Source organism: Notamacropus eugenii, chromosome 6, assembly GCF_028372415.1.
Source record: "Notamacropus eugenii isolate mMacEug1 chromosome 6, mMacEug1.pri_v2, whole genome shotgun sequence".
Classification (NCBI taxonomy): Eukaryota; Metazoa; Chordata; class Mammalia; order Diprotodontia; family Macropodidae; genus Notamacropus; species Notamacropus eugenii.
In genome coordinates this window covers 164,349,273-164,493,451 of record NC_092877.1, presented here as the reverse complement: position 1 = coordinate 164,493,451, position 144,179 = coordinate 164,349,273, and the positions used below count along the sequence as shown (strand labels likewise).

The 144,179-nt window shown below is 37.2% G+C and overlaps 1 protein-coding gene and 1 long non-coding RNA gene across 12 annotated transcripts; one reads left to right on the top strand and one right to left on the bottom strand.

The window, feature by feature from the left end:
- Positions 1–27,051: 27,051 nt before the first annotated feature.
- Positions 27,052–107,512, bottom strand: LOC140512227 (uncharacterized). 4 transcript variants are annotated; one of them, XR_011969755.1, is made up of 10 exons: positions 106,666–107,002; positions 101,824–101,893; positions 98,671–98,769; positions 96,988–97,048; positions 94,460–94,485; positions 75,479–75,536; positions 46,234–46,364; positions 35,015–35,090; positions 27,893–27,970; positions 27,052–27,206 (listed from the first exon to the last, which is right to left on the bottom strand). It is a non-coding gene; the product is annotated as an uncharacterized lncRNA (long non-coding RNA). The 4 variants fall into 4 exon arrangements; XR_011969754.1 differs by lacking the exons at positions 94,460–94,485; positions 96,988–97,048 and adding an exon at positions 107,422–107,512 and having other exon boundaries at positions 106,666–106,890; XR_011969753.1 differs by lacking the exons at positions 94,460–94,485; positions 96,988–97,048.
- Positions 69,984–128,239, top strand: NAF1 (nuclear assembly factor 1 ribonucleoprotein). Of its 8 annotated transcripts, none has more exons than XM_072621465.1 (10): positions 107,165–107,360; positions 107,736–108,642; positions 111,582–111,729; positions 116,802–116,895; positions 118,405–118,487; positions 118,812–118,969; positions 119,132–119,183; positions 119,498–120,398; positions 120,688–120,862; positions 121,434–121,598. In XM_072621465.1, exons 2-10 carry the CDS (start codon positions 108,194–108,196, stop codon positions 121,477–121,479), a joined length of 2,106 nt encoding a protein of 701 aa, XP_072477566.1. In that variant the 5' UTR covers positions 107,165–107,360; positions 107,736–108,193; the 3' UTR covers positions 121,480–121,598. The 8 variants fall into 8 exon arrangements, with proteins under 8 accessions (XP_072477568.1, XP_072477566.1, XP_072477564.1 ...); XM_072621466.1 differs by lacking the exons at positions 107,165–107,360; positions 121,434–121,598 and adding exons at positions 107,459–107,568; positions 126,735–128,239; XM_072621464.1 differs by lacking the exon at positions 107,165–107,360 and adding an exon at positions 107,459–107,568.
- The last annotated feature ends 15,940 nt before the right edge of the window (positions 128,240–144,179 follow it).

Here is a 144,179-nt window from a genome sequence, read left to right as displayed (position 1 = left end):
AGAAGTTATGGATAGCATTATCTCATTAAACTGAGGACAGCAGTAGAACCAAAAACAAGACTATAGAAAGTTTGGTACATGTCAGAATGAGATATATTGACCTAAAAGCATTTATAGATGAATCAATCAATCAATATATATTTATTAAGCACCTGCTATTGTGCCAGACACTGTGCTAAGTGCTGGGGATATAAAAAGATGCAAAAGATAGTCCTTACCCTCAAAGTGTTCATATTCTAATGGAGAAGACAACTAATAAATATATACAAACAAGATATAGACAAGATAAATAGGAAATAATTAACAAAGGGAAGGAAGTAGAATTAAGAGGGATTGTGAAAGAGTTCCTATGGAAGATGAGATTTTAATTGGGACTTAAAGGAAGCCAGAGAAAGTAATACATGGAGATGTGAAGGGAGAGCATTCCAGGCAAGGGGAATAGTCAGAGAAAATGCCCAAAGCTGAGAGATGGAGTGTCCTGTTTGTGGAATAGCAAAGAGTCACTGCATCAAAGTTTATGTAGCAAGGAATAAAGTGCAAGAAGACTGGAAATGTGGGAGGGAACTAGATTATGAAAGACTTTGAAGATAAAACAGAGAATTTTATATTTGACTGTAGAGGTAATAGGGAACCACTCAAGTTCATGGAGTTGGGGAGGTGACATGATCAGACCTGCACTTTAGGAAAAAACCTGCCACTTCAGTGGCAGAACAGAGGATGGACTGGAGTGGGGAGAGACTTGAGGCAGGCAGACACACCAGCAATCTATTGTAATAGGTTAGGCACAAAGTAAGGCATAACAGCCTACTCCAGAGTAGTGGCAGTCAGAAGAGGGAAGGGGACATATTGGAGAGAAATTGCAAAAGTGAAATCAACAGGCACTGCAAGAGATTGAATATGGGGGTAGGGAAGTGAAAGACAGTGAGGGAGTCAAGAATGTCTCCTAGACTGCAAGCCTGAGAAATTGGAAGGATGGTGTTGCTCTCTACAGTAATAGGGAAGGCGTACAACAAACAGGTATAAAAATGGATTCAATTTCTATAATGTTTTATTTCTATGATGATTTTTGTCATCAGTGTCAGAGGAATCATGACATTTTGGCCCTAATACTTCAGATGCTCTACAAGGAAATGTTTGAGGAATATGATACAATTTTGAAACCCCTGTGAGGTTATTTTACAAAATATCACAGGCAGAGGAAGATACCAAAAAATTGAGGGAAAACAACAAATGTTATTTTAAAAAAACCAAAAACTCACACAATAAAGGGAACATCAGTATCTACCAACTCATATACCTACTGTCATATTGATAACATCTCTGTTAAGCTGGTCTACATGTGTACTGGGGGAATTTTAAATTAAAATACAAGATGGGAATAGGCAGAATTTCAGAAAAGATTCTCTACAGCAGATCTCATCTTTGTAATTACACAATTAACTGAAAGGTCCTAAGAATACATTACTTTTTTGTAGATTACAAAAAATTTAAATTGATTCTATAGGCTAAAACTTAACCTTTAAAGACTCTCCTCCAAAAAGGAATATCTTGTGTATATATGAAGATTATAAAAGATTGTTTGATAAATGCAAGCATAGAGACAGCTCTCTTTAATGACTCCAATTATTGCAAAGCATAAAACAGGAAGATATATACTCAACAAAGGTGTTTGCTATTGTCATGGAATATGTCCTAAGCAAGATTCAAATAGAAGAGAGATTTCTCATAAGTGGTTAAGATTCTCCAGATACTCTCCTTTGTGGATAATATTACATTGATTGTATCATACCTCAACCATTATAGGGTTTCCTCAATGAGATCCATCATTAATTAGAAGAGATCAGCCTAACAATCCACAAAGGTAAACTAAATGAATAAAAAATGTCTGTAGTTCAGATTATGACATGCATTGGATGGCCAGTCTACTAAATATTATCTGGGATAAGAACTGCAGATGGACAATCATTTGGCCTCCAGAATTGAGCAGGAGCAAGCTAGGTTCCATTTCAGAAATTGAACAGATATTTTAATGATCTCAGATCGTTCCCTGCTCACAGACCCATTTTTTCCCCTACAAATATTATCTTGAGGATGCTATGTGGTAAGAATCTTAGATTCATCATAACCTCAGAAGAATCAAAATAATTAATGACCTGAAAGGACAATTACATTATGGGTAGTAGTAGACTGAAGTATATTTACAATGCCAAACTAAACTCAAGAAGTGGTGTAATGGATAATGTTAAGGAAATGTGAGATCAAAAAAGGATGTAGAAGAGCAACATGATGACAGAAAAAAAAAAAAGACAGATGGACAGGCTGAATGTTGCCTTGGCAGATATCATCCATCTCCTCTCCATTTATACATACAGTACCTTCATTCAAATCCTTATCTCCTCTCACCTGGACTATTGTAATAACCTTCTATTTATTCTCCTTGCCTTCAGCATCTTTTCTTCCCAATCCATACCTCATGTAGCTGACAAAATATTTTCCTAAAGTTCAGGTCCAGTCAAATCATTCAATTGCTCAAAAGTATCCATTGACTCCCCTCCGCCTCTAGGGTAAAATACAAATTCTTCATCTTAGCATTCAAAAGACCTTTACCATACAACTTCAGTCTACTTTTCCAGGATCATTACACACTATTCTTCTTTAAACATTTTACAATCCAACCAAAGTGCCAAACTTGGTGAGGCTCATACCCAACATTCCATCTCCCATGAAACATTCCTGTCTCCCATAGAGTGAATTCACTCTTTCCTCACCTCACCCTTTTAGAATCCCTACACTTTCTTCAAGGTTCAGCTTGTGATCTACCTCTTTTTTTTACCTTCTAAGTTGCAAACTATCTCCCTCCTTCCCTCACCACCCTGCACTAGAGAAGTCCACCATTTGACGATCTACCACCTACACGAAATTTGAGAAATTAGTGCTATCCCTTTTTTCAAATGATCTTATTTTTACTTATTTGTTTATATGTTGTAACCTCAACCACAGAAGCTCCTTGAAGGCAGAGATAATTTTTTTTATTTTTGCCTTTGTAGCTCTTGCACTTAACATGGTGCATTGAACAAGGTAGGTTCTAATTCTTGTTGAATTAAATTAAACAAGCTATTCAAGGACCTCTTTCTAATTTCTTTTTTGCCCGTTTCAGTTCCCTTTTCACATTTTAGTTACTTCTTGAAGACTGATAATTATCTCAGTACATTTCATATAGCGAGGGCTTAGTATAAATTAAATATGAATGTAAAATGATGGCAAGAATATTCACACCATTGAAATCATGGGTCCTTGATCTGAGAAGTATTAATTAGAAAAACTGATTCCATTTGGGAAGGAATGTAGTCCTCATTGCTCCTTGTCTCCTAGACATGCAACAAATCCTGAACACCAAGAATGTCCTAGGTATAACATAGAATCAAGATTTATGCTAATGAGTGATGAAATACATTAATCCAGATTTTCCTAGGTCCCAATTTATTTCTTTTTGTAAGCTACACATCTTTAGAAGTCACAACAACTGTGCATGAGAATTAATTGGCTCTGTACATATGTGTTTCTGGAAGGTAGCTAGTGATTTATTGAGAGGAGAATGATTAAATGTCTACTACCTAAAATTATGGCATAGTAATCCTCAGTTTATTCTTCTTCTGTGATGAGAGCCTGAATCACAAGGGTAGAGGTAGTTCTCTAGTGTGGAAGTTAACCAGTCTTTTTGTTCTATATTTCCCAAAGATTCTCAGAGAGAATACCCCTAAGAACACCATGATAACTACTATATTCTACTGTACTCTGTTCTATTCCACTTTATTTTATTCTTTTTGCTTCTATGAGCACTTAATAAGAGTCTAAAATCTTGTGTCTGGCTTTTAAAGCCCTTCCTAATCTTACCCCTTCCTATCTTTTCAGTCTTCTTACAATTTACTCTGCACATACTTTGTGATCCAATGACACTGGCCTCCTTGATGTTCCTCTCACTAGATACTTCATTGTCTGACTCTAGGAATTTTTATTGGCTGTTTTTCATGTCTGGAACTCTCTTTCTCTCTCTTCTCATATCTGCCTCTTAACTTCCCTGACTTCCTTTAGGCCTCAGGTTAAAGTCCCACCTTCTGCAGAAAGTCCTCCTTCATCTTGGTGCCTTCACTGAGATTATATCCAATTTTTCCTGTAGATATCTTGTTTATATATAATTGCATGATGTTGCTTTCTCCATAAGACTGTGAGCTGCTTGGGAGGAGGTATCTTGTCTTTCTTTTTATCCCCAGTTCTTAGCACAGTGCCTGCCACATAGCTGGCACTTAACAAATGCTGTTTGACTAACTACCAGGTACTCAGGTAATATCAATAAAAAGACAAAAATGACACTAGACCTGACTCCAAAGGGGTTTAAATACTACTGGAAGGATAACAAAGGAAAAAAAGGATTAAGCAAGCAGAAAGAGGCAATAAATGCCTATTCAGCATGTAATGGAGTATTATACTTTTCACATTTATTTTGAGTTTTTACCACCAAATGATTAGCTTGTTTAATTTCCCAAGTTCTGGTCACCTCACTCTTAATCCAGAATGACTCAATTTATCTCTGCTAGATGCCTACAATAGAAAGACTGCTTTCTTGGCTCCTTACGCATGTCCCAAGACGACTTTGGCTCTGGCTCACAATAACAGAGAAGGACCAGAAGCTGAACAGTAGGAATAAAAGCTTATAGTAACAGCCAAGTTCCCAGGTCTCAAGCCACAAGCTCAGAACCAGTTGCTCTGATGATGGACTTGTTAAATGGAATTGGTATGGATGGATGGATGCTTGGAATCCCTGAGTTCTGTGTTCCCTGTCAGTCAAAATCTTCTTTAAATCATAGATTATGATCCCCAACAGATGTGTTTCATTCTTTATTAGTGTGCTAGATGACATACTCAGCTCATAACAAAGACAGTTTTTAATTAAATAGCAATGCAAATAAATAAGAATAGCAATGTTGCTCCCAATTAGAGAATCTAAAATAATTCTCCCACAAATATATACATACTCAGTAGGAGGAATGGATCTCTATAGGAATTCTATATGGAGATCCACACAGGTTCATCAAATGGGTATACATGCAGAAAATACTTGTAATGCTGTTCCAAATTCTTCAAGAGATGATCTTTAAAGGACCCATGAAATAACAGTATCTATCCCTACTTTTTTCCCTTTACAGGCAAAATTCATGAACTATGGTTCTTGAATTAATTTTCATAAAATACTAGATATAGTCTTGAAATGTTTACAATTTTTGAAGTTAAATGCTTGTACACACAAAATAATCCACCAAGGAACACAGAATACATTTGCTATAAATGTTAGGTTAGAACATAATATTCCTCCTTAAGAAGCACTCTGAATTTTGCATCTAGAGAGTCACTATTCATAGGATAAGGGAAGAGTTAATATACAGACCAAGTCTTCAAGGGGAAATACGTATCCCAAGACATGCTCATGTTCATATTGGAAAAGGGCAACAAGTGTCAAGTTTGAGAAATGAGCCAGAGGAAAATATCTGGGAATAGTTTGTCATTTCTCCAAATGTAGTGCAGATCACCTAACCAGTCTAAAAATGTCGCACTAGGAAAAGGAATAAGTGCTTTAGGGAACTAAATCTATAGTTCTTTAATTATGTGTGGTGAATCATTGGTATTGCTCACAAAATTGCTGACTTAAAACCGCTGCAAATAATACTGACTCTTCTTATATGAAAAACTACAGGAAAATTCTAGGGTTCCTGGTCCTCCTTGTACTGGCTTATCAGCTTCTACTTGTCAACTCACTCTCTGAGAATGACTCTCTAATGAGAATTTGGAGTTAGGAATTACAGAATTTTAGAGTTGAAAGAGACCTCAGAGGCCATCTAGTTCAACTCATACCTGAAAAAGAATGACCACAACAACACACCTCATAAGCAGTCATCCAACCTCCCCTGAAGACTTCTAATGAGGAGAAATTCACTGACTTCCAAGACAATCCATTTCACTTTTAAGAGCTCTAATTATTAAGACATTTTTCCTTACTTCAAACCTAAATTTGTCTCCTTTGCTTCTGGTTCTTCATTCTGGGACAAATTTTTCTTCTATATAACATCCATTCAAATACTTGAACACAGCTATCATGTCTCCTTTGAGTCTTCTTCAGTAAAATAGATTCCAAGTTTCTTGACCCAGTCATGGTGTTCTATAGGTCATGAACTCAAGGATAATCATTATTCTGTCCCCTGAATGTGCTTGAGCTTAACAATGGCTTTCTTAAATTGTGATGCTTAGAACTAAACACAACACTCTAGATGTGGGCTGACCAGAACAAGAGATCAATAAGGTTATGTTCTCCTTATTCCAGGATTATGCCTTTCCCTTTATTCCAAGATTGCATTAGAGAGCTCAGGTTGCTATAGTAAGCTACCTTCTTTTAAAAGTACAGTAACTGCTTGGCATAGCATTCAAGCCGTTAGACATATAGGTAAATGAATAAGTGAACCCCCAAAGCAGGCTTATTCTTAATTATTTCAGAGTGATGGGGAATGGGAATGCAATGTTATCATAATTTCTGAATGTTAATGATGCCTGGAAATATTCCATTCAGTATGTCAAACATTGTGGCCAGAGCACAAATAAGAAAAGCTACAAGTAATCACTCATCACCAAATGCCAGTTTAGTTACTGAAGCTCTCAGATCTAGAATTGCACAGGTATTGCATCTCCAGAAGATAGTAATTATAGTCTGGATTTATAGTGTGGTCAGATGATGATGATGATGGGAGTGATGATGATGAGGATAATGACAGCCTGCATTCATAAGGAGAAGGGGAAGGAGAGAGGGTGGACAATAGTAACTGTATTCCTATAGCTTTTTCTTGGTTTTTCAAAGCTCTTTACATATATTACCTTATTTGATTCTCATAATCACCCTGCGAGGTAGGAGAGCTAGGTGGCACAGTAGGTAGAGTGCTGGACCTGGAATCAGGAAGACTCATCTTCCTGACCTAAAATCTGGCCTCAGATACTTACTAGCTGTGTGACTCTAAGCAAATCACTTAACTCTGTTTGCCTCAATTCCCATATCTGTAAAAGGAACTGGAAATGCCAAACCACTCTAATATCTTTCCTAAGAAAACCTGAAATGGGGTCACAGAGTCACACACAACTGAAATGACAGAACAACAATGAGGTATGTACCATTAATTGATTACTTTTAAAGATGAGAAAAATCAGACTCTGACAGCTACTTGTTGAGGGACATGTAGCTCATCAGTATTTGAGAAAGGATTCTAAATCATACCTTCCTATCAAGTCAAATGCCTTACCTATTATGCCAGGCTACCTGCTGATCAGAGACCACGGTTTACTTAAAAGGATAAAGATTTCATTTCTTTCAATTGCTTGGCAGTTCATTTGTAAAGATCATAATACATATTACATGGTTGTCATCTTCTAATTTATCCAAATATAAAATAGAGCCGATGATATTTATGTATCTCTCAAAAGGCCACAGAGCAACATGTCTATGCTACTGGGGTGCCAGGTGAAGTTCCATTCAATTTGACAAACATTTATTAAGCAACTACTGAGTGAAAGACACTGTTCTTAGTACTAAGAATACAATGATAGAAATCGAAATAATATTTGCTCAGAAGGAGCTTCCATTCCACTGCGGCCCACTGAAATGTAAGTAATTTAGAAGGGATTTGCGGGGAGATGTTCTCATCTGTGATCCAAAGGGCACAATGGTCCCAGAAGTCCAGGAACATTATGATCTTGTCCCTTACCCAGAGGGCTATGTAGTTTTCAAATTATAAGACATTTGGCTAAAAAAGGTTGGTTAAGTAAAAGACATTCTGGTTTCCTCAAATCATAATGCAACTTTTGGTAGTGCCCACTTATTAACAATAACAGTTTGACAGAAAAGTGCCATTGAAAATAGAGCAGCCATGGGCATCTGATTCTTCCTAGTGTGTTGATATACTCAGTGGCAAAGGAGAAGATATAGGAAAAAGCTACAATTGAAACTTATTTCACAACATGCACTCAGCAAAGCACTGCTAAATTTAGCAAATGCTTTGGAGAAACTGTCATTTTTTTCCCCCATCTTAAATGGGAGAGGGTCTTCTACTGAAACATTGATCACCAATGGTCTATCATCACTTTGGCCTGACCAGAGAGAGCTAGCTAGTTCATGGTTGAGATGAATTATCAATGCATGAATATGAAAGCATTTATTAAGCACCTACTCTGTACCAAACCCTGTACTAAATACTAGAGTTACCAATATCAAAGAAGAATAAGTCCCTGCCCTCAAAGAGCTTCTGTGTTAATGGCAGAGAGAACACAGGGTGAAATATAAGGTTAGTGAGTGGAGCCACTGGGAGAGTGGATTGATATATTCTTTCCAGTAGTGATGACAGAACCTTGTGATGACACTGACATTTGAGCTTATGAAGGTATGGTGCCACAACTAAGACTGTTACTGTTGTGTTCATCCTTCATTTTCGAAGAAGATTGTGATATCAGAGAAATGATATGACTTGCACTGGACTTTGTTTTGAGTGAGGGAAGGCTGTGCAAGTCACCAGCCTCACTTCTCCCCCAGAGCCATCTGGATCCGGTGACCAGAGATGTTCATCAGGATGACTGGAGATGACCCAGGATGCAATAGGAGACCTTGGCCTTTTAGGCTAAGGCCTTTTCAGGTGCTCACTTAAAGTGAGGTAATGCCCATTCAATGAATAGGCCTCTTTAAAAGTATTCATGGGGATAGCCCTTTTAATAAAAAAGAAAAAAAAATAGACAAAACACACTGGGAGGGGTGAGACCAAGTGGGATAGCATCCAAATTCTTAGAGAAGAAGTTAGGGGACTTACTGGAAGAATAGAAAGCAAAACTGTACTACTGGGAAACCTCAACCGCTCTCTCTCAAAACTGGATAAATCTAGCCACTAAATAAACAAGAAAGAAGTTAAGGAAGTGAATTAAACCTTAGAAAAGTTAGATATGATAGACCTCTATAGAAAAACTGAATGGGGGCAGAAAGGATTAAACCTTTTTCTCAGTGGCACATGACACTATGCAAAAACTGACCATGTACTGGGGCATAAAAACCCCAGAATCCAATGCATTGAGGCAGAAATATTAAATGTATCCTTTTCAGAACATGATGTAATAAAAATTACATGTAATAATGGGCCATGGAAAATCAAACCAAAATTTAATTGGAAGCCAAATGATCTATCCTAAAGAATGTGTCACCCACAAGGCACCACTTAACAAACCTGAGGCCAGTTGAATACAAGTCAACCTCAATTAAAGGGAGGAGAGGAAAAGTTCATAGAATAGTGGGTAGAAGCCATCAAAGTGTTAGTGGATGGAGGACCAGATACCATGTTAAGACAAGAAAACAGACCCTTCCTTGGATAGTAGGATAAGAGTGATAGGAAGGTCATAGGGATGAGGAAGAAATAGGGTATAGTGGAGAAGTTCACTCCAGTGGTCATCCTGTAGTTTCCTGCTTTAACTATTCTTTTTAAGTAGATATTAAGCTCTGTGATTTCTAATTCCTAAACAACAGTAATCTCTGTTGGTGCCTTCTAAATTTAGCCTCTTAGGGCAAAATCCTGATGAACTTACCCTAGTTATACTTATATGAAGATCCTTATGAATTTTCTTCTTTTGAAGTGCCAAAGGATTCCATGATACTCACATTGGTATAACACAGTGCCTTGAATGCAGAAGGTGTTCAAACAATGTTCATTTATGTTTACTGATGGCACTTCTTTAGAAAGCTCTTTTTTCTCATTTTGAAAGAATCCTTCTCAATTCAGTTCAACTAAACATCTATTAAATACATCTTATACATAAGGCAATAGAATCTAAGCCCTTCCCCCTAATTATCTCTCTACCCAGTTATTATTGTTGTTGGCATAGCACACCAGATCTTTCGGCTAAAGGATTCTAGATGTGTCTATGAGCCAGTTCCAGACATCCACCAATCTTTTTAAACCCTAGAAAAGAACCAAGGAATTACATAGATTCTGCATGAAATTGCTATTAGATGCTAGAACTTGTACTATTGGATGTTAGAACAGATTCCCCTTAATTCTAGTGCCTTCCCTCTTTTGATTATCTCCTATTTGTCCTAAATATAGCTTGTTTGGGCATAGTTCTTTGTATGTTGTCTCTCCCATTAGAGAGAGAGCTTCTTAAGATCAGGGACTGTCTTTTACCTTTCTTTGTCTTTCCAGCTTTACCTAGTAGGTGCTTGATAAATGTTTATTGATTGGCTGGTGATTCTGTATTCTACTCTCCTTCCAATTACCAAGGGGTCACCAGCTGTTTATGAGATGTGGCTTAGTTACTTAGGTTTATCACTCTTATTCTTGAAAGGTGGAAAGAAATGGAAGTCCTATGGAGGGAGGGACCAGAGAAATCACTTCTGCCCTTTGGCCCTTCTTGACAGTCAGAGATTGACTACAAAAATATGCCTATGACAGAAGAATCTAGTTAGTTGAACATAGCCTAGATTGTGGTGTGACCCAAGAACAGTTTCTGACTCAGGAGTAAGGTAGCCAAATGGGTAGGATAGAGTAAGGAACACTGAATTTGGAATTGGATGACTCGGTTTCAAATCTCAGTTTTGGTTACTTGCTAACCACATGACTATAGGAAAATGAAGCTTCTGTGTCTCATTCTTCTCATCTGTAATCTAATGATGACTGATATTTAATCTAATGACTGATAATCCCTTAATATTTGCAAGTTACTTTCCATGTACTAACTCATTTGATTCTCACAATCCTGTATGGGAGGAAGTACAGGGATTATTATAGATGAAGAAACTAAGGTTCACACTTGTCCAGTCACTCAGTTGTGAGGCTAGATTCAAATCTGTGCCTCATCTGACACTACGTCCAGTCTCTTTCCATTAAACTATCAGGAGGTAATACAAAATGATCTCTCAATTCCCAGAAGATATATGTTCCTAAGAGTGAAACATACAGGTAACAATTTCCTTCTTAAAATGAATACATATTGTATGTATGTGTTTATATATTTTATTATATATGTTTATACATATAAAAATGTATACATATATATGTACAAAATACTTTAAAATTTAATCTGCATTGTTGAGTGTTTTTCCATTTGTTTCTTAAATCTAGACTCAGCAAAACAATAAATCAAGGCCTGATTTATGGCATTTGCTGATTTCAGAGATATAAATGCCTACATTGAAATTTTAACATTTTAAAAATTAAATTGTAAATTTAATTTATAGTGAGCTGTTTGGAACTATTTCCAGCATACCCATGTCAGTGTACAGTTCCCACAAGCAAGAATTCTACCAAGCAGAGCTTCCCAAGTTACCTACATATGCTATAGAAAATTCCATAGTACAGAATTTAAGGTTTGTCTCAAAGCAAAGCAAATCAATTTTTAAAGATCAGTTAAGAACATTTAGTGCCTAAGATATTCAAGGCACTATGTTACCAGAGGCAGTTAGGTTGTGATAGACTTGGAGTCAGAAAGACTCCAAGGTTTGAATCCTGCTTCAGTCTCTTACTAGTTGTATAACTCTAAGGAAGTCATTTAACCTCTTAATGTCACCAGGTAATTTACTAAGACTGTAAGCTGCAGTGCAGGTGCTGATCTGTGAGGGTAGAGGAAGTTTCCTTACTGGAAGATCCCTACAATGATGAAATCACAGGTCTGGTCGGGGGAAAAGTGAAATATGATAGAAAGTTAGGTAGAAGTCAGATTGTGGAAGTCTTGGTTTTTATCCCATAGGCAATAGGAATCCATGAAAGATTTTGGAGTAGAGAAACAATAAGGTCAAAGTTTGGAAAAATCAGTTTGTCAAATGTGAAAGATAGACTGGAGAAGGGAGTCTGGAAGCAGAGAGATTGATTAGAGATTGTAATAGTCCATGGGAGAGGTCATGTGGACTTGAACTGGGACAGTGACTATGTAAAGAGGGAAAAGGGGACTGAACCAAGGGACATAGAGGCAAAAATCAACATGATTTGGCTACTGATCAGACAGAGAGAATGAAGAAGAGGGAAGAATGAGGGATGACATGGCTACAAAGCTGGGTGACTAGAAAGATGGAAACATTCTCCAAAGAAAGGGAAATTTGGGGGAAGGGCAGGCTTGGGAGGAGTATAGTTAGAGTATCTCTTTCTTTACCTTTCTGTTTCTTTGTTAATTCCCCTACCTCTCATTGGCAGCTTTTTTTTTTTTTTAAAGTATGTTCATTTCTTTGAGGAAGACCAGGACTGATTCCAGTCTTTTATGTATGCAGGAAAGTGAAGTCAGTACAAGTATGGGTATCTTTGAAAACACGTACCACTTGTTGGTATCTGTTACAAGAACTCCACAATGTGGCAGAGAAGAAAGTATTCCATTAAAGTTATAACAATGATCCCAAGAAAGTTAAGAAAAAGGCCATTTATTATAATGTGTGAATTGAATTGATCTCATAGCAGTAGTAGGTACTGCTTCTCAAATTCTCTCCCATTATACATGCCTTGGAGAATTTTCTTGGTTATTTCCCTTCTTTCTGTAAGCTTTTGAATTTGCTCTTTCATTTCTCAAACTTTAATTTTCTGATTCTCTCCCCCCCCCACTTTCTTCCCTACAACCTCCACCTACTTTCTCACCTACACATAGTAAAATTGCTTCTCAAGCTAATTGCCTGAATATGTCACAAGAAGACTCAGGAAACAAATGTCAACCTCATCATTGCGCAATGAAGCTTTAGTTTATGTATTTCTTTTAGATTCCCCTCACCCTTTCATCTTCTCTACTCCTGATTTCTACCCCTCCCCAAGCTTTTCTGGTTTATCTCCCCTCAGCATATTTGATCAAGGCCTCTTCATCTAGTTATTATACTTCTTTCTACCTTGGAGCCTTCTTATAATTCCCAGAATCCACCTCTAACAATACTTTTCTCCACCCAACTAGTTCTAAAATTTTCTTTAAAAAAGCCTTCACTGACTAGGACAGAGAAAATATAGTCTTCTTTGCCCCGTCCTGAATAAACAAGCAAATATTTATTTATTTTAGGTGCAAGATCAATGTTTAATTATCTTTTTTTGGTTGTTGGTTGATCCATGTCAGCATTGGCCATCTAAATTTGTCACCTCTTGAAAGTCAAAAACATGTTCATTTAGAATGGTTTATACATAAGTAATTTTAGAGATCATCTGATCCAACCCCTTAGAAATCTTGAGTGACTTCCCCAAATGCCCTGAATTCTGGAAATTAGCAGTTATGATACATACATATGTCCTTTAATTTAAAATCAAATGTTCTTTTTACTACATAATGTTGTACCTCAATACTAGCATCAGGTAAGATGTAAAGACATTTAAATCCTTTTTGGTGTTGCTGGTGGCAGTGGCGATGTTGACCATAGGATGATGATGACAACGATGATGGTGACGATGATGATGATGGTGATGATGGTGATGATGATGAGGATGATAGAGTGAGTCAGTCTTTGAACCAAAGAGCTTTTACATTTCTTCACTCATTCACTGACTTATTCATTCATCCATTCACTCACTCAATACTTCATTTATTCATTCGTATGATCATAGGATTTTGGGACCTTAGAGGTCATGTAGTCTAAATGCTTCATTTTGCAAATGACGAATGAGAGAAGAAGTGGCTTACATAGCATCACACATGTAGTAGGTGGCAGATTTGGGATTGGAACACAGGTCTCTTGACTCTGATTTGACTCCAGGACACTGTCCATTGTGCCCTGTAGTCACTCAAACTTTGCTTACCTGCATTTTTTTATTACAAGATAGATTTCTGTTGGTGGGAAGGGAGAGAGGGAATTGGGAAGTGACAGCATTTTTAAAAAAGCATCAAAGCATCATTTTCAAAGAAAAAGAAGTGATATTTGAATATTAGATCAGGCGGTTGGGAGTGAGGGTTTTGGCAAAGGAGTTGGAACAGCAGGAACAAAATATTTAAAAAGAGTACCTTCAAAGGAGATTGAACTGACTTGGACCAGAAGGTAAATGCTGAGAAATAATGGGAGAAGTTGGAGAGGTAGTGTGAGATCAGGTTCTGGGTGAGGGAATTAAAGGAAAAACAACAAGTTGGATTGCCAGGTTTTTGAAACAAAGATGCTTGGCTCTTAAGACTGAAATGTTCTCCAAGTAATTCACCCGTACAGACTGTATTAGCTTTTGACTTAAACTCTCTCTTCAACATGAAACCCAAAGTTACAGGTTTAGCAGCTCAAGAGTTATTGACCACCAAGAAGTTGCCTTGCTTGGCCCCTATGTTGCTAACCTCATCACAGGTCATGTATTTTTTCCCTGACATCTTTGGAAGACCAAAACCCCCTATTCAGGTGGCAGCCTCAGCTTGGATGATGCTAGTGTTCTTTCATTTTTTTCTTTCTCTATCTTTGAGGTTGAAAGAAACTCATGGTTCCCTCATGGGAAAAACCAAGAATAACCTCTCAAAGACACCTCGAAAACTTTTGGTCAACTGGCACCAAAATGATTTTTTAAAAAATCTTTTTGTTAAATGAACATGATTCCAATTCAGCTCATGCAAGAACTTTCCGTTCATTTGATGCAGATGTTAATGGAACTTTCAATGTCAGACCTCCCTCCTTCTCCCCACCATCCTCCTCCCAGGGCTGTTTAGGAGAAAAAAAAATAGAAGTAGCTGTCCATTTCAGATGAGTAGAGTAAAAAGAATTATTTAAAAAGAAAACCCTGCCTCCAGGAAATGTTTTATTTGTTTGGATAGTGGAAGACCTTTTTCAGTCACTGACTTTCTAATGTATGACCCCTCTAGTTTGTTTATCAAAGCATCATATGATAATGTTTAGTCTGTTCTGAATTATTTAAAGTGACATGTTAAAAGTAACTGAGAAGTGATCTGTTTCTTGGGGAGGGTATTTTATTTGAATGACTCAAAGTCTTTCAATGGCTCATGTCCTTTGGTATTGTTCTAAAATATTATTTATTCATCAAAAAATGTTTGGATCATGATGGAAATATTTGAGAATACACAGTCTATCTCTATAAAATGAAGAAGGTAGTGAGGAGGGTTAGCATTTTGGCATCCGATGATCCACATTGCAGAACAGATGATATGGAAAAAGGTGTCAAATGGTCCAGATACAGGGACAACTGACATTTATATGGTACTTTAAGGTTTGCAAAGTCATTTACATCATTAGATTGTCAGCTCCTTGAGAGCAGCAACTGTCTTCTGCCTTTATTCGTACCCCCAGGGTTTAGCACAGTGCTGGCACATGGTAGGTGCTCAATAAATGTTTATTGACTGACAACACTGAATCACTTGAGACTCACAACAATCTGATAATCAGGAACTGCCAGGATAATTATCACTATTTTACAAGTGAGGAAACTGAGGAACAAGTATACTGAGGAATGCTAATAAGCAAGTGTTGGAGGGAAAATGGAACCAGATTTTCCTGAATCTTAAGTCTTTCATTTTTATGGATCACATCATGCTGCTTTTATAGAGAGCTTGCAACGTACTATACCAGCTCTGAAGGGTTAAAAAAATATGAAGATAAAGTCACTGTCCTCAAGGAGCTAACCATTTAGGACAGGAGTTAAGACAGATACATATGTAATTATAAGTCAATGTAGAATTTACAATTATATCCAACGAGGGGGTTGGGGAATAGAGGAAAAGTGGATAGGGAAAAATTTTGTGAAGAAGAGAGCATTCAAAATAGGCCTTGAAAAATGGAAAGTATTTTGACAGAAATAGAGGAGAAAGGGAAGGGAGAATAGAGGCAGGACATTTCATTTGAATGAAATAATATCAACAAAGATGTGAGGTAGGATAGGGTAAGGAAAAGGTGGGGAACCTGAGGCCTCCAGGCAACACGTGACCTTTTCGCCTTTTGATGGAGGCCAAGTTTTACAGAACAAATCCTTTCATTAAGGTCACAGGTTCCCCACTCTTGGGGTACAGTACCTTCAGAGAATAGGCAATCCAGTTGGTCTGAATTGTAGGGTATTTAATACATAGAATCTACAACCGAAGAATTCAAATAAGTGATTTTTGTGGATTCATTTTGTATTTTACTTTAATGAAACCATTGCCTTGATTGGTATCTGCTGATTTTTCAGGTTTTTCTAAGTAAATCTACATTTTTCTAAGTTTTTCATCAAGTCATCAGCAAAAAGGAATAGTTTTGTCTCCTCTTTCTCTATCATTATGCCTTTAAATTCTTTCTCTTGTTTAATTGATATTGCTAGCATTACTAGAACTATGTCAAATAGTAGCAGGGAAAGAAAGTATTTTTGTTTTAATTCCGTATTTCCTGAAAAGTTTTTAATGTTTTTTCTTTGTATATAATGCTAGATTTTGCTTTTAGATTTAAATTATTCATCACTTGTAACTCTTATACCTCCTATGCTTATACTTTGTAGAATCAAGAATATAAGAACATAACTACACTAATATAAATGAATATAGCTGAATTCACAGCTGTCAAACATTTATCAAGTGTCTTCTATATGTCAGGCACTACCTCCTCGATGCTGGGGATACATCTGCAAAGAATGAAGTCATCCCTACCCTCAAATCACAGAACAAATGGTGAGGCTTATTTCCCCCCTTTTGATAGAGAGGTAGAAGACTGTGGGTATGGAATATTCCATATGCTGTCAGATGTGGGTGCCTGGTTGGTTAGTTTTTCTTAACTATTTTTCTTGGTTATATGGTATGAATCAATGTGAAGGGAGGGGGGGTATAACTGGGAAATTACTATTGTGCAGAAAATGCATCTAGCTAGCTGACTAGCTATCATCTAATTATCACTTATTGTTGTCCATATATCTGTATATCTATCTAACTAGCTAGCTGTTTTATTTGAAACCTAAATATAAAATGGTAGTTCCCAACCTGTGAACCTAGAAAGCCTAAGGAGCCTCAAGGTCCACAAATCCATGTACCACACATTAAAATATCATCTTTATTTAGCCACAACAAAAAGTGAACTATAAATCAGTAAGCTAAACAAGTAAATATACAAAATGAAATGTCTAACACATATTCATAATACTATTTTTCAAATATATGTAGGCCAGGGGTTCTTTTTTGCATCATGGACCCCTTTGGAATTCTGTTGAAGTCTATGTACCTCTTTTCAGAATAAAAAAGAAGGAAATGCTGAATTTCTGTTAGAGTCTAGTGAATATAAAGATATAATTCCTTTCATCTATTTCATATCTTTCATCTCTTCTATTTCACAGTCCCTCTAAATTCCATCTATGGACTCCATTTGCGAAAAGTTAAGAACCTTCAAAGTAGATAGACATTAAAAAAAAACCATATCATAGTGGAAAGAGTGCTACATTTGGAATCAGAGAGGTTGTATTCAGACTCAGGTTCAACACTGCATGCAAACCATTTGGGCCTCAGTTTCCCGATCTGCAAAATGAGAGAATGATGTACTACATTACTTCTAAGATCCCTTCTAGCTCTAAAGCTGCGATCCAGAGATGAATGAAACACAAGTTGTTTTTTTCTAAACTAGATTCAGAGTAGATTTTAGCCATTATATTTTCCCTCCTAATCAACTGATACTTACAGTACAACTACCATTATGCTGAGGTCCAAGAAGTCTTTAGATATTAATAAAAGTGCATTCATCTTCATCTTGTCATCCCACTGGCATCTCAAGTCAACAACCTGTCTCAAACTAAGCTCATTATCTTTCACCCTTAACCTCCCTCTCCTTCTGACTTCACTATTTCTGCCTGCGGCACCACTATTCAAACGGGAATGTATGTGTGTATGTATATATGTATGTGTTTACACACACATATATAGACACATATACACACAAACACACACATTAGTGCTTTTTTACCTTAAAACAGCATAGGAATGATAGTTATTATTATTAATAATTACCCAATCTCAGGTTTGAAACCTTGGTGATACATTTAAATCTCTTTCCCCTCCTCATTCACTCTCTCTCTCTCTCTCTTTCTCCCTCTGTCTCTGTCTCTCTCTCCCTTTCTTTCTCTCTCTCTCCCTCTATGTCTCTCCCTCTCTCCGTCTCTCTCTTTCCCTCTCTCTGCCACGCACACACACACACACACACACACACTTTCTTATCTAAACAGTTTCCAAGTTCGTTCAGTCCTACCTTTGTGATCTCTTGTCTGTCCCCTTATTTATTCTTATTGCCAATAACCCAAGTTACCATGTGCTCAGGCTATTAAAATGGGTTCCATTTAAGTTTGTCCACTTCCACTTATTGCTTCCTTTAATCATCTCTTCATAAAGTATTCAAATCAATCTTCCTTACATACAGGTTTAATTGTATCACTCCTCTACCAAAACACTGGGAATGGCTCCCTATTGCTTTCTGAATAAACTTCAAGCTTCTTTGAAACACTACATAATCAAGAACCATCCTTCCCTTCAGTCTACCAGACCACTACTTTCTTCCAGGGCAACATGGTACACTTAATGCTTTTGCTCACTGTTTCTTGTGCTCATAACTTTTTCCCTCCTTCTCCTCTCCTCTTAAATTTCTAACCATAATGTGAATGTCTAACTCAAAAGACAACTCTTCCCTGATTTCCCCTTGAGTGACACTCTTATACCTCCCTGGTGCATTTGATATATGTGTATGCTAGTTCTCTGTTTTTGAAAAAAGATTGTAAGCTCCAGGAGAGCAGGAATCTCTCCCCAAAACTGAAATATGTATCTCCCCCACATCACAGTGTTCTGTACACAGTGGGTTATATTACATGAAAATACATTAAATATTTGTTAAATAAAGAAAATTTGTTAAATAGTTAGATATATGAATTAATGAATGGAAATTGAATGATAAATTTTAGTGGGTGTTATAGAGGAGATTCTTATTTCAGGTACTATGATTCCTTATAATTTTGACAACCTATAATTTTGTATATGGGAACAGTGAGTGATAAGGTGGAGACATATTCTGGAGAGCCTTACACGGTAAAATTTCATTCAGTCGATGGTAAAGAACAACTAAAGTTCTATTGTTTGTTTTTTTTTGCTCTTGTTTTTAGCAGGGGATCGCTATGCTTAGAGCCATGATTCAGGAAGAGTATAATGGCAGCAGATAATATAGAGTTTATTGGAAAGCAATAGGCTAGTTATGATTCCATCATTGGCTTATTTCTTTAATCAAGTATTTTAAACTGATATCTAAATAAATTCTGCTGAACTTTGTGTATTTGGGCCTCTTCAATGATCTAAAAGGCTTGTATTACTACATTTTAAGGAGAAAGAGGAGAAATGAAGGAAAATTGCTCTAATAAGAGGGGACATTTTTTCATATTATGTCCTAGGGTTCATAGGTATTTAGTACAACTTGACTCAACAAAGATATCTTTATGTAGAGTGTGCAACATTATACATACTCTATGACAACTGGTATTCAGAATGTAGGGCTGAGGAAACTTCAACATCTTTAACATTTAAGAAAGATTCAGTTATATTCAGAATTCTCTGTTTTCTCTATCACATAGCCTGGGTGTGATAACCCTTGGTGCTTAAAGGTCTACGTCAATGGAGCATACACTTTAGCAAGTCATACCAAACAGAAAAAGACTGGAGTACAAGTCCAGCAACAGACTGTGTGTCTGTTACCTCAGAACCAACCTAGCTTAATTCACAGAGACAATGTGGTTCAGGGGAAAGAGCACTGACTCTGGAGTCCAAGGATCTTTGTGTTTCTCACTTATGTGACCTTGAGCAAACTATGTCATGTGGGCCTCAGTTTCCTCATCTATAAAATGAAGGGGTTGGATTAAATAGCCCCTATGACCTCTTCCATCTCTAGAACTATTATCTTTGAAGAGAAGCTAAGCATCCGAGGGGCTAGGTTTTGATCTGCACTGATTAAGGGAATACTTCATTGAAGGCATCACATCTTTCAGAGAATACCTTATATATAGCATAGCAGAAAAGTACACTAATTTATTTTTGAAAGATTTTTAAGAAGGGTTTTTTTTTTAAATTGTCTGATTTGTAAACTCAGACCAGAACCTCCAAAATGTCTGGCACTTTGGTTGAGATTTTACTGTGGTTCTCTCTAGCTCCTGAGTCCTACCCTGATGGCAAGGGCATGACACAAGATTCTCAAAGGTCATGATATGCTGCCATATAAGCACAATGTAAGTTCTATGAGATTCCGTCATGCTGGAAAGCTTTCAAGCATGATCCTGGTGGTGGACTATGTCCATTGGCAGAGAACCAGCTAACAGCTAAGTATAAGCTGGTTCATCACCAGGAGAATGAATCTTTTCCCCATTGTAACACATGAGAACAGAGATCAAATATGAAATAGCTCTGAATTGTAAGCAGACTTCTTCTGCTTCCATTTGGATCATGATGGGTTAGCAGTCAGGGGTCCGAAGAATGTCACAATTCTTAGACTGCTTATAAATGTTTATTTAATGATTCATATTGTAAATGTGAGATTCTTGTCCAGTGAACAATTAGTTGAGTAACTAAACATTACCAATACTGCCATCTTTGCTAAATGGAAGCTTTTAGCCTCACAGGTTCTCCTTAGAGAAGCAAAGGAAGGGAGTTCTTTGATTTGGAGTCAGAAGTATCCTTAGAGATTATCTAGTCTGGTCCATGCGTTTTTATATATGAGAAGAATGAAGTCCAGGGAGGTTCAATAAGTTATTGAAAGCCAATATTCTTTTTCGCTACATTCTACAGCCTCCCTCCATGGGGGAAACTGGTGTGACTGGAATCATTCTGGGTCCCAAAGCAACAAAAAACAATATTTAAGGGGATGATTGGTGAACTCACCTGGTAGTCTTGCAGCTTGGAGCAGAGAAGGAGAAGGGGGGGTGGGGAGAAGGAAACCATCAGTTCTTCGTCAATTCAGTTTATAATCTACCAGCAGTGAATAGCATCTGTCATCCATTAGAATATAAACTTCTTAGGACAAGGACTGTTTAATTAATGTTTTTATATTTCCAGTGCTTAGTATGGTGCCTGGCACATATAGGCACTTAATAAATATTTATATATTCATTGATTCATCAACTGACTAGTGAAAAAAAACCCCACAAGATTCTACTTTCCCGAAGATGGAGTTGCCAGTTTGTTCTTAAAGTCAATTTAAAATTTAAATAAAGTGTAAAACCAGAAAATCGTAAGTACCATCTAAATAACAAAAGTTGGGGCAGCCCTGAATAGACGAAAGGCTCGACTTGGAATCTAGAAATCTGAGTTGGAAGCTGGCTGTGATGCATACCGAGCTTCAGCTGCCCTTTCTGGAAAATCAGGCTGATAATACTTAAAAGATACCAATCACATCGGAGTGGTTGCAGGAAAAGAGCTTGGTAATCTTTTAAAAACTATGCCAATGTAAATTCTTCTTTCAGATACACAGTTTTAGGATGAAGAGGCATAAATGCAAGTAGTTATGTCTGCTCTGCTTTGCCACCCCTACGGCTAGTCCATTTTGTCAAACAAGTGAAAAAACAAAAAACCAAACTGGTTTACCAATTGGGAAAAACAAAATCCCAGCCACACCTAGAGCACAAGTGTATAAACTCTTGGTATGTCAAGGCTAAAAAAGGGTCTGAAGATCATTCCACATGAGGATTAGTTGAAGGAACTAGGGAAGTTTAGAGCAGAGAAACAAAGTGTTAATAGGGGAAATGACAGCTATCTTTAAGTATTCGAAGGGCTTTAACATTTAAGAGGGATTATACATCTTCTCCTTGGCCCCAAAGGGAAGAATGAGGAAAAATTAAGGAAGTTTCAGAGGTGCAGATTTGGGCTTGGCTTAAAGAAACACTTCCTAAGAATTAGGACTATTACAAAAAGAAATGAGTTGCCTCAAAAGGAAGTGGGGGGAGGGTTCCCTCTTGCTGGAGATCTTCAATCAAAGACTGGATAATTATTTGTCAGTAATATAGAGGAAATGCCTCTTTAGGTATGGGCTGGACCAAATTGTCTCTGAGATCACTTCCATCACAGAAAACTTGAAATATTGATGAAGATACAGAAACTGTATTACTTACTACTCAGTTGTAAATAGGAGCTGTCCAAAAGTTTCTTTAGCTATGCTTTTCTGAAAGATGTGATCCAGAGAGAAAATAAACTGCCTTGCTACTGTGGAGGAAACCTCCAAGGCCATGTGATCCTCTTCACTGGAATTATCCCAGAACATTGAATGTTTACTCTATTTCAAAAGGTCTAATAGGAAAAAGACTCTATAGTCAATCTTAGCAAACCCTCAAAATCTAGAGAGGTCCTACCCATTAGGTTTTTTGGGGGAGTTGATGATGGTACAGAAAGCCTTTATGACCTAATGTCAAAGAAACCTTACATTAATAATGGATCCTCATATTACTTTATATAAAACTTCAATATAAATTATATTTTTATTTTTACTTTTACAAGTATAAGGATTTGAATATCTTTTGGCCTCTAGGATTAAAGATAAAAATCCTTTTGCATGGCATTTAATGTTCTTTCCCTCCTGGCCTTTTCCTGCCCCTCCAGTTTCTTTGCCCACCAAACGGTGCAGACCAGCTACATCAGCCTGCTTGCTCTCCCTCACACATCAAACTTCATCTCTAGTTCCTATATGCCATTCGACTGGCCCCTCTTCTCCTCCACTTCCTGAGTTCCTGACTTCCTTTAATGCAGAAGAAGCTATGTCTGGGTTCCCTTCACTCTTAGTCACTTCCTGTTTAAGGGTACCTTGTCTCTGCTTTGTATGTGCTATGCTTGTGTTGTCTTATCTGATAGAATATAAAAATACTTGAGGACAGGAACTATTTTATTTTTTGTCTCTGTGTCCCCCTCACTAGCACAATGACTTATACATAGTAGGTGTTTAGAAAATGCTTAATGATCAGATGAATAAAATAACAAGAAAATAATATATGAAAAAATTTAATGAAAAAGGCAGACCTTAAATGTCTGATATGAATCCATCAGCCTCTGTTATTTGCAAATGGTTAACCCCCAACCAAAAGATGAAATTTTACATAGTAATGGCCAAACTGTCCTGCTTTAGTCTTTAACTCCCACAAAACTTAAAAAAAAAAAACAACCCTGTACTAACCCAAAGTAAATATATGCACTGAGCAGCATGTAAATGATCAAAATAAGAAAGTTGACATCAAACAGTTTAGATCTGATTTAGACCAGTTAACCATGAAAAGGTTAGGCTTAGTCCTACAATCTATCTACAGATTATATTTTCTCATCTGTAAAATGGGAAAATTATCTGAACTGATGATGCTTAAAAATCATCACCAGAAACTGTATTACTTACTACTCAGTTGTAAATAGGAGCTGTCCAAAAGTTTCTTTAGCTATGCTTTTCTGAAAGATGTGATCCAGAGAGAAAATAAACTGCCTTGCTACTGTGGAGGAAACCTCCAAGGCCATGTGATCCTCTTCACTGGAATTATCCCAGAACATTGAATGTTTACTCTATTTCAAAAGGTCTAATAGGAAAAAGACTCTATAGTCAATCTTAGCAAACCCTCAAAATCTAGAGAGGTTAAGATCTCATCTTTCTAATCAGGAGAAACCCAAGTTCAAAATCTGCCTCTCACCTTTGCTATGTGACCCTAGGTAAATCACTTAATTTTCATAACCTTAGTTTCTTCATCTGTAAAATGGTGCTAATACACTTGCCAAACCTACATCATAGAATTGTTATAAGATCAGAGATCAGGTATCTAAAGCACTTTTAAAAACTTCTTGTTAATATTATCATCACCTTTCCTCCTGTTCTTGTATGAACACTTGCTTGGATTCTATCAAGGAAAATGAGGATGATCTGGTTTTTAATTTTGGTTTTATAATTATTGATATGCAACTGGAGTATATACATGTATATATATATATATATGTGTGTGTAAGTGTAAATATACATGTATGTATGTATTCTAAAGGAACAACCAAGAAACATTCAATATAGTCTGTCTTATTTTTCCAAACTGAACTCTCAAGTACTTTCTTAATGTTGGGTCCCACACAGTGCCTGAAAAATAGTAGGAACTTAATCAATGCTTGTTGAATTAAATATATATTTTCAGTCTTTTGTAACCTTCCTCAGTTTTTCTTTGGTTATTTGGTTTATTTAAAAAAAGATATCTCATTTACTTATTATATCTTCCATTACAGTTATGAAATTGCAGTGTTTTTTTACCACTGTATCTTACCTTTTTTTTTTTTTTTAAAACCAACGACATGTTTCTTTCTGTATGTGTTATAGTGAGAAATAACCTAGACTTGAAGTCTGGAGACCTTAGGCTAAAGTCCCAGTTCTTGGTTATGTGACGGTCAAGTCACTTAAAGATTCTAATCTTCAGTTTCCTTATCTAGAAAATGGAGATAATAAATGACACTGCCTACCTCTCAACGGTCACCATAGAGAAAGCATTTTGTAACCCACAAAGTGCTATATGAATGTGGGCTACTGTTTTAAGTTTCAATTTCAGTGCCACAGGCAAAATTTTACAAAATTTACATTCCACCTCCCCCTTAATTTGTTGCCCCAAATGACTTCTGCATAAATACATAGGAAGAGGAAATAGACATATGTTGATAAATCCCCACATACTAAGTCAATTACATTAAATTAAGTCAACTAAATTCAGCAAATGAGTTTAGCAGCAAGTCACTGCCTCATTTGGGAAGAAATTTTAAATATGCTTATGTTGCTTCATATTGTTTTTTTCCTGATAATCTCACCTTGCTCCCACCCAACTAAACTGGTAAAAAATGAGCTGTGCTATCTATCGTACTTCCTCAGACTTACTAAGATTCTGAGTGCATCTCTCCTCCAGTACTCTTCAGTCTTTTATGTTCTTCCCACCTTTGTCTTGAGGTGCATAACATTTATTCTTTAGGGGAATAAAGTAACCTCATTTTAACTGAAGGGAAACTAAAACTCCAAAGAGATGGTCTCAAGACTGTTACTTGTGCCCATAAAACTCATTGGATTTCTCAGATAAAAATGGCTTGCTCCAGAAGTATCCCCATGTTTTACTCATTAAGATGATTTCAAGCACAGTTGCAGTTAGACAACACCAATTAGAAAGCTGGAATTTAGGGAAAAGTTAGAAAAGCTATGGCAAGATATTGAAAAAGAAAATTTAAGGGAATTGAGCCAAATTTCAATTACCTGTGCAAAGTAGGCTCTCCTCCCCATTGTCCTCATCTTTTCTCACCCTTCATTTTTGCCTTGAGTTTTAATTTCCTTTTCCAAATCAATCACCAAATGTTTATGAAGTACCTACCATGTATGGGCACTGTGCTAGTTAGTGAAGAAACAAACAATAGCAGCAGCTATTTCTATGTCTCGATAAGGTTTGGAAAGTCTTTAATATATTAGAAGAAGAAAATTTCTCCTTTTGAAGCATTTATGTTCTATCGCCCAAAAGGGAGACTGAAAGTAGAATCAAAATTAATAATGTGAATTTCAACTTCATTCCCCTGTCTTTGGAATGAAAAAGAGAAGAGTGTAAAATGAAAAGGTAGAATTCAGGGAAACAAAAGCTTTCAGTAATCCAACAAGAATAAACTATTTTGTGGCTGTTCTAAGGAATTTAAGCATTTACTCCAAAGCTGATATTAATTATCCATGGGGTGGGGGTCTGGGGGGTGCAGTTTGACAGCCCCCATACTTTCTGATGCCTTTCTTTCAACACTAAATAAGAGGGTGAAAGAGGAGTGGGGGAGAACAGGAGACTGGCTGGCAGTGCACTACAAAGAAGGAAGAGTAAACACCAAACTGGGATCAAGTCACTTCTCTATCATTTTTTTCTGGCTCAGATTATTCCAGAATAATCAACAGAGGAAACCTTGAGGCAGCATATTTCAGAAGGAAAAGAAATGTGCTAGGAATCAGAGGTCCTGAGTTCAAACTCCAGCTCTGTCACTTACTACCTGTGTGACCATGAGCCTGTAGCTTAAACACACTAATTCTATTTCATCTGGAGAAAGAAGAGATTAACATCTATACTAACTACCTCAAAGATTGTTCTGAGGAAAGAGCTTTGTAAAATTTGAAAGTTTGCAGATATGAGCCATTATTATTGACTCTGAAGGAGAAGGAAAGGAAGAAAAGACAGGAAGAGAAAGGATGGAAGCCAGCTTGCCAAGTTCATGGATGCACCATCTCTGGCCTTTTCCTCCAAAGGCTCATAACTTCCTCAAAGTCTGCCTGGAGGAGTCTTTTACTGCTTTGCTGGGCAAAGGTAGCACAACCCTATCTCTCTCCTTCTAACAAGTTTACCTGGCCAGAAGTCAAGAGGAGGGAATTAGGGTTTAGGTTATAGTCATAACCTCTGATTATCTATCTAATACAATTATTATTTTTAAACACATCTTTTTAACCCTTATCCTCAGGACTAGTGCCTAGTTAATGAATAAGGATTCATTACACAATGAATTTTGTCACATGGAAATTTCTTGGCATCTTATAGGTATTTCTGAATACTGTGTTTAAAAATGGAACACAAGTTTCTCTATCATTCACTGTTATTGGGTGAATGTGACTTTTAATATAAATTATGCAGTAAGAGGAAGTAAAACAGTATGTTGGGGTTGAGTGTGGATGGGAAGGTGGTTGTGTCAGGGGTGATGGAGATGGAGAGAAGTCACAAGCTGCCTGGTTCTTGCATGCTGTAGGAAGGCACAGTTTATGTGCTGTGTGACAAGACAGGCTCATGCACGTCCAATCATGCAGTGAAATTCTTAATGTGTAGCAGATTGTTCAGTCAGTGCCAAGTGTCACTTCGTAAACATCATTTTTTTCTAATCCCATTTTCTAAGATATTTTACACTTTGAAGATGCTGATACACATTCCTTAAATTCTCACAAATATATGCCTCACAAATGCATCAATCACCTGAATCATCTTTGTTTTATATATACATACATGTTTATATACACATATGTATTGTACACATATACATATATGTATATTATAATAAGCTAACTTTTAACTCCAGAGATGAAACTTTATTTGTCTAGTTAAGAAAGCATATGAACTTTATTTAGATTATAAAATAGGTGCTCAGGACAAAGGCTTGGACCCCTCACTTGTTCTGTATCTCTTGGGTTAGATTACTAACTGGCTGGATACATGGATCTTGTCACATGCCGTTTGCAGTTCCTATGATTTGGAGAGAACAGAAAGACCATTCAACAGATTGCTATATTTGCTTCACAAATATATCAGGAATTTCCTCCAAATCTAAACATACTATAAAAATCTAAATCTACCATGAGCAATAAGATCTCTATTTTACACAGTAAAGAACTACCTGTATTGAAACCACCAGAAACCTGGAACATGGATGAAGATAAAACTGATGATTTAGATTATACTGATGAGGCTCAGTATGACAAGGTAGGAGACCAGCAACATGGTGATTCCTTCCTTTGAAGTTACCTTTTCATCCTCAGATCCTCATTTAATAAACTTGAGTAGACCTAAGTGACCTTACTCATATTTTTAACCTGTTTTAAAAAAAAACAAAACACTAAACCTTTAGCTTTTAAGAAAAAGGATGGAATCTTCTGAAAGAAGGCACCAAAATATGTTCAAAACATGAAACTTCTCTCAAGGAGAATTAAATTTAAAAAGTATTCTTGGAATATCAGTGGAGAGCTGAAAGTGAGTGCTATTTTACTAGGATTACAATCTGGTTATATGCTTGGTGAATGGGAGCGCAGTGATAGAAGTAATCACTACATTAAAAAAAAGGGAAATATACTGGCCTCAGAAGAAAGAACCAATTCCCAGAAAGGAAAATGTGGTAAGTTAACCACTGGTTAGTTCTGAAAAAGTTTTCTTACCACTGTTGCACATTAAACTTGGTTTTAATGAAAAATTTTGTCAAGACGATGGATCGAAATGGTGCAGGTTTTCTTTATCTGAAAAATAAATTTCCAAGAATCAGTGAAACTAAAAACAAAGTGGGGAGATTTGTGGGTCCTCAAATAAGGGAAGTGATAGAAAGCAATCATTTTGAAAGAACAGCTGAATAAAATTGAAGGCGATGCATAGAAATAATTTTTAAAAACAAACCAAAACTTTTTTTGCGGGAAAATATAAGACAGAAAATTAGCAGGAAACTATAAATGATCTTCAAACTATAAAGTTATGGACTAAAACATGTTCCTCAAGGCCCATTTCTTGGATTTATGTTTGTATTTCTTCTCAGAAAACCTAGGTGTTAAGAGGGACGGACAAGGGGAAGCTTCAGTCAAGAAATCTCCATAATGGGTAAGCAAAACCAGGGCATGGTGGCTAAATACTACTACTTGATGAAGCAGGACATTCCATAGGTGAAATATCAGTAGAAATCTTCAATAATTACATTTTAGATAAATTAAATGACTATACTTTCTAAACTGGAAAGATACAAAATAAGATTGCTATGAAAACTCTGGGAGAGAAGACAAAATATAAAGTCATATTTTCAATAGAAAAAAGTTTCACCTATTTTGATGGGTATGACCAAAAAACCCATCCTAAAACACCTTTTATTGTTGTTTTTCCATGTAATCTACTCCCTCCCCAGTAGGCTAGGCCAGAGAACTCTGGGAGATGTGAACCTTTACTGGCATAGACCTCCCAGGGTTTGTGCACTGGCAGTTTTTAGTTATTGTCCCATAACTGCTGAGTGATATTGTTTTCTCAACTTGATCAATACTGTTAGTCTTACAGAAGCCACAGGTAGTCCTGCTCACCTTACTGAGAATTATACTTAAGTATGTCCTTACATATGAATGGTGGAGTGATGGACACTGACTTCCTTTTTTTTGTTTTAAACCCAGAGATCCACCATTAAGCCTTTGGCCTTCTTAAAGAGTATAAGTGAGCAAAGATAGCTAGGAGAAAAGAGATGGGGAAACCTTCTCATGGTCACAACATTTTTATCAGTTGGCTGTGAGCTATACAAAGACAGGCTAGAGTTCATAAGATCCAAGATTTAAAGCTACATATTTCTATTCCTTTGAAATGGGCAGCAGTTATATTCTGGATCCCTGGCTTGAGATTTTGGGGATTAAAAAGGCTGTGGGCTACTGTAGCCAGATGATCAAATAATCATGCACCTGACTTGGGGTCTGTTGGGAACTGTTCTGCAACTGAACCTGCTCAGGGAGGGCTGCCTGGGTACAGAACTTGAGACTTGTATCAGAGGATCTTGGTTCAAATCCCAGCTCCACTATCTACTACTAGCTGTGGAATACTGGGTAAGTCACTTTATTTCTCTGGGTCAGTTTCCTCATCTGTTAAATGAAGGGGTCAGACACAATGAGCTTGTGAATAATTTTAGGTGCCTTCCAGACTTGAATCTATGAGCTCATATTAGGGGGAGAAATACTTCAGACATTTTGTAGCCTCTTCATATTTTTATACAGGTAAGTATTATTTTGGAGATATGAAAACTATACCCTTCTATCCACAGAATTGAAAATATTGAGGAAAATCAAGAGAGGTATCCTGGCATAGTGGATCAGGGAGCTGGCCTTGGAATCTAGAAGACATTGGTTCAACTCCTGACTAAAAATGGCCCTGTGCAAGTCACTAATCTCTTAGTACCCTTCAGGAAACTTGAGAGGCAATGAAGAAAATTGCAAAATAGATTCCACCCACAGAATTTCTCATTGGCCACGCTTTGTTGGGGGGATGGAACTTGAGGAAAAACAGAAATGGCTCAGACTGTGAATATTTGCCCCAAATGAATGGTATAGGAGGAAATGTATGCTGAACTTGGAGCCAGAACACTGGATATGAGTTCCAGCTTCTATACTCACAAGCTATGTATATACTATACTATGTAAGCCACTCAAAATTTCAGCACCAATTTGTTTATTTGAAAAATAGAGATGAGAATCTTTGCACCAACCAATTCTAAAGATTTGGTTGTGAATCTTAAGAAATAATTTCAAAAATGAACAATATATATATACATATATAATATATATGTACATAAGATCTAGAACAGACCTTATTCCACAGCTATAGGTGGGGTCAAATTCCTGAGCAGTATGAGTAAGTCATTTTTATGGTATTTTCTTTTACATAAACTTGGTTTGTTTATTCTCTTGGAAATGATTAAGACACAAAATCTACCTGCTGAAAATAAGTTCTATTAGTGTATGATTAGGCAGCATTTCGTATTGAAGGAGTTCTCAAACTTTTGGGGCTCAGGACCCCTTTGCAATCTTAAAAAATATGGGACTTAAAGAGTACAAAAACCTAGGGCTAAGTTCCAATTCTGCTACATACCTGCCGTGTGACCTTTTACAAGTCAGTTAACCTCTCTGAGTCTCAGTTTCTCAATTTGTAAAGTGGGAGTAAGAAGTCATATTTACAGTATCATACCTCATAATATTATTTTGAGAATCAAATGAACTGCAAAGGGCTTTGTAAACCCTAAAGCAATATATAAATGTATGTTATCCTGTATTTATATTTTCCTGATAAATATAAAGAATGCAAAAATAATGGATGGCCGCATGTAACAAGTAAGCCACATCTTAGAAGCATTGAGGCAAAAAGGGACTACAGCTCCCATCATCTTAATTTTCTTTTTATCATTTTTTCCTATTTCCCAAATAGTCTCCTCCTCTTCTGGTAAGCTGAATATCCTTCATTTTTCTTTTAAATCAAAGGGTGTTTGTTCATTCTGGTTTCAGTTTTGTTTCCATAAAATAGTCTATGTCTATTAGGCCCATACATTCTACTAACTTTTCCCCCCAGGGTCACAGATAGGAGACTGTGACTTTTAGGCTCACAAAGATTGACTCAAGATTCAAGATTCAAGACTCAAATTCAAGCAATTTTCAAGCTAACCTTTTATTTACAGACCTCAGCCACCTTGTCTGTTTTGTTTTTTCCCTCTTTGTTTTTTTTTTATTCACTCACCCACTCTCACTGCCCCAGATTCCCTTAGTAAGTCTGGAATCAGAGGAAGAGTGGGGTGAGGGAGTTCAGTGGGAGGGAAAGGGAAGGGTAGAGAGAGATGTAAGTAAGCAAGAGACAGAAACAAGGACTCAGACATATAGAAGGATAGTGACAGTTTAAGTGACAGGACAAGAAGGTGAGTCTAACCTTGTGGGTTTAGACTGAAATAATGCTGACCATTTAGCTAGCCTGAATGAATCCCCATCCAGAGGGTTGGGTCTTGGCTCTTCATTGCTTAAGGCAGCACAAGGACAATTATTTAGAAAAAGAGGAAGGAAGGAAGGAAGGAAGGAAGGAAGGAAGGAAGGAAGGAAGGAAGGAAGGAAGGAAGGAAGGAAGGAAGGAAGGAAGGAAGGAAGGCTGATGATATAATTGTTCAGTCCCTATTAGCCCTCCTAGGGAGCTCTGGTGGAGGTAGTGTGGTGCATGGGAAAGATGACTGGACTGAGAATCAGGAAGTAAGAGTTTTTGTTCTAGAACAAGTTCCGTCAATAACTCAACTTGGGCTTCACTTCCTTTTATTTTCTCATCTATAAAATGACCATTTTCTTAAACTATATGTAGAAGGTTGATCAGGAGAGCCCCATGAACTAAGTGAGGCCAAAGTGAGGCTATTGTTTGGAACTTCTCTTAAGTTGGAAGAACGCTTGGCTGTGCTTTCTACATAGGTCAAACATGCCGACAAAGAGATTAAGCATAAAATAAGCCAAACTCTAAAGGTATGTGCTTGCTCATAGGTAGGGTAATGGGAAAAGAAAAATAAAAGAATGTGGAGGTTGCTTGACAGGCAACCCACTTCCCATAAAACCTATGAATAGTTCTGTATTAGTAGATTTCAAAGTCTATATTTGCTCCTCCTCGTAGACCGCCTCAGGCTTCAGGGCCACTAATTACTTTTCTTTTCCCTAAGAAAAAGGCCTCAGCTTTTTATTTTGCTCTGCTAGTGCCTTTGGTTAAGAGATTCTTTCTTTGTTTTCTCAAAACTGGATCCAGGCACTTCCCTATTCTCCTTTGAAGGTGGATTTAGGTTTTTTCTTCACTTTATCACTGTCTCTCCAGTCCCTGTCATCTTTCAGGACTTCAGCTACATAGCTGAGGTCATGTTTAACTGCAAAGTTGCCTCTTCTACATCTTGGAGCATGGACTCAATCTTCTCCTAATGAAGAGGCTTTGATGTCACTGCTTCTCCATGATCGTCATTAGTAGCAATCTGAAGGAAGATAATGCTGATGCCTATGAAACCCTAATCCAGGGGCCTCAGTCTATTCTTTGTTCTAGTTTACTTCTGGCAGGTCTGTCTACCCCTCATTTAGAAGAACAGTAGCTCTGATCTGAGCTGAGCCTGAGCCAGAGCCCATCAAATGATCCTTGATACAGAAAGAATTTTTAAATGAGGCTCTTCCTCCCCATCAAAGAGGCATCATCAAAATCCTTTGCCCCTCCTTTGCCTTTCCATGGGAAAGTGGGGGCAAAATCAGTCTCGTACATTGAGATAAGAACCTTATCAAGTTGAACAGTTTCTCCTGATCAAGCCTATATATTTAAAATGCAAAAAACCATGATCTTTGATGTGTCTCCACCTCCCTATTTTTATGTCACATTACCACAAGATCACGAGGGTGATGAATTTTACTCTTGGACATCTGATTTATAAAATCAAATATATTATTTTGTGTTTCTTGAACATATGATTGCCATTTCCCACGTTTGGGGCAGATAGAAAGACCTGCCTCTCCCAGGTCAATATTACCCATTTAGTGCCTTATTCCATTGCTTTAGAGAAGTTTGCTTTAGAGTTATTTCTACAATGACTGAATTTTCCAAAACAACAACAAGAACAACAAAAGAACAAAACAGCCACCACCACCACCACCACCACCATCACTACCACCACCACCACCACCACCACCACTACTACTACCACCAAACAGGGACACACAGTCTGACAAAGGACATTCCTTTACAAAACAAGTTAAAAGGATGCTTTTTTTTGAAATTGGGACTATTCTAGAAAATCCAGGATGTATAGTCACTATAGATTACTTTAATAAGAGTCAATTTGGCAATAATGAAAGAAAGCCTAGTCATGGATAATCTTTAAAAAAATACGTAATAGACATAACCATTTCTTCCTGAACTAAAATCAGGATACACAATCCAACAAAGTATATTCTATTTTTAAAAACACTTTTCTTTTCTTGAGTTCAGGATGGTCTTTAAAAATCCAGAATATATGGTCACCAGAAATATGAATGATTTTGGAATAAATTAAATGTTTTTAAAATTGCAGATCTACTTTTCTAACTATGTTTTGCTTAAGCTAATGTTAAAATTCATTTTCATTCCTTGAGCACACACTGCCTGGTAAGAGGCCAGGCAAACAACTGGGTGTATGCTGGGGAGCAAACGAAGCTGTCTGGGAAAGAGGCAGTGCAGTTTGGTTACCATGCCATATGTCCCAGATTTCCTGGGACAGTCCCAATTTCAAAGAAAGAATGGGCACTTTTAACTAGGGCTTACCAAGTAATTTCCTTTGTCAGACCACAAATTCTGATTTTGGGATGGGAAAATGTGTTTCCAGTAGGTATAGAAGAAGAAGCAACAAAGAAAGAGCACATAGACCTGAGTTCTAGTCCCCATTCAGCATTTTATTGCTCAACACATAATTTGCTACATGGAAATTTATTGGGGATTTAGAGTTCTCTTCATGTTAAAATTTTAAATTGCATCTGAAATTTCTCTATCACCCATTGTCAAATGACACATGAATCTTAACATAAATCATGCAATAGGAGGCAGTAGTAAAACAGTGTGGCTTTTTGAAGGGGATGAGGAAGTGGAAGATGAGAGAAGTCACAGGTTGGCTTGTTCTTGCATGTTGTAGGAAGGCCCAGCTTATGTGCTGTGTGGTGAGACAGGCTCATGCACATCCAATCATGCAGTGAAATTCTCAATATGTAGCAGATTTTTCAGTCAGGTGTGTGCCAGGTGTCTTTTGGTAAACATTATTATTTTTTCTAATTTCATTTTCTAAGATGTTTTGTAGTTTGAAGATACTGATATATAATCCTTAAATTCTCACAAATGTATGCCTCACAAATGTATTAATCACCTGAGTCATTATGTAACTAACATTTAATTCCAGAAATTAAACTTTATTCACCTAGTCAAGAAAACATATGAATTTTATTTGTATTATAAAATAGGTGCTCGGGATAAGGCTTGGACCCTCACTTGTTCTGTATCTCTTGTGTTAAATTACTAACTGACTGGATACATGATTCTTGTCACATAACATTTGCAGTTCCTATGATCTGGAGAAAACAGAAAGACCATTCAACAGATTGCTATATTTGCTTAAAAAATATATCAGGAATTTTCTCCAAATCTAAACATACTATAAAAATCCACATCTACCATAAGCTATACGATCTCTATTTCACACAGTGAAGAACTACCTGTATCAAAACAACGAGAAATTTGGAACCTGTATGAAGATAAAACTGATGATTCAGACTGTAAAAATGAGGCTCAGCATGACAAGGTAGGAGACCAGAAACATGGTGATGCCCCCACTGGAAGTCACTTTTCCACCCTCAGATCCTCATTTAATAACTCAAGTAGTCCTAATGACCTTACTCATGATTTTACCCAAAAGAACATCAAGCTAAACCTTTAGCTTCTATAGAAAAAGGATGGAATATCCTGTAAGAGGGCACCAAAATATGTTCCAAGCATGACATTTCTGTCAAGAAGGACAAAACAGGAGAACATTCTTGATATGTCTATGGGGATCTAAAAGTGATTGCTCTTTACTAATATTATAACTAGGGTGTACCAAATACTGCTGCATTATTTGTGAATGGAAGAGCAGTGACAGGAATAACCACTACGTTAAAAAACAAAACAAAACAAACCACTAGCCTCAAAAGAAAGAACCAAATCCCCAAATAAAAAATGTGGTAAGTCAACCACTAGTAGTCCTGAACAAATTTTCTTACCACCGTTGCACATTAAACTTGATTTAATGAAAAATTTTGTCAAGGCGATGGATCAAATGGTGCAGGTTTTCTTTATCTGAAAAATAAATTTCCAAGAATCAGTGAGGCTAAAAACAAAGTTGGGGTATTTGTGGGTCCTCAAGTAAGGGAAGTGATGAAAGACAAACATTTTGAAGAACAGTTGAATAAAGTTGAAGGAGCTATATAGAAATCATTTCAAAAGGGAAACCAAAACTTTTTGGGGGAAACTACAAGGCAGAAAATTACCAAGAAGTTATCAATGAATCTTCTCAAATCCTATAAAGTTATGGGATGCAACATGTCACTCAAGATCCATTTCTTCGATTCACACTTGGATTTATTCCCAGAAAACCTACATGCTATTAGTGATAAGCACAGGTAAGGCTTCTATCAGGAAATCTCCACAGTGGAAAAGTAATACCAGGAAAGTATATTGACTGACTACTGCTGGATAGCTGAGCAGAAATATTCCACAGGTGAGAGGAAGCAGAACAGAAAATCATCAGTAATTACATTTTAGGTAAATTAAATAGTACAGTTGTTTAATAAAAACTATTTTCAAAAATATCAAACTGATTCCTATAAAAACTCTAGGTGGTAGATAAAATCTGAAGGCATGCTTTAAATAAACACTAATGGTACTATATAAAGTTCTCATGATTTTATGAGTATGACAGAAAACAAAGGCTTATTGATTTATTTTGTCCACTTTTGTGTGGTCCCAGGTTGACCACTTCACCCATTCTGAGGCAATACTTTCTATGAAGGTGTTGAGTGAGATGATCTCTAGACTTTACAGTCTTTTGTCCAATATTTTATCACAGATGATTTGTGTGTCACTAAGAGTTGCCTGTAGTTAACATGTGCAATCTGAATTACAAGCCCTAGGGCTTTTCAGAAAACCATGAAGCAAACAAAACTGTGAAATTACATTCAAAACAACATGTCAGGGCTCCCTTTAACTCTTTCAGTCTTCACAACAACTCCATGGGCAGGTACTGTAAGTATGACTACTCTAATGTTTATTTGATTTAGAGGTCATCTGGAAGAACCTCTCACATTTTACAGAACAGAAAGCTGAACATTGAGGATGTTAAGTGTCTTGCCCCAAGGTCTCATGGGTAGCAAGAAGCTGAGCTGAAATTCAAATCTCCTCAACTGCAAAATGAGGTTAATAACAGCACATACCTCACTGTATTTTTGTGAGGATCAAATGATCCTTTGTAAAAAGTTCAGCACAGTGCCTGGCACATAGTAGGTGTTTCTATAAATGCTCATTCCTATTCTTCCTTCTCCTCTATTCTCTTGACTCCTCCTCTCTCCCATCACTTCTTAAACTGTGGGTAACAACCCCATGGGGTCTCAATTCACAGTTTAAGAAATGCTGAAGAGGTCTCCAGTGGAAAAAGTTTAAGAAGCCCTGAGTGTAGACCATCTTTTTCACAGCTAGTAGGAAACCTTAAGGTAACACCTGATAAACTAAAAAAGGTCAAAGTACTCATCTTCCTAGTTTTATCTTTGTTTTAATCAGGAACTCAAAAAGGAAAACTTTCTAAAACCCAAAGTAAGACTATCTTAAGACAAATGTTAAGGCTGACAGTTGCTTTTGAGAAGGAAGCTCTTCTTGGCCCTCCTCAAATCCTACCATAGAGACAATAATCCCCTTATCTATTTGAGATAATTGTGCTGCCATACTCGAATCAGAGAGGTGGGTTTGATTTCTGGCTCTGTCGTTGACAACTTGTATAACCTTAGGCAAGTCACTATGAAGTGAAAGGCTGACACTAGTTGATATCTAAAACCTCTTCCCATTTTGTGTATCTGACATTTTCACTGGCTATTCTTTGGCTGAACTGTTTAGCTGAAGAAAAAAAGGAAGGCTGAATGGAGATGGTGGGGAAAGTATGGGATGTAGATCTGGAAATTTATGTAATCCCAGGCCTCATTTCACAGATGATGAGCCTGAAGTCTGAAGGGATTACCTTTATGTTTATATTAAGTTTATGACTTAACCAAGGTCATAGGTTAAGTTTGACTGAACCTAGATCCTTTGACTCCAAAACTCCATGCCTGGAATTTTATGCCCATTCTGCCACTGTCCCAGACTCCCATCACTTCAACCCTACTCCTATGCGCTCCTATTCCATTACTTTAGTTGCTAGTACTTCCCCATCCTGAGTACTTTGTCTATATTTGGCATTTACTTATCTGTGTACCTGTTCTTTCCCCTCAATTGAATGTATGCTCCTTGAGGCCAGAAATTGTTTCATTTTCCTCTTTGCCTGCCACACAAAGTTGCTTAACACATGTTTATTGAGTCAATAGTAAATGAATACTTCTATCTTCTAACAACAACTGTCTTTTTGAAACTGGCCAAAGTGCCAGGGCTATAAAAGGAAGCTCCTTACACCTAATCAATCTGCCTCTGAAGGCCTAGTCTCCACTTACCCATCCTGAGATCAGAATGGCAGCACAGCAGATTCCTGATTGTATGTTCAGGGATAAACAGAAATAATGAAGACCCAAGGCCTTATTCTAGCACCTGTTACTTTTTATTATTATTGTTATTTTCAGTTAACTGATTTCCTTATACATTTTTCTTTTGCTTTCATCATTTTTTCCACACAGATATGTATTTAAAATAATTTATTTACAAAACTGTATCTTAGCAACAGTGCCACAGTATTATCTAAAGCAAACCAAAACACTTGGTCATAAACTATATAAGCAAAGCCATGTAATGTGATCAGCTTAGTTTTCCTGAGACACTAGAAGTCCCAGGTATTGCTGAAGATTAAAGACAAATTTTTCCGAAATAAAATGTTTCATCATTGAACTAGACATTCAATAGATGGTATGCAGGGAACTACTGTCCTTCGTAATCATAAATTCACCAACTTTAGAGTGAGGCAAGACCTTAGGGATAATCTGATGAGATGAGAAAACTCTGGCCAGGAAGGATTGATCTGACTTGCCCAAGGTCACACGGCTAATTAAAGGCAGAACTGGAAGTGGAAAACTGTACTCCTTACTTGTCAGCCCGGTTACCACAGCCACCAGGCTACTTTATATGAAGACATACATCCCTTATTTCACAAGGTGGAAAATATGACTTTAAAAGAAGGCTTTTAAGAATAAGTGCTCATTAGAGTGTCCTTCGTAAGGGCTTTATTGAATGTGTTGTTAAGTCATGAAGCCATCTTCTTTTCTTCCTGAGAACTTGTATTGAGAGGCCCAGACCGCTATCCCTCTGTCCCCATTCTACTGGTGGGGCCTGACCCACCTCACTGCAGAGTGACCCACTATGAAGCAGTAGCAATGGATTTTCCCTGATCTAAGCCATTTTCTCAGGCTTAATTCCCCTTGTGACCAAGGACACGCATTTTTCCAGTTTAAGTTCCAACCCATATATACTGAACAGAGTGAGATTAATTGTCCCAGGTGCTGATCGATCCCATGCCCTCAGCCTCATTAGCATGACGTCCTAACAAACTCAGCTAACCACTTTAAACAAGGGGCTCAATGATTATTTCATTACAAGTACAAAGGAGGCGAAACCCAGGTCCTAAGATGGAAACCACTTGCTCAAAGTCATAGAACATCAGACAACAATCTCACACTCACTAAAGCAGATTAGTCTCTGAGTCTGAATTTTCAATTCATTATTCTGACCAGTCACGCCACCTTGCTCATGTTTTTATAAATATATACTGCAGGCAAGGGCCGAAATCAAGCATTTAGTCTGTTAAGGTTGTTAGGCAATCTATATAATGACTGAAAGCAGCAGATAATGTGAGAAATATTGATGATGTGGTTAAAGTACTCCATGCAAAGAATACTTAGTTATTTTATACACAATTGACAAATGATTAGGGAGGCTGCACTATAACTATAGGAACTGTGAATTTTTAAGAAAAATAAATTCATATGAAATCATGAGTAACATTAAGTACTAAATAGAAAAAAGGCAATACAAGTGATTGTAAGGCAAAAGCAACTATATCAGTTTCAGTGTCATAGTTATGAAGAAACTAAAAAAAAAAAAAAGTGAGTTGTTACAAAAGGATAAACTCAGGTAACAGCTAGCACCAACCACCACTTTATACTCTTGCCTTTTGGCATATTCTGACCATGTTGCATTCCTGTTAATGAAACCTCTGTAGCTCCCTAGTGCTTTCTTATCATTTCTCTAGGATAAGATACAAAGTCTTCTGCCAGGAATTTGGCTTTAAACCCTTCTGAAATGGGTCCAAACTGCCTTTCCAGAATGATAGCCTATTTTTCCCTTCACAAACAACATTCCAACCAAACTGATGTACTGACTAGGACATTTCTTCTGTGTCCTTGACTTCTGCACAAGCTGCCCTAGACCTAAACTGATTTCTTCCACATCACCTTCACTTTCAGGAATCCTTCAAGGCTCTGCTCAAGTTAATTATCCTACATCTTTCCTGAGCCCCTGGTTGGTAGATCTCTCCCCCAATACTTTGTATTTTGTATTTCCTTGTCCATATACATGTTGTTCTTCCCCTCACTAACAAGCCAATCAAATATAAACTCTTTGAGGAGAGGGACTGTTCAGTTTCTAATTTTATATCCCCAACTCCAAGAAATGTCTTACATATATTGGTGACTAATAAATGCTTACTGAATTGAATTTTTTAGCACAAATTCTTAACTTGACCCTATTGTTATATGATAATAATATGCCCTATAATTATATGTATTGCACTAGAAAACATGCTTTCTAAAGCATGTGTGATTATCTTTACAATGCCTTCACCACACTCCTCCTAAGCCTCATCATGGTGTAGTGATGGCTTAGGGTTTTTGAAAACTATGCCAGAGAAGCCCCAGCTTCTAGAGGGTCTCTCAGTCTGGAAAGACATCAAGAATGACCTTTTGGTGGACTCTCAGTCCATGGAGACCCAGTCTGGCTATGTTTGGAGAGGTTCAACAATGGAAAGCTAGATAGCACATAGTTTGGGTCACTGAAGCTTATTATACCAGTCTATATCAGTACATAATCTAACTCAGGCCTGTTCCCTGGTAGTTTAGGTCTAATACTGGAACAAAATGAGACACTCATAGGTCATTCAAATGTTAACATAAGCCAGAACATAGAAAGGATACAGCACTCAGCCTGGGTAGATGGTCTCCTTCATTTCCATACAGAAAATCAGGAGGGCAGGATATGATGATTGATGTGGTCTTGGTATATGTGCCAAGTCAGAAACACCTTGATCCCATACAGATGCAACTTTTGCCTTTAGATAACCAAGAAGTCATAATATCATGGCCTGAAGTCATTAGAAAGCTGTCAAAAGCCCTGTGGTTTGAGTCTTGGCCCTGTGAGCCATAAAGTCTTGAGGATCATTTCCTTGCCTTTTATAGCAAGAACTAGCTTAACCTACATACATGGCTAGGTGGGGAGAAATTTCTATCACAGGAGGAAATACCCACATGAATTGAGATAATGGATCTTTTACCGTATTTAAATATATTTTCTTATAATAACCTTCTGAGGTAGGGCAGTTATTACCCTGGTAATAAAAACTCTGGTCCAGACACAGTGGCCTATTTGCTTTTCTTCAAACAAGACTTTTTCTTGCTTTTGCAATTTGTGCATCCTAGGCCTGGAATTCACTTCTTTGCATTAACCTCTTGGAATTCTGGTTTCCTTCAAAATTCAGCTCAAATTCTACCTTCTACATGAAACCTTTTGAACTCCTCCTCCTCACAACTATCAGTGTCCTCCCTCTCCAAACTCCTTTATCCTCCTTTTGTATATGTTCTCTATGTGATTTTTCTAGTGAAAGGCCTATTTGTTTCACTTTTGTCTTCTGAATGCTAAGTGTTGTACCAGCCTGGCATATAGTAGGTGCTTAGTAAACGCTTGGTGACTGATTGGCAAGCCTAGGTATTCAAAGGTGTGACAAGAACAAATCTCTTCACCTTTGTATGCCTTCCAGCACAAAGTCTAGAATTTCTTTTATCATGGAGGAGAAATTGAGAGCCCTAGAGGGAAGGTGACTTGTTCCAGGTCACACAGCCCACTAGTGGAAGTGTTTAGACAAAAACTTAGGTGTTCTCACTCCTGGCCCAAGCTGCTTTCCACCAGACTATGTTGTCATAGGATCATAAGTATCTGCAAACATCAGGCTCTTCCATGGATTGTAAGGACGCACTTGCAGTCATTGACTTTGATCACATGCAATATCACTCTTTAACAATGACAACCTTAACATGAAAATATGCAATCCATTACCAATTAGTCACACTTAAACACACATTTCAGAATTTATGTTGACTTCAAGATTAGAAAATAGCAGTTTGATCCACAACTGCCAATATATGAAAAGTATCAGATCACAGATGTTTTTCTTCATTTCCCCATCCCCCATCTTTTAGGAGATAATTCTGAATTTCACAGTTAGATAATAATAACAGCTTACATGTAAATAGTATATTGCAGTACAAAGTGCTTTACCTCACCCAATCCTCACAATAATCAAATGAGGTAGCTTCATACTACAAAATTTAGAATTGGAAGAGACCTTATATATTTCCTTCTCATTTTACTAAAGAGGTAACTGAGACCTAGAGAGGTTAAAAGAATTTCTCAGAGTTCAATGTTCTATTAATTGTATCACATTCAAGTATTATTATTTCCCTGTTTTACAGATGGGAAAAATGAATCTCAGGTGAAGTGACTTATCTAATGTGGCAAAGTTGAAAGATTGTAAAGACAGAATTCAAATTCAGTTGTTTTGGCTACAAATCTAGTACTCTTTCCATGCTACTTCTCAAAAAATTGTCATAGCTTCAGACCTCAATGGCATTTGAGCTCACAGATCCTTGTTTGTAGTCATTGGCTTTAACCCTGAGCTACCAATTAAAGATATGCAACTTTAATTATTTTGCTTAATCTCATCGCTAGATGAATGAGTCTGAGTATTCACTTTCATTGTGGGTAATTTTTTCTATTCTTTTCTCTTATGACCAGCATTATTATTTGGTGATTTCTGCTATGTGAGTTTCTCAAAAAACTTAAAATTTAGAAGGTCATTTTAGACATTGCTTGTTTTTTTTAGTGGGGAGTCTAGAAAATGCTCGTTACCAATTCAATATTTTATTTTCAATATGTATTGCCTGCCACTTTTCAAAAAATGTGTATCTCTCCCAATAATGGTCATTTTCATTTTCTATACAATGTCCATGTTGGGAATGACAGCTTGTATAACCTCACATCTGTCCTTTTCTGTGTTGGGAACCAAGGGAAGGTGGGATTGCATGGGGAGCAAGAAGAGGACATAAAAATTAGGAAGAAAGAGTTCTAAACGTGATCAAATCTTGAGGAAAGACTGGCGAGGATAAGAAAGGTCTGAGCCATGTCTTTGTGAAGACAGATTTGGCGTATTCCAATGGAAATTAAAGGAGACAAGAAGAAAAAGGCAGGGAAGTAGGTGTAGAAACAGTAGGAATATACGATTGTAAAGTTTAGATATGAATGAGGAAGGGGATAAAGTAAACCAGGATCTGATTTATTTACTATTTAACTTTAAAAGAATACACAGACTTCTCAGAATGTTATCTCATAACTATGTATGTCACTCCTATTGAACACTACCCAACACTTCCACTGTGCCCCCTGGAGCTCCCATTCTATTAGACCTGTGTCCTCCCTTGAGAAATTAACTTACATTTAATTGTCTCTGTACCTGTTTTCTCCTAATAGACTTTTAGAAAGTTCTGTGGTATTTTGTCTTTGCAAGCCCAGTAGCTAACACAAAATACGCATGTTTTTCAATAGAAATGTTTGTTCAAGTGAATTGAATGAGAGGACAGATATAGTTTTAAGATGACAAGAATAGACTAGGTAGAACTTTTTGAGTTGGAGAAAGATTATGCAGAGAAAATTTTATTAATATAATTTTTATTTGTTAATAGAACAAAGGTGGCTATGGGGCTAGGGCTAATAATAGCTAAAAAGGATTTTGGGGGAAGGGGGTGATATAGAAGACAGAGAAGATGATATTTCAAGAAGGACCATTTTTGATCTCATGTGGCAACCTCTAATGGTCATCTTTTCCATGTTCAACCCAAGGAACAAGGAATTTATTACTATACCATCCTCACTGGCACTTTCACCATAGTGACCATATCAACTTTCAACCATAAAGAATTTAATATTTTGATTATTTTTCTTCTTCATGTGAATTCTCAAACATCTTAGGAGGAAATAAGGAGGCAAAGAGCCTAGCATGTAGTAGATGCTTAATACTTGCTAAATGATTCATTGAAAACACAGAACATAGGCCTTTTTGGCTCTAAAATTAATGGAACCATTACATAAAAAGCAGGTTGATGTTATATAAAAATGAGAGGGCCTCTGTGTGACCTGCAGTCAGTGTTTCCTCTACAGATAGCTTCTTCCATATTGCCATATCATTGTATTACTACTTTCCTTATTCTGGATGACTAGCACTAGGCATAATGTTTCAAGGTGCGCTTTGCAGTGTTCTTATGATAAAACTCAACTATACAAATAAACTAGTTGGGAAATGAGGAACAACACTTTGCCAAGTGAATGGAAGAACTAAAATTTTTAAGTTTACAAAAGATAATACTTTCCAGATTTTTAGCAAATTCTGGGATCTAGAACAAGAAGGGTTATTTGAAATAACTTCATTCAACCTCTAAATTTTGACAATGAACAAACTGAAACCCAGAAAAATTAAGTGACTTCATAGGATTACAAATTTAGAGTGGAAATGGACTTGAAAGATCATTTAGCTAAATCCTTTCATTCAAGAGACCAGGAGAGATTAGTCAAGTGACTTGACCAAGGCCCCAGAAGAACTAGGGTGGGGCCTGAACCTCCAGGTCTCCTTCTACTGCACAGTGGTTTCCATAAGGTGAATGAACTTCAGTCATATTCTTGCTTTCGAGATTCTAGAAACTTAATGTCACTGAATGAGATGAAAAAATAAGAATGCTTGCTATTGTACATAACAATTCACTTCTTAAAAACAAGGGTATATAAGCCATTGTATTGGTGAAGATTGTTAAAACAACGTCATCAAACTGCAGGCACAAAATAAAGATAGAAAGAAGGTGCCATGTCTCTTGCCTCTCTATCCTGTTGTGTTTATTTTGATACTCAGCAAATGTCTGATTGGATTAGTCACAATACCACCAGGGGGCACATCTCTTGCAGAGAGTCCTCTTGCAGAGGTCAGTAACACACTTCAAGTCAATAACAGTGTTGAAGCCATTGAGTTGACGTTTAGCTCAAATTGAATTTCTAATCCATGCAACTTTGCTGAGAGTGTTCTCTGCAGTCTCATTCACAATTTTCTCCGTGTTTTTCATGGTCAGTGCTTGGATTGTTCATTCACAGACAAACATCATTGTGAATGATTTAATAAAAAAGATCAGAAGCTGTGATTTGTCCTCCTCTAATTAATTCTTAAACTTTAATAGAATGAAACAGAATTGAATTAACTCGCCTGAGCAAAGTGCAATGCAAGTCCAAGACTCCTGCCCACTAGAATTACAATGGGAATTTCCAGTTTGATGCTCTTTAAAAATTGCACTAAGTAAATGTATTATGTTGAGTTCCATATGCAGCCATCAATTATGCTACCCTGAAAATGCACTTTTTAAAAAGACTGTGTTATAGAAATACAAAACATCTACCATGTGCAACATTTGCCAAGCCTAATTATTAGGAGACTATATTCCATTTAGTGTTTTCAAATTCAGTGCTAAGCGAAAATCAAGGGGATAATGAGGAAGCAAAACCCTCCTTTGTGGATATACTTACTCTATGGAGGCAGAGTTATGTGAATCACTTTTCAAATATATGAAAATGGTATATTTTAAGACGGTGTTGACATTTTCCTTTATTTCCAGAGACTGAAGAAAAAAAAAAGGCTTCTCAATTTAGGGTACAGCAGGAAGGGGTGAACTAAATTTTAGGAAGAATTTTCAGACCTTAAAGATTACAAGACACTGAAATGCATTGTCAAGAAATGAATTGATCATAGATTTAGAGCTAAAAAGAACATTAGAATTCCTATAGTTCAACTCGGACATTGCAGACTCTGCATCTTTGGTTTGTACAATTCAAAAATAAATTTGTTGCCCATTATATACAGACCCCTGTGCTAGGTCTAGGGGGAGGAGCAGAGTAGAGGTAAGAAGAGGCAGGCAGTAGGAAGTAGCGGCTTAGATATAAAATTTGGTTCAAATGCCATTTTAAATGCAGCGTGACCCTTGAAGATAAGGGGGTTCTTGGGAAGATTAAAGAGGTCATGAGTGAGATAAAAGAATTAGGGGCGACCCTACTAGCAGCTGCTACTTTTGATCACATGATTCATTTGATCAAGACCTAACCTTGATCCAAGGTAACTGATCTCTGATCTAGTAGGCCCTTTTGATATTTTACATTTGGGACAATGTCTTTAAAAAATTTATTGTTGGTTTTTCTTTCTATACCACAGTAACTTCTCTTAATCACTGCCCTTTTTTGTCATAGAGAAAAACAGTTAAAGTCAAATGACACCGTGACTGTAGCTAACCATATTTTCACCTTGTTCCATACCCAGAGTCCTCTGCCCTATCTGCTAAAAGGAAGAAGTGTGTTTCATGTTAAGTTCTATCTAAAAACAAGACTGTTCATTGTCTTTTATAAAGTACTTTATGGAACTAAATGGTCTTTTAGTTCAAAAGCGTATTGGAAAGAGACATGGATAAGGAACCAGAAGAACTAAGTGAAATTTCAGGTGCTCTTTACAACCTTGTGACCTTGGATAAATCTCTTCACTTCATAAGCTTCCATTGTTTAATACGTAAAATGGATATAATAATACTAACTTTACAGGGGTATCATGAGGAAAGTGCTTTGTGAACTGCAACCTGTTGTATAAAATGAATTATTATTATTATTATTATTATTATTATCATCATAGTCCTGCTTCATCTTTGATTTGGTTAGAGTTGATGCTTGGTTGATTTCTGTGTAAGCCAATTAGTTATTAGCCTTAATCCCAAACCAGTTGTGGGTCAAATATGTGCCACTGGTTGTGAGTGTTGATCAATCAGTCTAAATCCAAAACCACTAGTAGAAATGCATGCCCTAATAATCATAGCTCATGTGATTAATCTGTACACAAAAGCCAACATATTCTTACCTCACCTCCCACTCAAGGTCAGTCTAGTTCTAATCCAGCTCTGGAGATGCAGGGCCTGATCCTAGAAGGTGGTGGTGATGGCTGTCCTCCAGGAGGTCCAGCAGCACAGGCCACGTGTGGCTGACCCAAGCCTGAGGTACAGAATCAAAATTTCATAGACTTTAGGGTTTGAAGGGACCTTAATGATCATTTAGTACATTCCATGAACAAAAATTAATTCTCCCTATGACAACTAATGATCATCAATGGTAGTCTCTGTTTGAAGACATTCCCCGCCCCAAACCTCTAGTGAGAGGTGAGAGGAACCCTCCTGCCTCTCAAGACAGTCTCTTACATTTATGCAGAACTCTTATAGAAACTTCCTCCTCACATCAAGCCTTAAGTGGTTGCATTTTGACTTCGTTTTCTTGCTCTACCACCCAGGACCAAACAATTAATCAAATCCCTTTTCCAACATGACTGCCTTTCAGAAACTTGAGGATAGTAATCCTATCACCCTTATGGTTTAAACATCTTCTCTGGTTCCTTTAAGGGAGCCTCCTATGGGACTGGTTCATCCTGGTTGACACCATTCTGGTTGTTCTCTTCTGGAGGTTCGTTAGTTTACGGATGTCATTCAGGATGCTCCAGGTATGATCATATCAGGGCAGACTACATGGTGATTATCACCTGTATTCCTGGAAGCCATGCTCACATCCACATGTGAGGTCACATTGATGAATCAGTTGTTAAACAGTCAATCCACTAAAACCCCATATCTTTTTCAGATAAATTAAATAATTTATACATAAATTTAAATATATTAACAATGCTTCTCTTGTCATATACTTGAGGATGACTTGGGGAACCTACATGTTGGGTTTTGCACTTATTCTAATGTAGACTTTTCTCTGGGTTGATTTCCTTCAAAGTTCTAGCCTGTGGATGTTTTGGAATCTTGATGTCAGATTGAGGGTCATCTGAAAATTTCATAAGCACATTATCTTTGCCTTTATAACTGTGCCAATGATAGAGATGAATATTGGGCCTGTCATGAACTTTTGGGTGAAGAAACTCTTCTTTCCCCCTACAGGTCTATACCTTCTCTGCAACCTTGACTCTTACAGAGTAGGAGGCTGACTTGCTGAATATCACACAGCCAGTGTGTGTCAGAGGCAAGACTTGAATCCAAGTTTTCCCAGCATTAAAGTCAGCTCCCTATCCACTCCACTAATGCTGATCCTTTTACTGCCAACTATTAATTAGAATACTGAATAGTAAAGGGCTAAGCACAGATCCCTGGGACTCTTTACTGGAGCTCTCCTGAAACTCCTTGGGATCCCTAGCTTTAAAGCCTGAAGGGACCTTGAGTCATCCAGTACAATTTTCTCATTTTACAGATGAGGAAAATGAGTTCCTGAAAGGCTAAGAGAATTGCCTGAAATCACACAAGTAGTAAGTGACAACCAGGTTCTCCAATGAAACCCAGTACTCTAAGGCTAAAAAAGACCTTAGATGGCCTCTAGTTCAATAAACTAATTTTACAAATGAGGAAACTGAGACTTAAGGTAGGTTAAGTGACTTGCCAAGATTACAAAAGTCATGGCATAGGTGGTATTTGACTTCAGGTCATCTGACTCCAGAACTGTTTCTTTGACTTGATGTTGAATCATGAAAGTCTATTGAGTCTAGTCATTCAACCAGTTTCAAATCCATCTATTTCTACTATCATCCAATCCATGTCTCTCACCTTTTCCAGAAGAAGTACTGAGAGGTTCAATCAGTTAGTTACTTAGATGGGTATATTATAAAAGACTAAGAGAAATGATTATTAATAATATTTGATTTGGGGAGATCTAGAATTCCCCTTTTTTCTATAGTCCTCATTCAAAGTTCAGCTTCATGAAGGACATTAAATTAACTCTCCTCTATCTTGGTTAGATCCCCTTCAAACCTTACAAGGAATGTCTGATATAAGGTGAATTCCATTCAATCAAGCTTTGGTAAATATAGATCCTTTTTTCAAGACTGCCCCAAACTGGGGGTGGTCTGGGTATAGAGATAGTCTCTTTGTCAAAGAATGATATGATGTCACTTTCAGCCCCTCATTGTAATATTTATTCTCTCCATTAATCGTCAACTAGACCTAATTGCTACCCTCAGGAACATCCCTCTTTCAAGAGTATATAAGCTGTGAGCCCACCACCATGATTGTCTATGGCATTCAGGAGTGCCACTGACCTTTTATTAAAATGCTAGCATTATTAATAAAGTGATCAATTATCCCAAAATTATCTCTTGAACTTTTTAAACACTGTAAGAGAGAGGAATGAATTTCTTATCTAGTTTTTACAAATTCTACACTGATTAATAAATGTATTTATTATTTTATGAGAAGATACAATTCTATTTAAATAATCATTTAGATGATGCCATTCTACATGTCTTCCAAAGCAATGTTCTTCTCAGAACAACAACTATTTGAAATATGAAGGACAAATCACTAGCCTATGATCAGTCCACCCAGCCTTGGATAATCACCCTATCTTTGATTCTGGGGTTTTCCCAGGGGCTCTGGTATACTGCAGGTTTGATCCTGATCTATCCAGGAATCTAGGCTAATCTTCAAGTGAATCGATAATACTTCTTAAGCCCACATATGCAGTGTAATACATTGTATAGCACAAGATTTGGATTCAAAAGAGTCCAGTTCAAATCCCAGTGAATTACTACTTGTGAGATTTTGGATAAGTCAAGTTCTCTCTCTAAGAATGTTTCCTCAGCTGTAAAATGAGGATATCAGACAGAATGTTCTCTAAGATTCCCTCCCATTCATAAAATTCTCTGATTCTTTCATTCTTTGCCCCTGATGCTTTTTACTTCTATTTAAAGTATTTTACTCCTCTTTACTATTATGTGAAAATCTGTGGAATCACAGGAGTCTGAACTCTGCTCCACAGGGTGGAGAATTAGACTTATCATTCAAGCAGCAACAGACTGTTCTTTCACTGCCTCCTCATTATGCTCCATATTTACAAATGGATTCTTGTTCATCCAAGATTATAGAGTACAAAATGAATTCCCTAAATGCTAAAGTAACTTTCTGCTTTAATGAAAAAATCCAATGCAATAGGGCAAGCAATTACCCATAGATTTCGGGGAAGTGGAATAGATTCTAGTTGTAATTCTTGGCTCTGTCCATTGGGAATGCAGAACTAATTTCTTAAGGTAGTAAATCATCAGGAAGCCCTGCCCCTTTTTGCACTACCTGCAGGAGTTTAGAGTAGCTTTTAAAGTGTTTAATTTTGAATGTTGGCTGTTTGCTCCCATCCACCCCTCACTCACGAAACTTAGTATCTTTACAGATACTTTACAGATACTTGACAGATAACTTTACAAATTTAGACTTTCATTAGTTCCCATGTACCCAGGGAAAATAACATTCATTAAATCTTTTTTTAAAATAATGTTAATATCCTGATCTTGTAAAATATAAGGTAATTACAAATTTATATTCAGTAAAAGAATAAAACAATAATATTTTTATTTTTAATAAGAATAGGAAAGTTATTAATATTCATTTAGGACTTGAAATCCAAATGTCTCAAGGATTGGCTCTCATGGAATTCACAGACTATTGATCAAAGTGTTATTTGAGTTTGCTGGATGATTGAAATCTTGGGATAAGTTGAAAATAGAATCAAATCTATATCAGAAAGGTATGAGGGGGTAGTGGCAAGCCTGATAGCCTGTCCTGACTTTGTCGCTTATTCTGTGACCAGGGGCAGATCACTTGAGTGCTTGTGGATTGAGTTGCTCCATCTGTAAAAGGATGGGCTTGGACTGGAAGATCCTTAAAGCCCCTTTTAATGTTAAATTAAACATCACAATAATGAAACCAAATCAACATTATCTGACTAATACACTTTTTTAGTAAGGATATTAATAATGTTGAAGTTTGAGGGGTGTCAGAGGTGGAGTTACATATTTAGACTAGAAAAGTTTTCCAACAGCTATTTTCAAAATGCCAAAAGGAACCAATAAGAAATGAATAAAAAAAATGAAATGAAATATCACAAGTTTTTAGCAGATTAGTAACCAGAGTTCTGTGTTATTGTTGTTTTTCCCTAACAACACTCCAGAAGCCAGGACTAAAATCAAATAGTTAGCACAGTGGATAACTGCTCCAATTGGAGTCAGGAAGCACTGAGTTTGAGTCCTACCTTAGACACTTATTTAGCTAAATAAGTCACTTAACCTCTTTCATTCTCCCATCTATAAAATGTGGGTAATAGCACCTGCTATTATTAAGAATTCTGTGAGAATCAATTACACACACACACACACACACACACACACACACACACACTCTCACACATGTATGTAGACTTTGTATGTATGTGTAATTTATATAAATACATAATTTATATAAAATATACACACATGATTTACATGTCAAGCACTTTACAAACTTTAATGTACTACTTAGATGTTAATTATTATTATTGGAAGAATGGTACAGTACATATAGCATGAGATTTGGAATCAGGAAGACTTGGGATCCCTGGGCAAGTCATTTAATTTGTTTTTACTTCATTTTCCATATCTGTAAAAGGAAGCTTTGCATTCAATGACTTCTGTGGTTCATTCTAGCTCTAAAACTATGGTCCTCTGAAAACATTGTGGAGGTTGTTCAGGGGAAGGAGCTGGCAAGAGAGAAAAATGCAGAAGGCTAAAAAAGGGAGGATTCTAGGGTAGTGGCAAGTGTTGTCCTGAAAAACCTCATCCCGGTAGTTTAAGAAGCCAAGTAAATTTAAGAAATAAATAATGATGATAATAAGAGCACTCCTATAGTGCTTTAAGATTTGTAAAGAACTTAAACAAATATTCTGTCATTTGATCCTCACAGCAACAATACAATACAATAGTGATACAATAGGTATCACTATTTCCTCCACTTTACAAATAAAGAAACTGAGGCAGAGATTAAGGGACTTGTCCAATGTCACACAGCTATACGCGTCTGAGACCAGATATGAATTCATGGCTTCTGGTCTAGTGCTCTACTCACTGTGTCACCTAACTCATGGATCTAAGTTACAAGGATGAGGAGCATGTTCTTCATTGATGCTAAAGTCACGCACAATGATGGCACAGAGCAAAGACAACCTTTCTGAGGACTGTTCAATGATCAAATTGTTAAAAGTTGTGGAGAGGAGAGAGTACTACCTGTAAGCTGTGATGAGGCTCAGCAGAAGGTGGTACAATCAGAGAGTTAAAAATTTCCAAAGAGAAAAGGATGCTAAGTAATAGCAGGAGACAAAATGAATCCAACAAGTCCAGTTAATCCCTGCTTAATGAAATATTATCTTAATACCTCTTGACAATATATGCTTAAGAAATAGTGAATAAAAAATGGAAAACAACTCATCAGTTTTCTGTATTCAGAAGATTAGTACATGATAAAAAATAAATCTCTTCAAAGATTAAGGTATATTACTAAAACTCAATAAATACTAACAAATAAAGTATTAGCTTTAATACAGCAAAGGGCAATATCTTTCCTTTATAACTTGTTTTAAAGATAACAGCCTTGATGGTTAACTTTTATCAACTTTATGACAAAATACAGTTCTTAGTTCAGCTATTTCCTTAGGATTAAGGAGATCACAAGGTAATAGAAGTACAGGTGTTTGTAGAAGAGTCATGCCAAAAGTTAGAAAGAAATCCTTTCCCTTGATGGGGCGCATTCTATTTCTTACCTAAAAAAGAAGTGAATCATTTAACAAAGATTAAGTGTTTACCATATGCTAAACATTTTTCTAAGGCACTGGGAATACCAAGGCAAAAAAACCAACCGAACAAACAAAAACTAACACTGCCCTCAAGGAGTTACATTCAGTTGGGGGTAGGGAATAATATAAATATATAGATAAGTAAAGGTGATGTATATAAAATGAATACAAATCATTATTGGGGATTGGTGCTAATAACTGGGGGAAATCAGTAAAAATTTCCTGTCTGAAGTGACTCAAACTTAAACTAAAAAAAAAGCTACGGATTCCAAGAAGCAAAAGTGAGGAATAAAAATGTTTCTATCATGACTAGTCTGTGCAAAGGTATGAAGGTGGGAACAAGTAGGCCAGTTTGGGTGGAAGGTGAGGGTATGAGAGGGAAGTGATGGGTATTTTGCTTGGAAAGTGATGAGTATTTAGTCTGGGAAGAGAGCTTGGAGCCAGACATGCCAAACAGAAGTTTACATTTTATCCAAGAAACTACAAGAGAGCCACTGAGCTTCTTGAGTGGAGCTACAACACGGTACAATCTGTGCTTTAGAGATATCAATTTTAATGCTGTCTGGTAAATGGAGTGGGAAGCCGATTGCTGGATGCAACCAAATCAATTAGGAAAATCCTGCAAAAGTCTAGGCAAGAGGTGATGAGGGCTTGAGCTAAGGCAACTGTGGAGTGAGCTATGAAAAGGAGAATCTGCAAAACTTAGCAACTGATTGGATATGGGGAGGAGGAAGAACTCCAAGTGCATAGTATAGAGATTCAAAACAGATGACTAGAAAAATGGAGGTGTCTTCAGCACAAATAAGACAATTATAAGGTAGAGAAGCTTTGGGGAAAAGAAAATGAGTTGTTTTGGACATGTTGGCTATAGCAGTCTATTGGATATCCAAATGGAGATGGCCTGATGGCAGTTGGAGATGGTGGCTATGTGGACAGGGCAGGACATCAAAACATCCTAGTAGTGTGAAGACAGTTTGGTGAAGTAGAAAGCGTGTCAATTAGGAATTCTACTGTTGAGTCTTCTGCAAAGTCAATCAATCTGTCACTTTGGGAAAATAAGTTCCCCTTTCTGAACCCCAGTTTGTTTACTCATCTGTAGGATGAAGTTTTAAAGTGGATCATTTCCAAGGAGATAAAAGTTCAAAAACTACTGAATTAGATCCAACAGAAGCAATTAAATTCCTACCATATATAAGGCTACTATGTACTATAGATGCTGGGTATACAAAGACAAAATGAAAAGCATTGCCTGTCCTCGTGGAGTTTCATTTACACATTCAAACTATTTTGAAAAGTGTAATATACCAAATTATATGGGTAGAAAAGGGCCATTGAATTATTTTCTAGAGCTAGAAAAAAATAATATCAAAATTCATCTGGAAGAACAAAAGGTCCAGAATATCAAAGGAACTAATGAAAAGAAATGCTAGGGAAGGTGGAGTAGCCCTACCAGATCTCAAATTGTATTATAAAGTAGCAATCATCAAAACCACTTGGTACTGGCTAAGGAATAGAGGGGTAGACCAGTGAAATATGGTTAGGTACTCAAGACACAGTAGTCAATTAATGTAGCAATCTACTATTTGATAAACCCAAGGACCCCAGTTTCTGGGATAAGAACTCACTCTTTGACAAGAATTGCTGGGAAAACTGGATAACAGTGTGGTGGAAACTGAGCATAGACCAATGCCTGACACCATACACAAGAATAAAGTCCAAATGGATACATGATCTAGGTATAAAGACTGATACTATGGACAGATTGGGGGAACAAGGAATAGTATATTTGTGAGATTTATGGAAAATGGAGAAATTTTTGACCAAACAAGAGATAGAGAACATTATGAAGTGCAAAATGGATAATTTTGATTACATTAAATTGAAAAGTTTTTGCACAAACAAATCCAATGTAATCAAGATTAGGAGGGAAACAGAAAACTGGGAAATTTTGTAATTAGTGTCTGTGATAAAGGCCTCATTTCTAAAATATATAGAGAACTGAGTCAAATATACAAGTCATTCCCCAATTGATAAATGGTCAAAGGATATGAACAGGCAGTTTTCAGAGGAAGAAATTAAAGCTTTCTATAATCATATGAAAAAATGCTCTAAATCATTATTGATTAGAGAGATGCAAATCAAAACAACTCTGAGGTACCATATCACACTTATCAGATTGGCTAACATGACAAAACAGGAAGATGATAAATGTTGGAGAAAATGTTTCATTGTTGGTGGAGCTGTGAGCTGATCAAACCATTCTGGAGAGCAATTTTGAACTATGCCCAAAAGACTACAAAAATGTGCATACCCTTTGACCCAGCAATATCACTTCTAGGACTGTAACCCAAAGAGATCATAAAAATGGGAAAGGGTCCCACATATACAAAAATATTTATAGCAACTTTCTTTGTGGTGGCCAAAAACTAGAAATCAAGGGGATGTCCATCAATTGGGGAATGGCTGAACGAGTTGTGGTATATGAATGTAATGAAATACTATTGTGCTATAAGAAATGATGAACAGGAAGACTTCAGAGAGGCCTGGAAAGACTTATATGAACTGATGCTGAGTGAAAGGAGCAGAACCAGTAGAACTTTGTACACAGCAACAACCAGAGTGTGTGAGGAATTTTTCTGGTAGATTCAGTCCTTCATAGAAAAGCAAGGACCAAAAAAATTCTCAATAGACTTTTGAGGCAAAATGCCTTCCACGTTCACAGAAAGAATTATGGAATTGGATCGCAGAATGAAGTAGACCATTTTCTTTTGTATTATGTTTTGTTTTGTTTTATGGTTTCTCCCATTCATTTTAATTCTTCTATACAACATGACCAAGGTGAAAATGTATTTAATAGGAATGTATGTGTAGAACCTATATAAGATTGCATGCTATCTCGGGGAGGGAGTAGAGAAGGAGGGGAAAAAAATCTAAGATATATGGAAGTGATTATAGAACACTGAAAACAAATAAAATATTTTTTTCTTAGAAAAAGAAAAGGGCCATTGAGAAAAAGTGGTTCTGCATTTTTGTGGAGCATAAATTTTATATTCCTCTCTCTCTCAATTTCTTTTTAAACTTATATAACTTTGCCTGCTCCAGCACAAAATGCTGATTTTCTCAGCTTCATCTGAGGTGTTAGTTGATAAGAGTTCTTAGTAAAAAAAAAAGTCTCGGGGGCGGAGCCAAGATGGCGTAGTAGAAAGACGCACATACACATAGCTCCGAACCCACAACCCATAGAACAACTACAAAGAAGTAACTCACGGCGAATTCTGCACCCAGAGGCCACAGAACATTGGAGCGAGGGAGATTTCTGTTCCGGAGAGACCTGCAAACCTCTCGTAAAAGGTCCTTCGTGCTGCGGACTGGGCGCCGGGACTGGGAGCTGAGTACAGCCCTGCCGTGGCCGCGGCGAGAGGAACAGATCCGAGCGGGCTTCAGGGACGGGATCTCCAGCGGCCGCACAAGTACCTCCACCCACAGGTGACGGGGGTCTGTGAGAGAGTCCCTTTGGCGGGTCGAGGGGGGAGTGGGGTGCCCCCATGGCTCGGGCCCCCTCGGGAGACAGAAGCTGAGGGGCAGCGGCAGACCAGGGCTCTCCAAGCAGGCAGGAGCCTGGATCCATTGTTGAAGGTCTGTGCATAAACTCCCTGAGGGAACTGAGCCTGAGAGGCAGCCCTGCCCTCAACTGAACATCTGAATTTAATCTCACACTGAATAGCAGCCCTGACCCCGCCCAAAGCCCTGAGGCTGGAAGCAGCATTTGAATCTCAGACCCCAAACACTGGCTGGGAGGATCAGGAGGTGAGGTGGGTGTGAGGAAAATATTCAGAGGTCAAGTCACTGGCTGGGAAAATGCCCAGAAAAGGGAAAAGAAATAAGACTATAGAAGGTTACTTTCTTGGTGAACAGGCATTTCCTCCCTTCCTTTCTGATGAGGAAGAACAATGCTTACCATCAGGCAAAGACACAGAAATCAAGGCTTCTGTGTCCCAGCCCACTCAATGGGCACAGGCCATGGAAGAGCTCAAAAAGAATTTTGAAAATCAAGTTAGAGAGGTGGAGGAAAAGCTGGGAAGAGAAATGAGAGACATGAAGTCAAAGCATGAACAGCAAATCAGCTCCCTGCTAAAGGAGACCCAAAAAAATGTTGACGAAAATAACACCTTGAAAACTAGCCTAACTCAATTGGCAAAAGAGGTTCAAAAAGCCAATGAGGAGAAGAATGCTTTCAAAAGCAGAATTAGCCAAATGGAAAAGGAGATTCAAAAGCTCACTGAAGAAAATAGTTCTATCAAAATTAGAATGGAACAGATGGAGGCTAATGACTTTATGAGAAACCAAGAAATCACAAAACAAAACCAAAAGAATGAAAAAATGGAAGATAATGTGAAATATCTCATTGGAAAAACAACTGACCTGGAAAATAGAGCCAGGAGAGACAATTTAAAAATTATGGGCCTACCTGAAAGCCATGATCAGAAAAAAAGCCTAGACATCATCTTTCATGAAATTATCAAGGAAAACTGCCCTGAGATTCTAGAACCAGAGGGCAAAATAAATATTCAAGGAATCCACAGAACACCGCCTGAAAGAGATCCAAAAAGAGAAACTCCTAGGAACACTGTGGCCAAATTCCAGAACTCCCAGGTGAAAGAGAAAATATTGCAAGCAGCTAGAAAGAAACAATTCAAGTATTGTGGAAATACAATCAGGATAACACAAGATCTAGCAGCTTCTACATTAAGGGATCGAAGGGCATGGAATAGGATATTCCAGAAGTCAAAGGAACTAGGACTAAAACCAAGAATCACCTACCCAGCAAAGCTGAGTATAATACTTCAGGGGAAAAATTGGTCTTTCAATGAAATAGAGGACTTTCAAGCATTCTTGATGAAAAGACCAGAGCTGAAAAGAAAATTTGACTTCCAAACACAAGAATGAAGAGAACCATGAAAAGGTGAACAGCAAAGAGAAGTCATAAGGGACTTACTAAAGTTGAACTGTTTACATTCCTACATGGAAAGACAATATTTGTAACTCTTGAAACATTTCAGTATCTGGGTACTGGGTGGGATTACACACACACACATGCACACACGCACACACACATAGAGACAGAGTGCACAGAGTGAATTGAAGAGGATGGGATCATATCTTAAAAAAAAAATGAAATCAAGCAGTGAGAGAGAAAGATATTGGGAGGAGAAAGGGAGAATTGAATGGGGCAAATTATCTCTCATAAAAGAGGCAAGCAAAAGACTCATTAGTGGAGGGATAAAGAGGGGAGGTGAGAGAAAAACATGAAGTCTACTCTCATCACATTCCACTAAAGGAAAGAATAAAATGCCTACTCATTTTGGTATGAAAACCTATCTTACAATACAGGAAAGTGGAGGATAAGGGGATAAGCAGAGTGGGGGGGGGATGATAGAAGGGAGGGCATGGGGAGGAGAGTGCAATTTGAGGTCAACACTCATGGGGAGGGATAGGATCAAAAGAGAATAGAAGTAATGGGGGACAGGATAGGATGGAGGGAAATATAGTTAGTCCTATACAACACAACTATTATGGAAGTCATTTGCAAAACTACACAGATTTGGCCTATATTGAATTGCTTGCCTTCCAAAGGGAAGGGGTGGAGAGGGAGGGAGCTAAAGAAGTTGGAACTCAAAGTGTTAGGATCAACTGTAATGTTCTTACCACTAGGAAATAAGAAATACAGGTAAAGGGGTATAGAAAGCTATCTGGCCCTACAGGACAAAAGAGAAGACAGAGACAAGGGCAGAGAGGGATGATAGAAGAGAGAGCAGATTGGTCATAGGGGCAATTAGAATGCTTGGCGTTTGGGGGGGGAGGGGAGAAAAGGGGAAAAATTTGTAACCCAAAATTTTGTGAAAATGAATGTTAAAAGCTAAATAAAAAAAAAAAAAAGTCTCCAGATTTTTATATTTAGAAGCTTAAAGTCTGACCATATTCAGTACAATGATTAGGATTCACTTTATAACTTTTCAACTAAGATTATGCGATCTCTGAATTGGTAAATTATAAACTGATTTATTTAAAAAACAAAGAAAAATACTTTCTTGGTAACCAATGTTTGCATTTTGACTAGATTGTCTATATATTTGATTTAGGGGCATAGAGTCTAGTACACCTCTTGAAAGAAAGGATCTTTCTCCCCATAATGTGTGCATTCTCAGCACATGGTAACATAGTAGGCACTTCATAAATGTTTGTTAAATAATTAGTTTAAAAGTTTATTAATTAGTAATTTATCATTGAAATGGCTTAAAACTGAGCCAATTAATTTTTGGTCTTATTTCAAAGTATGTATATATTTTAAACTAATGCTGATCTTGTAAATTGGGTGGATTACAAAACAAGAGTGAGGGATGGATAGTTATTCCCTTTCACGTCAAGAGAACTTGAAGAAGGGTATCAGAGTATTGGATATATCCCCTGTGGTAAACTTACAGGAGGATATGGGCAGGCCTGGATAGATTTTAAGCTATATACCTCAGTGAACACTTGAGATTATTCTAAGTAAATTATTTTTATATATATTTTGAGATTTAAGATTTCTATTTAAATTTAAGAAAATAAATCCATTAGAATGATTAAATATCATATTTGACCTATCAGATGACCTTAACTTACGCTTTTTTCTTTCTTCATTTCAGACAGGAATTGGGGCAGATAACATAGTAAAATCATATGTTTTCTGATTAAACTTTTTTTTAATATAACCAGTCAAACATACTTTATAATTATTTTCATTTTGAAAAAAATCAACATATTGAAACAACTATAAACATAAGTATCACTTACTACCTCTGTGCCCAACTGATATCTAGAAGATACCTTGAATAACATCTAATTCATATTATGCATGAGGAAAGTGAAGCTTAGAGAGGCAAAGTGACTGAAATTCAAGTTCTGTAACTATTCCAAAACAAATGTCTATGTTCCTTTCAGTATTCTTTGTGTATTCATTCCAACTTTGGTGTATCAATCTCTTCTTTTATATAGTTGTGGTTAGTATGTACATAATTCCACTGAGTCTGCTTTTTCACTGTTACTTAGTGTCTTGCCCCATATTGATCAATATCCCTTGCATTACAGCACTCTATAATTTTAATATACTAGTTTATTCTAATATACTATCTTATTTTAACATACTAGATTATTCAGTCATTTTTCAAAATTTGACAATTATGTTGATCAATACTTATCTGGTATTATCAGGGCTAAGAGTGTTTGCCCTCAAAGAAAAGTATTAAATTCATCTATTAGCTTTTGCCTAAGAAGTCATAAGGACTTTCTTTTATAAGTCATACACAAAGGAAAATAACATTGTCATCTTTCATTTAACAGATATCTGAAATTCTTGTTGAGCTCCCTGGATTAAATTCATTATATAAATGCTAAGCACCACTATTATACATTACGGTACTGTTGTCTGGGGCCGACTCCTTCTCTCATTCATGAGACTGTGTATATATTTGGATTTCTATTTCATGATTTTCTTTCATAGCCTAAGCTCTTCAGATATTAATTTGACAATTAACATGGTCAAGCCATCAGCTTCAGTGTGACTCAGTAACTTTTAAACTTCTTAATGGAAGTATTTTCATATGCATTCAGCCTTGGAAATTTTCCATTTTTGCTCCTCATAAGGATATATCTGCACTGATATATCTGCAGATAAGCACATACATTTTCAAGAACAATTTACAGTCAATTACATATGTAAAAGAGACTTTTCTCAAATAATGCAGTGTCCACATACAATTAAGAATGGAGTGAAAATTATTTTAGAAAGTTTACACGGAAGTCATTGTAGTGATTCCAAGAATAGGACAAAGTATCATCAAGAAGCTGATGTGATGCTATGTCGCTTCCTGAGGGAAACTGAGTTATAGAGTGAAAAGTGCAGATGAAGCACAGGGTCCAAATTTTACTCTCAGTTTTGCTTCTATCTCAAAGGGTAACCTTGAGGAAGTCACATTTTACCTCTGAGATACTATCAATTTCTTCATTCCAGCTCTGACCTATCATGTTTTAAGGGTACTTGAAGTATCACTTATAGTAAGATGCTTGTGTCCTGATGGAATATCCCAAAGGCAAGGAAGAGCAATAGGAACTTAGATTCTCTAATTTTTCATTCTCAGTCTCTACCCTAATTTAGAACTTCACCACTCTCCCTAAATCTAGTCTTTTTCCTCCAACCTAACACAATCTTACTACCAGAAGAGTTGCCTTTGCATTCATTCTGTATTCTTCCTACTGAACCATGCCACCTTGCTATTTAGCAATTTAGTCAATCAGTCAGTAAGCATTTATTAAGCACTTACTCTGTACTAAACACTGGAGAAACAAAGAAAGACCAAAAACACAAACAAAAATGGGTCTTTTCCTCAAGGAGCAAACGTTATAATGACAGAAAACTTGTAAATGCCTTAGATACATAGGGGCATTCTACAGAGTGGAAGAAAACAATCTGAAAGGTAAAGTTATTAGCAAATTGAGGGATTAGGGAAGGGATTCTGCAGAAGGTGGGAAATGAGCTGAGCCTTGAAGGAAGTTAAACAAGGAGAAGGAAGAGCATTCTAGATGGGGGGGGTGGGGGGGAGGGCTGAGGAGGAGGCAGTGCAAAGTAATGGAAATGGAGCATTGTATGAGGAGGAATGCAAGTATACCAGGTATCTAGAGTGCAGAGTGCATGGAGAAAAGTTAGATGTGAGGTGCTGGAAAGGTTGGAAGGGACTAATTTTAAATGCCAAGTAGAGGACTATATTTGATCCTGGAGGTAATGGAGAGCCACTGAAACTCACTGAACAGGGTGAGGACATGGTCAAATCTACATTTTAGAAAAATCTGCTTGGCAGCTGAAGGATAACCTGGAGCAGGGAAAGACGAGGCAAGGAGTTCAGTTACTGGGCCAATCGAGGCAAGAGGTGATAAGGAACTCTTGTACTTGTAGTAGTGGAGAGAACAAAATATACATGAGAGAAAATGTGAAGATGAAAATGACACTATTTGGAAATAGATTGGGTGTGTGGAGTTATGATAGGTAATAGGGAAGTTTGGAAAGTGCAGAATAGGATTTTAGGGGACAAGCTCTGTTTTAGATATGTTAAGTTTCAGATATCTATAGAACATCCAGTTCAAGATGTCCAAGAAACAGTTAAAGAAGTGTGACTCAGAGAAGGCTAAATATATAGATGTGGGTATCATCTGTAAAGAAATGACAATTGAACCAAGATGGTCTGATGATATTTATCAAGTGAGAGAATAGAGCAAAAAAAATTAAGGGGACCTAGGACAGAGCCTTGGGGAATATCTGTGGTTAAGATAGCATTACATAGATATAAAACCAGCAAAGAAGACTGAGGAACAAACAGGAAGAAAACCAGAATAGAGTAGTATTACAAAAACTGAAAGAATAGGAATTATTTCAGGAGGAAGTGATTAACAGTGTTAAAAGCTACAAAGAGATCAAGGATAGGATTGAGAAAAGAAATGAGATTTAGCAAGTAAGAGATGTTGGTAATGTAGAGGACAGGTTTAGTTGAATGATGAGATGAGAAACCAAATTGTAGAGAGTTTAGAAGATAGTGAGATAAGAGGATAAATAGGAAAAGCATAAAAGACTATGAAAAAATCCAATTGAAATGCAGCAGTGTAAGCTGCAAGAACTAGAACTGCAGAAATTAAAAATAATATGTATTTTTCTATCTTTCAAATGGGGTTCTCCTACTGACACAACTATATTGCAGAGTAGAACCTAGAACCTGACAAAAACATAGGCTATGATTCATAAATACCCGCAGCAAGAGCCCCAAATAGATCCTGGTGAAGAATGAAACTCTTTAGTTCCATTAGAAAGTCAAGTATAAGTATAAGTCAAAGTATAAGTCAAACTAATTGGTCTTGTGTATACAAAGGCTATCAGAGCAGTAATACTTTTGCACTTAGGGCAAGTATAACACATGCCACAAAAGATGTTTTTCGCTAGAAAGTGAGCTGGACACCACACCCTGTGGAGGGGGAAAAAGAGATATCTGGATATAACAGCAATGAAGTTTTTATTTAGTATTTTATTTTTCCCCAGTTACATGTAAAAACAATTTTTAACATTCTTTTTTAAAACTCTGAATTCCAAATTCTCTCCCTCCCTTCCCATACCTCCTCATTGAGAAGGGAAGCAATTTGATATAGGTTATACATATGTAGACATGCTAAATATATCCATAATAGTCACACTGCGAAAGAAAACAGAGAAGAAAAGAAACCTTAAGAAAATAAAGTAAAAAAAAAAGTATGCTTCAATCTGTATTCAGATACCATCAGTTCTTTCTCTAGCAATGTATGATATTTCTCATCTTGAGTCCTTCAGAGTTGTCTTGGATTGTTGTATTGCTGAGAATAGCTAAGTCATTCACAGTTCATCTTCTTACAATATTGCTACTACTTTGTTTACAATACATTTTACTTTGCATCAGCCCATGCAAGTCTTCCCAGGTTTTTCTGCGAGCATCCTGCTCATCATTTCCAATAGGACAACAGTATTTCATCATAACCACATACCACAATTTGTTTAGCCATTCCCCAATTGATGGGCATCCTCCCAACTTCTAATTCTTTGCCACTGGAAAAGAGCTGCTATAAATATTTTTGTACATATTAGGTCCTTTTCCTTTTTGCTTTTTTTATCTCTTTTGGATACAGATTTGTGATTGTTATGTCAAAGGGCGTACATGGTTTTATAGCTTTCTGGACATAGTTCCAAATTGCTTTACAGAATGGTTGAATCAGTTCACAACTCCACCAACAGTGTATTAATATCTCATTTTTCCAACATCCCCTCCACCATTTGTCTTTTACCTTTTCAGTCCCATTAGCCAGTCTAATAGGCATGAGCTAGTACTGTAGAATTGTTTTAATCTGCATTTTGCAATCAATAACAAGCTAGAGTATTTTTCAGATAGCTTTGATTACTTCATCTGAAAACCGATCATATCTTTAATCATTTATCAATTGAGGAATGGCTCTTATTTTTATAAATTTGACTCAGTTTTCTGTATGTTTGAGAAATGAGCTCTTTATCAGAGAAACTTGTTTTAAAATTTTTTTCAGTTACTTTTGCTAACTAGATTCCCCTTCATCCTATGCTCCTCCACATTTATTCTATTCTCTCTCTCACCCTGTCCCTCCTCAAAAGTGTTTTGCTTTTGACTACCCCGTTCCCCAAACTGTCCTCTCTTCTATCACCTGCCTCCTTTCTCTTATCCTACATCCTGTAGGGGAACTGGAAGGGACCAATTATCTTGTCCAACTCCCCCATTTTATAGAGAAAACAGAGTCCCACAGTTATCGGCAAAGCAAGAGCTAGAAGCCATATATCCTGATTCCCAGTACAGTACTCTTTTAGCCCAGTTGCTGAAACCTGGTCTTTTGAGATCTGGCCAAGGCTTACTCTTGGATGCTGGATCTTTCAAAATAAGAGACCCTGGACCAATGAATAAAAAAAAGCAGCTGAGTAGAGAGGGGACCCTTCTCAGGTGCAATCTAGCCTTAAGTTCCCCAGGAAGAGGAGCTCCTATAGGTGGAGCAGGGTACCTGGACTAGACCCAGTCTGTGGGGGTAAGATAAGGTGAGGTATGAGTGTACAGACAGTCAAGTTATTTGGTCTAGTGTTGGATGATGCATTGTCACTGTCAACTTCTGGAACTGAAAAAACTGCCCTTACTCCTTGCCTGGAGCTCATGTCCTACCAATCTCGATTTCTACCGTTTGTCCCCATTCTACTGAGCCAGAACTACTCCCCAATAAGAGCTACCTCCTTATTAACCATTATCCTGTCACCAAATTCTGCCTCTCCCCTTTTCCTTCAAAAGAATACAAAATACACCTTTGAAATTTTCTGATGCTTGGCACTAGTTTCTACTCTAAAGGATAAATACCCAAACTCTCAAAATAAATAGCATTTGGATGTCAGAGAACAAATGAAAGAAAAAGCAATAGAAATTGTTTTGCTTCTTCTGCATAGTTGGATCAACAGTGTTTTCTTGTTTCAAAAATAATTTAACCAAAGTATTTTTTTAATCTCAAAGAGAAAGCTATTGTAATTTCAAAGTTTTAAAAATAATCTTGAACGTATTCTTTTAAACTCACATCCCTCACATCCATAATGAATCATTTATTTTTAACAACCTGAAAACAGTAGGTCATGTGGGATCTTCAACCATTCTTTGATTATTTCCTGGAGTACACCAGACGATTAAAAAGCTATGGTTCTTTTAGCTTCCTCTTAAAGGCAGATACACTACAGATGAAGTATTGGATTTCATTCAATATTGCCTTTCAGTGGGAATCATTTTAGACTTCTGGATAAGATGGCTACCTGAATGAGAAGAAGACAACCCAGCTCCAACATACCTACTTCAACGAAAAGTTAAAACTTACACTAGACTGAATAATGATCAAGAAATTCATTGAGAAATAATGTTAATTTCTTCTACCCCCAAACCATACATATACATAAAAGACCAGCGAAGAGATCATGGACAATAGGAAAGTGTGCTGCTAGCAAAGCCAGTACCCAGATGGGACCAAGCTGATATACCACAAGAGTGACCATAGACAGCACAGAGAAATTTCAAGCCTGCAAAGCTCTGTGTCCAGAGGCAGCAAAAGAAAACCTAAGGGAAGGCAGAAAGACCCAAAGTGGTAAAAATAGATAAGATAGATAGATAAGATAGATAGATAGATAGATAGATAGACAGACAGACAGACAGACAGGAAGACAGACAGACAGACAGATAGATAGATAGATAGATAGATAGATAGATAGATAGATAGATAGATAGATAGATAGATAGATAGATAGAAGGAAGGAAGGAAGGACAGATAGCTAGATGGACAGATGGACAGACTGCAAAGTTAGGACCTCGGAATCTCCAATAATAGGGACCAGGTCCAGGGGCTCCAAGGTACCTAGTGCTTTGTCTTTAGATGCCATAAAGGGCCCTGGAGACCTGAGGTTCTCTGAACCTCAGAGAGCTGGAAGATCCTCACCCCAGAAGACGTAGGTCAATGCAGAAACCCATGACAAGTTCAGACAAGGCCAACCACATTTCCCAAAATGGCAGAGAGGGGTCAAACTTCACTTTGACACAAAGCTCCAAATTTCGGAACTAAAAACGGTGCTGTAGGTATAAAGATCCCTATATACAAGTTCATAACTCCTTAACTGCAAGCAAAGATTCAAAGAAAAAATGGATTTTTTGCAGGGAGTTGGCAGGTGAGAAGATGATGCCAGTCACAAATAAATTTCCTGATCTTGACAGAGGAATTATTAAAAAATGAGTTGGGGGTGGAGTGGGGAGGAAAAGAAATACAAAGTAGAATCTAAGGTGGGTGCTTTAAATTGCTTCTTAGATAACTAGGAGTGGCTAAACAAACTGTAATATGTAAATGTAATGGAATAAAATTTAGAAGTAAGACATGACAAAATAGATGATTTTAGAAAATTCTGGGTAGTATGACCTGATACAGATAGAAATAAGCAGAACCAAAAGGCCCCAAGTTATAAAAGAGCAGCAATAGTGGAATGAAAAATAATTCTGAAATATTTAATAACTGATCAGTGCATGGCTAACCATATTTTCTAAGGTTTTATGAAAGTTTGTTGTCCACCTTTTGACAGAGAGTGGTTAGATAGAAGGTGAATTAAAAAAGACATACATGTTTGGATATGACTACTATATGAATTTATTGGCTTGATTAAATTATTTGTTACAAGGATAAGTATTTCAGTCCTTTCATTTTTTAAAAGAAGGACATGGAGGCGAGCAGGGGTGGTTATCAATAATAATGAAAAAAGCAGAGGGCCATTGAAACTTTTTTTTAATGTGTAGATGAGCACAAAATAAAATTCAGAAGGAAGCACAAACAAGCAGGACAGTTTTGAAAATAACACATGGAATTTTTATATGCCTAAAGAAAGCAGAATGAAATGGAGATTTGTGGTTTGCTGTATAAACCTCATGTTCTGCTGTACATATGGAAATGTTCTCTTTTGGTTTTTAAGTTCACAATAAAAAATAAAAAGGATAAAAGTGACTAGAGGAGGAATTTATTCATAAATGAAGGTCACAAGAAAACAAAATACATTTATTACAGTTTAAACATTAAAAAAAAAATTCTTTGTCTGCTAAGGACCATAACTCACAAAATATAAATGGAGCCAAGGCTTGATCTGTCTTCCTCCTTAAATTTAATCTTCATCTTTATCCTTGAGAACAAGAATAATCATAAAGCAATCCTACAGCTTCTAACAGGTTTAATACTTTATGTCATCCATGAAACTGTGACCAGGATGATATAATTTTGGTGGAAATCAGATAAAATGAAAACATTTGCTCTTTGAGACTTCTGTGAGATCCTCTATGTAGTGTACTACATTGTAGGGCTATGCATACCCTCATCCCACTACTTACTTGTATGTCTATTGACACAGCCTGGTGCAAACTGGATTGACTACAAGTTTTAATCCTGATCTATTTCTGTCCTTTAGGAATCATGCTTATAGAGAAATAGCCACTACGAAAGAGACAAAGATTGAATGACAAGAAATATGATAGATTCCCTTCTACAAATGGGAATAATAATCCTTAAATCTAAATAAAGTTAGTTATACTGTTCATTTAGCTTGGTTAAGATTTGCTTTGGATCTTCGGATCCAAACTTCCTAAGAGCTCTGGACCTGAAAACATGGACAGTGACAAAGACATATGTGTACACATGTTTACGGGGAGGGAAGGTGAGGGAGAAGGAGAGGGTGGGGGGGGGAGAGAGGGAGAGATTCTTCTGTCTCTATACACACAACATAAGAACAAATCCTCTACTAAGCATCAAAAAGTTTAACTTTCAGGAATTACTTAATTTCCACATTGTTGAATTCAATTCTTGTAATCTGCTAAGCATTTATCATAGATTCTCCGAGGTGGATGAGACCTTAGAGGCCATCTAGTCTAATCCTTACTCTGAGTAATGTGTTTATTAATATTTTAAAATGTCACTTTGTTGAGAGTGAAGCCTCTCTCTGAAGTGATCTATCTTCAACCCCCTCCAATTGTAAATTTATTTTATTCATCTATTTTCCCTCAAATACACATTGTGGGACACCACAGCATAGCACAAATCACAAAGGGGCCGTGGGGCTGCAAATGTCCTTGGTAGCCTATGTGGAGATAGGTGAGCTTATGTGTGCCTATGTGTTCAACTGCCCATTATCAATCCCAAGGTAATGCACTAGGTTTATGGGGAAAATGTAGATGAATAAGATGCCCCTCCTGCATATATAGTTATAATGGAGTTATAATCTAGTAGGAGAGATAGGCACATAAACAAATAACCATCATATAATATAGACACTCATAATACAGGTGCATAGGAAAGACAAAAGTAAAATGCTAAGAAATAATCATGGAAGTAATAAGGCATTGGATTTAAACAAGCTCAGATGGGCACAGGCATATTTAGGAAACAATTTAAGCACTGTTTCTTCCCAATCTATATACAGTAATTATTTCAATGCAAATTTGTTTTCGAACTTGTGGGCTTTATGGACCAATGAATTCACTTTTAGAAGAGAAATAGAAAGAATTGGATTGTTTATACTATCTGAACATCAGTCATATTTTTGATTCTGACCTAGATACAAAAAAAAGATAGCAAAATATTTTCTACCTATGTCACAATTAGTCATGTCACTCCTTCCCTAATATAACTTGTATGTATATATATATACATACATATATATACACACAAAGTCATCCAAGCAAATATTCATTTCATCAAATCTTACAGTTTCTAACCAGAATCCACTAACCTTTCTAATAGTTATCTTTTTATCTAAGACAAAATAATTTGTCTTGGCTATATCTAAGATTGTTTGATAATTGTTGTTCATTAAATTCTTCCTTCACATTAGTAGAAAGGAATTGACTTTCAGTCAACTTACAGCACAGAAATTATGGAATGTTGGAGATGAAAAGCCCCTTATAGATCACCTGGTCCACTTCCCTCTTTTTACAAAGGGAGAAAATGTGGTCCAGAAAAAGATGTGACATCCAATCAAAAAGTTGTAAATTACTATGTAATAATACTACATATGATAGTTGTAAATTATGACCATAGGTTATCTTAATGACAACATCAAACTCACCATTTGACCTTTGTTTCTGATCATCATGGTAATTTATGCTGATTTTTTTTCTTACATTAGCTTTTTAGCTTTTTTATGTTACCAATTCATTTGAACACTACTGTTCCTTATGTTTTTCTTGTGGATGTTGGCTACATGAATTGACTAATACTGTCTATTAGAAAGCTGTGAGGTTCATCTTTAGTTGTACTGTATAGACCCAGTTACACTTAAAATCCTGAGATCTCTGAGAAACTTTCTATATTTCTTTCTAATATGAGTCTCTTCACACCCTTCTTAGTATCATGTGTACCTACAAACAAAAGCAGCTTGAGTTCTTTTTGACTTTTCCCTAACCCTTTCTTCACATTCTCATTACCACTAGTCAAGACAGATTACCACAATGGCCTTGTTTAAAAAGTCTTTTTATTGTCCTCCCTCCAATTCATTCTTCATCCTGCTGTCAAGATAATATTTATTTTGCATAGATATGATCACAATTTCCATGCTCAAAAATCTTCACTGGTTCGCTATTGCCTTACCAAGTTCAAACTTCTCTATTGGGCATTTTAGGTCCTCCAAAACCTGTTCTCCCAGTACTTTTCCAGATTTATTTCTTATTTCTGCCCTCCCCGTTCTGGTCCCAAAACATGCATTGTACTCTTAAACCTCATGCCCTCGTTCAAACTGTTTCATGTATATGGAATGCCACCCTCCTTCACCTACTCTTGCCCATCCTTTAAAACCAAATGTCAATGACAAATGTCATTCCTGCAGGAAACCTTCTCTGATCTATCTAGCTGGCAATGATAATCACCTTTGGGCCTCACATAGCACTTTATCTTTTATATCGTTTACCGTGGAAATATTTGTGTGTATCTTTTCCCTACTAAACTATAAGCTTCTCAAAGGCAAAAACTCCACCTTATTCATATTTTCCATTTCCTCAAGTGCCTAGCACAGTGTTGTTTACACAGAAAGTGCCTAACAAGTATGTACTAATGTTGATGGTTGTTCCAGTTTGGTCAGACTCTGGTGATGTTCATTTACTAAATAAAAGGAGACAATGCCATATGTAGTATTAAAGAATTCATAATTCCAAGGACATTCTTGTCTGAGCAACATCAACTTCAGTGACTGTTGGAAACTCAGTTGTTGTAAAGAGCAGATTGTGGTCCATATTGTTAAATTGCTTCATTTGTATCAATTAAAGCAAAATTGCTTGCAACTGAAAAAACAGCACTAATTGGTAACAGTTGTTTTGGTGATGATATATATTTTCCATAAATGAAAAATAAGAGTGAATGGATGTTGTTGGAGACTGCAAACTTGAAAATAGTTAATAATTTACCTGCTCTTTTTAAAATTTTAAAGTGTTATTAAAACTTAATATTGAACTCCAATATAATCAACTAAATTTCCTACAGACATTAAAGTTAATTTCAATATATAATATATAACAACTTTGCAGGCTCCCTGTAAGTATCCATTTGGATTGTTTCATACCTAACTCTTCCCTCTCTATTTGCTCATATTTAAAATATGGGAAGAAGGGATGGGTGACTTTTTATTCATTATTCTACTGTATTGAAAGGAGAGCCAAGCAACTCCTACAGTTTCTTTATCTGGTTCATCATCCTCTCCCTTTCCAGGGTATTCCTGTCTTCTTCACCTTCTTCCCACCCCCAGCCACGAGATTGTGTAAGGTGAGCTGAACTTCCTAGGGAGGGTAACATGAGGCAGCTGTAAAAGGTGAGTGGGGTTAATTTAATTGTTCTCACTCTGACTCGGGTAGAGTGCCTATCTTCAACCCATTGTTTTAAATTTAGACTGCTACTGATGATGTTTGGGGTATGTGTCCCTGTAGCTTGCAAATCTAATGAAGGTAGGTTTTCTTAAAACATTTCTCCTACTTATTCTCACAACTTTTGGAAGAAATGCCTATTTTATTATTACTTGTAGTACTCAACCTTTTTTTTTTAACCAGAAATAATAGAATGGATCTGAAATGTTTAAAAATCCTAAATCAAAGTTCAAATGATATTCTTAACACAGGCAAATGAATCAGAGATTTCTTCCTTTTCCTAAACCAACCCTTAAACTTGAGGCTGACTTCAAAATTTACTATGGTTGGGCAATTCACGCTTATCTTTATTGGATCATTTAGAAATTTCCAACTACCTACTTTTTCTAACTTTTCACAAATTTCCTACTTTTCAAAAATGAGCATTTCTGCAATTTGGTTAATTGGTTTACTTTTGCCAACATTTTCATTAAATTGCCTATAGATGCAAGATAGAAATAGGGGTATAATTTTAATGCTGCAGTAGCTGATGCAAAGCTTTTTGCAGTAACTAGCTAATTTGTGCACATTGGAATGAAAAATATAATTTCCCTAAACTATAATCATCATGTTTTTTCTGCACCTTGAGACTCCCCTATATTGTTGGGCACTCATTACCTTGACCTTTGTTAAATTAGAGTATGAATTTTGGTGTGTAGAACCCTTCAGGCACCAAGAATTTGCAAGCTAAGATTCTAGGCTTTATCAATCTACATTAAGCAAATGTGCAAGTAGATTCTTATTCTTGCTATCTGTACCTCAGAATTTACCCAGTTATCATTTTGTCTTTTTAACCTCAAAAGGTTACTAAGCCAAAAAGAATACTGACAATAGAAAATGCATGCTAAAAACTAAGATATAAAAGAGATTTATCTTTCATTTATAGTAAGGAAGAAACTGAGCCCCATATGGTGACATTAGTCAAACCAGAAAGAAAGCAAAGGAACCGTGACCATGAGAAAGGAATGACAGCAGCTACTCAGAAAAACTACATCAAGCCAAACAATTCTTCATGGAAAAGGTAACAGACCCTTGTTTTAGATCTCCTTTTTAAAAAATATAATATACACACCCTTAAATATTTAACCTGGAAAAACTGAGATAAAGGATTAAGTCAACATAACAGCTAGAAGTGTCTTCAACATTTTATGGATCTTATTGTGGGGTGCCCTCTCCTTCAGATGACAACCCTTCCATGCTGTGTCATTCTTTTCTATGTTTTAAAACAGATTCTTCACAGAAAACCTGCTCAACAAACTTGAGTCTTTCCTCTAGATAGTTTTACATTTTATGAATACCATAAATAAGACTTTTTTTAAAAAATGTATTTTATTGACTCTTTTCTCAAGATGAGAATGTTCTCTATCCTTGAAAGCAGTAAATATTGCTACTGATGCTCAAGTACCTCAACTTCTTAACAGTCCAAAAATGAGTATTACCACCTTGCAAAAGGTCCTAGATTTGGAGTCAAAGATCCAAGGTTAAAGTCCCATCTCAGCCACTCACTATGTGCATGACCTAACCTCTCTGCCTCTTAGTCATCTAAAAATTAGGGGGTTGGACTGGATAAAGTCTAAAACCCCTTCCAGCTCAAAATTTATGATCCTATCATCTCAATGAACAAGATAAAGTTTAATAAATTGCTAGAACCTAGTAATTTATTTTCTGTGGTAAAAGCATTTTTGTTTAACTTCTTTTCTGTCTTGTCTGATTTTTGTAACTCCTTTTGGGATTTTCTTGGTAAAGATAACTGGAATAGTTTGCCATTTCCTTCTCTAGCTCATTTTACAGATGAGGAAACTGAGGCAAATAGGGTGAAGTGACTTGCCCAGGGTCATATATAGTAAGTATCTGAGGCTACTTTTGAAGTCAGGAAGAATCTTCCTAACTCCAGGAATGGCATTCTATCCACTGTATCACCTAGCTGCCAAGTAAGAGTACAAAGGGTCATAGGATCATAGTTATAGAGCTGGGAGGGACTAACAGTTCAAATCCTGAATTTAACAGTTGAGAACACTGAGGCAAAGTTAGCTTAGATGAACTGCAATAAGCATCAGAAGCAAGATTAGAACATGGTCTCTCTAACTCCAGGGACAATGGATTTTCCATTGTGCCATTTACTTGAAAAGAGCACTCTGTATTTTGAATGTGAGGCTAGTACCTAGGGGCAATAACAAAAATCTCTCGTACAGTTCCCTCTCTTGTAAAATTAGAAAGGCAAACTTGATGACCCCTACAATTCTTTCTGGATCTTGTATTCTACAGGCTTTCAGGAAAAAACAATACTTAGAAGGACACAAGGACTGGAATTTAAGAATATCTTGAAGGTTCAAGCAATTGCTTTAAAAAAATATGTCAACTGACTCATCTGGTCCTTCTAATTTAAAAATTTTGAGCTCATTGTCTATGAGTTTTGTGGTTGAAAAATATATGACCACCTACCCTTGCAAAATATAAGACAAATTTCAGATCTTGCATGGAAATCATCCTATTTTGCAACAACTACCCCAGTTTCATACACAGTTGGCAGACAATAAACATGCGTCCAATTGAATTCCACTTTCTCTGACTCAGTATAAATCAGTACCCAAGATTCTTCAGTGGTTTTTATAGTTTATAGAGAAATTGATATTAATAACTAAAAACTCCCGAGAATATATTTTGATTTTTTGAATGATAATGCATACATTTGGATAAAACAGTCATAAACCAAAATGTGTTAGAGCTTTGTAAATTGATTTTCGCTAGCAGGGTTTGAGATGAAATTCCTATAAGAAAAGATGTCATTTGTTTGATGGCAGAGGTTGGCCTTCCATAAATTGTTCACTGAAACCTAGAAAGACAGGTTTGTATTTTCAATTACCTATTGTTAAGCACTGAATAGATGGTCTCACTTAAGATGAATGAAAAGACGTAGGGCAAGTATATTTAATGAAGTATCCTTTTTACAATATTATAATGATTGTGTGGGAAGGGAAAACTACCTTTCACATACACTAATGACTGACAGTGCACTTATCTCAAAAGTTTAATTCATTCTCTTGTAGCACAGGGTATATTATAATTTTTCTTTTGATCACTGAATCCCTATATTTAAAGGTTTCCAGCTAAAAAAGCCAGAGAAACTATATTCAACATATAAACAAATGTTTCCCTGGCTCCTGAATTCAATTTTGATTTATTACTTTATATGTATAAACACTTCTATAGGTTTGGCTAATGTCATGTTTCCTCATAAGAACTTTTAGGCCAGTTAAAATCAATCAGAGAAAATGTACATTAAAATAGAATTTAAATTGAACAAGTGTGGCATCATATCTTGGATCAGGTCCTTTTGGCAATGGACACAAGAAATTCATTTTCTCAAGCCATGAAGAGAAAACTGGACATTTTTTCTTCTGATCACTAAACTCAATTTTAAAAGCTCCTAGACTTAAAAAGCTAGGGACTGAGGACATGATACGTATATGCATACCCACAGACATGAATATATGTTTGCATCTGTGTGTTCATGCAAATATTCATATTTTCACATTCCACAGAACTCTTGGACCAAGAAATATGAGGTCTTTCTTCAGTATATAATTGTAAACCTAAAATTGGACAAGAGGTCATTAAGTCTAACCCTCTCATTTTAGAGAGAAGAAAACTGAATCCCAGGGAGGTTTAGTGACTAACCCAAGGTCAAAATAGTACTAATCATCAGAGGTTGGATTTGAACCCAGGTCCTCTGGCTTCAGGAGGATACTCTTTCCATGGTACCACACTCCCTCTCAGCATGACAACAGAAAGAGTCTTGAATCTGGAGTCAAAAGAGAAACACTCAAATCCTAACTGCTGCCTTGGATTAATTTAGGTAAACACTCTGGTTCTCAGTTTCTTCATTTATAAAGTAAAGGAAGTGGACTTAGATGATAGTCAAGATTCCTTCTAGATCAAATATTAGGTACTTAATGATAGCAAAATGACTACTAGGATAAAGAATTTCAATTGTAGTTTGCATTTTTCCATTGAATATGTGGAGATAGAGAAGTCATTTATTGTGCTTGAGATCATCCTTCTATAAAAATTGGAATATCTGTCTCTTCTTTATAAAGATAATGGGGAAAAAATTAACATTGAATTAAAAAATATTAAGATTGAAACATTTATTCATTAAGAAGTTGTTTTGTATAACTTTATTTAGAAACCGTTTTTAGAAATTCAAATTGTGCTTTGGAACTTGCTGATGACTATTTGACTAGCAAGTGGTACAACTGTGGTTCGAAACCAGGTTCCCTGACTCTTAAATCTCTAGCTCATTCCACCCTACCAAGCCACTAAAGTGTAGTAGATCTTAGAATATTTGAGTTCACTCATTTATCTATTCAGCACAGTTCCAGTCAGAGGCGATTACGTTCAAGGAACTATGCTGTGTAGTTTGGGGGTAGTGGTGTAAAGAAGAAACAGTCAACATCTTTCATAGAAGAAATATGATGCCTGAGCAAATCACTATCATAATAACAAATCACATTTATATAATTCCTTAGGGTTTATAAAGTACTTTTCCCCAAACATCCCTATGAAGTAAATAGAAAAGGCAGAGGTGACAAAGAGACCCAAAATATTCAAGGGGTATTCAGAAGAAGGTGACATCACATCTAGAGGGAAGAAGATCATGGAAACCTCTTTATGAAAGAGAATTTAGCTGAATCTTGAAAGATGGTTACTATTTTCATAGGTAGATAGGCAGATGGTGCGTATAGCATGAGTAAAAAAGAAAATGAGGGATGAGTGTGGGTCACACTTGAGAAATGCCTCCTAATACACTTTACCCCAAGCATATCCTCTTAGTGGACCACTTGGAAATACGTTTGGAAATGTATACTGAGACTACACCATCAGAGGCCTTAAAAGTTGGCTTCAGATATTTTTGTTCATCAGCAAAAAAGATCTATTTGCCCAGAGAAATAACTTTATAATATGAGCTATATCTTTTTACAAATAAAAACATGGTTTCATATTTGAATGTCAAAAACAATATTTGGCCTAAATACTTGTAAATAATGTCTTAAGTAACAGAAAAATTTCAGTTAGCCAACTTGCTCTTAGGATTTAACAGAAATAAAAACTGGAGAAAGTCTTACCAGGCATACATTAGGCATGCACATAAAGTTACGGTTGTTGTCACTAATATTATATAGTACCTTAAGGTTTATAAAGTCTTTTCTTCAAAACAATGAATGTGATAAGTTGTCTGAAAAATGTAGATAAAAGTCAGGTCACCAGAGCACTTGGATAACAGGTGCATTTTTTCAAAACTCAGCTTTTTTGACCATTTGGGAAAAATCTATTTTATAGGAATATACAAACATAGAAATGACTAGTGGCAATCTTTTAAACCAAATATTTTTACACACATTTAATTACCTTAGTTTTCAGAGATCAGACTGTTATCCACTTCAGCCATCTTGAATAGGGGTTGAATCTAGACATAAAATAGAGAGAAAAATAATTTCTGAGAAGAAATCAATAAAAATAGCTAAAGATCTGATGATTATTATGACCTGTGTCTTAGACCTATAGACTGTTAAGATTTGGAAAGAATTTTAAAGCTCATCTAATTCAGCCTCTTCATTTTACGGATCAGGACACTGAGTCATAGGAAGATGAAACGATTTAGTCAAGGTTGTAAAAGTACTTTGTAGTTAGTTATAGAGTCAGGATTTGAACTCATGTCTCCAAGTTTCAAATCCAATTATTTTCCCTTTACACAATAGGCTTCTTGAAATGAGTAGGTACAATGGATAGAAGTGCAAATACCCAAAAAGAATGCTTTTAAAGAAAAGTCCTATGTAAATATTTTCAAGAAGGCTAAAGCCAGGAATGAGCAGAGATCTGTGAAAAAGGGCTAAGAACAACAAAAGAGCTTTTTGAGCTTTCTCAAAGAAAAGAGGAAAAACAAGAGATAGATTCACTGTATGATATAGATAGGACACTATTACCGTGAAGAAGTGGAGCTAGTTAGTCAACACCTACTCCCTTCATCAAAGAGAATAATATCCAGACTAAAAAGAATAGAATTAAAAGGGTTAAGATAAAACCATAACCTAAAATAAGTGAAGACATGATAATTGCCAGAAATAACCCCAAGTAACCTTGTCCAGATGAATTATAATCCCAAAATACTAAAGAACAAGTATAACAGTGATCTTTGAGAAATCGTGTAGATCAGGTTAGAGCTCACTGGACCGAAAATAGGAAAATATGTCAATTTTCAGTGAGAATAAGACGGATTCTATAAACCATAGTCTGGAAAACAATAATTTTCTAGCAAAATTCCATAATCAATGGTTTGTAAGCCTGTAGTGAGGAAAATAGCAACCACTAGGAGCTAGCATGGATTCACTGAGAATAAATAATACAAGATCAACTTAATTTCATTTTTATATAATTATTAGGGGTGGATCAGGAAAAGGCCAACAAGATAGAATACTAGTACTTCTGTAAAGCATCTAAAAATCTCCTACAATAAGGGGTATGTGTATTTGTTCTTTGTTGCCAAAGAAGACCATGCTACCAGAGAAATAATGACATGACTTGCACTTGACTTTGTTTTGAGTTAGGGAGGGCTGTGCAGGACACCAGCCTCACTTCTGCTCCAGAGCCATCTGAATCCAGTGACTAGATCCAGTGATCAAGATGCCAGGATGAGGCAATTGGGGTTAAGTGACTTGCCAAGGGGTATGTAGGCACCAGCTCAAAGTGACTCATGAGTGCTTAGTGTTAAATTTTCATTTGATCATGTATACCTCAGAAACTGGCAAACAGACTATAATTCTCCATGTAAGGTCTGATAAGGGCAGAATACAATAAAATTTCTCCTTCCTTCTTCTATGAAATTAGCCTTTTTGGTTGCCACAATACACTACTGACTTACGTTGAACTTACAATCCAATAAAACATTTTTTTTTTATATTGTTGCTCAGATCCGAAACAGCAATATTTGTAGTTTTTACTAAATTAAGGAGTAGGAAAGGATGAAAGGCTCTGTCCTTTTAATTAAAAAAAAATTATTGGTAGCTTTTAGTATTTTATATCACAAACCCTAACTGTGCTCTCTTCTCCCTTCACACCCTGTCCCCAGCACTTACCTACAGAACATTCTTTGTAACAGAGAAAAACAAGCAAAACCTATGGACAAAATGATATATACTGTCTGACAGTATGCAACATTTCACAGCTCTAGTAACCAACTTCTCCACTGAGAGATGGGAAGTGTGTTTCACCTTCTATTCTCTGGGACCAAGACTACAATTATTCTGAATTCACACTGACTTTTAAAAATTATTTTCACCTATGTTATTGTAGTCATTGTTTTCCTAGGTCACTCTGTAACAATTCACACAGATTTTCTTATATTTTCTGAATTCCTTATATTCACAGTTTCTTGCACTGTGATAATATTCCATTATGTTCATATACCGTATTTTTTTTCAACAATTCTCTAGTTGATGGGCAGCCACTTGATTTCCAGTTGTTGGTTAGTGTGTTCTGTTCTTTTTCTTCCCTGCCACAAAAAGTGCTGCTACAAATATTTTGGCACATCTGTGACCTTTGTGACTCTTTGGCCGATTTGAGGTAAATACTCAGTAGTGGGATGTCAGGATTAAAGGGTTACCCAAATAATTTAACCAATTTATAGCTCTATCAAAAATGCATTAGTGTGCCTTTCTTCCTATAGATTCTGCAACCATAACTATTTCTGGCTTTTATCATTTTCCCCAATTTGATGTGTGTGGCCAGAAACCCAGTCAACTGCTTGGGGAAAAATATCATATAGTTTTTATCTCCAGTCTCGTGCAACAGCTTACATATAGCAATCACTTAATATTGTCAATTTTAATTTCAACTCAGAGTTTTGTTTGTTTTTTTGTGACCATTTAGCAGTCCATACTTTAATTGGCATTAAACATTGTCAGATTATTAAATTCAATTGAACAAATATTTATGAAGCACCTGCTATAAGAGAGGCACTGGTCTAGATGCTTGGGTGGGAAGATAGAAATGAAATAGTTTAGCTAGGAGTTTACATTCTATTGAGTGGATGCAGCATATACACAGATTAAATAAATGAAATGTAATTTGAGAAGGGGCTATTACTATCATTTAGCTAGACCAGGACAGCTTTCAAACAGGAGGCATCAACGAGTTAAGAGTTGAAGGAAGTTAAGGATTCTAAGAATCAGTGATGAGGAGGGACTAAATCCAAGGTGTGGTCAGGGTGAGGAATGGCACATCCTTAAGAAACATGAAGGTAAAGGGAAAAGATATCAGATAGAATGCTGTTTGAAGCCAAGAGGCCAGTTTTGCCATGGTATAGGTATATGAAGGGGATTAATGAGAAATCTTGGGAGGTTGACAAGAGAAGGTAAATTGAGGCCAGGGAGTAATATAAGGCAACCAAAGTTTCCTTCCCTAAATAGAGGTACATATGTTGTATGTTATTTTAAAATAGTTGTCATTCAACATTTTTTTCATGCTTGTGCTAAAAATCCTAAGCGTTAAGCAAATTTTAAAGAATGCTAGCACTATTACGATTGTATTGGAATCAAATATTTTAGACCAATATAAGGTTGGAGGAAGGGGCTAGATTCTATTAGAGACAAGATCAAAATTTTATTACCTCTAGAAACCAGAGCCACTCAGAAGTCCTAGTACATAACGTTGAGTTGGGTAGGAAAATTCTCCATGGTTTATTCCATGGTCACTTTGGATATATTCTGTATATGCTTATATATGTAATTATTGTATACCCATTAGAACGTAAGCTTATTTAGGGCACAGACTTTTACATTTTTCTTTATATATCTGAGTGTTTGACACAATGTCTGGAACACAGGCTTAGAAATGCTTCCTGACTGATAATTCATCTATTCAGATATAGCCTGGAATTCCTTATTGTTCACTTTTCATACTTCATAATGTTTCTATCAGTATTTCAGTCAATAAGCATTAAGTGCTTACTATGTGCCAAGAACTGTGCTAAATGCACATTAGATTATTACACAGTTGAAAATGCACATATGACAGAAAAGGAAAATGACAAGTGTTTGAAGGGATAAGGAAAAATTAGGATACAAATACACTGTTGGTGGAGTTATGAAGTGGTCCAACCATTCTGGAGAACAATTTGGAACTATGCCCAAAGGGATATAAAATTATGAGTACCCTTTGACTCAGCAAGACTGCTACTGGGTTTATATGACAAAGAGAGCAAAGTCAAAGGACTCCTATGTGCCAAAAGATTTATGGCAGCTTTTCTGAGGGTGGCAAAGAACTGGAAAGTGGGATACCTATCAATTCTGGAATGACTGAACAATTTGTGGTATATGATTGTGATGGAACACTATTGAAGGGATACAACATATACATAAATGTATAAACATACAACATAAATGACAAGCACGATGCTTTCAGAAAAACCTGGAAAGCCTTACATAAAACTGATGCAAAATGTAGTGAGTAGAAGTAGAACACTGTACACAGTAACAGCAATATTGTACAATGGTCAACTACAAATGACTCAGCTACTCTCAGCAACATAATCAGCAGTCCAAGACAATTCTGAAGAATTTAGATGAAAAATGTTATCCATCTCCAGACAAAGAACTGATGGAGTCTGAATACAGACTGAATGCAGCACACTGTTTTGGTTTTTTATTTTTCCTTGGGGTTTTTTGTTGGTGTTTTATTTCACAACATGATTAATATGGAAATATGTTTTGCATGACAGTATACACATAACCTTTATCAAACTGCTTGTCTTAACAATGAAGGGAGGGGGAGGAAGGATGGCAGAGAATTATTTGGAATTCAAAATTGTTAAAATGAAGGTCAAAATTGTTTTTTCCACATAATTTGAAATAATCAAATTTTTAAATTTTAAAAAGAAATTATGAGGGGGATGGTTTCAGAAAAAGCTGGAGACACATATGAATGGATGCAAAGTGAAGTAAGCAGAACCAGAAGAACACGGTAATATGGTAACAATAATCAGCTGCAAATGACTTAGCTATTCTTAGCAACATAATGATCTGAGACAATTCCGAAGGACATATCATAAAAAATGCTATCCACCTCCGGAGACAGAACTGATGAAGTCTGAGTGCAGACCGAAACATAATTTTTTAACTTTATTCTTGCTTTTTTTTTTTTTTGGCAACATGGCTAATATGGAAATGTATAATTGATATCACATTTCTTGCCTTCTCAATGGGTGGAGGAAAGGCAGAAGAGAGGGAGAGAGTGCAGAACCTAATACTTTTTAAAGCTAAAAATAAATAATAAAATGGATTTTTAACGGAAAAAAAGAAAATGTACATGTAAAATTTTTTTTCCATGAGAAAGCCAACAAAAGAAGCCTTTCCTTTGCTCTTTTATGCCTAGATATAGTGGTCAATACTAGAAGGCCAATTTAAGCAAGAATTTACAAAATAAATAGGCTTTTCAAAAGAAAGGTTTACTGATCTTAACAATATCCATATTGCTCCATATAAACATTAAATACACATTCTCCAATAAACACATCTGAATTACACATTTTATTTTACACTAAATAATATGTTTGGAAAATGTCTGATAAATGCTAATGTTGTATACAGTGTTTTGTGCATTCCAAGGGTTAAAAGATAATGTATCCATCATTCCTGTTATAATGGTGAGGTTGTCCAAGGAAAGTGAAACATTGGTAGTATCCTTTTTCTCCACTCAAATGAGAAAGAAGGAAAAAGAGGAAAGGAGGTGGGAAGAAAGAGAAAAGAAGGAAGGGAAGGAAAAGAGAAAGTCTCAGATCTTTGATTCTTTCAACGTGTGATAAGAGAGCCTAAATCGTAAACCCTCTTGGAGCAAATGGTGATGACAACAAAACAATGTCAGCAGGGACTACATACTTGTAAGATCACTCGGAACTCTCACCTGTTCAGTAGCTCAGGCATTACTAAGCAGGAGATATTCTGATTATAACTGAGACTTTTTTTAAGGGTTGTCCCTACCAGTCTTTTCTGAATTTTGATAACTTACCCCTTTTTTAAAAAAAATGAAGCTGAAGAATTTACAAATATGAAAAAACCCTCTGATCCCAATTTCTATGCTCCAATGATTTGTTTTAACATTGTAATTTTAGTAGGTCATATTTTTAGTTAACATTTGCTTTAAGATAAATATAGATGAAGAAATGATAATTAGGAGTTCCCTTTGTGCTCTTGAATTTTGTTCTAGTTTCTATATTCTTCTATTTTAAAATTGTTTAATTCAGACCAAAAGGTGTGCACCTTCCTTCCCTCCCCCCAAAAAAGATTTAGCCCAAGAACAAAGCCTTGAATTTAATGAATCTTAGACATACTGTTTTCCACATCTGGAGAAAACTACAGGTTGTCCTTCAGTGAAAAAAAAACAATGGAGTTATATATCCAGTATGACCTTTTTCTATGTTTCAGAAACATACGGCAAGTTACTAAAGTCTGATTGTATAAAGAATGAAACCAGCTGCTTTTCTGCTTTCATTTAAAACTTCAAAAAGACTAAGAGACAAAGTGCAGAAATCCAAGAATACTTTTTTTTTTGCTTAAAACTGTTAAAATAAATTCTTTAATATATCCGTTTCAGACTTATAGAATGCAAAATTCTGTGATGATAGTGACTATTAGTATATTTTTCGTTCCCTTGTCACCTTTTCCCATTCCAAGATTTGGTGTAGCATTCTTCCCATATTTAACTTCTCCTAGACACTATCCTTGCTCAGGATGTCTCTCCTACTTCCTCTACATGAAAGCTTGCTTGTCCTGGGTCCTACTGCCTCAGAAAACGGTTTTAGAAAGCCAGTGTGGTTTAGTGAGAATTAGACTAGAATGAGAAAAGACCTGCTTTTGAATACTGTTTCTTACTAACTGGTACTTAACTTGATGAGTAAGTCACTTGATTTTTCCAAGTCCCAGTTTCCTTGTCTGTAAAATGGTGATAACAGTACTAGTAATATCTACCTCACAGGGATGTTTGTGAGGACCAAAAGAAATGTTTATAAAGTACTTTATAAATCTTAGGGTGCTGTATAAATGTCAATTATTATAGGTGTTTTATTTTTCTATCCTTCCTGTCTCCCACATTTAACCTAGTAGTTTATGGAGCAATGAGTGCAATTAACTTAATCCATGCTAAAGTACTATTGGCTAATTCAATGCAATTCAAGGCAATGAATATACCCCTCTAGAAGTATTTATATTTCAACTGGGAATAACTAGTCATGCTTAAATCAAAAGAAAAAAACATGCAAACCCCACCCCCCACCAAAAACTTTAGAAGTAAGATTTTCAGGTTAATTTTAGGAAAATCAGATGGGGGAAAGCATTTCGAAACAAAGGGTCTTTTGACAGGCTTCAGATCATCAGACAGGCACCTCTCTACTCTGTATAAATGTAAAACTTCTCATGTTGGCTAGAATGTACATCTTAGGACATCAGAATGGAAAAAGAGAGTTCATGCATCAAGATACTCTGTTCAGAAAGTGAACATACTCATAGTAGCATGTGCATTGATTTGTTTAAAAATTACAATCTATGGCTAATATGACAAAATAGGAAAATGATAAATGTTGGAGAAGATGGGGGAAAATTGTGACGCTAATGCATTGTTAGTAGAGCTGTGAACTGATCAACCATTCTAGAGAGCAATTTGGAACTATACGCAAAGGGTGATCAAACTGTGCATATCCACTACTTGGTCTGTATCCTAAAGAGAGCATAAAAATGGGAAAAGGACCCACCTGCACAAAAATGTTTATAGTAGCTCTTTTAATGGTGGCCCAAAATTGTAAATTGAGGGGATGCCCATCAATTGGGGAATGGCTGAATAAGTTGTGGTACATGAATATAATGGAATATTATTATTTCATAAGAAATGATGAGCAGATGGATTTCAGAAAAACCTAGACTTACATGAACTGATGCTGAGTGAAGTAAGTAGAACCAGAAGAACATTGTACACAGTAACATACACTGTGCAATGACAAACTTTGATAGACTTAGCTCTTCTCAGTGATGCGATGATCTAACACAACTCCAAAAGACTCATGATGGAAAATGCTATCCACATCTGGAGAAAGAACTATGGAGTCTGAATGCAAATTGAAGCATACTATTTCTCTCTCTCTTTTTTCTTTCTCTTGGTTTTTTCCTTTTGTTCTGATTCTTCTTTTACAACATGACTAACGTGGAAATATGTTTAATATGATTATACATGTATAGCCTATATCAGGTTGCATGCTGCCTTGGGGAAGGGGAAGGGAAGGAGTAAAAATTTAGAACTCAAAATCTTATAAATGTAAATGTTAAACTAAAAATAAACTAATTCTTAAAATTACAATCTATATAATTCACCGCAAGTCCATTAAGTCTTATGTCTAAGATCTAATACAGTAAATGAGAAGGAAAATGTGATGTAGGTGGTCAAGCACCTTAACCAAACTGTAAATGCCAAACCAGAATGAACCATATAGATAAATCCTATATCATATCCAAATATCAATTTCCATACTTAACTGCGAATTGATGCAAAACAAAACTAAAGCAAGTAAACAAGTCACCTATCTATCAAAAGTGAACCAGAACTATATCCTACAGTTCAAAAAAATATCAAATGAGAAAACAGGAACATCAAAGTCATTTCTAAAGTGAACTTGAAAATGATCCTCAAATGTATTCTCTTTGAGTGCACTGATACAGGTGCACCACTGGCCATAACCATGTTTGAATTTGAGAGCACAATCAGTTGATCAGGATCCATCACTGGAGAAGCTGAAAAAGGGGACATATCCAATAATAGTCTTGTCCAAGTAATCACTGGAAGATCTCTTTTGGTGGACAGATTTTGAAGCTACATATTCATTGCCAAGTCTGGAGCTACAGAGAGATTCACAAGGGAACCAGGCAGAAGGAAGCAGGGATGTTAACATGAGCAGCAGAAAACATTTTGCATTTTTCTAGTTCTTTTGAGACAGGAAACAGAATGGGGGAAGGTGTTAATCTCTTTTGGGAGGCAAAGGATATATCTGGAATTGGGATATAGAGTCGTATTTGTGAGACTCATCCTGAGGAACCTGAACTCCATGGATTATTGATTTTAGTCTCAATAGTAGTTGTTAAGGATGAACCTGATTTTCAGACCTATGACAGGATTTAGAATTGGGTGGGCCTCCAAGTGAATATCAGTTTAGTATAGTAGTTCCTAATCTTTTCAAATGTGAGGACCCTTTTCTGACAAAAACAAACAACAAAACAAAACTATTAGTACATGTCCCTTACCCCATGGTCACACAATGAATTACATTATATACTTTGTTGTAATCATATACAAAGAATTTCTAATGTACTTAATGGACTTCTCCTTGGAGGTTGATCTTTCATGACTATTTTATGTAGAGGGAAGATTTCCTTCTCTCTTCCTCTGGAGAACCATAGTCTCCTCTGGAGACTCTCAAACCAGAAAGGGACTATTAGGTAGAACATCTCCAAAAGAAGAAATTAATATACTATGATTATTGAGCCAAAAATGCTTATAGACCTAAGTATACATCTTTGTAATGTTCAATACATAACAATGTAAATTTTTAAAAGGCTCAAAATATGATTATTTATATGGAGGCAATATGGTACGATGAAAGTGATGCTAGATTTTGAGTGAAATCCTTGCCTATATCTACAATGCTATGTCAAGAACATTTTTCCCACTAAGTGTGGCATCTTTATCCTGCTATTCAGATAGTTGTAGGGCATAACTATTCCATGTAGGAAAAAAAGTTTTCCACTTTGTAATCCTGGAGAATGCTATTATATCTTAATTAGTAGTCTACTTTCTGTGAAATCATTGAGTATCAATATAAAGCTCACAGGACTTCAGTGAATCATTGCTCTAAACTTTCCCTACTAACCAACCAATGGCAAAAAAAAGAGAAACAAACAAGTAGATAGGTGGATATCATTCTCTCTCATCTCTCCTTGTATTCAATCTGAACATGGAAAGCAAGCACCATTTATGTGTATAAAACAGGGACCAACTTGGGAAGTGGGGGAAGGGCAAATAAAAAGAAACTATTAGGATATCACTTTAAACTCAACATGATAAAAATTTATTATCTACCCTTACCCCTCTAGTTTTTTTTCAAAAAAGTCTTCTTCCTTCGACATCTTTCTGACACTGATAAATCTCTTATTTTCCCAGTTACTCAATTTTTTATCGCTTTCATATACTGTCTTCAAAATTAGAATGTAAGCTCCTTGAGAGCAGAACTTTCTGCTTGTATTTATATTCTTAGTGCTTAAACACAGTACTTAACAAATCTATCTATATCACTTACCTTATCTGTTATCTATTATTTATCATTTTATTAATCTATATATTCTCACCTCTCAAGCATTTTTAATTAACCACCAAGTCATGCATTTTTTTTCCTTCAGAATTTTCTTCCATCTGTCCTTGTCTATTAATTCACCCTGTCACAACCCAGACCATTGTTAACCTGGGATTACTGCAAAATCATCCCAGTTGACCTTGCCACTTTTAGGTGCTCCCTTATCTAGTCTTGCACACCACTGCCAGACTAATCCTTTAAAGCAATTTACATCATGATATTCTCTTCCTTAAAAGTCTTGCTCCCAATTTCCTACCCCATCAAGTCTACTGTCCTCAAGGCCCTCCATAATATGATTCTCTTCTGTCGATTCAAGACCTTCCTTCCTCCACCCCTATTCCTTGATATATATCTTTCATGCTGATCAGGCTGATATCTTCACTGTCACATAAAGATAATGTTTCCCTGAATCTGACCCAGTATTCATGCTATTCTCCTGGCCTGATATATCCTCCCTCCTTCCTGTTTCTTATCTAAATTTTATTCATCTTTTGAGTCTCAGCAGTCTCAAATCCTCCATGGAGCCTTCCCTTACTCCATCAGCCCACACTGATTTATCTTCTAGAGTCCCACACAACTTAGTCATTCTGTAATAATTATTATATTATACAATTTGCACATGCATTGCAATGTATGTAATATATAATGTATATGTTATATATACTAATTATAACATAACCAGATTTTCTGAACATTGAAATACAGTCTAAGAAAGGGGTTTTTGTTTTGATTTATGTTTACATGAAAAATTTTATTAAAATGTTAAAAAGTCACATTTAGTTATACATTTTAAAATAACTTCAAAATATACATGGGTATACCATAGAATCATCATCCATTGAAGGGATAGCTGTGATTTCAATGGAGTAGGGAAGAAATTCTAAATGAGGAAACTATCAATGCAGTTCCACAACTGTTCTTGAATTTATAGTCATAAAGAGTTGTCCAGGACAGTGAGAGACTAGGTAACTTGCTTCAGATCAGAGGAATATATTTTAAGTCTTGAAGGAGACCTTTAGGAGCTTGAAGAGACCTCTGATATCCAGTCTAAGCCCTTCTTTTTACAGATAAAGAAACTGAAGCTCAAGTAAGTCAAATGAGTCCAAGTAGTAAGCAGTTACAAAACCAGGATTTGTCAGAGGTAGCACTTGAGCCCATCTTCCTGTTTCCAAGGTTGGCCCTCTGTCTGGCTTTGGTTTTATATACACCACTTCCAAATTTCTCTCTGCACCCTTAAGTTCTGTCCAGAATTCTAGGGATATTTCAAAATTACGGCTGGACATTTCTATCTTGCTATCTCACTGGTACCTCCAACTCAACATGTCCAAAACTGAATGTTACTTCCTTCCCAAAATCTACTCTTCTATTTTTTTATTTCTGTGGATGGGAGCAGTATTCTGCTTGTCATCCAGGCTCAAATCTATAGTTATCTTTGAATCTTGCTTCTCCTTTACTCCTCACAGCCAACCCATTGCCAAGCCCCGTGGATTCTACCTGTGAAATGTTTCACTTTTGTTCCCATTATTAAATGCCTACTACAAACACCAAAGTTCTGCTTCTCATCTCTTGACAGCTACACTGTAATTCAACAAACATTTATTAATGCTTTGTTCAGGATAACAAATGAATAAATAAAAAAGAAGAAATAATCTCTAGCCTCCATAAATTTGCATTCTACTGGGAGGATCAGTGAATATAATTTGAGGAGAAAGAGTTCTAACAGCTATGAGGACTAGAAAAGGATTCCCATAAAAGTTGTCACTTGTAGCCATGAAGTTGGGATTCTAAGCGATGGAGGTAAGGGAAGTTTACATTCTAAGAATAGGGGTGGGGTAAGGATGGGACAATCTGTGTCAAAGTCACAGAAATGGGGTGAAACATTGAGTTCAAAAAACAGAAATTAGGCCAGTATGACTGGACTTTGGATTGTGGAAATCTGGAAAGGCAGGAGGGAACCAGAACTATTAAGGTCTTTACTCATTGGTTACCCTACTTCTAGTCCTGAGTCATTTCAGTTGTGTCCAACTCTCCATGATCCCATTTGGCATTTTCTTGGCAAATGTACTGGAGTGCTTTATTTCCTTCTCCATTTTATTTTACAGATAAGGAAATGAGGCAAACAGCTACCTCCCCTGGGTCATACAACATACTAAGTATCTGAGGCCAGTATGAATTCAAATCTTCCTGACTCCAGGCCTAGTGCTCTATTCAATATACCCCCTAGCTGCTCCAATTCTAGTCTGTCCATTCTCTAGTCTAATCTTCCCACGTTGCAAAAGTTACCTTCACAATGTGTAAATCTAAGTACATTTAAGACTTGTACATCTTGATAAAAATTTAGGCTAGAATCTTTGAAATTATCAAAGAAAGACAATCTAAACATCTGATTTTTTTTTAAGTTTTTATACACAAAATTTACTGCTTTCTTTGAAATGTTTGATCTTCAGGGAATAGTTTTTTAAAAAGATATTTTTAAAAAGATATTTTTCACCCAAATAATGAAAACTACAGAGCTAACAACAAACAGATTGCTCTTGGAATGTGTGAAGTGTTGGCAAGTATACTACCACAGTGGGAATAAAATGTTAATATGTTCTTTGAGAATGGTTTGTTTTTGTTTTGCAAAACTTCATTAAAAGTACACTTTCTTTGACCATGGCACTACTTTTGACCTAAAATAAAAATTTATGATTAAATAATTTCAAGCATACTTTAAACATCTTCTAATCATAGAAAGAGTAACTACCCACAAGAGCCATTGGAAATATTCACCATCATTATTACCTTTACTTTATGGCCTCAGCTACTGGGGTTTTTATACTAATATCGGGACAATGTTCAATCTTTAGGACTAAAACCATTAGAACATTGTGTCTAATAGCCACACCAAAAGTGAACCCACCATTAGCTACATACATAACTATGTACAAGTTATGGAGAACTCTAGAGTTTCTGGAGAAAATGGGTAAGTTTTGGATGGGGAGAAATGAAGGGGCATCACTTTATTTTGGATCACATTTAAATATTTGGTCTTTACCATTTTTTCTGGATTTTGACATTATGTAGCTCTTTGGTTTGGTACAGAAACCAGTCAGTAACATCTATGTTACATTCAGGAAGTATCTAACATAGTCTAGTCTCAAAGAATGTTATTCAGACACTAAACATTATTTTAATATCTGATCAGATCTATATAGACACAATTACCTAAATAAATGGAGGTAGGAGAAGATGGCATAATAACCACATTGTTTTATCCCTTGATATAACTGAGAGGAAATGGAGGTCTTGACCTGAATTATTTGTCTGTACTGGATAATGACTACCTTTCCCTCTCCATTACATTTTTTCTTTTTTGGAAATTTGACTTTTCACTATCCAGCTTTTGTTAAAGTCCCAAATATTACTGTGCTCTTAAAACAAAACCAAGTCCCATTTAATATAGCATATTCATATAAGTGTATAAATAATACTTTTCAAATAAATACAGAAGTTGATATATTGAAATAACACTTGAAATTATGTAAAATCTAATTTTTCCATCAAAATAGTAGAAAAAAGAATTGTTTCTAATTGAAGATCTGCTACCCATTTTATCAAAAATCAATCCCCAAATTATAGTCACCTATGAATATTGTTTTAAAATACCCTATACGTATAAAGAATACATAAATCAAATAAGGTAAAATGGTAACTAAGCACATTTAAAATTCTTGATCATGGGCAAGTAATAACTTTGTGGACCTCAGTTTCCTCATCTAAAGCAAAGTTTTGAACTAAATCTTCAACATCTCCTCTAGCTCTCAATCTTGTAATCTATAACATTTGCTTCTCTGTCTTATGCTTGTATTCCCAGCACCTAGCACAGTACTTTGAATATGGTATGTACTTAATGTTTGGCTTCACAAGTCTCAAAGTTTGAATCAAATTTGAATTATAGTATCAAAAACTATAAATGAGAAGATGAAAGAACAATGAGCACAGTCATCACATTGAGATATGAAGGAGGGATTTATTTATTCTTGAATAAATCTTTGAGGATTTTAGGAAAAGGCTTTCACTTTTTTGTGAACTTAATGTCTGTTTTGACACTATTTTTAAAAAAAAAAACAACCTGTAGCATAAGTGCTACACTGTTACGTAGTTGTTACATAGTTCTGGGAACAGCTTTCTTGAGTTACTCTCTGGCTGTACTCAAGTCATACAAGCATATATCTAAAAAGAATGAAGTAATTCTTATTTAGTCTGAAATTTTCATCCTTTGATATTCATGACCACTTTTTGGCTTCACAATTCTCAAAGTGTGGGTTTAAATGGTGGCCAAACATAAAGACCTGGAACACTGAGTTTGATCTTGAGTCCATAAAAATCTAATGTTAATATTTCTCAAATGTTTCACTTTGCCTCCCAACAGTGAATTGTAACTCTCACTAGAAGACTGTTTCCCTTTCATCAATCATTTTAAAGAATTAAATATGTGGCTATAAAGTAATGAGATGACAAGGATTTTTTTTAAACAAAAACATAACCTACAAATCTAAATTCTCCCTGGGGAAGTGATAATTATTCAAATGATATTATTGTTCAAAACATTTTAAAAGTTTTTTTTAGAATTGTCTTGAGAGAATTTCGCAACATAAAAAAAAGCCTCATTACTTAATAGGATCATCTTCCTTTCTTAAATCCCCTCAATAAATCTCTCCTTGACTCATATAATATATATGGTGCTAAACTTGGTGTGGTATGTTGGTCTATACCTAATTTCTGCCAGGCTGCTTTCTACTTTTTCTAACATTTTTTGCTAAATAGTCCTTACCTCAGGGGGGTGGGGTCTTTGGGGTTACTAAACATTTTGCTAATGAGTTAATATGGTTTTGCACATTGTGTAATTAACCTGTTCCACTGATTAACCTATTTATTAACGAGGGCTAAACAGATATGATGATTATTGTTTTGTAGTTAATTTGAGATCCAATATTGCTAGGCCTGATTTTTTTCTATTGTTGCCTCAAGATTCTTGACCTTTTTTTCCCCTAAATTTCATTATTTTTCCAGCTTTATTAACAACTAGAGATCAAACAGTATTTTAAAGTTTCCAAAATGCTTTACAATTTTTAGTTCACTTTATCATCACAACAACCTTGGAAAGAGTTTCCCAATTTACACATGAGGAAACAGAGAGAAGTTAAAACACATAAATATGTAGCTACATTTGAATTCAAGTGTTCCTGACTCCTGGTCCAGCATTCTGTCCACTTTAACATCTAGTTGCCTCTTTATAAAATAATCCTTTGGCAGTTTGTGATGGCACGACATAATTATAGTGTTTCATGTGGTCATTTACAGTTTGAACTTTTTTTTAACAGAACTGACCCATTGAGCAAGGGTCCTTAGTATTATCTTCATTGATTTTATTCATGCAATTGTTTTGCATTTTATGTAGTGAAAATTATCTATTTTATATTTTATGACACACTCTATGCCTTCTTTAGGAATTTCTTCCTTATCTATAGTTGTGAAAGATACCTGCTCTCCTCTAATTTTTAAATATGGTTTGGCATTTCAAAGTCAAGTCACATAGCCATTTTGAGTTTGAGTGTAAGATGTTGTTCTATTCTGGATATAATCTGTGCCAAATTATTTCCAGTTTTCCCAACAGTTCTTTTCAACTTAAGTTTCATAGAACTTTCCTTTTACAAGAGGTAAAAAAAAAAAAAAAAAGCATTGGTTGTGAAGTTAGAAAGCTTGGATTCAAATCCTGCCTCTAGTCTTTAGAAAGCATGTGACCTTAAGCAAGTCATTTAACCATCCTGGGCCTCAGTTTCCTCACCTGTAAAGATGTGTTTGAACTAGATAGTCTCTGAGGTCTCCCTTCCAGGTTTAGATCAATGAGCTCATGAGCCCATCCTGAGGCCTCCATTCACTGTAAAGCATATCCCTTAAAAAAATCTCATTTGGACAGGCAAATCTTATGTGTGGACTTTCTTCTTTTCTCCTCCCAAGTGTGAATGTTGATTTCTCATGTGGAAATGCTTCTGCCAAATGTGACTGGAGACACTAAACAAATCTCTTATTAAAACTCTTTGATTCAGATGGCTTCAGTAAGTGGCTCTAATTCAGAGTAACACAATGTACAAGAAAGAGAGAATCCAAAGACTTTGATTGTTGAGTACAGTAAGCCAAATCTAGTAAGGAATTAAATAGATATCAGAAACAGGAGCAATGGGTATCATTTGTGCAGGCAAATTTTGGCTCATTACAAGAAACATTTCGTAATGATTAGTAATATCCAAAAGTGGAATGAATTGTTTGGGAAGTATAGTAGTTTCCTGGTCAGCATAAGTCTTCAAGCTAAGGCTGGATGATTAGACTGTTGGGAATGGTTCCTACATGGGTTATAGATTGGACCAGATGGACTCTGAGGTTCCTTCCAACTCTGAATCTATGTGAGTCTATGAAATAGCACAGAATCTCTTCTGGAGTAAGGGGGATGGGTAAGAGGGGAACAAATAAGCGTAACAAAAAGTAAATTGTAAAAGGAGTAAAGGAGAGGTCTTGACAAAATGCTCTAAAGAAAATGAAGGACAGAGATTGAATTCATTTGAAGGGAAATCTTCATGGAGGTAGAATCTGATCTGCCGTCTTAAAGGAAGATAAGGATGTCAATAACTAGAAATTCAACAGATATAAGCTCTTTGAAGATAGGGCTTAATTTTTGTCTTTGTATTCTCATTGTGCACGGCACAATGCCATAGTAGTACTTATGATATTTAAAATGAAATGAACTGAAATTGAGGAAGTGCATTCAAGGCATGAGGGATGGACTACAAAAATGTACCGAATGAAACTGAGGATCAGTTAGTAGTTCAAGCTAACTGAAATGAAAAAGAACAGATATGAAATGCCTGGAAAGAGAGACTGGAACCAGATTGTGTAAGGCCTCATGTGTCAAGGTACAGCAATTTTATTTAATCCTAAAGGCAATAGGGAAACAATGAAAAGCTTTTTTTAATGTTTTATTGATGCTTTATTTTACATTGCTGTCACTTTCCAAAAACCCCACCCTCAGAAAAACTTCCCTTGTAACAAAGAAGTGCAATTAATCTCAAAACAAACCCAACACAGGGAAAGTGTCTGACAATTACTTCATTATGCATTGATAGTCTACTACCTCTCCTAAAACACCAAAGGTTCTTAAGGGAAGAAATGGTCAGATCCACACAGCATTCTTATGAGCTATGCATAAGAAAAATTATTTTGTAAGCAGTGTGAATGATGGGGTGGAGACAAGAAGAAAAACTGTAGGCAATAAGAATTCTTTTCAGTAGGCCAGTGTCAACCCCTAAGTTAGGGTTGTAGGAGGAAACACAAGATCTACAACTTGAAAGTGCCCACAGTTATCATTCTAGTTCATCTCCTTCATTTTACAGAGAACGGGTTGATCAATCACCGTGCAAGATTACACGAATAACAAGCTGCAGAGTTAGCATAATTACTATCTATGGAAACTTGGGCAAGCCTCTTAACTTTCCTGGGTATATATCTTAATATGTGTCAAATGAGGGAGTTGAACTAGATGGAATATGAGGGTCTTTCGCGCTCTAGATCCATGTTCTTATGGTTCAAATCCAGGATTTACATGACCAAATGATCAACAGACTTAGAAATAACAGATAATGGCCTAATAGTATTATGTCATGGGTGAGAAAAACCGAGGGTTAAACAGGTCAGCTGATTTTTCTATGGTCACATATCTAGTAAAGAACAGAGCCAGAGCTGAAATCAGGTCATATGACTTCAAATTCAGTGCTAATTTCTCTGTACCATGTTGTTCGCATGAGACAACAAGGAAGGAGAACTAAAAAGTCTTGGAATAAAAATGAATATGAGGAGTAACTGAGTAGAAAGTGTCAAAAATAAATTTGGGATTCTGAATCCAGGCGAATAAGGAAATAGGGATGTCATGAATTAAACTGAGAAGGATGGCAGTTTTTGGGGAAAAGATTAGTTATCTTAGGCTGAGATACAACTCAGATACCCAGATATAGATATATAGCAGGCAAATGGTGATACTGGACTGAGGTTTCAGGAAGGACTAGAGCTAAATACAGAGATTTGTCCCTAATCTACATAGTGTTGCTAAGTAAAACTATGAACATGATCAATATGGTTGAGAATTTAAAGAAAAGGCATAAGGACAGAACCATAGGGCTCACCCACACTTAAGGGTTCAGAAGAAAGACAATATAAACTAATCTGGTAACCAGCGAGTTGTGATCAGGCATAGCAGAAGGAAAATCAGGAGAAAGCAGTGTTACAGAAAAACAAGGGAAAAGAGAAGGAAGGACTCAAGAGTATCAAATGCTACAGAACAGTATTGAAGGATGAAGATTGAGGTAAGGCCACTGAATTTGCCAATTAGGTTATTGGTGATGTTGGAGAAAGCAATTTTAGCATCAAGTGAAGCCAGAAGCCAGATTTTAAAGGACTAAGTAATAAGTGAGTGGCAAGGCAGTGAGTGCATACTAATGTTCCTATATGATTAGCAGTGAAGGGGAGAGAGATGTAGGGCATCTTGAGGGGATGACAGAATCAAGGGAAGGTTGTTGCTTATTTGTTTTAAAGGACAGGGGAAACTTGAATATATTTGTTTGCAGGAAAGGGCTAAGAGAGGAAGAAGCTGAGATGAGAATCACTGACATATCAGGGTCCCAGAGGAGACCAGAAGGAATGGGATCAAGGCCACAAGTGTCAGGGTTATCAGCCTTGGCCAAGAGGAGCCACTTCTTTATCTGAGACTGGAGCAAAGGAAAGAGGATAAATGAGGATACAGAGTTCTTCGGCTTCTTCTGGCTCTCTTCATTCTATTCTTCCAGTTTTCAAAGTAAACCCCTCAAGAAAACCCATTCTCTACCTTTCCCTCCCTCACCCCTGCCTTCCCACCTTACCTGTTCATCCTTCACTCCTCTTCTCCCTCCACATAGTTTGAAGTAGTGGATGGTTTGGAGCGAGTGCAAGAAGGGAAAGTCAAATGGTAGTTAGAGGATGATAGGAGCCCCATTTAGTTCCCACCTTTATCTACCACAGGCCCTCATACAAAGTGCTTGAAAACAGGCATGTGTTGGGTTTATGTATTTCTATGTGTTTGTAAAGTTAAAAAAAAAAAGTGCTTCACTATGCAACTGGATGTTTTTTTGTATGAACCAAGTAGGATTCTATTTAGAAATCAACTTTACTTTAACTCCACGACATAGAGATGACCTAAAATAATTCAACTTCAAAACTTTAATATTTTGCTCTCTTCTCATTGGTACAATTATCAGGCTGACTGCTAAAGCAGATAAACTATGTTCTATTTTTGTATCAGACTGCCACTGATGGACATTTATTGCTACCATTAGATTTGCTAAATAAAATTTACAAATATACATATATATGTATATATTGAATTAATGAATTTAGATATATTAATTGCTGACCTCATGTAGCATATACACATATATATATAATAGGTTAATGATCAGAATTTTGAATAAATCCCAAGTTCCTATTTCTATATAGTAGAAACTCATTATAATCTTTAAACAAAGATGATTTATTAATAAAATGATCCAGTAATAGATATGTATTGTTTCAAAGTCAACAGCACGTAGGTTATTATTTGTCACATCATGTAAAAGCCTTCTATGTTCCAGAACAGGAACATAAAGTAGGGTTTAATTTTCAAACCTTCCCAGCTCTACTAAAAATCCATATTTTCACACATAAACTAGCCTTTTTTCACTGAACAGATATGGAACCATTTCCTGCTTTGTTGGAGACTTAAAAGGATTTTTCAGTATTACCCAATCCACTTGAAACAACCACAGCTTTTTAATGATGTTGTGATGATAACTGTAAACAATACTCAACCTATCCAGGACTTTTCCAATTAATACAGATATTTAATAACATATAGACTCTATATCACATTAAGGGCCAGGAATGCTTCTTTTCTTCTTTGTTATAAACAAAGGAAACAGTTGGTAAGCATAAAGGTCAAAGCAATGGCTTTATAAGTCTTCTTTTTCTAGAAAAGGGAGCTAATACTTCTGAGCCATCAAATGGCTGTTTTTAACAATCAAAGGAAAAATTAGTAATAAAGAAATATTTGTTGGAATAAATGAGTTACTAAATGAAGAGATGAATATGTATATACAAAAAAAGCACATCTAACAAAATACTCATCTTTTTAGCATCCTTTCAAGGTTTTTGTAAGCTATAACTATATTAAATTAAATGTCAAGAGGTACTCATGATATTTCTTTACATTTGTCTGAGTCAAAGCAATAATAATTTATTAAATACCTACTATGTGCAAGGCACACATATTAAAAATGACATACTTCCCACCTTTAAGGAGCTTAAAATCTCATATGAACATGAGACCTGTACTCATGTAACTATAGTATAAGTTAGAAAAGTTTTAAATTTATTGGAGAAATATGAGAATTCCATGAAAGAGAGAGGGAAAGAGGAAGGGAAGAAGAGATGGGGGGAAGGATCACTTCTAGTCCTAGAAATCTAGGAAGGTGTCATGGAGAGAGTGGCACCTGAACTAAACCTAGAGAAGTAGTAGGAAAATGGTTTCACTAGATGGGAGATGTACCAGGCCTAGAGAATAGCACCTGCATAGAAACTGACATAGGGAACAGTTGGTTGAGATCAGACAATAGGTATTGGTTGGAATATAGATTATGCAATGGGGGATATGGAAAATAAGGCTGGAGCCTGACTCTTGGGGGCTTTAAATGCCCAGCTCTATTTTGTGTTTTATTCAAATAGGCAAGCTTTATGAACAGGAGGACTGATCTTTTCCTATTTCTACATTAGGAAAATTACTTTGGCAAAAAGAATGGATTGCAAAGGACAGAAGCTGGTGACAGGAAAACTAGTGAAGTGGCTACTATTATAATGCAGGTGAAAGGTTCTGAAAGCCTAAATTAGGGTGCAAGAGATGTAGGTCTAACGGAAAGAACAAACTGCATGTAGGGCTGAAGGAGAGGGAAGGCTCAAGGATGATCTTCTCATTTCTAGTCTCAGTGATTAGGACAGAGGTGACATTGCAAGAACTGGATAACTGTGTTGATGGAAAGAAAATGATATTCATAATACTTTCAATTCTTTTGTGCTTATTTAAAATCACTAAAATATTATATCACTTTTGAATGCGGTAACAATATTCAGGTTTACTGGAAAATGAAAGATAATTGTTTATTTTAAAATGGCCAGTAAGTACCAACAAGATACCTTAATAGATATAATCTATTAAAGAATGAGTTTTCCTTAATTATTATCCTTTTTCTGTATTACATAGGCATGTCAGAGCAAACTGGACACTTGTCAGCATATAAGTAACAAAAGCAATCCTTAAGGAATGAACTGAATACTTCCCAAATTTTCAAAGTCTTTCCCCAATTTAGCAAGATTTACTTACCTTTTTTTTTGTTGCATCATGTTTCCATAGCTACACTTCAACAGGATAACAATTGTCTAAGCTGATCACAATTCCAAAGAAATAAAACAGTACTGTAGTTGAATATTTTAGATTTGACTTGGCATAGTACTGAGAGGTTACTGTAATCTATGGAAATTCTTTTAAACCTTAAACCAAACGTTTGCCAGAATCCCAACATGCCTTTAAGGCATAAACACAACTATTTGGTTCTCCTCTTTTACTCCAGTTACTAACCCGAACTCTAAATCAGTACCTGAACTAGTTTTCCTAAACATGATCAATGCTAATGAGACTTAAGAGCTTGTAATTTTTTTCTTTCCTTGTGAATGTGTACAATTCATGTTTCATATATCAATAACTTTATTTTTCTTTGGCCACTAGAAACAACTATTAAATGGTTCAAGAATATTCACTTCATTTTCTAGAAAAAAAGGTTTGTAAAACCATTAATTTTCAATGATCCTTAATATAAAATATATTTTATACTATATTAAATAGGGACTGGAGAGAGGAACTGGCCATGTGATTTTATTGGTATAAGGAACTCCCTGAGGAGAAAACTTTCCCAATAATACCAGTTAGCCTCTTCTTTGGAACTTATTAGTTTTAGTTGCCTGGAGCACTGAGAGGCAAAGGGACTTGCCCAGGACTACTAAGCTAGTATGTATCACAGACAAGATATGAAACCAGGGTGTCCAGGTTCCAAGACCAGTTCTTTATGGTGCCTCTCTATATTTAAATATCTCTTTTAACTGGCAAAACTGGATAACTTTAGTACTGGTTACAGTACTGATCAAAATAGGTCACTAATTTGGTTGCTTCAAATGGACTGGGAAATAATAGAAAATCTTTTCTTACTAGCACAGACCAGGAATTGAATCCCAATCTCTGAATGGAAAGGGCTGGTTTATGGGCAAAAGCATGGATTCTTAACAAGATGAGCCAAGGCAAACAAAATTCGAAAATTGTATATTCCCTCTTATGTTTTTTTTCCATAGGAGGCTTTGAGTCTTCACGGTAACCCGTGAGATGGAGGTGTTAGAAATATATACATTTACATCTAGTTTACATTAGACCCTTCGTTAAATATGAGACTCTGAATCCTTAAAGATTATGCCAGGAAACAAATGTTCAGGAACGTCCTACCAAGTAGAAAGCTTTGAATATGAGTTAATGTCAGTCAGGCTCCTCAGAAAGATGGCTACCAGTTGCTTTTTTACTTCTGGCACCTGGACTCACCAAGCCATCTATTAAAGCACAGATGGCATTACAATTCACACTACTAGAGGGAGAACCCCTACACTGATGCTATTGCAGATCTTTTGAATTATATTAAAATACTTCTCTTATTATATCTTATTACATGTTGTGCTCTATACCCCATCTAATTTGCCTACCCCTTGTTTTGGACTCAAACCCCCAAAATACATGGAATGGATGATAGATCTGAATCCAAATGATATGGCAGTACCTGCATTGTTTAAGATTCAGTATTTTGGTCGGCTGTTTAATTATCTGGGTAGACAAGTACAATAACTTAAGTTATTAAAGCTCTTAAGTAATGCTTCTTTCAGTCTTTTTAAAAAATCTGTATATAAATACTCCTCCTTAGGAGTGAAAGCCTTTGGTCATGCCTAGGTACAATCAATAACTGTCAGTTACCTGGAGAAGCCATTCCTGAAGGTATAGGACCAGTTCAGCTCCCGTTCCAGAGCCCAAATCACTGGCTCTCCTGGCTGCAATCAAACCACTGGTAGCTACCTGTGGGATTGATTAGTGAAGGCTCCATCATATAAACAGTCTAGTTACAACTATGAAACTGATTTACCACCTACCCACATATCTTCCTTTTCTGTGGCTAACAAATCAGTCTAGCTTACCTCCTATCTTCCTACTCTTCTCCTCTCTTTTATCCCAATAGATATGTCTTTTTCCCCATTATTTCTCTCTATACTAATATCATGACACTTCTCAGCAAACCCCTCCATATTCCCTATCCCCTTCTGCAACACCTACTGTCAGCAACAGACTCCATTTTATTCTCAGATTCTTCCTCCTATCCTCTTTGTCCTTTTTGGGGTTAAGCAAAACCTGGCTTTTCCATAAGGGCATCGTATTCTTGAGCACACTGTCCAATGCTGGTCAATCCTATTTCCCTTGCTTCATTGTGCCAGAAGAAGGAATGACTCTCCCACTTAAATTTTCAGACCATTACTCAATCATCAACACTGAAAAACCTATTTTCCTCTTAAGTTCAAACTATTCAATTAAAGCATTCTTCTGTTCTTTGTCACTGCCATCAATGAACCTACAAGTCACTTTTTTACCTGCTTCAACAACACTCTTTTCCCTGTGCTATGGTATCATCCTAGATGACTTTACTATTCATACTGAAAACCCCTCAGACACTTCAGCTTCTCTGTTCCCTGGCCTCTGTGATTTTTACTGACCTCCATCTTCAATACATCAGTCATTTACTGGTCTAACACTCAAAACTAATGAACCTCCAAATTGCTGAATTTCAGATGTCTTCTCTAACTAGTCAGTGTCTTGTCTTACCGTCTACATTCTCATTCCTCTTGAACCTGCTGTGTCTTCTTAGGACCAGTAGTTCTTTGAACCCTCTCTATTTTCCTGCCATCTAGTTGTTCTAGCTTTGCTCAAGTCGTTTTGTTCGTAAACTCTGCTCCATTCTTGAATCCCTACCCTCTTTGACATTCCCTTGTTCACTTTCTCATAATTTCAACCCTGGAAAAGCACCTTTTGTGCTTCTGCACTATTAAGTGTATCCGGGGAAAGAACAGACCACTGAACAAATTTTGACTTCCTGCCCACACCTTATAATCAGTTGCTAAGTCCTACTGATTTTCTCTCTTACCTCTCTTTCTCATCCATCCCCTCCTTTTGACCACCACTACTATCATCTTCCTTTAGGTCCCCATCACCTCTTTCTTACACTATTAGCCTCCTACCTTCTTCCTTTGCTAAACAACTTTGTTGGCTTCTCAGGGTTTAATAAGCAATATTTGTTCTCCTTAGCGTGGGATTCAAGGACCTCCGCAATGTAGTTCCATCTTGCCTTTTTTCACATTACTCCTCTTTCTCTTTTTTTATGCTTCCAAGAAACTGAATTATTTACTATATTCTGATCTTATCCTGTATTCTCCCCCAAATACCCTCATGTTTGAAATGAATCCTCATCTACTCCTCCCTCCCTCTGATACCAACATGTACACATATAATCCCATCTTTTTAAATAATTCTTCTTCTACAAGTCTAGTTCAAATATGTTATCATCTTTGATGCCTCTCTTTATATTGCTTCCTTCCAAACAAGATGTAATCCATTCTACTAAATTTTTTTTCATGCCCCACTTAACCTCTCCCTTATGTATTCAAGTGCTAGCCCTGGAATCAGGATGACCTGAGTCCCAAGTTCCAGCTCTGATACAAACCAGCTATGTGACCCCGGCCAATTCATTTAGCTTCTTAGTGTCCCCGGGCAACTCTCAAGGACAGTAAATTATTAAAGAGGTGCTGAACGTGTGTGAGTAGAGGGAATTTCCTCACAAGTAATTCCCTACTCCAATAAAATCATAAGTCTGAACCCCTCTCACCTCCAAAATAAGGAAAAAAAAAAAGACTTGTATGATAATTATTTGTGTATATTTTATGCCTCTAGATTTTAAACTTCTTGAGAGAAAAGACTGTGTTGTTCATTTCTATATTTTCAACAACTACCAAAGTATCATGTGTATATGAATATTTAATACATGTTTAATGTAATGAATAAAATATTAACTGAGAGTAGCATAAAGACAAATGCAAGAGTTTTATAAGAACATTTTTAGGAAATTAAGATGCTAGTTAGCTATAAAATATCATTTTAACTAAGAAAACAATTTAAAGATACAATTTGCATGCACCAGACATTTCAAATGATGTGTGTGACCTTAAAAGAGCTTTACTGAAAGCTACAATATAATATATTGGAATGACTGCTGTGTTGGGAATCAGAGTATCTGACATGGGTTCTACCAGCTGTGTGATACTAAATAACTTCCTTCACCTCTCTAGGTTTCTGCTTCATAAGCTGTCAAATGATAAGGGAGGATTAGTCACTCTTGGTCTACAAGGTCAGCCCAACAAAAGCCAAGGTCACAAGGATCACAGATTTAGAAATTTTAAAGAGTGTTAGAGGGCATCAAATGGCACCTTCCAGTTGTGACTATGTGAGCCTACAATTTCATAGTCTATACATTCTGATATACTGATATGAAACTATTCCAAGTATACTATAGGAAGTACTCAATGTTATGTAAGCATACAGTTGTATGTATGCTAGATGTAACATATAGTGTGACTATATACTTAAGTGTTCTAATTTCAGTGTTATATATAATTATATTCCCAAGGAATATATCAGTTTAAATAACCCTAATCATCCAAACAGCACATTAGCACATTAACATTTGCCTGCTAGGAGAATACAATCAACTGTACTTAACATTACTAGTTTACAGCAATGAATATGGGATGGTTATACTAGGCACTGGGCTACAGAAGAAGGAACATAAAGAACACTGAACTCAGGGCCTAGGGCGTGTGCATGAGTGTGTGTATCAAAACGATTGCTTCTGAGTCCTTGATTCTTCAAATGCTCCTAGCTTCACAGTAAAGGCTAAATGATACTGTTAACCATACACAAGAATATACATTGCATTTGTAAACATTCAGGTTTAAGAACTTACTAAGCAATATAATTTTTTCCTCAAACCTGATTGTGATGATTTATAAATAGGAAGAAAATACCCACCTAAAGAAGAACAAGTTCCCAAGGTCTTCCTCCTGAAAGATTTCCTATGTCCGTATTAAGGTCCAACTGCCTAAAAATAAAAAAAAACAAAACAATAATCCCTAGGTTTAAGCTTTAAAAAAAACAATTTTGAAACTTTTAATGTTGGCATTTGGAGATTTAGCTCTTTTAATTCTTTTGGCAATTAGGGAAACTATGTGGATAAATAAAGCGTGATACAAATTTGGGAAGGCTGTGTTTGCAGGTTTACGTCACACACATTGCTGTTATGACTGTGGCTTTGCAAGTGGTTGTATAAGTTAGGCAATTCAAATATTTGAATTGGGAAGGAGATCTTTTTCAGAGACTTTAATATATTATCTGAATAAAATCAAAATTGTTTGAGGTAATAAACACAGTACTGCCAACACTAGTTCCAAGAATAAAATGGATTTTTGAAAACATTTTCATATGAACTTTCTAGATCAGTAAAATGAGTAATAAAATATCTCATATGTATAGGATCTTAAAGCACAGGGAAAAAATGTGTATTTACTTAAATGTATAAAACCACTAGGTTGTAAAATGTATTCATCTTTTACCCTTCTGTATTATCTGTTTACAAATACCAAATAGAGCATTACTTCCCTAGTGCTTAGGTAGGGCTAATCTGCTTATTTACAAATACAGTTTCCCTGAAAATGAGTTTTAATACAGTCACAATAACAGAGTATAGTGGTTAAGCTGCAACAATTTTGTAGGGGTCAAAATTCAAAACTAAAAAAATTAAACTATTTTAAGAGGTGATTAATAGATTGTACTCATCAAATGTGAAAGATTAATCCACTAGCAAATGGATACAAATTATAGACAAAAGTAGTTGCTGGAACACATTTATCAATTGACTTGGATTTAGACATTTAATTAAATACAAGAAACATTTTTTAGTACCTATTTATGTGCAAAACATTGTCTTAAGCTAATGAATATACTGAATATATTCATATATATTGGAATATATTGGATAAGGACAAATGCAAAGTATTTACTGCATGAAGCCTTCTTTGGTCTTCCTCACAAATCTAATCAACTGCTTTCAAAATGGTTGTCTCTGGGAAGAACAAAGCATTTGCTTTAAATATTTCCTTCAAGGAAAAAAAATGCTGACATCTATATAATAATAATCTAATTCTTGAAGATGTTCCACTACTGACTCACCTTCATACAACTTCCATCTTTTATTTTATTTATTTTATTAAAAGTAAAACCTTTTTAAAAGAGTTCCATTCATATAGCTGCAAATATGAAACACAGACAACAGTGGAAAGGCACAGTTCTAAGAGAGAGACTTGTTAACAAATATGGAAAAAGGAAATATTTGTTTCTGATATAAACTATAAATTAAAATTAAGCAAAATATTAATTTATAAACATGCTGCTTTTAACTATGGGAAAGTAACAGTATCCAGATAAATAGCTGTTATGTGGCACATTTTTATTCTGTGCTCTGCAGTTGGTAAATGGTAATAAGATGACATAGCTTGCAATAAGAGGTTTGAAATAGATAATGTTTAAAGTCTTTGTAAACTATGAAATGTTGTGATTTAAGGAATGTATAGAAACTGCCTTGGAGGCTTTTGAGGTTGAGAATTTTGGTATGGGAGGGAATAGGTAAAGGGTTAGGTAAGGACTTGCTGGCAAGAAAACAAGTGGCACTGCAGTTGGTTACATAAGCACATATATATGCATGTCAGGTTCCCATGTCGCCCTCTTCTGAATTTCGTGCAGACAGTTGGTAAACACTCAGTCTAACGCCCCCACAGTCCTCATCCCTGCCTCCATCTTGGGTCCCTTGATTCCACATATCCATTTCCCTCAATATATACTATGTAAAGCCTTAAAAGACACAAATAATGACTATATTGAATACAGAAACACAGAACTTCATAGAAGTAATAAAGAACCTCAGAGGCTATTTCAATCAACCCCATCTGAATGGTAACCCCATCTACAATTATCCCCAACAAATACAATCTCCATTTGAAGAAAAAAATTGTAAAATTAATTTAAGGATAGAAAGTGATTAACTATTATCTGTATAGATGGACAATCTATTATTACAGAAATATATGTCTAGCAAATGTTGCACAACATTTTGCAGTATTTAATGCCAAAGAGTAGAACAGTTGTTCTACCGATGGGAGGTACGGAACTAGGGTACACTCTAGTGGAGCTCTGCCCAAATGACTGAGTTACATAAGCATCAATGGGGGTTTCAGAAAGACTTAGCTTCTCTTCCTACTAAGAAATTTTGTATTACCACCTTTACTGATAGAGTTCCAGAATTATAGTAACATGATTCATAAGCATCGTCCATGGAATATTGGCTTTAAAACATACAGAAAAATTGTAACACATACCATACATGAAAACCATAAATTGCCAAAGAAACAGGAAAATCAGGGTGGGGCAAAGTCCAGTTTCCAGTTCAACCCTTATGCACGAAGGCATAGCTTCAATACTTGTTTGTGTTCATCCTTCATTGCTGAAGAAGACCATGCCCTCAGAAATCCTTGACTATCCCTTTTCTGGCTCTCCACAAAAGTCTTACTAATTCTACTACTGAAATAGCTCTTGAATTCATCCCTTCCTTTTTATTTCCCCCACCATTTTTCAGGCCTTAATGAGTATAACAGCCTCTGAAATGGTCTGCCTTTCTCCAATCCATAACCGGTTGCCAGATGAATCTTTTAAGATTTCTGCTCAAGCCATTCTTATACTTGAAAACCTTTTATGGCTTTCATTGTTTAAACTCCTCAAGGTGGCCTTCAAGGCCTTATTATTTCTTAGATTTACCACATTAAGCAACAGTCTCCTTAACAGCCATGGCTTTAAAATATATCCTCTGTTTCTTCACCAGAGCACACACTCCTTTTCTTTGTTTAATTAGATTTGCTGCATATTTTAAGACCCAACTCAAATGTCATCTCTTCCAAGATACCCTTCCTAACATCTTTTCCCCTCATACCATGCATAGCGTTTTGTTTTATAACATTACAATGCAGTACACATCAGGTAACAATATGCAACATAGTAATCTATGTTATTTTATCCCACTACTGGGTTCTTTTGAGGGCAGGAACCACATGCTTGCGTCTCCCAAGACCTAGCAACAGGTACTTGATAAATTGCCTGTTGCATTACATGTATTTTATACAACATCCAATATACTTTTTCCCCATTAACAAATGCCCCCAAAACATCAATCCTTCTTTTTTCCTTTACCTTTAAAGACAAGATGAAGAATAAGGATGGCAAATTTCATATCCTCCAGGGTCTAGGACCCAAATGGGCATTCAGCAGATATTTTATGTCTTCAATCAACACATAAACATCAAGCCTCCATTTAAGTTCTTAACTGCAAATAGCACTTTTTTTCTTCCAGATGCCTACTCCATACTAAACATAAACATCAGAATTCTTTTGTATATGCTGCTCTCACTTAAAATCTCTTGGGTCTTTTAAATTAATCTATGCTAATTAATCATTGATGATTGATTGATTGATTGATTAGCTGACTGACTCAAATTATCTACACTTATGAATGAGGAACAAAGTACCATTAGATTCTGGAGGCTTTTAAAAAAACAAATGCAATGCCCAGTAGGCAGCGTACACCAGATTTTTATAGGAATCTAAGACACACCAAAGGAGGATACAGCAGGTGCAATATAACAAAGTCTTTGGCATAAAGAATATTCTTCCTTGGGGACTGCAAAGGCTGATTTAGTCACATATAAATCTTAACTGCTCTGTTATTTTTGATAAACAAACACCTACAGAAACCTCTGTCTCTAGTATTAAGTAATTTGATACCTTTACAACAAACATGAAAAATTACTTTTCAAAACTCAAATTTTCTTTTCAGTGACCTCTTATACCCTCAACAGTTATCTTTCTATTTTTGAGACCCTTTGGGGAGGAAAGGAAGGGAATTCATATTGCAATAAAAACTGGTTTTCTGTGCTTAAGGGATCCTATTAGCTTTCATTGTCAATCTTAAAATCATCCACCATCCAGTCCCTTCTCTCCTCTAATCCAGACAACAATCCTTTGCCAGATGCAATTTTCCAATCCATCATTTCATTAACTCATGCAAACAATAATTTCCTTGGATTCCGACTCTATTTTTATTACATTTTACCTCATAGCATACTTCCATTGCTCCATTAGCTTATAATCTCAGTGCCGAAAACTTCTTACATTTTCGTAGAACAGAAATTTTAATTGTCTATTATGAAAGAGGAATTTAATCATTCACCTGTGAAATAACTTATAATAAGCTGCTGCAAATTCATAAAGTCTAACTTCTCCTTCCTAACTTTCTAGGGTTTTTTTATAACCCTGCCCAACCCATCCATAGACGGGTAGACAGCTTTATTTACTACGATTTCCCAACAGGAAGCCTGCACTCCAGTTGGCTTGTTCTCATCATTTCATGAATGTGTGCTATATTTGGTCCTGCCTTTGCTTAGGATATTTTTCTTTACCCAAAATAACCCGGCTCTCCCCATCCCTCCCAATTCCACCCGTCCTTTCAATCTTTAAGCTGAGAAACCGTTTACCTAGGGCAAACAGAACCCAAAACTCCACTGCTTCCTGCTGCGCGAAGCTCTCGCTGCTAAGGACCGCCACACCGATACACTCTACACAGCATCACTCCGCATTTCCAGCATCCTCGCTCCAATTCCCCAAGAATCACGTCTTTATGCGTCTCTCCAATTCCCCCCTCCCCTCCCCAGCTCAAGGCTGGGCATGAAATAACCGCTCAGGAAGGACTCGTTCTGTGGTCAGAGAACATACCTGTGGCCGCAGTGATGCACTGACAGGGAACCCGAAAGTGCTGCCCTCACCACGTAAGCACTTCTCAGCTTCCCCTGCTAAGCGTCCATATTTACGTTTCCTAGGCAATGGCATCCCACCCATTCTGCGTAAGAGGGGTCGCTGGAAAAAGGCGGCCTACCGATCTCCACACTCCCGGCAACCTTCCAAGATCCCATTGGACACCGCTGCTCTTCTCTAGAGGTTCTGAAAGAAAGGTACACACTGTCAATATAGCGGCATCACAACAATATTGCGGAAATAAGCTACAAAAGCGTTTTACGGCACAGCGGTCAGGCCTCTAAAAAACCACCGACTCATTGCCCTCTTTCCCAGAAGCGCCAGTTTCTAGCGCGATGACGCCATTCCGCATTCCAGCATGACCTTACGTTAGGGTCAGCAGGAACGTGCTGCCAGCTCAGCAGCCATTACGTCACTGCGTTCTACCGCAACGTACTGCCGTATTGCGGCAACGTACTGCGTATTTCATATAAAAATTTCCCCAGCAACAGCCTGCCCAGACATATTGCGCCAGGTCATCGCTGACGTCATCTTTTCCGGAAACTTTTCTGGCAGGACGACTTCAGCAACTTGGGTGCCATAAACTTTTAGAGGAAGTAAAGCAGATAATAGCAAGTGCCATTCTTGGGTACACAAGATTGCGCCAATGTTTTACGGTACCATTACAGGCTCATTTTAACCCCTTAAATGCCAGTGATACTCCTTGAAATGACCTACTTGAATGCTTTCCGGTTCTCAGGTTTCCGCTTCCGCCTTCTTTAACTCCCCTCTCTACCCCTAACGCTTAGGCCGGTTTGAGCTGGTTGAGGCTGGTTCCACTCCTTCAGGCGATGTGTAGGAGACTCTGGCCACCCCGCTGCCCTCGTGAGTCTAACCGCTTCTTCTAATTTTCCCCTCTCATCTTTCCTCCTCTTTTGGGAGCATTCTGGCCATTTACCTTTGTTAGCCCGAGGCCCCGGGGCCCACGTTCCTGCTCCCCTGACTGACTTCTAATCCTTTTCCCTCTCTTCTCTTATCCACCCTCTCTCCAGGCTCTTAAGAGTTTTGATGGCTCTGCTCCTCTGAGCCCCGCCCGGAAGTGGAGCTGCTGTGTGTGGCGCTTGGCGCGCGGCGCGCCTGTGTGGCCGGCAGAGGGCGCTCGGCTCCCACGGTCCCGGCTTGGCGGGCCACGGGCGCCCGCCCGTCTGTTCTCCCGCCCTCTCTCCTCCCTGGCGCCCGCCCGCCCGCGTGGCTGTTACCGGGTGAACGCGTGAGCTCCTGAGCTCTTAAAAGAGTCCTCCTCTCCTGACTTTTTGCACAGACTTTCCATTTTGGGGCGTCTGTGTCCGAAGGCAAGCGGGTGGGTCCCTGGGACCCAGGGAAGGGGGAGAGAAAGTTTATGGGGGCCGGGGGGGGGGGGGGGGCGCGTAGAGAAAGAAAGTGGATAACAGCGGAAAAGTGAGGGAAACAAACCCCCAAAGTCAGCAAAGTGGCCCAACTTGGGCACGGGATGGAGGGGATAGGAGGGAAGGAGACAGACGGGACGGGGGGGAAGGAGACGGACGAGACGGAAGGGAAAGAGGGGAAAGAGATGGAGCGCAAGGCCATTAAAGTAGAGCCCACCGATCCCGGGGAGACCCGTCCCGGTGACAATGACCCCGACAATGACCCCGACCCTGGAGAGGGACCATCGTGCCTGATCAGGGACCCCAGGGCGGGACTGGGCGAACCCAAACCAGGACCAAGCCACAAGGTCACGGACGACGACGAGGACGACAGTGAGGAGGAGGAGGAGGAGGAAGACGAGGAGGAAGACGAGGACGAGGAGGATGCCAACCTGCCCCTGGTGGTCTGGGAGCAGCCCCTGAAAGTGGGCAAGGAAGAGCCCATGGACTACGATGACGACTGCATGCCGGGACCCAGCCGTGCCAAGCCCCTGCACAACTGGGACTCAGCCAGGTGTGATGAGGCCCCCCCCTGCCCCTCGGGGCACGGCGTGTGTGTGTGCCTGGGGGGCGGGGAGGGCAGGGGGCCATGGCTCCCCCTGGAGCCCCCCAAGTTAGGGCCATCTGTAAGTTTGTCTGCCTGCCCAGAACACCTGGTCTGGGGGGGATTCACCCCCAAAGCCCTGGTCCGAGGAGAACCAAGCAGTGGTGGTGCCCAGGCCCGGAAAGGGCCGTTCTTTGTAACCCTTCCCTCCGAGGCGAGAGGGTTTAGGGAAGTTGTAAGCGGTCCGTTGGGCAGAGTGCCCTCTCGTCCTCTTTCCCCATCACACGAGTGTTCAGTGGTAACTAACCGCACTCCCGTTACTTTTCCGAGGGCTTCTGTCTTCTTCCTCACGTCGGAATTGGATGCTTTTCACTCTGAAAAAGTGCTCTGACATTCTTAATGGAGTGATCGGTTCCCTCTGCCTTCGTCCTCGCTCCGAATACTTAGCAATATCTGTTGACACCCATTCTTTTCGGGAAATACTGTAGGTTTTAGGCACGCTTAATCTGGGGATTCACCGTTCTTCCTCCTGAAGTCAGAATTTATCAATAATTGTTTACCAGTTTCTGCCTTAATGGCCCCAATACCAAAAGTGCTTTTCAATTTTTAATGAGGTGATTAGCCTCCCTCTGTTTCCTGGACACAACTATTTAGCGTGTGTGTGTGTGTGTGTGTGTGTGTGTGTGTGTATTGCCTTCCTGCAGCACTTCCAGTCCACCGTACCTCCCCCCCCCAAAAAAAAATTTATAATAATCCTTAATTGGGCTGATGAGCGTTCCCTTTTTTCTCACCAAACTACAGCATATATGGTTGGGTTTTTTTTTCATTTTCAATGCTCCAAAAGTGCTTTGCTATCCTTGATCAAAATAACACCTCGGCTCTTCTTCCTCCCGAATTAGGGAATCTTTTGACTCTGCACTTCCTCCCCCAGAAATGCTTTGCAGTCCTAAATTGGGGTAATGATTCTTTCCTAAGTCAAGAGTATCTAGCAATAATATTTTACTCTCCTGACTTAATTCCTCTCTCCTAAAATTTGCTTTTCAATTCTTAAAGAAGTGATTAATGCTCATTCTTCTTGGTGGTAACTATTTTAATCTTTCCCCACTTCTAGCCTTCCCAAAATGTTTTGTGTTTCATCGGGGTGACTAGATGTTCTTTTGCCCCCCAAAGTCTTGACTCTTGTAATTTCTCACTCAAAAAAGTGGTTTGAGGTATTAGTCCTTTCCTGGCCCCTCAACCCAGGTCTTGTGTATTCGGCAATAATTATTGACCCTCCTACATTAAATCTCTGCCTCAAAAAAGGGGGTTATGGATTCTTAATGGAGTGATTAATCCTGCATTCCTCTCCCAGCCTTATATCATCTTTTCCCTCCTGCAGCGACTCCCCCTCCTCAAAAAAAGTATTTGTATAGGGATGCTGAATCTGAGGGACTATTTTGCTCCTCTTATCTAAAGTGGAGGATAATTAGTCATTTTTCACCCTTGCAACAGATTCTACCTCCACCAAAAGAAGTGTTCTTTGATCCTTAATCGTTAACTCCTCCCCTTTTCCCCTTAGTTATTGGTTAAGCTTCAGTCAGAGCTGTACATTTATATGGTAGCAGATCGAAAAGGAGGGAGAGAGGAATCCAGTCTGGACCCAAGATAGTGATACTTCCCTCCTGTACCTTGCGCTTAGTCCTGGAGCGCTCAGAGCGTTCCTTCTTTGCTAAATTAGTTGAATTTTGCTTGGAGTTTTATACCGAATTGTCAAAGTTGATGTATTTTTTCTGCAGAATTGCACTGATTTAGTGTCTTTGGGCAGAACGGGACAGCGTTCCTCTTGAGTACTTAGTTTTTTCAAAATGCTTTGCGTGTGTTTTCTCATTTTGTTCTTAGAGCAGAGGGTTGTTGTTTTTGTGGTGGTGCTGGTAGTGCCTGCAGACTCCAGTCTGCTCCTTTGATGGAGAAGTTTTGTCCCCCCAAGGCCGAGAGCTCGGAACCCCAAGTTTGGGGTTTCTTCTCTGTACCGTTCCCCAGGGCCGCGCTCTCCCCTGCGGGGGGGATGCATTTTTTTGTGTAGGGCAGGGGGCGTGGTCCAGCATTGGCACTCTCCCCTGATTGAGCGGCGGGCTGGGTGCGAGGAGGAGGGGGCTGGGCGTGCCGAGGGGGCTGGGCTAGAGACGGTATATATTGCCGAGGCAGCCCTGCACGGTACTCCACTCCTTCTGGGGCAGAGAAGGAAACTTTCCTTCTCTCCCTCCTTCGCTCCGGGCTCGATGACTTCCCACACCCCTCCGAGCTCCGACTTCGGCCCTAGCAGACCCCAAAGCGCTTCTCACAAACTTGGCCGATGTGACGGCACGAGGAAGAAAGTGAGGTTCCATTAGTTGGGTCTGGAGCTTGGGGCGCCGCAGAAATGTTTGCGATGGTGAAGGTCTACGAGATCTCGGCCGCCTTTGCTTTTCTCGGGATAGGGTGTGCCTATGCCTACCTGAGAATCCGAGTCCCTGAGGAAGGCAGGTGAGTTGGGAGCTGTGAGGAAAAGCAGTGTTGGGAGAGAAAAAAATAGTCATGGTTCTGTTTTTCACTAGATTGAGTTGAAATGAAAAATGGCACGAGGAGATGGAAGGTAGGTGTTCGTTGAGAGTTGCCCATGGAATTGGAGAAAGGCTTCAGAGGTCAGCCTGGCAGGGGGCTACCAGTCTGTTTGTTACAAGGCTTTCTTTTTGGAGCGGGGGAGGGAATGTTCAACTCATGAAATCCTGTGAAGGTAAGGAATAGATGTAAAACAGGTCTTTTGAAGTGATAAGCCAAGATTTTTCCAGTTTGGGCTTAGGCATAGTATATTTCAGTTTTGCAAAGTATATTTCACTTCTAATGTTATAAGGAGAGTTTCCTAAATTTGTGCCTTTTTTTTTTTCCTGTAGCGACTCGGATTCTGGAAGCTCTACCATATCCTGTAGAATCCGAGAACTTGGCCCAGATGATGAGGAAGAAGAAGGAGATGATCAGGCTCGGGCTCCAAAGCAGAGGAGCATCTTCTGCTTTAAAAGGACAGATATCCCTGCTGCTGATGTAAGAATCTGATATTTCTTAACATAAGTTTCAAAACACACTGAGCCCATTTCTCCCCTTCCTACCTCAAAAGGCTAAAAAAATAAACCTTTTAAAGGTGGTGATATCCCTGACTTTGCCTTAGTTTCCTAATCTTTGAAATTAAGGCTTGATTTGGACTGTTAATCTTTAAGGTCTCTGCAGTTCAGACACTCTACTTCTTATTCTAAATATCCCAATGTCAAAGCACAGGAAACGTGTCCCTTTTCCTGCCTCTTAGCTGTTGGTGACACTTCCCAGTGCAGATTTACAACTCTACATGCAGCCAGCCATGCCTTCGGATCCCTAGGTTGGGGAATTGGGCTCAATAATAATGAGAAATCATTGTTTTAGTTAAGACATTTCAAGAAACAGAATTAGAAATTGATTATTTGTTAGGATTTATCATTCTTTTACTCCACCAGTATCTTTAAAGAGAGTTGGAACACATCCCCAGATGACCAGGAGTCAATATAATTGTGAGACCGTGGTCCTGGCCATCACTTCTTTGTTTTGGGAATGTTAAAACTAGCACCAATGAGGCTGTTTGTTTCCAGTCTGCCTCAGTGTGCAGTGACACTGATATCAAAATGTATCTTTTTAAAAGCAGTCAGAGAGAACTTTAACTGGTCCTTTTACTTATAGGAGTTTGAGGTGTTAAAAGCATCCAGGTCCTTACAGACCTTGCTGATACTTAAAATCTGGTTGTCCAGCAACCTTGATCTGTGATTGCCTTCTGATAGTCCTAAAAAAAAAAAAAGGCATTGGTCACCGTCTACCCTAAAAATCTTAGTTTGCCTCTCTTCTACAACTAACAAATGGGAAAGAGAGAAAATAGCAAGGTTTGTCATATGTGACTATCCTTTTCCAGTTATAATTTTCCTATCAAGATAGCTTTTGTTATGATTTCCTTAAAGTTTTATAACCTGGTTTCTGACATAGATCATTTGCATTTTTTATGATTATAATTTTTTTCCTTCAACATGTTTAAAAAAATATAGAACACATGACATAAACAGCTGAATTTTTTTTAAAAAGATGCTTCACAAGGGGAATGTTTATTTAAGAAATGTTAAATTTATGTATGTCTGACTTAATTTCATCTTGTAAACCAAGGTCCGTTTCTTATTGTTATTTGCCTTGGAGAACAGGGTCACATGAAAGGTGGTGGTAATTTGTTTGCACAGGGCACACTGCCACTGAGGCTGTAACGAAGTCTAACCATCAAGCTATTTAACTGCTTATTGGAGGGTTTATATGAATGATGTGGTGATAGAGTATGATTTAATAAAGTCCCTGTTGCTTTTTTAATTTGAGAGAATCTGAAACCTTTTGTTTGCACCTTGGTGGGGGGGGGTCAGGGTGTGGCAGGGGAGTGGGGAGTTGGGGGGGTCAGGGTATGGGAGCTTAGGGGGAAAGAATAGTTCAAAGCTTGCTCTTTGTGAATTTTTTGTGGATTATTTGTTCAATTTTTATGGTTGTGACGGAGGCTGCTTTAGTTTCCTGTTGTCTTATCATTGGCATGGTTGCTACTTCTTAAGAGATTGGCAACCAGTATTTGTTTAATAAATCCTTGCTGAATTAATTTGTATAATAATTTCAGATGTGCTTTCAGATTCTAACAGGTTTTGCTTTTCATTAACTTTTGGTCTTTTAAATGGGTTTAATTTTGGAGAAAAGTTAACTGTGGCTATTTCTCTGTCCACTAAATTAATAAAAATCCTTATTTTTCTGAAACGTGAACGTTCTCCCAACTATGCCTTTTGTCCTTGAGGTCGTAGGTGACTTCTTTGGCCATCTCAGGCCAGAGGAAAAAGGGTGGGACCTCCCTAGTAGAGAAAGTGAAACCATTCCCATTATCTGTAGCTGGGATGGAGGTAGTGGTCCAAAGAGATTGACATGTCTAGAATGGTCAGAGAAAAGTCGTTGTTAAGTTGACCTAGGTTTATGCAAGAGTTCTACAGGCAAATATTGAGGAACTCAACTGCGGTTGTTGAGGGAGGTCTTTACAAGACCTGTGAAAACCAGTGTGCCTAAAACAAAGAAGAGCTAGGCAGAAAGATCAAATTAGGGTTGTTTTGGAGGAAGCTGTTTTAATTGTTTTTCCAGCTCTTACCCATCTGTGGGAGTGAGATAGAAGAAAGCATTGTTGATTTAGGCTTAATTGCATCTCTGGGTATAGCAGGTGTGTTGAAAGAATAATCATAATGATGGCGCATTTGTATAGTTTGCGAAGTGCTTTCCTCATCACAGCTGTAGAAGTTATGTAGTTTTAATTACTTGACATTTTCCCCATTTTACAAATGAGGACATGGGAGGTGAGATAAAAAATAAATAATAACCCTGCTCTATAGGAGCTATAGTGGGTGGAGACAATCCATATAACCTGTTGTTTTGTATCCTCCAAAGTCAACAAAATTTTGAACATCTTTAAAAGTGAAGTTAGAAACCAGAGGGGTTTTTGCCTATCTTACCTAGTACCACACCCCTACTTAAAATTAATTTAATTTAATTAATATTCAGATGACTTAACTAGACATTTATACCCTCTCACTGTTGGCCTCAAACCCTTTATAGCCTAATTTGTCATAGTTCTATAATGTAAAAAGTATATGTTTAGGATGTCACAAACAAGAATGATCTTCCACAAATCCCTTGGTATCACTAGCTGTTGGACCATGGGATTGAAGCAGTGTGGCATTTCTTACTAAAAACAATTCTTACTAAAAAAAAAAAAACAAAAACAAAAAAAACAAACCAGTCTGGGGCACAAATCAATAACATCATCTTCCCATATGAAAAATAATTTTGTTTTCATGAAGGAATAAGTATATATTCCACTTATCCCATGAAACATTAGATTTTTATGTCAGCATTAACATTCTGATCTTTAAAATGGGAGTAATAGGACTTATCCTACCTACTTAACAAGGTCATAGTATTAAATATGGGAAGTAGCATGTTTGGTAGCGAAAAGACTCTGCACTTAGAATCAGGAGACTTGCCCTGTGGCGTTTATTAGCTGTGTGGTATTTACTATATCACTTAGGCTTTCTGAGTTCTGGGCTTCTCACATCTGAAAAGATTATAATACTTGTGTTTCATCTTAGTTGTGAGAAGAGCACTCTGTAAACTTTAAAACACTATAGAAATGTGAATTTCATTAGAATATGTGTGGGAAGGTTTTTCTTTTTTTTTAAATAAACTATAAAAACAATACAAATGTGGGGATTAAATTATAGGTATCATATTTCAGGGTGTGACTCATTTGTGACTGACCTTATACCTTGTACTCTTGTTGTCTTTTGTTTTTTTTAGTATAGCATTGTTTAATATACTGTGAGATTTTATGTCTAACCAGAAACCTTCATGAACATGTACTGTACTGTAGCAGAGAAAGAAATGAATATAATTCCACCTAGGATAATGGAAATTAGCTCGTGTCTAATTGATCATAACATGTTTTATAAGCATAACTCTTACTTGGTTAATGTTATGGCTTTTGTGCATTTTAAAATGGGGTTAGATTTGTATTAATTGACTAGTAAATTGAAGTGACCTAAGAAAAATAGCATTTAAATGCACAGACAGCTCTAAAACCTAGCAGCTGACATCGAATGAACTTATTCAGTTAGCACTAGAACTATAGTTGACTGACATTTACTGACCATTAGAATCACAGTCAGCTATAGCCACTTCATGTGGTTGCCATATCATTTCTATTAGTGTTTCAAAGATATACTAGGCTAATTGGAAGTTGTTTCTTTCAACTGAAATGGGAAGGAAATCTCATTTTTCGTAGTTTATTGCAAATCATAATTATTCTTGGGCAAATGCATTTTTAAACATGAAATAACTGACCCATAGAAATTATATATCCTGCACAAGTCTTAAAAGACTTAGAATTAATTATGAGACATGTTTGTGAAAAAATACATTTGACTTCCATTTTGGAGATACAGATAATACCCTCATCAGAGCTTTACACTTCCTATACCTATTCTTTGTAATTGAAATGAGCAGGTTGGATAATTAAAATTCCTGTACCTGCTACCCAGAGTTAGGTAGTCCATTATAAGGTATTTTAGTAAATGGAGAAAAACTAGGAAAGAAAAATTCTACTTGTATATTCCACTTAAAATCAATTTACAAACATGCCTTGCCCAGTGGAAATACTTTTCATAATAGATAATTTAGAGAATGATTCTCTGTAGTCCAAAAGAAATAATTTTCATAATTCACATCAATAAGGAGCTCCTTTTGTGCATTTAAAATTTCAGTTTGGAAAAAGTCATTTTTCAGGAACATTGTGTAAGTCAGTGAATTAAAAATTTACTTTGTCCTTTGAATTTCTTTTTTGTTGTTGGGATGGGGGGTTTTTTGTGTTTTAGATTTGAGTTTGGCAAGTGATAATAATGTTGTAAAAAATAGGAAGCGAACACTGAGGGGAGGTAATGAGAATTCAAAACAATAAGCATTGTGTTTTAAGAGGAAAACTTAATGGTGTAGTCTGGCTCTCTTGGCACAGTGCCTAACAGTGTCATGCACAATTAAACAATTAATTAATGTTTTTTGGTGATGATGTCTAGACAATCAAGGGATTTTCCAAGGGAGCTTATTAAAGTGCTCTCTCTAGAGTTGTTGATAAATTAAGATTAATTGTGTGGTTAGAGTTGATATACAAGGTCCAGATCAAATTTTTTTTCTCTCTAGTGTATTTTTTTTTTACCACCCCGTGAGTAGGATTTTTTTTCTTTTTTTTACCACCCCTTGAGTAGGATAAGATTGGAACAAAGTAGTTGATCCTTAGCCCCATGTATTTATTCTCCAGGGTCATATGGATTCCTAGTAGGAAGGATCTCATCATGTCATCACAAAAATGTCTGAAAAAAGAAGATGGCACGATATTAATTGCTTACTTTGTTAGGGTTATTATGAGGATCGTATGAGATCATGTATGCAGTGTGTCTCATAAACATTAAAGTGCTTTTATAAATATGAGTAGTAGGTTTCCCCATTGCCTTCAGTAGCTAAATTAACACTTTTCTTTGTAGGCATCTTCTCCAGTAGATGACATGACCCTCATTCTGCCTGAAAGTGTTGAACTACAGCCCTTTGGGAGAGTTTCAGGTATTATCGAAAAACTAGGTATGTAAAATGTTTTGTTAAAAATATTCACTATTTATCCTTAACTGTTTGACACGTTTTCTTAGTGATCTATATTTTCTTTGTTATTTTATCTTGCAATCAATTAAGGAAAAGGTAAAAAGGATTTTCTTTATATTTAAGTACTGTGATTTTTGTACTGCTCTTTAGGGAATTATTATGAAATTCTTGGATTCTCTTGGTTTTTGTCAGTACTTTGTATAAAGTAGCACAGTTTTCAAACTTTCAAAATATATGAGAAATTAATGTATCATTTACCGCAAAATGTGAAGAAAATACATAATGAAATAGTTTGTCATCGTAGTTACCAGAGAGGTAGGTAAGAAGAACATAATTACATTGACCTTGAAGCAAAGAGAGAAGTTGACACAAAATCGCATAACGAGTCAGAGTTAAGAATAGAGCTCAGATATCAAGAATTTGAGTCCTCCCTTTTGTTGTTCTGTGTCATTAGAAAGAAGACAGTAGTTATAAAATGTAAGTCATAGCCCTGGGTCACAAGTAGGCTTTCTATACATAGTTGTTCCTTACATATTTGGGTAGTCATGAATGTCCAGAGTCCTCCAAATTAAGACATATAAAACATTTCATTTGTCATGTAAGGCAAAAATGCTTCTTCCCTAACCTTTAGTGTTATTCCTGGCTGTGTGAGACCCAGCCTCAAATTTGTTATATTGCCTGTGAATAAATTGGGTACATCTACTAACGCACATAAATATTTCATCTAACAAAATTTAAATAATTTCACTTTTTAAACAGGTTTACTTATTACATGTATGTATGTAATGGTGTTATTTGTTGTTTACATTTTTGTGAAAGATTTTATTAGATCAGCATCAGGATTTTTTTTAGATCAGTGAGAAAATGAGAGATTACAATGGGTCTCAATTAATTATTTTATTTTTTAAGAAAAAAAGTACAGTATAATCAATAGAATCTGGGAAGTTCAAAGAGATGGCTGTGATAAAAAAGACCATATTATTGTGCAATCCATACCTGCTATCCCACCTGTGCCAGCAGAAGGTGCTTTGAGTCCTGTAGAAGCTTTTCATGTGTCATCAAATAATGCCTGAGGGCAGAATAAAGGGAAATCGCTTGGTGGGGTGGGGTGGAAAAAAGTCTTACAAGTGGGAGGAACTTTTAAAGATGGGGTTTTTTTGTGGTATTCTAAAATGTCTTTATTGATTGTTTGCTTATGTAAGTGCCCAAAGCTAAAATTTGGTGATATATAATATGCTTTAACTCATATTTTTAAAAATTTTATGATTTGTAGGGTTGGCTATACCTTATAAACAACAAGACTTCTTCTTAGGTAATAGTGTACTTCCTGCATCCAAGAATAGGTTTTAAGGTGTAAGAGTCTTGCCTTCAATTCTCATTTAACTTGCATTGAAATTAGCAGTTTTAACATTACATTAACATTTATATCTCAGCTACCCTTTGGCTAATGCCTCTTTTAAATGAAACACATCATTCTGTCTGGTTTTTCAGTGATAATTGAATCTGTGACTGACCTACCACCAGTTTGTGAAGATAGCATGATCTTCAAGAGCAACCGACATGCTGCTGGAAAGGTTTGTACAAATTTAAAAAGAGAAAATTTTACCCAATGCAGTTGACAGTGCATAATTTCTAGTTTTTTTTCTTCCTCCTATAATTGAGAAAAGACATTATAATTTTCAAAGCTAGTAGCAGTAAGACTACTAGCCTCTCCAACCTCATACCTACCATTATGAATACTTTATTTGAATCATGTTAAAATCTACAAAATTGCTTTTAAATCCTCACTTTAGAGATATTACCAAACAGGGTTTGTAGCCAAATTGGCCCTTGTGTATTTTATTAGTGTTATTTTTTAATTTTAGTGTTCACCTCTCTCCCATTCCCACCACACTCAGATTTTCGAAATCTTTGGGCCTGTTGCGCATCCCTTCTATGTCCTACGGTTCAGTTGTTTGGAGCACATCAAGAGAAAGGACATCAAAATCCGGGACATCATGTATTTTGCCCCCTCAATCCAGCACTTCACTCGCTACATATTCACAGACAGGATTAGGTAAGTACTCCCTTACCGTAATTTTGGTTGGCATAGCTAAATTTCATACTTGTAGTGTTTAATTCTTTTCTATTTCTTGCTGTTTGTTTTATTAGCATTTTCTCTTTTCCCTGAGGTTATATTGATACACAGTATGCATTGCTTTATTTTCTGCATTTCTAGGGATAGGGGTTCTGATGCTTCCTGGAAGAATGACCTAGAGCCACCACCCGAGGTCAGTCCATTTTTCTTATTTGTCAGACTTTTAGGGACTAGACCAGTGATTTCATTAGTGTTTAATAACCGCTCGATGAAGAAACTTCCCTCTGTCAGTGGGAGTCAACACTTTGTCTGCAACAGGAGTATTATAAAATCAACAAACGTGTTGTTTTCATTACTGAAACCAAAATTAACATTGTTGAACTTTATGACATGCCTTTTACTTAATGAAAAATAATGCATTTTTTAAAATATAGATCTGAAATATGCATTAATATGCATCAATGGGAATATCATATAGTAGCGATAATGTATTTTTCCCTTCTCTAGGCTGTTGATTTCAGTGATGATGAAAAAGAAAAGGCAGCTAAGAGCAAGAAGAAGTACTATGGACGGAATCGGAAGAAGCAGAGGGCAGAGTACAGGTCAAAAAGCAGATCCAGTTGCAGCAGGGATGGTCGGAAGGGACCCAGGCCTCTTGCCCTCCAGGAAGACAGCCAGGAGAATAGGCAGGAGGATAGAGAGGAGGAGGCGCAGCAGGAGGAGCAGCAGGAGGAGAAGCAGGAGGAGCAGCAGGAGGAGCAGCAGGAGGAGAAGCAGGAGGAACAGCAGGAGGAGAAGCAGGAGGAGAAGCAGGAGGAGAAGCAGGAGGAGAAGCAGGAGGAGAGGCAGGAAAATAAGCAGGAGAGCAAACAGAAGAAGCAGGGCAATAGGCAGGCTTCCCGCCAGGGCAATAGGCAGGCTTCCCGCCAGGACAATAGACTGGGTGCCCGGGAAAAGTCAGCTGCCCCGCAGGAAAACAGGCAGGGAGCACACAGAGAGCAGAGAAAAGGTGGCCGACAGGATCAGAGGAAATCTAGCAGACATGATCACCGGCATTCCAACCGCCATGATCGCAGGCAGGATCGCAGGCAGATGGTCCAGCATGATCACAGGCAGCTTGTCCAGCAGGATTTCCAGCAGGAATACTGCCAGGAGTTTGGCCAGGAGTTTGGTCAGGAGTTTGGGGGTCAAGAATATGGACAGCTAGAATTTGGGCAGCTAGAGTATGGGCAGCAGGAGTTTGCTCAGGAGTATCAGGAGTTCCAACAGGAATACCATCAGGAATACCACCAGGAGTATCGTGCTGCCGCAGCTGCCACCACTGCTGCCGCTGTTGCCGAGTACCACCAGGAGTACAGACCTGTTGCTGAGTTTCGTCAGGAATATCGACCTGACTATCAGAATCTTGGTGTGTAAACAGTATGATCTGACTTGTGAATTGCTTAGTCCAACTCTCCAGAAGTAGAGATTGCACTACAGTTTTAAGAAGTAATGTCAAAAACCCATATCTTTCATCAATTCTTTTTTCATTCATATGCTTCAAACCCATATACTTTCTACTTTGTAGCCCCTTAATAGTGTGGGAAATGATGGGAGAAATCACAGAGAACAGTTTATTGGAGTTTGTTGCCTCTTAGTTGTATTAGAATTTTGTCTTGTTTTTGCTTTTGTGTATATGGCTGTTTTTCCCTTGTTAGGTGCTTATGGAGGAGAAGCACCCCCTGCTGCTCACTGGTGCCCTCAGCCTCGAGAGGCTGGAAGGAGCTGCTACAGCAGACGCGATCACCACCGAGATTTCTCCCGGGGCAGACACCACAAGTCCAGCCACTCCAGGTCCCAGGCAGCTGGGCAGTTTTACAACGCTGAGCACAGGTTGGCCCAGGATGCCCCTCCCTCCCTGTTTGCGCCTCAGCATAGGCAAGACAATTCTCTCATGCAGCATTCCTATCAGCTGGCTCCTCAGTACTTTGACATGCACCATTACCAGGTTCACCCATCTCAGCATGTGGCTTGGTCTGGGCTGTCCCAGCATGTGCACAATGCACACTACCAACAGTTCCAGGGCCATCACGCTAGGGGTGGTGGGCACTGCTCCCAATACAGACCCTACTACTAGACAGATCATGTTTCATGAGCTCACTACAGAAACAGATGACAGAGCTCTTAAAAAACATGATTCCTCAGTCTAGTTACTGAAGAAAAGCAAACTTGATAAAAATGAAAACACTTACTGTAAAATAATTCATTATTCAAGTGTTCAAGTGGTAAATATTTGTGAACTTTAGTGAAATGACATACTCTCCTAACATAAAAAATTAGATCTCAGATTGAAAAGAAAACTAAAAAAACAAAAAACCCTCTAACAGCCTAACCTTCCAAATTATGTATCATTTAACTAACACTTTGATTATAATCCAAAAGAATTTTCTTTTTTTCCCCACAGTATACATCTAAGTAGCAGAAATAGACCACCTTTCATCAGGGATTAAAGCATGTTGAACCCTTGATTGACTTAGAGTATTTGTGTTAAATCCAGCAAGATAAGATTTTGAAGTCCTATTGAGGATATGTGGAAAAAAAAAATAAAGTTTTTTTTTTTTAAACAAAATGTACTTGTTTGGAAATGGCTTTTGTAGATGTAGCATATAATTTTCAAAAATCTTGAACCACATTGATTTTTAAAATTTGGCAAATGGAGATGACAGAAGAAAAACCATGCATTCTTTGGCAATTAAAGATTAGTGTGAGGTTGCATAAGCAAATATTGTGGCTCTGAACAAATGCAAGGTTAAAGCTGACAAAGAAGGACTTTGCAAATTTCCTTAATTTAGGTCAAGTACAGGGACCTCTTCCATCTTCACTATGTTGGTCAATTAAAAAAAAAAATCTTAAGATGAAGCTGTGTAATATCCATTCCTAAATGAAAATCATTATAAAATTTACTTTGGGCTAACTTCTGTTCATTAGGCCTCCTAACGATAAATATTACTTTACACCATGTGTGAAATAGGAAGTAAGAGGCTCTAGTTAAGACCTCTCTGGGATTCAGGTTCCTCAGATTGAAAATGCAAAAGTCAGGCCTGTCAGAGGCCATCTAAGTTAATGCTCTCATTTTACCAATGTAAAAAAACTGTGGCTTGGGAGTGTTGAATGAGGGTTAAATGACTTGCCCAAGGTCGCACAGATAGTACAATATCTATGCAAACAAACTAACAAAAATTAGAACCCACAACAAATGCAATCCAGACAGTACTACCTATGGGACTTTGAACAAGTCAGTTAACTTCTCTAGATCTCATTTGCGAAGTGAAATTGAACTGAGCTCTAGATCTGAGATCCTAAAGGAACCTCATGAATTATCCATTTAGTCTAGTCCTCTCATTTTAAAGCTGAGGAATCTAACCCAGAGAGACTGTGACTTGTGTTTTCTTGAAAATTCATTGCATTGGTAATTCTAGTCCTAAATTCTATAAAAAATTGGTTTTGTCAAAATAGTTTTATCTCCCCCAGTCAAAAGAAAATGGTTAAGAGAATGGTACAGTGGATCTTACTCTACCAAATAATTTATCTTGGAAAAAATAATTCAAGACCTTCCATACATTCACAGTGTGTCTAGGTCATCCATTCATGGCAAAAACTAGGCACCAAAAGGATTAGAGTTGTTCCAGACTTCATTTCTCCTGGGTTTGGCATAGCCTTTATCTATGGTGGCATTTTTTCTTTAGTTACAGGGTCTGAAATAATAGGTTGTGTCAGTTCATCCATACAATGCCATTGTCCTAAGTTTGAATAAACTTGCCTTAAAATCAGTTTTTACAGATCATATCTATAATACACTAGTGAATTTAAAAGTAGACAGGAAATTCCAAAAAAAATTAGTCAAAATCTGGCAAATATTTACTTTTTAAACATGAGTTATGGGTTCATAGATATGAAAAATGTATACTGAAGGTGTCTGAATGTAGTCACAGTTTGAATCTTTTCAGGGTAAACGCACAGCTATAAAGGTAAGTTAGTAGTTATTGATATTATCCATGCAGGCAGCAAAGTAGTAGCCTAATTGTGTTTTCAGACACATGTCATTTTAAATTATGTGTGAATGTCATTCACATGTTATTTTTTCATGCATTAATCTACAAGATAAATATGTATATGTGTGTGTATATATATATATATATATATATATCTGTTAATTGTTTATAAATCTTGGATAGCAAACCATTATCAGAGAAATTTGATGCAAGATTTTTTTCCCATTCAACTACTTCCTTCCTAGATGTACAGTGCACCTTTGTTTTCATTTCACTTGGCATTCCTAATAGCATTTCAAAACGAAATGGAAAGTCTTGGCCTATAGAACAAGTGAAAAGTGATAAACAAATAAACTAGTAAAGTGAGCTTTAATAGCTATTAATAAGTAAACTGTGTAAGATATTTTAATTTATGTTGTATTAATTAAGAAGGGACCTTCTTAGTCATACCAAGTTCCATCTTTAAAAGAAAACTTGATGAGGTGAGATTATCCTGAGGCAAATCAAATTGTTGATTAGGTCTTTACGGAATCTATCATACTTTATGGGATCCAGCATCTAATGAATCAAATTTAAAAATTATTTAAAAATCCATATATGTACATGGAAAATGATATTTTTAAAAATCTAGTATGAGAGTTCAAAATCTAACTAATTTTAAAATCTTCAGAAAATCCGAGAATTCACAAATAATATATTCTAGACATTTCCCTCTCCGTGGAAAAATTCATAAATAGCATTATATACTGAATATTTTTCCCTTTTAGATTCTTTCCTATTCATGTACCATGATTTTCATTTAGTTTTTTTAGCATGCCATGGGAAAGAGTATATCCTTAAGGTGGTACTACAGTGTGCTAAATGCTTAATGTCATCAGAGCATTATGAGAGGCGAGGCAAGTCATCTTGTACCTCTCTAAGCCTCTAGTTTCCTCATCTTTAAGATGGGGATACTAAAACCTGTAGTACTTACCTCACAGGGTTGTTGTGAGGGTCCAAAGATTACAAAAGCGCAATTAACATCTTACCATCCTAAAGCGCTACACAATGACTAATTAAAGTCTATATTAAATACTCTTCATGCTGCAGTGGAAGGACAATTAAATGGCATGCCATGCATAAATGTGTTGCAATCTTGAATCCCTAAATTGTAAAGGGGTCCTATATGTCCCTCTTGATCCCTAAACTGTTCAAATAATATTTAATATCTTTAGTAATTACCAATTCTAATTTGATCAAATGCATACCAATCCATCAGTCTCCCAGTTCAGTTCATATATTTTAAAAAAAAAACCACGTGATTAATTTCTCATACATAAAGTTGAAAGACCTTTAAAATCACAGCTAAAAACAAAATTGAAATTTAGAATGATTTCCTTCATACTCTCCCTCACCAAGTAGACAGACCATAATTGTAATGCATAATAAATAGGCATCATCCACATGACTGAAATCATATCAATGTAGTACTACAATTTAATCCAATTAAGTATTTAACACCTATTAAAATGTATGGTCAGTTGAACTTCTTAGCAACTTATACTCTTGCATGCTATAGAATTAGGGGCATCTTACTTAATATGTTGAGTGCCACAGCTGCCAACTTTTGACTGTTTCTTTATGAGATTGAGTGGATGCTGGGTCAGAAATATCTATATTGGAAATGCAATATTTTATCTGGTTCAAACAAACAAACAAAACCTATCAAAAGTTAATTTAACTAGGCAGGCCCCTTATTCCTGAAAGGGGGCTCTGATTCCAAAATAAAATGAATAAAATGGACTTAGAAATGTTTGCCACTATGAATAAATATTAGCAGAATCAGGAAACCTGAGGTTTGGTTGCTTATAGTATTAGTACAAAATACTAAGTATGGTGATTAGTAATTACTGGAGCTGTAAATGGGCATACCAGAGGGAAAAGGGAATATAAAATCAGATTAATATTCTGTGATCAAATTTTCTTTTGAAGTAGATATTGCATATAGTGTGACATATCTGAACTCAGAATAAAAACCAAGTTGTTTTGTTGCTTATGTGGTAGCCATCTTATTTCTTGGGGAGACAGATACTATGCCAAATGGAGAGATGATCTTAGGATCATAGATGACTCCGATAGTGATGGAAAACAACAAACAAAAAACAAGCCCAAAGCAAAAAATCTGCTTGTTAGCATAGAACCCCATTAAAGAGTGATGGCTAAGTGAAGATGGTCTCTATCAGGTTTGGGGAAAGAAAACTCTAAAGGGTTCTCAATAATCTGCTGGAGTGAATGTGCTTTATTCTACATCCCACTGCTATTGTAAAGGTATACCTGCCTGCACTGTCAAACAATATCCCTTCTAAGAGATGGTTTGACACTGTTGGGTTCAGTTATACAGATTGTAATAATTGTTGCTACCCATTCAAAGCTAAGTAATTTTTATTTAATGTTTAATTTTTTTGGCCAGCTGTAAATACCAGATATTACAGTATTAAGTATATTGTAGAGTATATGTAATTAAATGAATTTTAATAATACTTAAAAGTAAAAGAAAATAGCTAGGCATTAATTTGATCAATACTGTCAAGTTTTGTATGTTTGTAAATATATTGAATCAGAAAAATGCATAATACCACAATCCCAGGTACAGTCATTTTTTTCATAAATGGCAGCTACTCAGCCATGTTCAGTAAATGTGAGTTACATCCACTTGGTTACAAATTTCTAGTGACTGGCTGTGTGATTTCTAAAGTGGTCAGAAAAACTACATGGAAGTACACAGATGCCTCTAGTTCAGATACAACATCAGTCTACTGCTGAGGAACAGAGCTCAGTTGAATGCTTGGACCCTGTATCTTTCAGTTAGTATAAACTTAACAAATTCTTAACATGTGCCAAATGGTCAATGCCAGTCAGTTATATCAAAATGAATCCAATGACTCATTGTAGTAATTTTAGAAATATTCTTTAATATTTATCAACATATTTGGTTTCCTAGATGGTTTAGCTTGAATACATCTATTGCATCTCAGTTTCATTAATTTGGTGATTATAAAAGAAGGCAACTTCAAGAAGTAATTTGATGTCATACTGTTGTGATTACATGAAAATTAGAAAAACACATTGATATTTTTCTTACTTTATTGCCAAAGATTGCACAGAGATCCAGAACTCCAGAATAAATAAAAGAATTTTGAGATTTTTAAAAAGTATTATAAAAGCATTATCTGCAGAATTTAAGTTCTACACCAAAAGAAAGCAAATGTACAAATTAAGAAATCTAAATCTGTTTAGTCCGTTAATAAGAAACCTTTGAATCCTAATAAATTATCCTCTTTAAGTAGATGTCACGTTGACACAATTATTGGGTTTTTTCATCATTCCTCTCCTCCTGTTGTCTTTTAAATCTGACCTTTACAAATGTGACATAGACAAAATGTTAATTCTTATGAAGCTGGAGGACATTTGCCCATCAAATAAAAAGTTCAAATTTATACCAGAAGTATTTACCTTGGAAATATTTTACAGTAAGTTTTTTTCCCCTTAGAATCTACAAGGCCCAGCCCAAACCCACTTCTTTCTTCAAGCCTTCTCTGACCATTAAAAAGGACGATGTAAATTCATAATCCATTCTTCATACCATTCATCTGTTACCTAATTGTCTGCTGCCTTACAGGGATTTCTTCGTTGTTCATTGTTTAACCTTTTATGTATGTCTTTTTTTTCCCCAGCTAGATTTTAAACCTCTTGAGGGCCAGGACCAGACATTGTACTTCTCTATATAACCCCACAGCATCTAGATTGGTACTACGTACATAGTAACCCTTCCATGAAATATGTTGGCTAATTCTAGCATATTTATGATCTTGAAACTCTAAAGGCTTGTGCATTGTTACTGAGGTGTTGTACATAGCCTCTGGAGCCATCCACAGAAGGTGGCTGTGTGCCAAGAGATTGAGAGAGAAAAATCAGTGAGTATCTTCTCCAGTGCTCCCTTTGGGTGGTTTTGCTCCTTTTATAACAACATTACCATGCAGCTGGGATACCAGATGCCAGATGGCTCACTTCTTTCTTTAATGGAGTCCACTTGTCCTAATGAATGGGAAAGGAAGGTGTGAGCTGGACTAGTTGGCTTTCTGAGGACTTCTGGCAAGGAGATTCTGTGAAGTGAAGAGAGGCATTTAAAGGAAACATGGCTAGGGTCTTGAATGTGAAAGAAAAAACTGAGAAGAATAGTATTTTAAACCATTTATCTATTTTGCAGAATCTACAGCAGTTGATACGAGACAGAATGACTCGAGCCTCTGCCTCATGTACTGCTAGTCCAAACTAGAGCACTGAAATATAAGTTTTTTGTGATTTTCAATAATTATGAAATATTTTCCCCCCCAAAGACTTCAAATCAGTTTGCAGATACTCATTCTCATAACCAAATAAAATCAATGGGTGGAAAGTCTCATACATTAAATTTTCCTGAGCATCATGTCCAACAGTTTCCTTTGGAAGATGCTGAATTGGAGGTCCTTGTAGAGGAGCAAAGAGTGAAGATCACTGAGTGAAGCAAAAGCTCTCTCAAATCACTTAGCACCTCTAAGGCCCCAGGGCCCTTTGAAATTGACTCAACATATGTCACTTAAGTCAACTCTGTGTCCGTAAAAGAAGGGTCTAAGATCCCTTCCAGTGATAATAATGTATGTTTCTATGATATGTAATAACTAAAAATAAGAAAACACAAAAAAAAAAAACTGTGAGTAAATGTAGATCTTTATGTATGCCAAAAAAACAAACCTATATACCTTTAACTTCACTGTTCACTTTCTTAAGCGCCAGTAGTTTTTAGTGGTACTTAGTCTTTCTAGGTTGTCAGTAGCTAATTAGTGTATTTTTGGCGCTACATAAATCTTAAACTGATACTAATATCTTTGTTAAATGTATCTTTCTCTATTTGATGTTATTTCTCTTTAACTATAGGATAAGTAACTGTAGAGTAAAATATAGAGTAAAACTCTATGAACTCTACAGTTAAAAACCACCATTTGGGGCTAAGGGCTACATCGCGATTGGTGCTGGTGAAATTTGTGCCGTAAACGACTTAGTTATTCAACTAAGTTATCGTCCCCGTAAATCTGTTGTGGAGTGCCGTAACCCAATCATTATGCATGTATATGTTGATATCTTAAATGTTTATCTATGTTTAAATGTTAAATAAATGTTCAAATAAATGTTCGCAAAATCAGTGGAGTAGTGTCATTTGTATGCCTTCTTGCTTTTTCTCTCCCATCTAACCAAATTGGTTCACTCCCCAATTGAATGAAGAGTTGTCCATATAACTCAGAATTTTTTCAGTTTAGTGTTACTTAGACACGTTCAACTCATTTCAGATCTTTAAAACTGTAGTTAAAAACTGATCTCAGCTGTTTAAGAGGTCATAAATGAAAGTTCTCTGATCAAAGAACAATATTTAGCATTTCATTCCCATTCTCAAGTCTCACTGCATGGCCTTTAGTGTTACTAGAACAATTTTTTGGTTGAAAATCATGTTAAGTTTTGAAAAATATTCCCTTCCATCTCTGGTTAATACTCTATCCCAAATCTACAAAAGTAGGTTATAGTTAGCATGTTATAATATAGGTTACCTGCCACAAAGTTTTTGATTACAGCATTGAAGTCCTGCTTAGTATATCTCAGATTTAGACAGTACAGTATTTGCTCATGGAGCACCACAGTGAGCCACTTAAGTAGGGGCTATGTAAGGAAATGGGTTGTTTTTGTATAGGTAAGGGATCATGTATGTTAGGTTGAGTTCTAATTAGGGAGCTGAGAATCATATGAGAACACTGCTTATTTTGTACTTTCCTTCTCATTCCCTTACTGGAAGAGAAATAATTTGAGACTAGCTTATTCTTTGGGAGGTACATAGGTTAAAAGCAAGCAGCATTCATAAAGCTTCCTTGGTGAGAATTAACCTGGCATTATAGAAAGGAGCTATGAACTTAATCCGGTGCACCTAGCCACAATCTAACTTGGTCCTTAATCGATCCCTTTTTTTGTTTAGCCCACTGCAACACTTCTATCTTTAATATGTCCTTTATCCCAGAATCCCATTTCCTAGGTCTGCATGGTCCAGATACAATCTTGGGGGCATTCTTCAAAATCATAACCTATGGTTCCACCCAGAGTTAGTAGGTGCTTTTAGAAAAGCAATATAGGAAACTTGGCTTTTGGGTGGATCTCCAGAGATGTGGGTAACCTGATGCTTGACTCACATAAAGTCATCTGAGATAACAATATATTTTGAATACAGTATAGCCTTTATTTCCCATGGAAATACCCATGGAAAACAGAGGACTATTTTAAAGTTGATCATAAAAAGTCAATACAATTCTATTCTTTCTCCCGTCTGAGTCCACTTTTTTCGTAGTTCTTTATAGTTCTCTGCACTCCATGGCATTACTGAGTCTTTTTGTCACCCCAAGAATCCCTCAGGTTTCCAGTCTCATGTTTTCCCGAGGGCTTTGACTTACCTGGGAGGGCAAATACACCTGAGTCTTCAGACAGGTAATGCCCAGACATTCAAGTGAATCCCCCTTCACCCCAGATATCTACATAGGTATCTAGCCTGCATTTCTCTTTCTTTTTTGACTCCAGTATCCAAAAATTTCACTGTTAGCAGAGCAAAGTCCAAAGCTTTTGCTCCCATATGTCATGGCTTTAGTTCTTTGCTGCCTCTCACTTTAGGGGTGGAGGGTATGTGTGGAGGGATGGTATCTGTATCATCCTTTTGTTTCCAACTAGATAATGCTTCCCAGAAAGCTGTTTCTCTCAGAAACCCTGAGAAGGCTGTAGTTGTGGAACTCTAGCTACCTGACAATGTGATTTCCTTCTGCTTGGGCAACATAATTGAAAGAATCATGCCTCTGTCCTTCCAGGGCTGTGTGTCTAGGCATTAAGAGTAGTGGAGCTCAAACTCAACAGCTCTCAGAGTAAGAGAAAACTCCAGTCTCTAACCTTGGAGATAAGATTTGCCCTTATTTCTGTTACATTCAGATGTATTCTCTTAAAAGTACTATGGGCTAGATGAATACAGCTGTTTATGGGCCCAGTATAAAGGTATATTACTGACCCACAATAGCCAAAGTCAAACAAAATATGGCCAGTCAATCCCAATAAGTTTCAAATAGGCCAAATGGTTATTTGTATCCCTTTTATAGGGAAAAACAAAGTGTGAAAGTCAAGCCTACCATACTATAACCACATCAAATTGATGAAAGAACTCTTCTAATTAACTCCCTTATCTATCCACTCCCTATAACCTATGTAGAAATTATTTGTAGGTCCTGAAAATCAAACCAAGTTTCCTCCATGCCATTGTTCAGTCTCTGTCCTTAGTTCCATCTCTGAGGACCCAGGAAGGAGGTTCCATGTTGTTTGGCCACTGACACAATTAGATAGTTGACCTCTTTTCGAATTGCCATCCCCAGTCCCAAGTATCCCCCACCTCTCTAAGGAGTTCCCATCAGTATCTAAAATGCAGAATTCTTAGATGCTCTCTAAATTAAAAATCTTTTGTGAAGATCCAAAACTTCAGTAGATGGACAGACCTTAAATTTACCCAACAAACAATTATACAAAGTCTCTTTAGGTTCATATATTTCTTGCTTCTTGCTACTTGCTAAGGACTATTCCATACCTGGGGAATGGGGGGAGGCAGGTAGAGTGAATAAGTGAAAAAAGAGACATGGATAATAGAAAAGAGTAATTTTTAAAAAGTAAGCTTCTTTCAAAAGAAGGAAAGGATTCAATTGTTAAAGAATAAAGCAACCCCCGTCCTATGAACCACAGGGAACCTGGATGACCCTCACAAATATAAACCAGGAAGTAGTATTCCAGGGTCCAGTCTTATTTATATCTGTAATTCAATCTCAAGAATGACTCCAGAATTGTCTCTGAGAAATCTCAGAATACTGCTTGAATATATCTCGTTTAACTCTCCATAGATGGAGATGTAAAGGGTTCATAGCTCCTGTAAAAGGACACGATATATTAATGCATATTGGGTCGGGTATAGCCTTTATTCCACCCCATAGACAAGGGGGAAGATGCATAAAGTACTTTGAGTAGCCCACAAACAATTAATAGAATTCTGTTTCTTTAATGAGTCCCACTTTCCTCAGGACATTTTAAAATTACCCTTACTCATAAACACTGTAGAAAGAAAGTGAACTCAGGGTTGATAAAGGGGCACCTTCCTAGGAACCGGAGGCAGTTAGATGGTCCAGATGATATAGCATGAGTCCTGGAATCAAGAAGACCTGAGTCCAATTCTGTTCTCAGATGCTTAATAACTATGTGACCTGTACAAGTCACTTAACCTCTGCCAGCCACAGTTTCTTTAACTATAAAATGGACATTAAAATAGTACCTACCTCCTAGAATTGTTGTAAGATAATAGTTGTAAAGTACTTAACACAGTGCCTGGCACATAGGCACTTAATGTTTCCTTCCTTCTTTCTTTTCTTCCTTCCTTTTTCCCTAGGAGCACAATGAATGGTCTCCTAGGACTTGGAATACTGTAAGTGAATTATACTTAGAACTGCTACAGAGAATTGCTTAGAATCTTGCCTCACAAGATTCCAATGAGTCCCACTTCACCCCAGAGACCCACATAGGCATCTAGCCTCATGATACTACCCTGAGGGCTTGGGCTCTTTGAGAAAGGAAATAAATCTTGGATTTGCTGGAGAGTTACTTTTGTCTCCCATTGGATTTGTAATGTTCAAACAACTCAATAGTAGCAAAGAAAGAGTCCAAGTTTTTAGTTCCCCATGTTATGGCTTAGGTTTTTTCTGGTTCTTTATCTTTGGAGTCAGAGATATGATCCTTATCTTCCACCACCAACCCCTCCATCCCCACCCAAGAGGCTTTTGCTCTCCAGGATCTCCTATGTTCTCTCTCTTTTTTTAAAAATTTATTTATTTAATTTCTATATTTTAAGTTTTCAACATTCATTTCCACAAAATTTTGAGTTCCAAATTTTCTCACTATCTCTCCCCTCCCCCCACCCCAAAGTGCTGAGCATTCTAATTACCTCTACCACCAATCTCCCTCTCTTCTAACATCCCTCCCTTCCCTTATCCTCATCTTCTCTTTTGACCTGTAGGTCAAGATAAATTTCTATACCTCATTACCTATATTTCTTGTTTCCCAGTTGTATGTAAGAACAGTACTCAATAGTTGTTCCTAAAACTTTGAGTTTCAGCTTCTCTTCCTTCGTCCCTCCCCACCCATCCCCATTGCGAAGGCAAGCAATACAATATAGGCTATATATGTGTAGTTTTGCAAATGACTTCCATAATAGTCATGTTATATAAGACTAACTATATTTCCCTCCATCCTATCCTGCCCCCCATTTCTTCTATTCTCTCTTTTGACCTTTTCCCTCCTCAAGAGTGTTGACTTCTAATTGCTTCATCCTCCCATTGCCCTCCCATCCCCCCAACCCTGCTTGTCCCCTTCTCCCCCACTTTCCTGTATTGTAAGACAGGTTTTCATACCAAAATGAGTGCGTATTTTATTCCTTCCTTGAGTCAAATGTGATGAAAGTAAGCTTCAAGTTTTCCCTCTCACCTCGCCTCTTTTTCCTTCTATTGAAGTCTTTTTCTTGACTCTTTTATGAGATAATTTGCCCCATTCCATTCCTCCCTTTCTCCTCCCAATATATTCCTCTCTCACCCTTAATTTCATTTTTTTAGATAGAATCCCTTCCTATTCAACTCACTCTGTACTCTCTCTCTCTCTGTTCCTCTTTCTGTCTCTTTCTCTCTCTCTATATGTGTGTGTGTGTGTGTGTGTGTGTGTGTGTGTATAATCCCACCAACAACTCAGATACTGAAAAAAGTTTCAAGAGTTACAAATATTGTCTTTCTATTTAGGAATGTAAACAGTTCAACTTTAGTAAGTCCCTTATGATTTCTCTTTCCCATTTACCTTTTCATGCTTCTCTTCATTCTTGTGTTTGAAAGTCAAATTTTCTTTTCAGCTCTGGTATTTTCATCAAGAATGCTTGAAAGTCCTCTATTTCACTGAATGACCATTTTCCCCTGAAGTATTATACTCAGTTTTGCTGGGTAGGTGATTCTTGGTTTTAGTCTTAGTTTCTTTAACTTCTGGAATATCCTATTCCCTGCCCTTCGATCCCTTAAGGTAGAAGCTGCTAGATCTTCTGTTATCCTGATTGTATTTCCACAAAACACAAATTGTTTCTTTCTAGCTGCTTACAATATTTTCTCCTTGACCTGGGAACTCTGGAATTTAGCTGCAGTGTTCCTAGGAGTTTCTCTTTTTGGATGTCTTTCAGGAGGTGATTGGTGGATTCTTTCAATGTTTATTTTGTCCTTTGGTTCTAAAATATCAGGACAGTTTTCCTTCATAATTTCATGAAAGATGATGTCTAGGCTTTTTTTTGGTCATAGCTTTCAGGTAGGCCCATAATTTTTAAATTGTCTCTCCTAGATCTATTTTCCAGATCAGTTGATTTTCCAATGAGACATTTCACATTATCTTCCATTTTTTCATTCTTTTGGTTTTGTTTTGTGATTTCTTGGTTTCTCATAAAGTCATTAGCCTCCATCTGTTCCATTCTAATTTTGAAAGAACTATTTTCTTCAGTGAGCTTTTGAACCTCCTTTTCCATTTGGCTAATTCTGCTTTTGAAAGCATTCTTCTCCTCATTGGCTTTTTGAACCTCTTTGGCCAGTTGAGTTAGCCTATTTTTCAAGGTGTTATTTTCTTCAGCCTTTTTTTGGGTCTCCTTTAGCAAGGTGTTGACCTGCTTTTCATGCTTTTCTTGCATCTCTCTCATTTCTCTTCCCAGTTTTTCCTCCACCTCTTTTACTTGATTTTCAAAATCCTTTTTGAGCTCTTCCATGACCTGACCCCAATGAATATTTATTTTGGATGTTTGGGATACAGAAGCCTTGACTTCTATGTCTTTCCCTGATGGTAAGCATTGTTCTTCCTCATCCAAAAGAATGGGAGGAGATATCTGTTCACCAAGAAAGTAACCTTCTATGGTCTTATTTTTTTTTCCCCTTTTCTGGGCATTTTCCCAGCCAGTGACTTGACTTCTGAGTGTCCTGTCCACCCCCACCTCGCCTCCAGATCTGCCCAGCCAGTGCTTGGGGTCTGAGATTCAAATGCTGCTCCCCAGCCTCAGGGCTTTAGGCGGGGCAGGGCTGCTATTCAGTGTGAGATTAAGTTCAGCTGCTTGGGTAGGCGCAGGGCTGCCACATGGGGCTCAGTTCCCTCAGGGGGTTTATGCAGAGATCTTCAACAATGGATCCAAGCTCCTGCCTGCTTTGGGAGCCCTTGTCCTCTGCTGCCTCCGCTGCTGCCTCCCGAGGGGTCCTGAGTTATGGAGACATCCCACTCCCCTCTCAGCAGGCTGAAAGGATCCTCTCACTGACCTTTGGTGCCTGTGGGTGGAGGGACCTGCGCTGCTGCTGGAGATTCAGTCCCTGAAATCTGCTCAGATCTGCTTCTCTCGGTGCTGTGCGATCAAGCCAAGGCTGGGCTCTGCTCTGGGTCCAGGATGGGACAGACCTTTGGTGTCGATTTTTCAGGTTTCCCTGGAACAGAAATCTCCTCCACTCCGTTGTTCTGTGGCTTCTGTTGCTCCAGAATTTGTTGGGAGTTATCCACCTCTCTAACTTGATTTTCAAAATCCTTTTTGAGCTCTTCCATGGCCTAAGGCCATTGAATATTTATTTTGGATGTTTAGTATACAGAAACCTTGACTTTTATGTCTTTCCTTGATGATAAGCATAGTTCATCCTCATCTGAAAGGATAGGAGAAGATATCTGTTCACCAAGAAAGTAACCTTCTATAGTCTTATTTTTTTCCCTTTTTTGGGCATTTCCCCAATCAGTTACTTCACTTTTGGGCCCTTTGTCAAGAGTAGGGTATACTCTGGGAATCTGTAAGTTCTCAGTTCCTCCAAGGTGGCACAATCAAGTGTGAACACCAGTCTGTGAGCAACAAGAAACTTTTGTGCCCAGAATCTGTGAGTAGTAGTTTCCTCTCCACAACCACCTAGCCTCCAGTTCCACCAAGTCAGCACTGGAGGCTGAGATTCAGATAAACTGCTCAATTTCCCCAGAGGCTTTTGTTGGGGCAGGGCCTCCACACAGGGCTGAGGTAAGGATCATCTGCTCAGTGCCCCCAGGGGTTTTATGATCCAACAATGGATGTGGGCTGCTGTGGGGGCAGCTGTGGGAGCTGCTGTCCCTGCCCCCTGAGGCTGGAGCTATGGGAAGACCCTGCTCCCTTCTTGGCCAGCTGACAAAACCCTCTCACTGACCTTTGGCACCTGTGGGTTGAGGGATCTGCAAACAGCTGCTACTGCCACCAGGGATTCTGACCCTGAGACCTGCTAGTGTCCTCCTCCAGGTGCTGTGCTGCATGGTCAAGACTGGGTTGGACTCTGCTACACATCTGGTGCAACAGACCTTTCCTGTTCGTTGTTCTGTCGATTCTGCTGCTTTAGAATTTTCTCCCATGTTCTCTTTTGAAGGCTGGGTCTCAGAACTCTCAAATTAGGGTAGCAAGGTGACCTTAAGGCTCTTCTTCTATCTTTAGAAGCTGGTGCCTCTAAATTCTTGAACTTGGAGCTACCACTGCCCTAGTATTTCTTTTTTCTCCCTTAAAGGTTGTGTAACAGGAATTTCCACTATTTATCTCTCTTTCTTATCGTCATATGAGAGCATCATGCTTCTCCAGAGCTGCATCCAGGTTCTTAACTACTATGCAGTTGGGGTCCATGATATCTCTCCTATCCAAGGGGTCAGGTCTGCTTTTTTAAATTTTGCTAACCTCTGATCTGTCCTCTGAAAAAGGGAAAGACAAAAAAGGCAAGAGGGTTGAGACTGTGATGAACATTTCTTTTTATAGAGATATATAATCAAAGTCCAAAACACATATTCACCTCACTGCAACCTCAGTCAACCCCCTACATTAACAAGCTGCCTGCCCTTCGACTAAAAACTCTTCCTCTCATGTTCTCTGCATCTTATGCAGATCACTACAATCTAGGGCTTTTCTCCTCAAAGGCTCTGTGTCTCTTGATGCTCCTCTGGGCTAATTGTTCCTTTTCTCACACTCCATGACACAGCACCAAGGGGAGTTGGCATACTCCTTGCTCCCTACTGCCACTTTCAGACCCTCCTTTTTCCATCATCACTCAACACACATCTTTCTTCCTTTACAGTTCATTCTGTCTAGGCCAGATCCTTATTACCCTCATCTTTTTGCTGCTATTATATTGTTTCAGCCATATCTGACTCCTTATGACCCCATTTGGGGTTTTCTTAGTAAAGATACTGGAGTGGTTTTCCATTTCCTTTTCTCATTTTACAGATGAGGAAACTAAAGTAAGCAGAGTTAGATGCCTTGCCCAGGGTCACTTGTAAATGTCTGAGGCCAGATTTGAACTCATTAAGATAAGACTTCCTAACTTCAGGTCTGGCACTCTCTCTGCTCTGCTACCCAGCTGCCCCACTGTGACATAGAAAACTCCAAATTACTCTCTGTATTCCACCATAAATTAAGTTCACTTGATTCAAATAACAATCCTCAACCTCAACTCTTCCCTCAGCCTCCCATTTCATTCAGTCTGTCTCAAGTTTTCACAGGCATGTTCACACCACATACAGCTCTGATTACATTTAACCATGAATGAGAAAATTCCTAGTTATAGTTGCAGTTAGATGTTCTAACTTAAGAACAGCAAGATATTAGACACAGGTAACTCTCAGGGAAGTTTAAGTACAATACCACCTAGTCTCAAGTGTGACATTCACATTCTTAACAACTTTATCCTGCTATGATGCTTATGTTCTGTTTTTTGTTTTGTTTTGTTTTTTACAAATAAACCCTAGAATAAATACTTCACTGTCTAAAGAAGAGGAAGGCAGGCTGGAAAGTGGGGAATAGAAAAGCAGGGGAAAGAACAAAGTCAGTTCAAGAATTAGTCACTAAGAAACAAGAACAAAGTGGGGCAAATAATCAGGGCTTGATTACAGTAGTGTCTGAATTCAAAAGAGAGGACAAGTAGTGCTTGAGCATCTGGAGACAGAATTGTCCAGTCAAAACTTTGGGAATTCTAAAAGGTCTTAAGAGCCCAAAGAGGTCATCCTGGCAACTCTAGTTGGTAGTTAAGTTGACTTGAGGCAATAGTTGTAGCAGATGGTGCTGGTAGCACCTACAGGCAAAAGTGCAAAAGACAGGAGTGAGCGGATGTGGTGCCTTCAGAAACCTTATAATGGAAAGAAGTTCCAGTTATACACTCTAGAGAGGCAGCTATCTTGTTATCTTTGGAACTTAGGGGAGAACTACACCTGAGGGAAGACACCTGAGGCCTCCACCAAGAGAGAAAAGGACTCTCAGGGCCAAAAGTTTTGACACACAACTTGGCCAGAAATGTTCCTGTGCCTCACAACTTTTATACTTTCTGCCCAGGAATCCTGTGAGTTGGCACAAGGGAGATGGTGCCCTCTGGTTTGGGGAGATGTTGCTTTTGCTATAGCTTCTTAGTAGATGCCATTTTCTAAAAGGTGAGTCCACTGGTTGATATTGGGAAATGCACTGGGTGAGAGCTTGTGAGTAAAAGTACCAGGGTCCCCAACCCTTCAGGATCCTGAAGGGGAGAAGTATTATCCTTCTGACTGGGAACCTAACTATGAGGCCACTGTGAGGTTGGAGAGGGAGGCCAGAATGAATCTTATAATTGAGCCCATAGGAGATAAAGAGATCACCAAAGTTAAACAAAATGAGAGGAAGGGAGGGAGGAAATAAGGGAGAGAAAGAGGGAGAAAGAGAGAGAAGAAGAAGAAGAAGAAGAAGAAGGAGAAGGAGAAGAAGGAAAAGGAGAAGAAAGAAGAGGAGGAAGGGAGGGAGGGGGAGAGAGACAGATAGACAGAGACAAAGAGCTGGACAGAACCTTGGGATACTCCCAGGGTTGGTGGCTATGGCATTTTGGATGTAAAGGAAACAGAAGAGTTTCTTGTTTGTTGACTTGTTCACTTTCTGCAGTGTTTAATATATATATAATTTGTATTGTTTCTATGGACTTTTTTGGTAGGGAGGACAAATATTATTAGAGTCATTCTTGTTTAATGATGACCTTGATCCACCCTATGCTGATATAAAAGAGAAAGTGATTATAGGGAAATAATTTCCTTGTTCTAAACCTATGGATTGAGGATTCTATTAGCCACTGGAGGTCTTCCACTTGTATCTTCCTTTGATTATTTTGGAATTTGAGTCAGGAGAACCTTGGTTCAAATCCAACCTCTGATATTTGATAGCTATATGACCCTGTGAAAAATCACTACCCCTCTCTATTCCTTAATCTATAAAATGAAGTTGCTGGACTTTGTGGTCTCAAAAGTCTTTTCCAGATGGACATCCAGGTTATTATGATCCTATGGACTCTGGTTGCAGGATCTCTGCATCCTTTTTCCTTCCATCTCTATCCATACCACTCCAATGGCCAGACCTTTGTCTTAAGTAGAATGATATTGAGAGCAGCCATAGGTCCTTTTCCTTTTCTCTTTTTATCTCCCAGGAAGTCAGCCATGGTGGCAGAATGGTCTAAACTTCTCCTGATTACTCCTTCTCTGCACCTGACTATGGGCAGTACATAGTGACTTTTCCACAAACATGTTGAGGCTTTTCTCACCTCAATCTGAAGGAGCATATAAGTGGCACATCTGATCTCTTCCTTTCTGATGGGTATTAGTATACAGTGTTGGTATCCAGGCCTCTCTGATGGTACTTTCAAGAGTTTGTGTGTGTTTGTCTTTGTATTGATAATATAATTTTCCTTCTTAATGGAAAGATCTTTCCCATACATTAACAGCCTCATGTGACCTGCTTAAGTCACATGGAAGCCTGAGTCACATGAGTCAAGTCACATAGAACAGAAAGGGGTAGAGCAGGAAGAGGTGGAGCTGGACCACAGCTGAGAGGAAATTTTGTCAGAGCAGTCAGAAAACTGAGGGAGAGAGAGAAAACAGGCAGCTGGCTAGCATCAGTGAGAGAGTTTGCTTGTGATTTGTTTAATGGAGCTGTTTTGTGGGAAGCCTAACAGGGGAAGACTTGGGGATGGTGTTGTCCTCTGTGTTATTATGGTGTATAGATTTTTGTTACTATGATGGATTTTAGCTTTCTGGTGTCTGAATAAATGTTTTGGTTCTGTCTTCCATGCGGAGAGTTGGTTGTATGTTGAGATTCAGAATTGTGCAGGGTTATTCATGGCTACTGTAGGCTCTGTGGATATTGCATTGGCGCTACAGTCTTCCTCTTTTCTTAGGGTTATTTTTTATTTGTGTCATTTTCGCTGGGGGGAATACATGAATACATCTGCTTCCTTCTTTCCTTTTTTACTTTACCATCTCAGAAGTCTCATTAATAAGACTTCTTCATCCAGAATTTATTATCATTTTTATGACAAGAAAATGCATGTTGGTGAAGCATGTTTCTTTTGTTTAGGTATGCTTTTCTTCTTTTTGGAAGGTGGTGACATAGGCAGGAGACATAAATGTTAAAAAAAATACAAAATTGGAGGATTATATTTAATAGCTTAGCATGTTCTATATTCCTGTATTCCTTTCCTATAGGAGGCAGCATTTATGAAACAGTAAAGAGAGTAGAATAGAAAAAGGAGAGAATTCCCAAATAAGGGAAACTCTCTTCAAGAAAACATGACTCCCAGGTAATAATTTTTTAAGAAGAAAAGAAAAAAAGAAACAATAGCCAAAAAAAAAAAACGTAGAAGGGATCCCTTAACCTGGATTGATACCCACAGATTGCCTACTTAACTACCATTAAGGAAGGTAAAGGATCTATATTGAGCCTTCTGAGTGCCAGACACTTTGCTAAGCACTTTACAATTATTGTATCATTCAATACTCACAGCAACCCTGTGAGGCAGGTGCTGTTACTATCCTCATTTTGTAGTTGAGGAAACTGAGGCAGACAGATGAAGGAACTTGTCTGGGGTCATACAACTATTCAGTGTATGAAGCAGAATTTGAACTCTGCTCTTTCTGACTCTAGCTTGAGTTCTTTATGAACGGCACCACCTAGGGAATGTTTTCAGTTTTTTTTTCTCTATCTTCAGTACTTATTCCCATTCTTGGTACATAGCAATGCTTATTATTTAAATTAAATGTTATTTTTTGGTGAATAAAATTCAGTTTTCTCCACCTCTAGCCCTTCCCAAACACTGGGGGTTGGGAGAGAAAAGCAAAACCCTTATTATACATATGCATAGTTAAGCAAAACAAATTCTCACAGTGACCATGTGCAAAAAATGTGTATCTCATTGTGTACCTCTCTATTGTGAAGGAGGTAGCATGGTTCATGATTCAACCTGTAAAGTCATAATCTATCATTTCATTTACCAGAATTTTTAAGTCTTTAAAGGTTGTTTGTTTAGTAAATGCTGGTTGACTGATTTTGGACAGTTTATCAGTTAATATAGTTTAATTGGCTAGAACCTAGAATCATTATAAAAACTTGAATAAGACATGAATCATGTTAGGTCCTCCTATTAAGCCATCTAAGAAATTTCTAAAATTGTAGCATTAAGACAAGTGGCAGAATTGATAAATGATCAAAGGATACGAACAGGTAGTTTTCAGATAAAAAAACAAAGCTGTGTGTAGTCATATGAACAATGCTCTAAATTGCTACTGATTAGTGAAATGCAAATTAAAATAACTCTGAGGTATCCCCTCACACCTATCAGATTGGCTAATATGAAAGAAAAGGAAAATGAAAAATTTTAGAGAAAATGTAGGAAAATTGGGAGACTAATGCATTGTTGGTGGAGTTGTGAATAGATTCAACCATTCTAGAGAGCAATTTGGAACTGTCCCCAAAAGGCAATCAAACTGTGAATAACCTTTGGTCCAACAATATCGCTACTAGATCTGCATTCCAAGGAGCATTAAAAAAGAGAAAACAACCTTCATGTAAAAAAAAATATTTTGGCAGCTTTTTGTGGTGGTTAAGATTGGAAATTGAGGAAATACCTATCATTTGGGGAATGGCTGAACAAGTTGTGGGATATGATTGTAATGAAATACTTTTGTGCTATAAGAAATAATAAGCAGATGGATTTCAGAAAATCCTGAAAAGACTTACATAAATTGATGCTGAAGTGAGTAGAACAGGAGAACATTGTACACAGCAGCAGTAACATTGTGTGGTGATCAGCTATGATTGAACTCTCCTCAGCAATATAATGATGCAAGACAATTACAAAAGACTAATGATGGCAAATGCTATCCACATGAACTATGGAGTCTGAATGCAGATCAAAGTTTACTATTATCAGTTTTTTGGTGGTTTTTCTGTTTTGTTGTGATTCTTCTTTTACAACGTGACTAATAGAGAAATATGTTTATGTGATTTCACATTGATAAACATTGATAACCTATATCAGATTGCTTGCTGTCTTGGGAGGGAGGATAGAAGGGAGGAAGAAAAATTTTAAACTTAAAATCTTATAAAAAATGAATTTTGAAAACTATCTTTATATGTAATTGGCAAAATAAAATAATATTTACCAAAAAGAAAAAGAAAACAAAGCTTTATAAAAATGCAAAAATAAAAAAAAATAGAAAGAAAAGAAATAGAAAAAGAAGAGAAAAGTGGTAGGTAGCATCTCTGGAACAAAAGCTGCCATACCTCTCACCAGGTTCTTGTGACTTTTATACATTTAGACTCATGACTGAGGATGCTGATGAGACTTGTGCTTGTGACAATCCTATATATTCATCGTTCCTTAGTCTTGGATGAGGCAGAATGGATGAATGATCTTACTATGAGAACTGTTAAGACTGCACACATTGTCTGGAGTGCTACATGATCTTTCCAATATTTTCCATTGTGTTTGCCTTAAAACAAAATTAAAGCCTCTCAGGATATTAATCTCAAGAATTAGGCTGACTGATAGAAAAATTTTTGATAAATTCTAAGGCAACCATTTAAAGTATAATCTAATATGTAGGACAGATTTAATTTCTTATTTGGCATGTCTAATAGTAGATTTCCAATACTGGCTGTTCTCCAGCTACTTTTTCTTCTTTTATAAATAAGAACTCATGGGAGGGGGCAGAGCCAAGATGGCAGAGTAGAAAGGCATACATATGCAGGCTCTTCCCACACAGCCCATAAAACACCTGTAGAGAGGGACTTTCAACAAATTTTGGAGCAGCAGAAGTGGAGAACAACAGAGTGGAGGAGATTTCCAGCCCCAGAGTGACCTGAAAGGCCTATGGGAAACATTGCTTGCACTGGACACCAAGAAGAGCCCAGCCCAGCCTTGGCCACATGGTGTGGTGCAGCTCTGGGAGGAGGAGACATTAGGGGCAAAATCTCCAGTCACGGTAGCAGCGAATCCTCATTCCCAGCAGCAGCAGTCCGCTAATCCCTCAATCCACAGGTGCCAAAGGTCAGTGACAGGGGTTTTTTCAGTTGACCAGGAAGGGAGAAGGGCCTTTCCATAGCTCCGGTCTCAGGCAGCAGCCTGCAAAGGCCACATCGGGCAGGCAGCAGCAGTTCCCACAGCAGCCATACAGCCCTCCCCCACTCTACCCCATCTATTGTTGGATCATAAAAACCCCTGGGGGCACTGAAGAGATGAATATTACCTCAGCCCTGTGTAGAGGCCCTGAGGTAACTGTTCTTTATCTCATAGTGAATGGCTGCCCTGCCCATCTAGATTATCTGAAAATCAGCCCCCAGTGCTAACTTGGTGGAACTGGAGGACAGGTGGCTGTGGAGAGGAAACTGCTAAGATTCTGGGCACAAAAATCTCTTCCAACACCCAGACCAGTGTACACACTTGATTGTGCCACCTTGGAGGAACTGAGATCTTACAGATTCCCAGAGTATACCCTATTCTTGACAAAGGACCCAAAAGTCAAGTAACTAGTTGGAAAAATACCCAAAAAAGGGAAAAAAAAATAAGATTATACAAGGTGACTTTCTTGGTGAACAGATATCTCCTCCCATCCTTTTGGATGAGGAAGAACAATGCTTACCATCAGGGAAAGACATAAAGTCAAGGCTTCTGTATCCCAAACATCCAAAATAAATATTCAACGGGGTCAGGTCATGGAAGAGCTCAAAAAGGATTTTGAAAATCAAGTAAAAGAGGTGGAGGAAAAACTGGGAAGAGAAATGAGAGAGATGCAAGAAAAGCATGAAAAGCAGGTCAACACCTTGCTAAAGGAGACCCAAAAAGATGCTGAAGAAAATAACACCTTTAAAAGTAGGCTAACTCAATGGGCAAAAGAGATTCAAAAAGCCAATGAGGAGAAGAATGCTTTCAAAAGCAGAATTAGCCAAATGGAAAAGGAGGTTCAAAAGCTCACTGAAGAAAATAGTTCTTTCAAAATTAGAATGGAACAGATGGAGGCTAATGACTTTATGAGAAACCAAGAAATCACAAAACAAAACCAAAAGAATGAAAAAATGGAAGATAATGTGAAATATCTCATTGGAAAAACAACTGACCTGGAAAATAGATCCAGGAGAGACAATTTAAAAATTATGGGCCTACCTGAAAGCCATGATCAAAAAAAGAGCCTAGACATCATCTTTCAGGAAATTATCAAGGAAAACTGCCCTGATATTCTAGAACCAGAAGGCAAAATAAATATTGAAAGAATCCACCAATCACCTCCTGAAAGAGATCCAAAAAGAGAAACTCCTAGGAACATTGTGGCCAAATTCCAGAGTTCCCAGGTTAAGGAGAAAATATTTCAAGCAGCTAGAAAGAAACAATTCAAGTACTGTGGAAATACAATCAGGATAACAGAAGATCTAGCACCTTCTACATTAAGGGATCGAAGGGCTTGGAATATAATATCCCATAAGTCAAAGGAACTAGGATTAAAACCAAGAATCACCTACCCTGAAAAACTGAGTTTAATCCTTCAGAGGAAAAAATGGTCATTCAATGAAATAGAGGCCTTTCAAGCATTCTTGATGAAAAGACCAGAGCTGAAAAGAAAATTTGACCTTCAAACACAAGAATGAAGAGAAGCATGAAAAGGTAAACTGTAAAGAGAAATCATAAGGGACTTACTAAAGTTGAAGTATT

Bases quoted from the DNA above. Each gene is read 5' to 3' on its own strand.
- NAF1 (XM_072621463.1), top strand. From the start codon at position 108,194: ATGGAGGGGATAGGAGGGAAGGAGACAGACGGGACGGGGGGGAAGGAG. The intron at 111,730-116,801 runs GTAAGAATCTGA...TTTTCTTTGTAG, and splicing joins CAGATATCCCTGCTGCTGAT to GCATCTTCTCCAGTAGATGA. The intron at 116,896-118,404 runs GTATGTAAAATG...CTGGTTTTTCAG, and splicing joins AGGTATTATCGAAAAACTAG to TGATAATTGAATCTGTGACT.